General features: G+C 39.0%; 1 protein-coding gene across 1 annotated transcript; it reads right to left on the reverse strand.

The window, feature by feature from the left end:
• Nucleotides 1–39,728: 39,728 nt before the first annotated feature.
• LOC136864259 (ATP synthase subunit beta, mitochondrial) lies at nt 39,729–108,525 on the reverse strand. The gene is made up of 10 exons (XM_067141009.2): nt 108,369–108,525; nt 108,057–108,236; nt 74,010–74,144; nt 73,541–73,702; nt 66,795–66,979; nt 66,559–66,717; nt 63,979–64,101; nt 60,204–60,416; nt 43,584–43,763; nt 39,729–40,481 (listed from the first exon to the last, which is right to left on the reverse strand). Exons 1-10 carry the CDS (start codon nt 108,484–108,486, stop codon nt 40,356–40,358), a joined length of 1,581 nt encoding a protein of 526 aa, XP_066997110.2. The 5' UTR covers nt 108,487–108,525; the 3' UTR covers nt 39,729–40,355.
• Between the last annotated feature and the right edge of the window lie 13,371 nt (nt 108,526–121,896).

Raw genomic sequence — 121,896 nt, forward strand, 5'->3', positions numbered from 1 at the left:
TCAGTTTTGTTTTTCATGAATAGCACAGTGGACGGCCGCTCGCATTAGACTGGTGAAAGGCTCAGAATGTCCGCCTGGACAGGGTCTACAAAGTTGCCCTACTGTTGAGGTATACAGTTTATACCGATTTTACATGCATAAGCATAACGTTATGAAACCATCAATTTATTAATTGATTGGCAATTAGTCCGCCTCTGTGGTGTAGTGGTTAGTGTGATTAGCTGCCATCCCCGGAGGCTTGGGTTCGATTCCTGGCTCTGCCACGAAATTTGAAAAGTGTTACAAGGGCTGGAACGGGATCCGCTCAGCCTCGAGAGGTCAACTGAGTAGAGGTGGGTTCGATTCCCACGTCAGCCATCCTGGAAGTAGTTTTCCGTGGTTTCCCACTGCTCCTCCAGGCAAATGCCGGGATGGTACCTAACTTAAGGCCACGGCTGCTTCCTGCCCTCTTCCCTGTCTATCCCTTCAATCTTCCCATCCACTCACAAGGCCCCTGCTCAGCATAGTAGGTGAGGCCGCCTGGCCGAGGTACTGGCCCTCCTCCCCAGTTTTATCCCCGACCCGATGTCTGACGCTCCAGGACTACCCTTGAGGAGGTAGAGGTGGGATGCCTCGCTGAGTCCGAGGGGAAAACCGACCCTGGATGGTAAATAGATTAAGACGACGACGACGAAGAAGAAGAAGGGCAATTAAAGAAAACTATGCCGAAAACCGAAAAATTAGTTAGTGGGTCGTAAAGCCAATAACATTATTATTTAAGAAACGAACAATGGAGGTATTTACTTCTATGGTCATGGCCCCAAACAGGAAATAAACACCCCTTACACCCTCGCCTTAAAGCGCTGGGGATATCGGGCTGGGAAAAAATTAGGGCCAAGAAAGAATAATGATGTTACTGGCTTTACGTCCCACGAACAACTTTTACGGTTTTTGGAGACGCCATTGTGGCGGAAGTTAGTTCCGCAGGAGTTCTTTTGCGTGCTATTAAATCTTCCGACACGTGACTAACGTATTTGAGCACCTTCAAATACCACCGGACGGAGCCAGGATAGAACCTGGGAAGTTGGGGTCAAAAAGCCACTCAGCCCGGCTCCAAGAAAGAGAATGAATGAGCCTGTCCCCCAAAGCAGGGCAAGAACGGTGCAAACCCACTCGGGCCTAGTACCGGTATATGTCACTCCGCTACGCACAAGACACGAGTCCCTGTTGTCCCTGTTTAGGGCCTTAGTCAAATTGTACGGCAGGCAGACAATACCGTGAGTCTATTCTAACCCTTACTTACAGAGGTTGTATTTAACTGCAGCGCTATACTCAGCCTTTCGCCATCTAATGGCGAGCGACTGCAACTGGAGTGTGATCAACGAGCTAGAATAACATAGAGGGGCTGTATACCTGACATCAGCGCTCCCTGCTTGAAGCCAGTTGATAAGGGGTAGCCATGTTAACGGTAGTCAAAACAAAGCGAATTGGCGCGAGAGCATATGTTGAGGTGACAGGGAGATCGTGCATGCCAATTTAATTCCCTAAGTTTTAAGAAGTGAAAACATAGATTCTCGCTTTCAAGAATGCCAGCCGTAAGCTCAGCGTATGGTTGTACTAATCGGAGTAATAAAACCCAGGATATATCGTACTTTAAGTAAGTATTACTGAATTATAGCTGAGATTCCTTTTTGTAATTTCTGTTTGTAATTAAATCCATTTTATTGTTTACTTAGCGAAAGTACGGATAGCCACAGTAATTATTTGTCGAATTTTGTTTCAGATTTCGTTTAAAGAATAAGGAATTAACGGAACAATGCGTTGTGAGGGCGAAAAGAGATAAATGGTATCCCACTCAATTCAGTTGCTTATGCTCTGTACATTTCCAGCCCTATTTAATTTTTATTCACATTTACAAATAAAGGAAATGGAGCGCCCACCACCAAGAAAACGTAACCACAAAATATCACTTATTTCGTTCAAACGTACACCAAGTATGATAAATACAGCATTTTACTGCTATTTTTGAAATGTATACAGCCTTTATTTTAGATGTCTGTTGCCTTGGTTTTTAAAACTATGCCACACTTCACAATGGACAACTTCCAAGCTTACCTTTCAGCTAGTAATCCCAGTATGATATGGTAATGGGAGAAACATGATATCCCCCCTATATATTATAATAAATAATTACACTAAACGATTATTGTGGTAAAGTATTCATGGGCCGCCTCTGTGGTGCACTGGTTAGCGTGAGCAGCTGCCATCCCTGGAAGCTCGGGTTCGATTCCCAGCTCCGCCACGAAATTTGAAAAGGGGCACGAGGGCTGTAACGGGATTCTATCAGCCTGGGGAGGTCAACTGAGTAGAAGTGGGTTCGACTCCCACCTCAGCCATCCTCGAAGTGATTTTCCGTGGTTTCCCACTTCTTCTCCAGGTAAATGCCGGGATGGTACCTAACTTAAGGCCACGGCCGCTTCCTTCTCCCCCCCACAAGGCCCCTGTTCAGCATAGCAGGTGCAGTCCTCCCTCACAGTTTTATCCCCCGACCCAATGTCTCACGCTCCAGAACACTGTCCTTGAGGTGGTAGAGGTGAGATCCGTCGCTGAGTCCGTGGGAAAAAACCAACCCGGGAGGGTAAACGGATTAAGAAAGGAACACAGTACTCATGAGGATGCAATAATTTTAAAAATATGAACAGAATGAGGTTGTAACCTATTGTAGGTCCCTATGATTTTAAGGCTTTCTGTCATAAATATTTATATCCATCGTTTTTATCCTAATTTACGCTTAACCACAACAGCCAAGCAGGGTAACGCTCTTGTTCCGATTTCGAGGCCTATTCGTATGTCACTGTGCGATGAATTCGAACTACCCTACAATCAACTGATCGTGATGTTGGCCTCGTGCCGCAATATGATGAAGTGGCAGTGTTCGCTTTCATGCTTCAAGCTTTCGGCAACGGTCTTTAATTCTCCACCAGCGATTCTAAAATGCGCATTTTCTACACTTTTCGTCATTTAAAGGCCATGTCCCCTTGTTTGTGTGACAACAGGAAACATGGCGGACGTTCGTTCTATTAGGTTCACCCAGGCAGCGCTTCCGCCTCTCTATGTTATTCTAGCTCGTTGAGTGTGATAGTGGATCATTTGAATTGCGACTGTAGTGTACCACAAAGTACTTTAGTTAAGAAATATCAAGGAAGTCGAATGAAAAGACGAAGCACATTCTAGTGTACTATTTAAACCTTTCTTAATAATGTTATTTTTATTTCAGATACTTCTCCGAGGCAAAGAGAACTTGATAGAGTATTAGTTGGTATGATAACGAAAGATCATCAGCCCTTCTCGATAGTTGAGGATACTGGTTTTCGAGAGTTTGTTCAACTATTGGATCCGTGGTATAATATTCCTACGAGGAAGAGGCTGCGTCAAATGACGGAGGAAGCTTACGACCGCAGAAGGAAAGAAATTGAGACGGAGATAGCTGCCATTGACCTCGTATCGCTAACTGCGGACATGTGAACATCTTCGAACACGGAGGCGTACTTAGCTATAACATGCCATTTCATAGACAGTACATGGACCTTACGCAGTTTGTCACTTACAACTTCACGGTTTAGAGAGGCGCACACTTCGTCTCTAATTTCAACCTCATTTGTTGAAACATTGAATGAATGGCAGTTAAATGGCAAGGTCACGAATATCGTAACGGACAATGCTGCGAACATGAAGGCTGCTGTCAGAAGCATTACGAACGTTCAGCACTTGCCCTGTTTCGCTCATACTCTGAATCTTATAGTAAAGCAAGCAATGTCTGCAGTTCCCGAAATAGAAAAGATCAGGGAGAAGTGTCGCCGCATCGTTGGCTTTTTCAAATCCAGTTTTCCGGCGAAAGATAAACTTGAAGCTGTTCAGCAGCAGCTGGATAAACCACGCCATAAACTGATTCAGGAAGTGGAGACGCGGTGGAACAGCACGTTTGCAATGTTTTCGCGACTTTATGAGCAGAAACAATGTCTTGCTGTGACCTTATCCTGCTTTGCACATCCACCGGAAGGTCTGAATCCAGACGAATGGGAAATAGTGTCACGTGTGCTTTCATTACTGTCAGCGTTTGAAACTCACACACGCGAAATATCATCGGAAAAACAGGTTTCCCTTTCAAAGGTTATTCCAATGAGTAAAGCACTACACACTGCATTCAACCATCCTCACAACAGCGAATCTTGTGACCCTGTTCAAAAGTTAGAAGATAATCTTCTTCAGCAGATCCAAACTAGGTTTGCTTTAGTAGAGGACGTAAAGCACATGGCACTTGCAACGCTATTAGACCCGCGTTTCAAGAACGTAGGGTTCAAGAGCAAAGAAAAAGGAAAAGAGCACGTAGGGCTTCTCACAAAATTTTGCACAACAATTTTGGAAGAAGAACGCAGTTCCCAAAATGACCGCTCGTGTCGGCCACTGGAAGATCATCAGCGACCATCTACTAGTGTAAGTCCCGCACCCAATACTACGTCGTCCCTCTGGACGCCATTCGATTGTGAAGTTCAGCAACACAACGACAAACATACCGGTACTGCAACTTCCGATGCAATTATGGACGTTCAGAAGTATATGGGCGAGGTACTTCCGCCGCGTTCCGCGAACCCTCTGGACTATTGGAAGAAGAATGCAGGAAGGTGCCCAAGTCTGGCGCTACTGGCAAAAAGGTATCTCAGCGTAGCTACGTCTGTACCAGCAGAGCGAATATTTTCTAAGACAGGACTGATACTAAACAAACAAAGGAATATACTGTCTGGGAGTATGGTAGACAAAATTGTTTTTTTGAACACGAATGATGTGTAAGATCGTTGCCTTATTTTCAATAATATTCTTATATTATATTTCAGCTTACTGTTACCCTGGCTGCTTCTATGTCTTTGCTTTCATCCTGGAAGCTCAGCTTCACACTCGAACTGTGCGTGTGATTGAGATCTTCGCCCTTATGGCAGTTCTTGGAGATATAGTATTCTACATCCATTCTATCACCCACCTGGCTGTGCGGTCATATACATAAGCAGAAAACATACGAAAGAGAAAATCGAAGTGTTTAGCCAATAATAATAATAATAATAATAATAATAATAATAATAATAATAATAATAATAATAATAATAGTTTAGATTATTCCCCCACCCCCACCCACCATCCCTGATGCGTCTCTGACTTCTGTCCAGGATGTAATAGTGTCGAGGATAGTAACAAAATTATGTTCCTGCAACGGTACAAATTACTCGCATATATACAAATACTGTTGCCGCAACTTTGTACGAAGAACTGGTTGTGACGCGTCGTCTTTGTACTGTACATTCAAATGATGTTCTGGAGGCAGTCTGTATATTCTGGGGAGGCATTTGCAACGAATCGTCGCACATAAACAGATTTTGGCTGTCTCTAAATTGCAGATACAGTTTGAAGGGATTATACGCTCAAAATATACAGAGGTGCACAGCACACACAGGTCGAGAAGGTATCGCCTAGCTCAGTAATCTAACACAGCCTTCTTGAGGTTTCTGGCTGATAACATGCACGCCGCTAGGTCACCACGCGCCCAAAGTTCGAACTTGTTCGAACTGTGGCGTCACCTGTAAGAGCAGCTCGAGCCGAGCTCAAGCACATCGCTACGTAGCTGTAGCCAGAGGCAGACTCCGCCTTCGGTCATGTGACAGCTCGAGCTTGCTTCGAAGAGGCTCGAACCTCGGCGCGTATCGGGTCGGCTCGATCCCCCTAGAACACAGGTATCGTTTGTCCATCACTAGCTGTAGCCCGAGTCAGAATCCGCCTTCGGCTTTGTGACAGCTCGAGCTTGCTTCGAACAGGCTCGAACCTCGGCGCGTATCGGGTCGGCTCGATCCCGCTAGAACACAGGTATCGTTTGTCCATCACTAGCTGTAGCCCGAGTCAGAATCCGCCTTCGGTCTTGTGACAGCTCGAGCTTGCTTCGAACAGGCTCGAACCTCGGCGCGTATCGGGTCGGCTTTATCCCTCTAGAACACAGGTATCGTTTTTCCATCACTAGCTGTAGCCCGAGTCCGAATCCGCCTTTGGTCTTGTGAAATCTCGAGCTTGCTTCGAACAGGCTCGAACCTCGGCGCGTATCGGGTCGGCTCGATCCCGCTAGAACACAGGTATCCTTTGTCCATCACTAGCTGTAGCCCGAGTCAGAATCCGCCTTCGGTCATGTGACTGCTCGAGCTTGTTTCGAACAGGCTCGAACCTCGGCGCGTATCGGGTCGGCTCGATCCCGCTAGAACACAGGTATCGTTTGTCCATCACTAGCTGTAGCCCGAGTCAGAATCCGTCTTCGGTCTTGTGACAGCTCGAGCTTGCTTCGAACAGGCTCGAACCTCGGCTCGTATCGGGTCGACTCGATCCCGCTAGAACACAGGTATCGTTTGTCCATCACTAGCTGTAGCCCGAGTCAGAATCCGCCTTCGGTCTTGTGACAGCTCGAGCTTGCTTCGAACAGGCTCGAACCTCGGCGCGTATCGGGTCGGCTCGATCCCGCTAGAACACAGGTATCGTTTGTCCATCACTAGCTGTAGCCCGAGTCAGAATCCGCCTTTGGTCTTGTGACAGCTCGAGCTTGCTTCGAAGAGGCTCGAACCTCGGCGCGTATCGGGTCGGCTCGATCCCCCTAGAACACAGGTATCGTTTGTCCATCACTAGCTGTAGCCCGAGTCAGAATTCGCCTTCGGTCTTGTGACAGCTCGAGCTTGCTTCGAACAGGCTCGAACCTCGGCGCGTATCGGGTCGGCTCGATCCCGCTAGAACACAGGTATCGTTTGTCCATCACTAGCTGTAGCCCGAGTCAGAATCCGCCTTCGGTCTTGTGACAGCTCGAGCTTGCTTCGAACAGGCTCGAACCTCGGCGCGTATCGGGTCGGCTTTATCTCTCTAGAACACAGGTATCGTTTTTCCATCACTAGCTGTAGCCCGAGTCCGAATCCGCCTTTGGTCTTGTGAAATCTCGAGCTTGCTTCGAACAGGCTCGAACCTCGGCGCGTATCGGGTCGGCTCGATCCCGCTAGAACACAGGTATCGTTTGTCCATCCCTAGCTGTAGCCCGAGTCAGAATACGCCTTCGGTCTTGTGACAGTTCGAGCTTGCTTCGAACAGGCTCGAACCTCGGCGCGTATCGGGTCTGCTCGATCCCGCTAGAACACAGGTATCGTTTGCTTATCACTAGCTGTAGCCCGAGTCAGAACCCGCCATCGATCACGTGACCGCTCGAGCTTGCTTCGAACCTCGGCCCGTAACGGGTCGGCTCGATCCCGCTTGAACACGGGTATCGTTTGCCCATCACACGCGTAGAGAGCGGGATCGAGCCGACCCGATACGCGCCGAGGATCGAAGCAAGCTGGAGCAGTCACGTGATCGAAGGCGGAGTCTGAGTCGGGCTACAGCGCGAACGTGCAGATTAGCAAACAGCATATGAAGTGAAACACCGTTCACACAGGTGTGTGTATAATATTTATAACGAAGGTGCGTGCTTTCACATATTACTACATTCAGTCATTGACGTATATCTTATGGGGAATAAAGATTGGCCATAAAATTAGAAGGCTTAGATTATGATAATATGCAATGAAAATGACGAAGCATGTACCCGTAATATTCCCCGCTTATTAACGGAAGTATTTCCTCCCAAGGCAGTACTTGTGTGCCGTGTAACAACTGTACGTTGGACGCAACATTAGAATAAAAAACCAAACCAAACCCCATGGCGCAACAGCCCCGACGGGCCATGGCCTACCAAGCGACCGCTGCTCAGCCCGAAGGTCTGCAGATTACGAGGTGTCGTGTGGTCAGCACGACAGATCCTCTCGTCTGTTAATCTTGGCTTTCTAGACCGTGCAAAATTATGAATACGGCAATATTATTCTTACAATGTGATGCTTGGGGCGGCTAAGACAGCTGGCAGCGCCTCAGGCGAGGTTCTCCTTCTGTCCTCAATGTTGGGGGTTTGAATCCACTCCTTGGGAGAGAATTACCCTTGTTGCTCGTATAGAAGACTTTGAGTAAGAAAGGATTGACATCTCATCAATCGTATACACAAATACATGTATAAATATTATGATGCAGCAATGTTACTGTCTGATTGCGTGAAATATATATGAAACTCAAACGTGACTCGCGATTTCAAGCTGTATCCTTTACAATAATTCAGGTCAATCGGTTCAGTAGTTTTCGAGCCCATCTGGAAGAAATAAAACAAGACATAATCTTATGGTGTTAAAAATCCTGATCCTACCGGGTATCGAACCCGTGACCCCTGTAACCAAAGCCCAACACGCTTACCATTGAGCCATGCACCCGAGCGAGAAATGTGTCAACAACAACTGCAGATAAAATATACATTTTTAGTCTTATAACCATTTAAATGTGTAACTATTACATAGTTTCCTTTTTCTGTCTTATACGGCCCAAACAACACATTTTAGTAGAGAATTGGTTTATTCGGATGGAGGCATTTGTAACGAATCATCGCACAAACACAAATTTTGACTGTCTCCAATATATAGGTATGGGTCGAAATTATATTATGTACAAAATACACGGAAGTAACACTAAAGAGGACGAACCGGTACTGTCCAGCATAAATACTCTTACATATCCTTCTCAAGTTTGCTGGTTGTTAGTAATAGCAAGGCGCTAGGTTGCGGCGCGTAAAAGCTCGAGCAAAGCTCGAACAGGCTCGAGCTCTGACGTCATCTGTTCGAGCAGCTCGAGCCGGGCTCAAGCACATCACTAGATAACAGATAAATGCATACAAATCAAAGTGAAGGAAAGTGTCACAATCGTGGTCGTCCCACGTGGTCCAAGTTGTCAAACTCAAATCGACCAATAGCAATCGGGAGATGTTTCTACCAATAGGAGATGCCGTATTCGTCACGTGGGCTTAAGGTGAGTGACGTGATGTACAACAGCGCGCCCACGCGAGTGGAGGGCTAAAGTATTCAGTCTGAGCCGGGCCCTCGGAAGGTTAGGACCTATGCGGCTGTCAAACCCTTGAAACAGCTGTTCGGAAGGAACCAACAACAACACGATCCGAGAGGATCTTACGTTACGTCGTTCTGAAGGAACAAAACAGCGAAATGCAGGAAACGCTTATTCATCACGCATTTAGAAGAAATGCCAAACACTGAAGTTAAATAAATGTGGTAAATCACTTGAAAAAGATTATAAAACCGACTTTCAGGTTATAAATGGTTACGTTACGCTTAATAACATTACAAGTCCACATGGTAAAATAAAATACAGAATTATTTCTTTTTTAACAATGACTACCATCACAGATCCATCTACTTATTGTTGTCCCAACACACTACCTACAAAGTTATCAATTGACCACACTCAACTACGTACAAAAATGAAAGAAGACAAAATTGAATATAAAATATTTTACCGGCTGACGAATCGAACCCGCATTCGTAACTCAAGTCTCACACTAATACGTTGAGTGTCAACACGCACACTATCAAAGCAAAAACGGACGTCAGAACGACCAACAATTAAGTCCGCAAATAAAATAAAATACTTTTTTTTGCTATGGGCTTTACGTCGCACCGACACAGATAGGTCTTATGGCGACGATGGGATAGGAAAGGCCTAGGAGTTGGATGGAAGCGGCCGTGGCCTTAATTAAGGTACAGCCCCAGCATTTGCCTGGTGTGAAAATGGGAAACCACGGAAAACCATTTTCAGGGCTGCCGATAGTGGGTTTCGAACCTACTATCTCCCGGATGCAAGCTCACAGCCGCGCGCCTCTACGCGCAAGGCCAACTCGCCCGGTAAATAAAATACTGAAGTTCATTGAACTCAAACACGCATGGCGAACTGCAGTAAATATTCAATCACCATTAACTCAGTACCCAATATTGGACAACCCTCATGTTCAGACCAGTAATGATTCCATAATCTTAAGTAAACACCTCCCAGCTGGTGAGGGCTGCACGCAAGCTTGGCGTCAATATTACTGAGCTAACACTCTTCGCATTGTACACACGACTGCAGACACTACCATCGCTCAAGTCACTTCGCAAAAACATCTAATCTAAGACTTGAGTATATACAGCTGACACCCCAGACCTATCGTCGGGCCAACCTAATGTCTGCACACCCTAACACTAACCTCTATGTACACATACACCTTCCTAACCCTATCGTTGAGCGTGAACTAGGACGTCTCATCATCAGTATACTCCTAGGATAACATGTGACGTCCTAAATCTATTGTCGAGCGGAAATTGGGCCGTATACGCTTCCTCTAGCATATCAGGCGAAATCGTAACTTCAAACACACTCTTAGATATTTTAGCTGTAAACCTTATCGAAACTAATGTCACATAATGAAACGAATCTTGCCACAAAATGATCGCGAGTCGGGAAATGCAACTAAGTCCCTATCTTATTGCTAAAACATGAAATTAAAATAAACAACGCGTGGCGAGCAATCCACAACTCAAACACGATCTCAGCATGCACAATGAAGTTTGGAAAAATAATAATGACTTCCAACACACGTCTAACACTACTTGACTATCGCCAAACAATAATCATCACCACCGCAAAAATCCACACTGTAATTTTAGGGTGAAGCCCTCAAATCGCCTACCGTCATTTTTCAAATATTCATATCCATGACTATCCAGTGAAACGAAACCCAATGAATCTACACAGCCAAACATATCGCTTTAATAACGTCCAATATCTCATCCCACAATGTTTCCGATTTAATGATAAATTACCGTCTCGTAATTTATGAAATTTACTGATTGGAAACTTGTCATTACAGTCAAATCACACCACCCGTGTATTCAGAATGCTCTTCTATCCTTGAGGTCATATTACTATAATATTCATTATACTGACTTTACGTAAACTAGTCACTTGGATTTTTACTACCGAGAGTTACAATCTTCACCGGAAATCGTTTTTCACTTGGGATCTTAACTTGAAATTTTACTGTGCCTCACACAATAATCATCTCGAACCAACCTTCTCCTGGTCTCAGCTTTCGGATTATTAGCGGAATATACTACAGCCTGCCACATAAATATCACATTTAATATACAGCCTGTCTCAAAAATTCTCCGCCATCAGCAAATATAGCCTGTCTCAAAATTCATTCTCATCGCCTTCTGACGGCGGCATTTCATAAAATCCAGGCTTCCTTTGCCTTCAACATCCATACAACTCTTATATCAACATATCAAAATTCTTCGCCATCAACCCCTTTTCTTATATTTCAAGACTTTTCAAACCTCAATCCTCTCGTGACAAACAACCTTTATAAAAAATATACCTTTATATTTTATTTTACTACAACTTTCGGACCTCAAGAATACAACACACCGTGATTTTTCATATCACCGACATACACGATGTCACAAAATTTTACTTCCCATGAATAAAACCTAACTTTATCGGATTCCACTGGAATTTTCTAGACACGCGTAAACCTTGTCGAAATTACCTGTTAAATGCACTTTTAACATAGAAAAATTTTATCCCGCGGTAAACATTATTATTATTATTATTATTATTATTATTATTATTATTATTATTATTATTATTATTATTATTATTATACGACAACAAATCTGAATTCAAACGATATTCGAAATTAAGACATTCACCACGACTACGTTATCGTTATCACCTTCCTTATTTTCCTCAATTTGGACAATATCTCAAAAAATATTAACACAATATTTATACTTCGCATTTTATAATTTCTTGATGTGAATTTTACAGCACTGAAGAGTTTCACACGACGATCAGAAATGTAATACATTCGCCTGATCATTATCAAATATCAACCCGACATACGCAATGAAAATTGGTTGGGACAAACAATATTCTAACTACAACATTGACACAAAAATATTCACAGACCTGTAATCGTAGACATCATTCTAGATTCTGGCTGCATCTAGCCAGCAGACCTCTTTGCCTAGCCTTCCATGGCTATCTTAGACGTCTTCTTATAGATATATAACTTAAATTACACAACCCTTTACAACGCACTTTCAACGCGTTTAACAGGCGACGAGCACTCTTCTCAAAATGACCACGTCCACTGCGTTCGCGAGATTCTGCTCCCTCTTACCCTACTAAGGGCCAGGTGTTCCAACAGATAAGAAACCAGACCCCGCAGCTAAATTCCAGACTCCTCTTTAACAAATATTAGACGCACACACTGAATACAGAGAGAAACTCAATTACTTATCCACCCAAATATCTAAACCTTCAAAGTTCCCATTTGCGGCAGTTCAGAACACTTCTATAATCTTCTACTTTAACAGCATATTTGAACCATAGACGCGAACATGTAATAAGTTACTTGGAGAACAAATCTCCGCACTTTCCTGCTGACGAGTGACGTGGGCTTCGCCGTTCCAACAACCAGAGAAAGAGTGTGAAATATACGGAGGGAGATTTTTTATACTCTATGGGAGGACGCTACCCACACCATGAAGCTTGGTTGTGTATATGCTAATTCCGCATCCAATAGACCAATTCTCTTGAAATTTGTTCTATAACTTCGGAAACACTTACAATTTATTACGGTGTTAATTTCATAATTTTCGCATGCTCGCAACAGGCGAAATGAATTATTTCTGCCCGGGCGTTTCGCGCGTTTTTCGTCATCCATTGGCCTTGCCACGTGCGGCTGATCCGCGGGCCGGACGCAAATTCTTCTCCAGGCTTAACTGCATTTATTTTTACCTTGGGGGTTCTATCTTCACATAGGGTTTAAGAATAATTTAGATTCTTTATTCTTGGATTTACCATGTCGCCAAAATCTCTCGTTATGAAGGATTTCTTAAATTTGAAAAATTGTTCAATATTCGAAGTCCACCGAAGTGTCCCAGTATTTCACGATCTTGCGGCTGGCTCGACACGGGGAGTTCGTTCCCACGAGACAGCCAGACTCTTGAAATAAAAACATGGCTGCTCTCACAAGGTAGTTTGTAGCTGATATAAATATTTGGAATTAAAAAATAATTTTCTCATCGTAGAATTATGGGTTCAACGCGGGTCATGTAGTTGTCACCTTTCATTCAGAAGGTAGGGGTTCATAACTCCCTGTTCGCAGGCTTGAATATTTATTCTACCAAGAGGCATATGCTGTGGCTGTCCTTTAATTAAGACGACAGTTGCATGCTTGTTGCCATGAGCCCTGTCTGTGTCGGTATGATTTAAAACATATAGGACAACAAAAACAAGCAACAAATGCTGAAATATCTTCAAACTTTACCTCTTCCTGTTGCAGTGTTATGTTTTCTTCCAGAATTGATTAGAATTTGGGTAACATTTCGTTGGTAATTTGTGTAAACTGATCGGAATGAAGGTATACAATCTCAAAAGTTCCTGCCGGTGTTCTTGCATTTATAAACAAATAATTTCTTCTTGGCGATGCTCTTTAGTTGTATGCAAAATTACAGCTTGTTATATTTTCTATACACCAGTCATAAAGCTGAAGAGGTGCCAAAATTTGATTGTTCTGGTCTGACATGTGTAGCTAGTCGCTTAACAGCTCCTGCCACACCATCATATGCACTCTTCCCATTGGATGTTGCGTAGAAATGCCATTAACCATATACATTAAAACCAGCCTCATTGTTACAAAGGTTAATCAAATCATTTTTATTCTTACACTGTGCAGCTGATCCATCAAAAGAAATGGTACATATGTTTTAATTTTACCCTTTGTTTCTTGCTCAGAAAGGGCAAAGTTCAAAATTTCAGTAGTGGTGGCCTATACAACTTTTAATTGTAGGTATGTTACAAAAACATTGTGAGAGTAATTCAACCCAGACTGAACACACCACTTAACAAAATAAATAACAAGATTTTTTTGAGTTCTCGCTTCAGACTTTCAGAATACAGTATGGTAGGCACATTTGAATTAATATATTTTTTATGAAGATTTTTTGAGTTCTAATTTTAGACTTTCCGAATATGTTGGACACATTTTAATGAATATATTTATTTTAAATATAAGGTGTAGGATTCTGAGAAATTGGAATTACAATTCTTGTCATTCTGTGCTTGAAAATTAAAACAAAACTAATATGGGACTTGAAAGGTGCTTAAAATGAAAGACCGATATTTTTCCTTGAAAATAAGCTGAAACTCGATTCATTTTCAGCAAAATCAAAGATATATCAAAATATGTGAAAGGTTGCATCTCTAATTTTAGCAATATTTCAGTAATTCATTTATTAATGAATCTTGAGATAATTATCTGGGAAATACATAATTTTGTAAAATGATACTTTTTGCTGTTTGTAACAAGTAGTTTTCAAATCGTAGAGGGTCAGATTGTGAGCCTTGTTGATTTCACAGGGAATGACTCAATATGATTTGTATATTATCAATTATTTTTAACATCAAAATATGGTAAAAAAATAAATGTTCATCTAACACGAGCATTGCTACTGTGCTATGGTAATCAAATAAATTTAAAATGATATTTTTGTGAGAAACTTACGATGTGATAAATTACCATTATTAAAACTGAATTCCTGACTTAGAAATGCTACCCAACAATTCCTAACTTTCAATTATTTCCATATATTATTATTTCATTTTATTTATTGTGAAGAATAATACAGATGGTGGCGGCTTTCTTCGAAACTAAACTGGATTTGGTTATTGGCCCTCTCGGATGTCAGGTAGGCAGCGTTCTCCTACAAGTAGTGACGTCATGGTTGAGCTGGAAGGCTTTATCATCTAGGCGGCGTTGCCTGTAATGTATTTTCGGCAATATGAAATAGCACGCAGCACCTCGAACCATTCGAATACTGATCATGATCAGGCTCACATGAATATCTCAGGTAATTCAGTGTTTCCAAACTGCTAAAACGATGGAATTACATACAGGCGTTAAAATGCTTCATTAGTCAGCGACTGTTACATGTACTGCATCGAGACTGACGTCGCAGATCTCGAGACCGAGATAGTGCAAGCTGTGCGACGTACTAGTAACTACGACTGTAAACTTGATAGTATATCATTGGCAGTTATTGCACGAAATAACGTTCTCGTATGAAAACGTGTGAGCCAATACATTTTGTCAAAAGCCTGGAAAAGTACTGCATGTCCAACTATGAACCCCTTAATACCATTAACGAAAGTGAAAACAGACTGTTCACGACTTATCTGGCGTGGACATCTTAGCTGAATAATCCTGTATATTTTTTTAATAACTGTAGATACGATGTACACCTACTTGGATACTAGAGGCGTGCATCATTTGAACTTGCGACGGGGAAGATGTGCTTTGCTATGTATGCAACCCCCATTACACTTGAGTGGAATGTCGAATTATAATCATTATAAAATATCAAAGCCATTTTGACAGTGCTGATATAATTATTTTATTATTATTATTGATATATACAGTCGTATCAGCACACACGTTTTTAAAACATAACCGGTTTTCGGACACTAAGGTCCATCATCAGTGTTAATATTTAAATTTAATTTCACATAAGTGTGTCGTCAAAATGAGTTAAAAAAGAGTTTAAATTTGTAGCCCTGTTGACATCAACATGTTTAGGCTGGCTTTCCTTCGTGCTCAGGCTGTTGGTCGAGTACTAACAAGCGTTCAGCTTTAACTACGGAACCGCACTGCAAGCACATGATGTTACGTCACCTCAAGGTTACGTAGTGAGCACCTGATGTTTACGTCAACTCAAGATTGTAAACAAGATGTTGCTTGCGGCTGTTTCATTTAAAATTTTATCTGGTTCCCTAGTCTGTGCTAAAAATATCTCAATGTTTTCACGTGTATTTAATTCAAATCCATAATTACCTTTAAAAATTAACTTCATGTCCTTTTCGATCCCTAAAAAGCTATGGTTATTGTTATAAATGTGTTCCGCAAAAGCTGAATACTTGTTGTACTTTATTGCCTTAAAATGTTCTTGATATCTTTGATTTAAGGTTCGCCCGGTTCTACCTATATAAAACTTTTTACAGTTGTTACAAGTGAGCCTGTATACTCCCGAATTAGTATATATATCTTTTTTATTGACACTGTGTGCATTATATATATGTTCTGATATTTTATTTCTGGTTCGGAAAGCTGTTTTTAGTTGAAATTTCTTAAATATATTCGCGATTTTAAAAACTTGACTTCCAAAATATGTAAATGTCACAAATTTATTATGTTCATGGATTTTCTTTCTTTTCTCATGGTTTTTCTTTTTTTTCTCCATTTTCTTTCTTACGTATAATATTGTCTATCATTTCTGGGTTGTAGCCATTTGCTTTAGCAATTTGTTTTATTATTCTAATTTCTTTCAGTTTGTTTTCATTACTCATGGACCTTAGTGTCCGAAAACCGGTTATGTTTTAAAAACGTGTGTGCTGATACGACTGTATATATCAATAATAATAATAAAATAATTATATCAGCACTGTCAAAATGGCTTTGATATTTTATAATGATTATAATTCGTCATTCATAGGTCGAGAAACATCCAAAGCCTTTAAATTTAGGAACATAAAATTGAAAATTTTAACCATCAATGAGGACATTAAGTTCAATCACGAATGCTTAAAGCAAAACTTAACACCGAATTTTGTTAATCTGAAAAGCAATAACACATCAACATCTTGCCAACGAGCTGTCAAAATAGCACGGACAACATGGTTAAAAAGTGAAATCAAGAGTCTACATGCAAAGAAGGACCAGTTAAATGAAGAAGCGTTTCAACTTCAACTTCAACTTATGAACACATTCAATAAACTGGAATGGACATGTCTCGCAACACACATTCACGAATACATAAGAATTAGACTTGAGAAAAAACGAAAAACAATTCAGAATAAATTAAATAAACTTAAGAACAAATATACAGATGATGATTTCAATAATTTAACTGAACACGAATTTTGTGAACCTGTTGTCAACATTTCGGACACACCTTTAACCCAAAATGAAACCAACCTATTAAAACTAGGTTACAAACACAGTTTTAAACAAAACATTAACAATGCCGCATTAAAACAACTAATAACAGAAACTGAATCAGCTATCCAAAAAGTCCCTGACAATAAAAAAAAAGAAACTGTAAGACACTTAGTAGCAAATCAAATTGAAAACATCAAAAACAAACCTATTACAGAAAATAAAGAAAGTAGTACACAACAAAAAGTAATAACTAATCTAAAAACTAAAATCAAAAATAATAACTTGATTGTAACTAAAGCAGATAAGGGTAACGTCACAGTCATCATAAATAAAGACGACTACATCCAAAAAACAATTGATTTCATAGAAACAAATGGCATAAAGGAAATAAAGAAGGACCCCACCAAGAACTTAAACACAAAAATAAAAGAAACTCTAAAGGACACACAGTTCATAATAAATGAAAAAGAGAAACAAAAATTAGTCCTGATGAACCCAAGATGCCCAACTTTAAAGTCTCTCCCAAAAATTCACAAAGAGAATTACCCTGTTAGACCTATAATTAATTGTCGTAACAGTCCCACATTTCAATTATCAAAATATTTACTTAAACACTTACAAAACCACATTACACTAGAAAATAGTAATTCAATATCGAATTCTCTGGAAGCTATTTCCAAAATACAATCAACAGAAATAAACGAAGAAACTGTAATGGTATCATATGACGTGACCAACATGTATTCCAATATTCCTATTAAAGAGACCATAAACTTAATAGAAGAAAACTTAAAGAATCAAGATAGACTAAGTCACATAGAAATTAATGAAACGATAAACTTATTAACTCTAATATTAGAAAATAATTACTTTACATTCAACGGGAAGTACTACCAGCAAAACACAGGTTTACCAATGGGCAGCCCACTATCAGGTTTCTTAGCCAATATTTATTTAAATAATCTTGAGAAAACCATTTTGAACACATATCAGAAAGAAATAAAATTATGGGTCCGTTTTGTTGACGACACGGTGGTATTTTTAAATGGAGACCTCATTACTCCCGAAACATTTCTGGGTTGTTTGAATTTGCTTGACAGCAACATTAAATTCACTATGGAGAAAGAAATCGATAAAAAGTTAAATTTTTTGGACCTCACATTAACAAAAACCAACAATAGGATAGATTTCGATATTTTTAGGAAACCCACACAGGCCATCACTACCATCAATAAAGATTCCAACCACCCAGGAACCTACAAACAATCAGCTTACAACAGCTACATTAGTAGATTACTCAAACTTCCCTTGAGTAATGAAAACAAACTGAAAGAAATTAGAATAATAAAACAAATTGCTAAAGCAAATGGCTACAACCCAGAAATGATAGACAATATTATACGTAAGAAAGAAAATGGAGAAAAAAAAGAAAAACCATGAGAAAAGAAAGAAAATCCATGAACATAATAAATTTGTGACATTTACATATTTTGGAAGTCAAGTTTTTAAAATCGCGAATATATTTAAGAAATTTCAACTAAAAACAGCTTTCCGAACCAGAAATAAAATATCAGAACATATATATAATGCACACAGTGTCAATAAAAAAGATATATATACTAATTCGGGAGTATACAGGCTCACTTGTAACAACTGTAAAAAGTTTTATATAGGTAGAACCGGGCGAACCTTAAATCAAAGATATCAAGAACATTTTAAGGCAATAAAGTACAACAAGTATTCAGCTTTTGCGGAACACATTTATAACAATAACCATAGCTTTTTAGGGATCGAAAAGGACATGAAGTTAATTTTTAAAGGTAATTATGGATTTGAATTAAATACACGTGAAAACATTGAGATATTTTTAGCACAGACTAGGGAACCAGATAAAATTTTAAATGAAACAGCCGCAAGCAACATCTTGTTTACAATCTTGAGTTGACGTAAACATCAGGTGCTCACTACGTAACCTTGAGGTGACGTAACATCATGTGCTTGCAGTGCGGTTCCGTAGTTAAAGCTGAACGCTTGTTAGTACTCGACCAACAGCCTGAGCACGAAGGAAAGCCAGCCTAAACATGTTGATGTCAACAGGGCTACAAATTTAAACTCTTTTTTAACTCATTTTGACGACACACTTATGTGAAATTAAATTTAAATATTAACACTGATGATGGACCTTAGTGTCCGAAAACCGGTTATGTTTTAAAAACGTGTGTGCTGATACGACTGTATATATCAATAATAATAATAAAATGAGTGGAATGTGTAATCTAAAATGCCCGACTTTGCTCCAATTCTTTCTTTTCCGCTCTCGAGACCGATTCGGTCCGGCTCAATGGCTAAATGGTTAGCATGCTGGCGTTTGGTTCAAAGGGCCCCGGATTCGATTCCCGGCCGGGTCGGGGATTTTAACCTTAATTGGTTCTTTCCACTGGCCCGGGGACTGGGTGTGTGTGTCGTCCTTAAATAGATAATAGGCTACAAGAAAAACAAAGAGAGAATAAGAAAACACAAGAAAAAGATATCCTTAAAAGTCTAAAACGTATAAAAATACTTTTAAAAAATAAAAAAATTCCCGTGTGCTGCGAGCTGTAGGATGTAATCCTACCTGGATGCCTCGCAATCGTCGACAGGGTAGCTTCCTGTGATACAGGCCGGACCGGATGAGTTCTGTGACTGTTCCTCTTCATTTATATTATGTGTTTTTAAGTGTCAGATCATCCCAGAAGTATTTTTGCCGACGAATTTTTCTTCTTTTGAATAACACAGCAGGCTGTGCTGTGTGGCATCTCTTCAAAATAACCAACATCCACGACTTACGTTGCATTTAGGATATCGTCTTCGAGTTGTCGCGTACAACTAGACACAATCACACACTGGACTGTCTTATACCGAATCACCTATTTATTATTATTATTATTATTATTATTATTATTATTATTATTATTATTATTATTATTATTATTAACAAATACATAGCAAATGGGAAATATCCCGGTGGCAATGGTCACTTACAGTAGTGTAATAATAACCAGCATACCGATGTGGGCAAGTTTTCCTTCGTAAACAGGACCAGGACCGGAACTAGGAGATTTGTCAGGGGGGGGGGGCAAAGATCAGTATGCCGCCCCCATCCCCTGATCGCCCTCCCTCGCCTCCCCTACCACTAAAATATAATACCTCCGTTATTTTTTTAGACGTGGCAGTTGAAATTACACACCATATGTATACTATTAAGAAGTTTTATTTATGAAAAACACTTATATTAATACATGTGTACATATTAATATATACATTACATTTATATTGAAAATCACTTATATTAATACACTTATACATGACTAATACAAATAATTTGTTTGTAGTGTAACTTAATTGTAACTACGCAAAAATTCGTTATGTATTGTACCTCAAAATTGAATTCTTCGAGCCTTCTTAGCTGCAAATGTACTGATGATGTCGTCAAAGTTGATATGGGATGCTCGTTTGTGTTCAGTTTATATTATACTTAGATTAGAGAGAATCTCCTGTCCCATTGTACTTCTCATGTTGTTTTTGATGATTTTTAGTTTGCTAAAACTTCGTTCCCCAGATGACACTGTAACTGGCAACGTGAGAAATATTCTCAGTGCAGTAGTAATGTTAGGGTAGCCTTCCTCTAGTTTATTTTTTAAATAGACTTAACAATTCTTTTGATGTAGCTTCCTTTAAATTTTCGTCAACTGATAAAGCGTGGTGCTTGAAAGTTTCTATTTCAAATTTAAATTCTTTCGTATTGAGATCAGCAGTGTAGATATTTTCCAATTCTTCTGCTTTCATTTTTAGACCTTTTGTTTGCATTTCTTTAATTCTAACTCCATTCAAATATCCAAACTTGCTGTTTATGTTGCCCAAAGCCTTAAAACTGTCACTGAGTTCCGTAATCATCCGGTCAATGACCTCTAACATAGCTACTTGGTACAAATTCTCAGTACTTGTCGGAGCTTCATCGTCACACAGCTCATCTGACATTTCTTTCTTGCTTCTTTGTCTTTTTTCTGAGAACTCAGATGGTAGATCACTCATGCTTGTAAGAATTTACTCTCAGTAATGGCCTCAGATGGAGCAAACCCTCTGCAAGACTTCAAGAGCGTTAAAAGACCTTGAAGGTTCCAGGCAGCCAAATCTACTCTTACATCTTTTCTTTGCAAAAACTCATTGACATGATTTATCTTTTTGAACAAAGCAGCCAAAAACATGTGAAAGCGATGAATTCCAGTTTATCAATATTTTTCAAAAGGGAGCTGGCCTAACTCTTAGTTTGAGGTGTTGCGAGACCATAGTTTTTAATATCCTCTAGAGCCTGCACAACTTTACCGTAATGTTTATACACTGCTTCGACCGCATCTAGTCTTGCAGACCATCTTGTATTGCTTTCACGGTACAATGTCAGTGGCACATATTTTCGGAGAACTTCCCAGCCTGAAGTTGAAGCCGCAAAGAAAGAATACATGTTCAAGGTTCCTAAACAATTCTGAGCCTCAATAGTAGCTCTGGCCGCATTAGCACCAAGTAAATTGAGGGAGTGAACAGCACATGGAAAAAAATGTTAGCACGTTCTCCTGAAGTAGTCTGGAGTGAACTCCTTTATACTTCCCGGCCATATTTGCCCCATTGTCATAGGATTGGCCTCTACAGTTCTCTAAGTTAAGTCCATCTCTGTCTATTTTTTAAGATTTCTTGGCTGAGACCTTCACCTGTTTTGTCACTAACTGGGAAAAAATCAATTAAACTTTCTTCTACCTCCGATGTATTTGTTTTGACGTAACGAACTACTTGAGTCATTTCCTCACTTTGGCTGATATCCGGAGTGCAGTCAAATATTAAGGAATAATATTTCGCATCCAAAATGTCTTGTATTATCTTTTGCCTTATGTTATTGGCAATAATTTCAAGGAACCCATCTTATATTTTATGTGAGAAATACGAGACTTGCCCTTTCTTATGCCGCTCAATATGTTGTACAAGAGGGACATTGTAATGCGATATAAGTTCTACTGTGTTCAAGAACTTTCCACTGGATGGGTCGCTGAAATCACAGTAGTTGTTAGTTCCTCGGAATGAACTCCCTTGCTTTGCTAGGAATAGAATAGCATCAATAATGCAGCGCAGTACCGCCTTCCAGTGAGACTCTTCTTGATGGATCTGGTTTTGGAGTTCTGCATCAATACCTTCCTTTCCGAAACAAGATTCTAAAACTTTTCACAAACAAAAGCAAAGTTTGTAGTTGGATGAATTTTCACGTTCAGGCTATTTTTCACTGAGTTTTCTCCAATTAGTAACTCCGATTTTTTAGCTAAGGAAGGCAATTGATTTGATGCTAAGTGTGGAAACAGCTTGCAGTGAACACAACATAGAGCTTTCTTACTTTCACTATAGCCTAACCATGATCTCTTTACTTTTCCTCCATTTTTGAGAACTTTATAAAACAAATCTTTGGTTAAGTTACGTCCTTCTCTGCTGCTATTACTTAAATTTGGCTCAATCAGATTTTCAAAGCTCATGTTTGTTATGTTACACCTTTCAAAATCTGAACCAGGATCCCTAAAATCAAAGGAAAACTCGGACGTTCCTTGAAGACCAGTTGTAGTGTCTGGACGATATAATAATTCGTCTTCATTCGCTTCACCAGTAGGACTGAGTTTCTTTCAAAGTTCGACATGTTGCGTGCCTTGCTCTCCAGCTTCAACGTCATCTAAAATATTAAAAGCCGGGATTAAAATTCAATCAGTAATATGATATATTACAAAATGAAGTACGGTATTAAAAAATTGTCGTAAAGTCCGATAAGGCACAATTAATTCCTCTCTTCCCTAATGTGCTATAATTTAATTATTGAAATAAAAATTAACATTTACTTACCTGATTTTTCTTTTGAGACGTCATCCTCATTAGCATTAGGTTTTAAAAAATGCTTCTAATTTTGATATTTTTGATAGCACATAGCTTTCTTTCTTCCTTTTTTCTTTGGCAAGTTTTCTATACTCTGCTCCACTGAGTCATTTTCTGACATCCATAATTTGGAAACTGAAAATAATGCAGCTCAAAGTGTACTAAACAATTCCGTTTACCAAATACTGATAAACGGTAACACGAATAACTAACCAACACTCCGAACACTAATAACTAAATACTAAATGCAAATAAAATAAAATAAAACAACTGTCGGGTCGTATCAACACACGCAGACAATAGTGTACGCAGGCTACATGTGTAGCCGTCGATAACGACAACGATGACTGCAGATGTCTGTTTAGTTTACTGTTTATTGCAAGCAGAGTGGAACATGGGGAGACAAGGGGTGAGGTAGATGAGATGCTCGTGCATCGCATCAAGATCAGACTGTTTTCGAGCCCGACCCCGCTGCCGAGCGCTCAGGCTACTAATTATTCATATCAGTAGTAGGCATAACAGTATAAGACTCACTCCAGACCCATGAATTACGTTAATTCTTGTGTCATGTCTTATAATGAAGAAAACAACTTGGTACACAGTGTGTGTAATAAAGTTGATGAATTGGGCAACAAAATCAAATACAATTAAACAAAATTAATTGTGGTATTATTATTTTGAAAAATTAAATAACTTATTATTTTTTAATAAAATTTTCAAATTTTGCCGTCATCTGTAATCTGCCGCCCGTGGCACGTGCTCCCGCTGCCCCGCCCTAGTTCGGGGCCTGAACAGGACCATAAGGGATTGGAATAAATGACCTGCAGCAGTCTTTGATAGATTCTTTTCCGGTATCAAGTCGTTTAAGAAGATGATTAGTGCTAGTGTAAATCGAAAAGTAAAAGCTTTAAACGACGGACACTGAATTTGTGATTATCTGCTGGATTTAGAATGTTAAACTAGTAGTATTTCTCCTAATATTTTCTCTCCATGGAATTTCTTGTTATAGGTACTCTTGTCTTCGTTGCTGTTGTTGGGTAATTATGCTAACTTTACATATGACGCAAATACTCTACAACATTGTAAGGAATTATTTCCTTCGCCACCAAAATATCGGTAAATACAAGCAATGGTCATAATATGATATTGAATGTGGGGTCTGATAACGATGTACACCTACCTGTCGAGAGAACTGGAGCAAACTCAAGCATTTTAGACTACACATTCCACTCATGCATAATGGTGGTTGCATATGCAGTAGGGTGCATCTTGCCTCGTCTCGAGTTCGAATAATGCACGCCTCTAGTATCCAAGTAGGTGTACCTACCGTAGCCGTCAGTTTCCGTACTTAGCCTATTCATTCGTGTACTTACAATACCACTGCATACAATCCCAGAATGCGTACCCTTTATAATTATGTTATACTGCGTCAAAATAGACCTTGCTAGAAATGAGAGAAATGAACGCCCTAATCTCTTGTTGACACGTATTTACGGAAAGGAGAAGGTGCGTGGTTTGCTATTCGCATACTCGGCGAAAATAACATTCAGCTCCGTCTACCTGTAGGCCTACGACACGCTGCTCGCCACACAATGTGGGGACAACGCTCTCGAGATCTCTCGCAAGAAATAGTGCCTGCGCTAGTCTCGAGAAATCACGAGAAATCTCGAGACCTCGTCTCAGACTGCCCATCACTAGTTACAAGTTTTCAGTGCATTTACTCTACCATCTTACTAGAACACACAGTTTGGTTTTATATCAGAAGATACCAGGGAGAGGACACAGGGGGCTTTAAAACTCACAGAAAATTGGGGCAAATTGAGAAGGCAACTAGAGGGAAAGGCAGCTCCTTTGGAAGCCAGAAATAAAAATATTTTCCTATTAACACCTTGAGTGCCACATATGCAGTAAAAAAATTCTATCCAGGCCATTCTTTCTTTTTTTCTATAGAGTATAAAATAGTCCACCTTATTACAGAAATGTCCCTTTTAGTCATCTTGGGCCAAAATTGTAGTCATAACATTGTGTTGAAATTGTGGTGACACATTGGTCTCACGCGGCCACTGACACTACCTTCCAGCTGTATAGGCCGCGTGAGACCAATGTGTCACCACGTATCCTAGCACAGTTCTCACCTTCCTGACACACTGGCATACGTCTGTCTCATTAGCTCATGAACTACTCAAGAATAAAACTCTATATTTGTAACATTGAAATCTAATCGGAAGTACAATCCAACCGATGTTACTAAAAGGAAGTTAGCAAGAGGAGAGACAAGAGCCCGTGAAAGTAACACTGGTGTGGTTGTTCAGAAATGGCATGATAAAAGAGACGTGTTAATTTTGACAACTAAACACGCTGGTGAGATTGTCTCTATTCACACGAGGGATGGTGAAGTGCAAAAACCACGGCGTGTTATAGAGTATAACAAATACATACCGTACATTGATTTATCAGATCATAAAATGGCTATAGTACTTCCCTGAGACGGAGTAAAATGGCACAGAAAAATAGCTATAGAGATAATGATCGGTACAAGTATAGAAAAGGCCATCTGTATTTCCAATCAACATGGGAATGAGAGTATATCTGTTACCCAGTTCAAAGGGGACATTATTGAACAGTTAACAGGTACCGGTATCGATGATGATGGTGATGATGATGATGATGCTTGTTGTTTAAAGGGGCCTAATATCTAGGTCATCGGCACCTAATGGTACGAGATGAAATAACAAAAAGTTCAAATTCATCCACTGAGACCAGAATGAAATAAAAAATGTCGTGAAGAATGAATGGATGGACATGAACCCAACAAAAAACAAACAAGAGAGGATCAGACTCAAAAAAAGATCGTAAATAATAGTATTACTGACCAAGGGACCACTTATAAACCACAACGATGCTTGATGTCTAAAGGGGTGCAAAATCCACGTCTAAGGCCCCACAGAATGGTACATGTCGCGAGTAAAGTAGAACCATGGTATTTGTCATGTTGGGGTACTAATTAAAAGTAGCGAAGACTCACAAGTACTCACCAGTATTGCACTTCGTACAGGTAACGCAGACCTATGGTGTTTCTCATACAATGGCGCCACGCATAGCCAACGCAAACCGATGAGTTTCCTCACCTAGGTGTACTAATCACGGGCGCCGGTATTCCTGTGGTGTTCCTCACATAGTGGGTACTAATCACAGTCAACGCAGACCCACGGTGTCGCTCATATAGTGGTACAAATCACAGGCTACGCCCAGACCCGCGGTGTTGCTCACATGGGTACGACGCACGGGTACTGGAAACCCCCAGGCCAGCCTCTTTACTGCTACTAATCACAAACCTATTTCGTACCTAATTTAATGGTACTACTCGCAAGTACAGGCAACCCATGGTGTTCCCCGCATGATGGTACGAATCAAAAGTAGTTTCATGGTTCTAATTCAATCATCCCCTGGTTGCCCCTTTTAGTCGCCTCTCACGACAGGCAGGGGATACCGTGGGTGTATTATTCGTCTGCGTCCCCCACCCACAGGGGGTAAAGAGAGAGAAAAAAGAAGACAGAAGGGATCCGTCACTTAGAAAAATGAAGTAACGGGCGAAGAAAGGCAAGGGCCACGAAGGGCGTGAAAATGAAAGACTCCCTGGGCCTCGAATGCTCTAATACCGTCGGGGTCGGAAAAGAACAAGAGTTGACCAAGGGAGGTCGGACAGTATAGAGAAAAATGAGGAGTCTGGCACAAGTAAGTGGAAGCAATACCGAGACTCAGTTAAGGGCCCCGTGGTCGCCAATCCACACTCCCAATTTGAGAGCCCCTTGGGCCCCTGTTAGTCACCTCTTACGACAGGCAGGATATACCGCGGGTGTATTCTACATGTGCGTCCCCCACCCGCAGGGGCTAGTGTGTTTGGTCCGCGAGAGGTATTTTATTTCCCTCAAGTCCGCCGGCAAGCCGGTTAGGACACCTCCCCCCTATCCGCCACCTGGGACGCGCCACGTGGGAGTATCACCTCTCCCTCTGCTACGCCTGCGTAGGAGGTTCGTGGGGTACCGGTATCAAAAATGTTCACATTCCCCCACAAGTACCAAAGAAACAGGTATTACCCCACTGACTGGAGGATGTAGGCCGGCAGGGAAGACGGAGATGCAGTAATTGTAATGAAGAGATCCATCAGGAATCAAGAAGGCAATATGACATGAGGAAGACTCTACAGTCTAAGTTCAAATGACCAGCCTGTGAAAATTCCTTCTGTTCAGACTGTTTCTTCAAAGTGCACAGATTTGTAGTGTGATTGTGAAACACAGTTTGAATCGTATTTCTTCAGAAAGTCTCATTTGTTATACTTTAAATTCATATGCAAAAAGTGTACCAATTTGTGGTGTGATTGTGAATGAGACAAAGTTACAAATACTTTTTCTAGAAAGTTCATGTAATTTTTTGTCCTGTTTTAAATTCGTCTATAGACCCTGATATTAGACGATGAACAATGAGTACACTATACAGTACAACCTTTTGTTATTTGTACACATGACACGATCAGAGAACAATAAATAATATCATAATTTATTTATTGTGGTTGATATATTACAGTGACGTACAACCTTCGTGGTGCCACATCGGACTCGCAAATGGACAGGTCAAGAATAGATTCGTGACGTACTGGCCACTTACTTTCATTTAACATACGTTTACACGTCAAATGTGACGACAGTATGGCACCACGAGGCCCGAGACTTTGAGAATGCGCGTGAGTCCGCTGTGGACTCACGTGGCCCGAATGGCATTAAGCTCTGTGAGTGAACGTTGTTCTCACGTGGCACTCAAGGTGTTAACGAAGTAATGAAGAACCATTCAGTTTCTACTTTTCCCTATTTAGTTTCCTCCAATCATTTGAATGGCTAGAAAATTATTTTTGAGGAAAACTAGCACTGTTTAAGATTATACTCTATTTTGCATGTTATACAAATACAATTATTTTCGTGTGCAGGAGGCGTTCATTTTATTTATTTACTGTTTTCTTACAAAATGCACTCCTTTGTTTCTTTAAGACATTTTACTATGATATGAGAATATAATTTTAATTTATTACAACTTACCAATAATTTTTGTTTAGATTATGAATAAATATTCTTCATTTACATGTCTTTTAAATGAATCACTGTCTCTGCCTTGCGATGCCATTTGATAATGAAGTCATGGTCGAGACCGCTAACATTTCAGCCAGCCTTTGCTTACAAGAATTACAAAGAAACTGGAAAATTTGACCCTCAGAGAGTTGACAGGCGGGCGGGGAAGCGAGTACCTTCCACTCTGCATTAGTGCTGGGGACGGAGCGGAGCGGAGCGGAGCAGTTGTTGTGACGTCATCACCCGGTAGTACCGAGTGAACTACCGAGTGAATGTCCTGACGCGGGACGTTTAAACACGTTATAGGTATGGCACTGCGAAGGTATTGCATCCCCCTATTAATACCCTTCTCTCACAACGTAAAAACTGTAAATAAGTGCATATATATTCACTATAATTGTTATATACGTAACTGCTAGGGAGTAGGAGGTAGTATGTGGAATAAAAGTTAGTAACTCGTATAGTTAACTCATTCGAATAGTGAAATAAAGTATGGCGCACACTTACCGAAAGGGTTTGTATACAAGGGGATTGGAAGTTAACAGAAAAGTAATGTATTAACAATTATTTCGTAAGTTCATGTGATACGGTACACTGTTAATGAGAAGAATAACCTGAATATAAAGAATCTTATCAGAATATAATGAAAAACACTGACATAATTTCATATACAGGATGACAAAAGTAATTACGTAAATGAACGTTGACTGGAATGTCCTTCTTTGCAAATGTGATTACAAAACATATCTGACAACATACTACTATACGTCCCAATGCCAAACAGCTATCAGTAGAATGCTTCTATAAATACAGTTATTATATATTATATTATATTATATTATATTATATTATATTATATTATATTATATTATATTATATTATATTATATTGTATTTGATGTGCCACCACCCGTCGCGTATGTGCGGCCACAAAATTTGCATTTTGCGTGTTTCCTATTATCAGTGATGTCAAAAAACTGCCAGGCATCCGACGGTTTTCGTGGCATTTGTGGAACAACGTTCTGTAGAAATTTCTTTAAATTCCTTTAAATATTCTAAAAATATAACTACTATCTACGAATATGTTTAAATATCACACTAACACCACAAATATAATCTAACAGACTTTACATTATCTACAAAACATAACAAGCGTAGGAAATATATACGTACATTCGAAACACACAGATTGAATACAGGTACTTTCGTACGTGTGTTGTGCGCTACACTGTGCTCAGGTCCTCCGCGAGTACTCGCAGTTGTAAGCGGAGGGGATCGGTGGTGCGCTCTACCGCTACAACCGGATTACTCATCGGTATTACTCGCTCCGTCCCCACCTCTACTCTGCATGTTTCGTTCATGCTAGATATCCCGTACTTCGCTCTCCACATGCGCTTATTCTTCACATGTGTGCAAGCGTTAAGCGTCTAATGGATGTGACCAGTAAGAGTGTGTAAGCAGGTATTTGGTGGTTCTGAGGACTGTACTCATTTCTTGCCTGAAATGAAAAATTCTGGCCATGATATACTAAAGATCTCGAGTGTACACCAACCTGGATACCTCGCAATGGTTATCAACAGGATAGCTCCTTGCGATACAGGCTGGGCCAGAGGTGTTCTGTGACTATTCGCCTTAAGCGACATTGTGTTTTTAAGTGCTGGATCATCCCTGAAGTATTTCTGCCGACGTATTTTACTCCTTTTGAATAAATAACACAGCGGGCTGTGCTATGTGGCATCCGTTCAAAATAACCTACATGCACGAATTACGTAGTTTCGGACATAGCCTTAAAGTCGTCTCTTACAATTAGACAATTACACATTGCACCGTCATATACTGAACTATCTAATTATGAAGCGAATACTCTATAACATTGTAAGGAATTATTTCCTTTGTCACCAAAATATCTGTAAACACAAGCAGTGGTCATATGATACTGAATGTGGGGTCTGATAACGATGTACACCTACTTCAATCAATAAATGAAAAAAGGTTCCACCTAATCGATACTTTCTCTTTTTTATTTAGCCTTGGGCTATTTATAAAGACATTAATAATCACAGAACATGTTTCGATTGCTTAGCAATCATCATCAGCTGTTTTACATGTAGCTTAGGTAAAAATAGCATAAAATCAATCTCATAATTTACATTAAAACAGGTGTTAGTAGAAAGCGTATAGAGGGAGGGGAGTGCATTGAGGGCGGTTGTTAGCTGGACATTAAAATTAATATTAAAAACACATAGTGAACCTAAGACATTTTAGTCCAATAAAAGTCCTGAGAGCTTTTCCAATAAAATCACTTGCTGTTAAAAACTTGGAGATTTAGGGTAAAATGCTCCTGTTGAAATGTTTATGAAGTGTTTATGTCTTCTTAAAACGGCTTCTGGTTTTCTTCCCCGTCACTTGTCTCTTATTAGGTGGAAAAGTGTGGCCCGCTGTTGAATGAAGTCTACTATTTGGTGTTCAAGAACTTTTTAAGTTAGATTGTCTGTATTACGACCTGTAACCGGCAGAAAAAGATTGCGTCAATTAATTGTGGTCACCTAGAAACGTATTGCCTAGGGAGGCTATTTAGTATTGGAAGATGTGGAAATATAAACTTACCCTTGTCCTGTTTGTTTTCTTTACTTCCCGTGCTACGGGTGTGGGTTTGTTTCTGCTGTTCTCGACCTTGTGTTGTAGCGGTGTGCTGTGGTCTGTAAGCTAGCTTGGTTCGTTGGGAGGGGGGGGGGCAACGAGGGCGTGTCGTCATTTGCTGTTTCGGGCGGGGAGGTGGCTTCTGTCTGTGACGTAGCGGCCTCGTGATTGCTTAGTGCGTTCGCTGGGCGTATTTGATTCCTTCCTAGTAACTCCGTGTATCTCAATATGTGTTCGAATAAGTGGTTTCTCTGCTCATTTATTTCATTTAAGTTCTTGTCCCTATTAATTGACTTGTCTAGAAATATGTGAATTCTTTCTAGACTGTTCATTAGTCTTCCCTTGTTCAGTCTATTAAGAATTACCACGTCTTGTGTTTAATATCTGTAAATCTATGGCCCGTCTCGCTCATATGTACTCCCATTGCGGAGAAACTACGTATGTTTTCTCTGCATTGACGTGTTCTTGGTACCTTATTGTGAAATTGCGTCCTGATTGCCCGATGTATGTGGCCCTGCACTGGTTGCATATCAATTTATAAACACCTGAATCCTGGAAACACTCTTCACTGTTCATATTAACCATATTATGGTTGAAAAACTTATGTCTCGTGTTGTTGTTTGTTGAGAACGCTACCTTGATGTCATGTTTCTTAAATAAATTAGTAATTGCGTAAATATTAGGGTTGTTGAAGGTGAACCTCACGTGCTTTTTTGTTTGCTCTGACAGTTTTAATAAATTTGTTTGTAGTTTGCGTTTACGTTTGGTAATTAACTCGTTAATAGTTTTTAAACTAAAACCGTTAATGAGGGCCTGTTGTCGGATAAAAGCTAGTTCTTTATTCCTCTCTTTATTGGTTAACGGGATTTCGAAGGCTCTATTAATAAAGCTGTAATACGCGGATTTTTTCTGTGTGTCGGGGTGTAGAGATTTGTTATGAATCATAGTTGGAATGAATGTAGGTTTTCCATAAATTCCAAAGTGAAATTGGTTGTCTTTTTTAGTTGTAACGTCTAAAAAATTGATCGAACCGTTTTTCTTCAACAATTTCACAAGACATGGTAATTCTTATAGACTGAACAAGGGAAGACTAACGAACAGTCTAGAAAGTATTCACATATTTCTAGACAAGTCAATTAATAGGGACAAGAACTTAAATGAAATAAATGAGCAGAGAAACCACTTATTCTAACACATTGTGATACACGGAGTTACTAGGAAGGAATCAAATACGCCCAGCGAACGCACTAAGCAATCACGAGGCCGCTACGTCACAGACAGAAGCCATCTCCCCGCCCAAAACAGCAAATGACGACACGCCCTCGCTGCCCCCCCCCCCTCCCAACGTACCAAGCTAGCTTACAGACCACAGCACACCGCTACAACACAAGGTCGAGAACAGCAGAAACAAACTCACACCCGTAGCACGGGAAGTAAAGAAAACAAACAGGACAAGGGTAAGTTTATATTTCCACATCTTCCAATACTAAATAGCCTCCCTAGCAATACGTTTCTAGGCGACCACAACTAATTGACGCAATCTTTTTCTGCCGGTTACAGGTCGTAATACAGACAATCTAACTTAAAAAGTTCTTGAACACCAAATAGTAGACTTCATTCAACAGCGGGCCACACTTTTCCACCTAATAAGAGACAAGTGACGGGGAAGAAAACCAGAAGCCGTTTTAAGAAGACATACACACTTCATAAATATTTCAACAGGAGCATTTTACCCTAAATCTCCAAGTTTTTAACAGCAAGTGATTTTATCGGAAAAGCTCTCAGGACTTAGTGAACCTAAGACATTTTAGTCCAATAAGTGTTTTTAATATAAAGTTTAATGTCCAACTAACAACCGCCCTCAATGCACTCCCCTCCCCCTCTATACGCTTTCTACTAACACCTGTTTTTAATGTTTTAATGTAAATTATGAGATTGATTTTATGCTATTTATACCTAAGCTACATGTAAAACAGCTGATGATGATTGCTAAGCAATCGAAACATGTTCTGTGATTATTAATGTCTTTATAAATAGCCCAAGGCTAAATGGAAAAGAGAAAGTATCGATTAGGTGGAACTTTTTTTCATTTATTGATTGGATTACATTATCGATACGGGAATGAAGTGGATAGTTTTTAGTACACCTACTTGTTTTGTTAAACATGAAGCCATGATTTCCAGTGTTGACTTAGTTAAATGTAACAAAGGCTTTTCAGTCTGTCAAACACACAGCAAATACAATGTAAATTAAAACACTATAAACATATTTTACACTTCGAAAATAAAAGTAAATCTTTGAATATAAAAGAAGCAATAGAAATTTACGTCGCAAAAAATGCTTATGCCAATAACCTGAATGAGCATACACATTTAAATAATTCCCCCCTATTCGCTCTACTCACATAATATTCTGACACCTACTCATTAAATTGCTTCTATCAATAATAATAATAATAATAATAATAATAATAATAATAATAATAATAATAATAATGCCCCTTACTTTATTCACCTAAAAAATTAATAATTTGCATTCATCCATATTAAATAAAGGTACATTTAACATGGAAAAGGTCAATAACATCTCTCCCCTCTCTAATGTTGATGGAAGGTAAATTGCTTTTATCATAATAATAATAATAATAATACCGTTCCTTACTTTATTCACCTATGAAAAAAATATGAATTTGCATTCATCCATATTACATAAAGGTACAATTAACATGAAATAGGTCAATAACATCTTTCCCCTCTCCAATGTTGATGGAAGGATCCACAGCGCTCCAGCCGCTCCGCCCTACATCTCCCTCCCCTTTCCACTCTATAGTCTACTCGATTTAATCATCCAATAGGAGAGATCCACATTGCTCTACAAGGCCCCTCCTTTTCTTGCCCTCCTCTCTCCACGCGCAGCGTGGCTCACCACAAACTTTCCATGACCACAGTCCTGAAAATAGCGTTTGGTGACAACGGACTTAACATCGGCAGTCTAGATAAGTACGTAAGTTTTTCATTATATTAATAATTGTATATATTTTATTTTTGTCATTAGTGTTTCATGTTATCACTAATCTCTCTATCATTGACAAGTTTACGCTACGTAAACAATACTGTACATATATAAGCTTGTTTTTAAGTGATTTGATAGAATCTGAGGATGTTCTTGTAGAACGAAACATGTCATTCTTTGTATGTTAGTGTGTGTTTTGCAGATATGTTTATAGTGTTTTAATTTACATTGTATTTGCTGTGTGTTTGACAGACTGAAAAGCCTTTGTTACATGTACACCTACTTGTCGAAATTGGAGCAGACATTTTAGATTGCACATTCCAATCATGCGTAATGGTAATTGCATGTGCAGCAAAGCGCATCTTGCCCAGTCTCAAGTTTCAATAATGCAGCATCCAGGTAGGTGCACCTATAGTAGCAGTCAGTTTCTGTAGTTAGCCTACTCATTCATGTACTTACCACTGCGTACAATGCCAGAATGCGTATCCTTTATAATTACGTTATACTGCCGTCAAAATAGATCTCTGTAGAAATGACGCGTGTTTACGGAATGGACAAGACCCGTGGTTTGCTATTAGTATACCCTGCACGAACAACGTTCAGCTCCATCCACCTGCAAGCCTACAACACGCTGCTTGCTAGAGCGGGGCAACACTCACAAGATTTCTCGCAAGAAACAGTGCCTGCGCTAGTCGCGAGATAGAGACCCTTTCTCAGACTACATTGAACCACTCTGCCATTTCTTTAACTGAAGCACTTTTACCACCCACATTCTTAAAACAAATTCCATTTCTTTCTTTAAACCCAGTAAACCAACCTGAGCTTGCTTTAAAATTAACAATGCCTAAATTTGTGGCTTCTGCGTTAGCACACTCTAATGGACCACTTAAAGACAATTCTGGCACCTTGGTGTCGCCGAAAACCATAAAAGTAGCTAGTGGGGCATAAAGACAACATTTATCCTGAGAATTGCCGAATTTACTCGTGTATTAGACCCCCCTGGCTTTTCGAGACAAAGAAAATTAAAAAAAAATCTCGCCTATAAGACCCCCAACGTAATTCGTCAGAGAACGATTATGATTCCGCTTTGAAGTGAGTACAAGTCTTATTGCAGCTCTGATGACATCACACAAATTTGTGAATAGTTTCGTCCGTACGACCTACGCAACGAAAAACGCGGCAAATCCATGCGGTACATCTGTGTTTCGTAGTTAAATGTCCGCCTCTGTAGCATACGTCTACTGCAGCTCTGATGACGTCGCACAAATAGATGAATAGGCCTAGCTTCGTGTCCAACCCGCACATTGCAAGCATGCATCAGTCATGCTATATGTCTGTTTTGTAGTTAATAATGTCCGCCAGCATAATAGCTAGCACAATTAGTTGCTGTTTTCGGGGGTCTGACTTCGATTCCCGGTACCGTACTGCCAGAGATTTACGAATGGCAGGAAGGCTGATATGCGGTAAAAGCGGTACCTGTAACTCCCCTCCACTAGGCGTGTCTAAAAATAGCTGTATCACCTCGGGATGAGGAAACGAGTTTACTTTAGTTGAGAAATATTCGCGGTTGTTGCTATTTATACAGCAGGCGAGATCATTAACAAAGTGGTCGTTTAATATCTCGTAACTATCTATATACTGTATATAAAATAACTTGTCCTGACTGACTGATTCATCATCGCCGAGCCAAAACTACTGGACATAAAGAAATGAAATTTTGGGGATACATTCACATTAAGATGTAGGTGCTCACTAAGAGGATTTTTGGATATTCAGTTGCTAAGGGGGTTGACATTTTAAAATGAGTGTATCTATATCTCAAAACTTTAAAAGTTTACAGATGTAAAAATTGGTATTTAGAATCTTCTTTAAAAATAAGGAAACACGTATTTTGTTTTCAGAAAATCCCAATAGGAGGGGTGAAAAAGGGGTTGAATGCCTTTAATCAAGATACCAGCACTCATATCTCAGAAACTGAAGATATTACAGACCAGAAAATTGGTACTTTTGATCTCTTTTAAAAATTAAGAAACACGTATTTTTTTGTTTCTGGAAAATCCAATGAATGGGAGGGTGAATTTTTAAAATGAACGTGTCTATATCTCAAAAATTTGAAAGTTTATAGATGTAAAAATTGGTATTTAGAATCTTCATTAAAAATAAACACTATTTTTTTTTGTTTTTCGAAAATCCCAATAGGAGGGGTGAAGAAATGGTTGAATGCCTTAAATTAGGATTCTTATACCTCAGAAACTGAAGATATTACAGACCTGAAAATTGGTGTTTGGGATCTCCTTTAAAAATAAACACGTATTTTTTGTTTTTTGAAAATCCAATTAATGGGGGGGGGGGTGAATTTTAAAATGAGTATATCTCAAAACGTTTAAAGTTTATAGATGTAAACATTGGTATTTAGAATCCCCTTTAAAAATAAAGAAACACGTATTTTTTTTGTTTTTGGAAAATCCCAAGAGGAAGGGTGAAACAGGGGTTGAACGCCTTTAATGAGGATACTTAAATCTCAGAAACTGAAGATATTACAGCCTGAAAAAAGGCATCAGGGATCTCCTTTAAAAAAAAAAGAAACATGTACTTTTTATTTTTGGAAAATCCAAATAGCGGAGGTTTGAAAGGGGGGTGAATTAAAAAAATGAGTATATCTCAAAACTTTCAAACTTTACAGATGTAAAAATTGGTACTTAGAATCTACATTCAAGATGAAGAAACGTGTATTTTCTTTGTTTTCGGAAAATCCCAATATGAGGGGTGAAAAATGGTTGAATGCCTTTAATAAGGATACTGAAGATGTTACAGATCTGAAGATCGGTATTTGGGATCTCCTTTATAAATAAAGGTGTATTTTTGGTTTTATGAAAATCCAAATAGTGGGGGGTGTATTTTGAAAATTAGTGTATCTATATCTCAAAACTTCAAAAGTTGTGCAGATGTAAAAAATATATATATATATTTAGAATCTCCTTTAAAAATAATAGAACACGTATTTGTTGTTTTCTGTAAATCCCAATAGGGTGGGGGCGGTGAAAAGTGTGAATAAGGGGTTGAATGTGTTTAATGAGGATACGTATATCTCACAAACTGAAGATATTACAGACCTAGTAGTCGGTATATGGAATCTCCTTTAAAAATACAGAAACATTTCTGTTTTTGGGAAATCTAATTAATGGGGGTTAAACACGAGTGACAAATTGGGGTGAATTTTTAGAAAGACTATATCTACAGTATATCTCAGAAACGTAAAATGTTACAGACGTAAAAACTGGTATTTGGAATTTCCTGTTAAAGAAGAGAAACAGGTATTCTCGTAAAATCCAATGAAAGGGGGGGGGGGTGAAAAATTGAATGAGAATACTTTAATTTTTATTAGATTTAAGTTTTTACAGACGTGAAAATTGGTATTTAGATCTTTAAAAATAAAACGCCACATTCGGGGGGAATCATCTTTGGGGGCGGGTGTGAAAAGGAGTTGAATTAGTTTCATGAGGACACACATATCAAAAACTGAAGATAATCGGTATTTAGAAGATCTTTTTACTATTAAAGAAACAAATTTTTTTGCCGGAAAATTCACTTAGGGGAGGGGGAGGTGTGAAAGTGAAAAAGTTAATTATTTTTATGGGAATACTTGTATCTCAAAACTGAAGGTAACACACATGAACATTGGTATTTGGAATCTCCTTTAAACATAAAGAAACACCTTTTTCTTGGGGGGGGGGGGGGTAAATCAACCGCAATGGGGAGAAAACGGAGGTGAGACCAATTGATTTTACTGTTCCTAATGTACTTAACTTATAAGGAGCCTCCGTCTCTCGGGCGGCAGCGCGCTGGCCTCTCACCGCTGGGTTTCGTGGTTCAAATCCCGGTCACTCCATGTGAGACTTGTGCTGGATAAAGCGGAGGCGGGACAGATATTTCTCCGGGTACTCCGGTTTTCCCCGTCATCATTCATTCCAGCAACACTCTCCAATATCATTTCATTAATCATTGCCCCAGAGGAGTGCGACAGGCTTCAGCAGCCGACACAATTCCTATCCTCACCGTTAGCTGGGGGCTTATTCATTCCATTCCTGACCCGGTTGAATGACTGGAAACAGCCTGTGGATTTTCAATGTACTTATTCTGATCACAAACCGATCATTTTTATTGTTTCCTGGGTTTGTTTTCAAGAGCCGGATCTCCTCAAGAATTTGATCCACATTAAAAATGCTTATAGGAAAACATGGCTAAGATCTAGGGACCCAACTGACCGGATGGAATACCTGGACCTAGCCCAGGAAGTATGAAATCGATTGCTGGAAAAAAGACTGAAAAATGGGAGGAACGTTGCCGCAATCTCTCTGAAAATGAGTCATATCGCGAATATCGGCGGGTTATATAAAAAACGATAAGCATTTAATTATGAGTTTCAGTATAATACCGTAGCGAAGCACGGGTATCTTGCTAGTAGGTATATATTTGGAGAGAAGTAAGTTTAAAACATGATGAAAGCTATCCAATTCAAACGATCGTTTTACTCTCCAACGTACCTAACAAATAATTTTATGCCGACGTACTTTAAACGATTTTCGGAGACGCCAAACAAAACATACTAGGGTATGCGTTAATAAAAAAATAAACAGACGTACAAAATTAGACAGTATGATAATAAAACTCATTACCTCCACACCTATAGATATCCATGAATGCGGTATATTTTCCTGTTATTTATTTTTTCCGTCGAACTTCTGGCACTATCAGGGCGATAATATACCTAACCTAAACGTGGTCTGTCTTATCTCATGGACAGCTGTTTACGCAAATCCTGATGTGCTAAATGTAGAGAACAAGCATGAAATATACTCAAAAAATAAGGAAAAGCCGCAGTTATCAAAGGAATGTTTCTAGTTACTATGTATTACATTCAGAAGTACAACTCGTAGCATACGCTAGCTATCAGCCGATGGTTTGGCATGCCTTCTACAGTAGAACAGTACGGCTTTATTCGGAAGGAGTGGCTTCTGCTACATATACATCAACTGGGAATAGATTTACACTCTTTAGACTCTATGGTCGGGAACGAAATTATTTTTAAAAGGTTCAAAGACGGGACCTCGCATGCTCTTGATTGCAGTGCATGGCTCAAAGAGAATGAACAATGAAGCATGGCCGACGCGTCTGGCGAGAGATAGCAGTGAAGATGACGTCACTTAGAATGGCACGATGGTAGCAGGGCGGGGAAGTTGGCGGCGCAAGGCGATAATTCAAATGAAAGCAGTGATCAGGTTTACTGTGTGGTAGGCCTACTGCTGAACTGACACGAGACAAATTACTGGCCATTAAGTTCTTTTGTATCAGTATTTAATTATATGATAACACAATACCCTTATCCCTATCTTCGACGGGATTGAGTATGAAGCGAGATAAATCTTCGTAGCGAGTTTTTATGGCCGTATGCCCTTCCTCACGTCAACCTCACCAGAGGAATTAATGAGATGTAACGAATGACGTGATGAGTAACTAAAACAGACTTATGCGTACTGTAGGCCTAAAATTAGTGTTCAGCATTGTCTTTTTACGTTCAGAAACGCTGCCTTCCGACGAAAATAGCCAGTACAATTTAAATACATTCTAAGTTTGTTAAATAATAGTATAGAATGTTTACACGTACAATTTATAGCTCTTTATAACCTAGAAGTAGTGTTCGCTGCACAAAATTTTGAGGTTATCGCATATTGGACCCCCCTTTATTATTTTTGGCTGTAAAAGTGGGGGGGGGAAGGGGTCTAATACGCGAGTAAATACGGTAGTTACATAACAGAGAGGCACTGTACAACCAGTTGCCGTGGCTAGTGATGTAGCCCACAGGCCTAATGAAGACGCAGACTTTGAAGGTAGATTTATGCAGGGGGTTTGTGCGGTGGTAGTGGTGAAGGGAAGCATCCATGGTAACTGCCAGGGGTAGTTTTACTGTTCGGTTGTGAATGCAAGATTTTTCACACGAGATACAGAGAAAGGTCTGATTCGGAGGAATATGGCAAATAAGAAACCTCAATAAACTAAAAAAAAAAATTGTTATATTAACATCCTTTATTTTAAATTTTATTTACAACTGATGACCAAGTACGATTTTCCACAATTTTCTTTCCTCTGTTTTTTCAGCATCGAGTTCCAGGGACTTACGTGTCATGTGCAGTCAAATATCAAATGTATGCACATCCTCAGATGAAAAACTTTAGTACAGTTCATTATCAGCTAAAAGATCTACAGCTTCAAAAACTGCTGTGCTGCAAGCAGGATGTGACAACATTTAGGAAAGATTTTGCCAGTAAGATAAATTATACACAGTATTCTGAACAAGCCGAGTTATTTTTTTTTTGATCACGCATCACACATTCAAAATGAAAGTGATCACATTAGAAAAACACAAGATTTCTACTGTACAGATTTAATTAGGGTTTAATAAATGTACAATCTGAATACAGACACTCCACATGACTATCACATGACACACAACACAAGAGTTCCCAACTTCCTGCGAACCAGTATTTTGAAGGAATGCTCAATGAAGAGAGGAACAAAAAGTTCCTTTATCCTTTTGTCACATCTGCTTAGCCAAAAGTCAAGTGTATGCACAACAAATAGCACTTCAGCTACTCCTATAGGAAAAGTCTTAAACACTCGTTCCTCTCACTGAGTTTATGATGCAGCCGCTTCAGCAGCAAGCCTTTCTGCCTTTTCTACAACTTCTTCAATAGGTCCCACCATGTAGAAAGCAACTTCAGGCAAATGATCATATTCACCATTCAAAATTTGCTGGAATCCCTGAAAAAAAAAAAAAAAAAAAAAAATGGAATCAGAACAGAGCATAATTCACATAATCAAGGTATATAAACACTAGAGTAATGCATAGTTTACCCTTGTCCCTTCCTGAGCTTATGCAATTGTATTTTTCCTCCATGCTTGTCTTTATTTTCCTAACTGTTTTTGGAGTATACTAGCAGTGTTGGTTAAAAGAGTATTGAATGTAATTCAAAGCAGTGAGTTCTTTGCTTCTTGAAATACACTGTTTTACTACTGTGCTGGCTGGTGGGCAGCTTTTAGCAGAATCATTTGTACAAGCATAAATTTTAAAATCTACAAATCAGATAAAGTTCATAGCTCTTGTCTTGCGCACCACATTAAGAAATACAGTGGAACCTCAATTCTGTTTTTGGAGGGACCACAAAAAACCCATTGGAAAACAAAATCCATGAATGAATGAACATCAACAATTTGGCTAAACATCATAAAAATGAAATATGTATAAGTATAATCTTACAAACACTCCTAAACCAAGCCAAACCAAACTACAGTCCCAAAGGGCCTTTGACTACCAAGCAACCGCTGCTCAGTCCGGCGGCCTGCATATTACGAAGTGACTCGTTGCCAATGTGACTAATCCTCTTGGCCATTATTCCTGGCTCTCTAGACCGGGGTCACCATCTCACCATTCGATAGCTCCTCAAAGTAATCGTAGGCTGGATGGACCTGGAACCAGCCCTAATCCAGGTAAAAATGCATGACTTGGCTGGGAATCAAACCTGGGCCCTCCAGGTGAGGCAGGCAAGTTAGATCGTGGGTCGGTTTCAAACAATTACCGGTTAAAAATCACAAAACTTTACATTCCATTTTACCGGGGAAACTTTGCCAGTTTCCTGTGAAACCTTGCAGTTCAGCTACATTGATCAGCCAAAAATACCAGTAATGCCAAGCCAAATTACAACCGACCAGAGGTAGCTTTTAATTCTCTAATCAAATAAAGCACATCAGATATAAAAGCATCCAATATGATGGCAAAACGCCTCTAATCTTCCATTGTAATTCGGTCACCAGTGTACGTGTACTGTTCATAGTTTCTAGAAATTTTGTACCATGTAAATTAGGCCTACATCGACTTTTAAAGGTCGAGAGTATGGTTTTGAATGCAAGCATTGATTCTCAAAAGTCCTCCAATGCATTATATTCAATTCTGTGTGTGGGAAATGATACAAACTTTTTAATTAAACATCTGTGGTGTTTATATCATTTTAACACAAACTTAAAATTCCTAGTTTTATATTAGGATCGAAACAGTAAAAGGCAATCCTAAAACCTCCCATGGCTTAATGTATGTAAGGTGCAACATAATCTTGTACAATAATATTAAAAGACTAAATTTGTGTTAAAGAGCAGTTTCGATTCCTGCCTAAAAGCCCACAGACTATACAGTACACCGAGGGAAGGGCTGAAAACTTGTTCGGCGATACAATCTAAAACAAGTAAAAACATTAACCCCAGACTTAATGTACTCGTTTCACAACTAAGAACATTTGACTACTCTCTTTCCGTCTTAGAGCTGTCAAAATGTGCCATCTCCTTCCAGTTGTGTTGGCCACACTCTGCTTTATGATTTCCCAAGAAATCACTAAATATGTTCCGTTATGGAAGTTCATCGCCAAATTATCGCAATGACGTGACTACACCCAAGATCCACAAGTATGCCACAGCAGTCCTTTCGTAAGATACCATTTCTTGAAAAACGCTAATTGAGGATTTAGTGCTGATGGGACTGAAATCTGAAATTTCTGCACGGTTGATCCAGGAAATAGTTTTGAGGAACGGATAATGCAGGACTTTTACGTGATTTAATTAGGATGCTGCGGAAAAACTTAATTTGAACGAATAATCTCGGAAAACAGTTTCCAGGAACGTATAATTGCGGTTCTACTGTATAAGCAATAGATTTGTCTGTTCAAGCGGCATACAAAAAAATTGCCAAGTCATTCCACAGTAACAAAAGCAAAATTTTAAACAGCAGTAGAAATTTATTGGGCTGGAAAGAATTTTTGGTACAGATATAACTCCTGATGAACAAAAATCCTACCATACACTGCTATTCCTTCTTTAGCACCTAGTAAGAGTATTCTCTCTTCATAGTTATCTTCCCTTGCATTAACATACCTGCCAACTTTACAAAACCAAAAAGCAGGAGATACAATTGGTCAAAACTGCTTATATTCTACATGTCTGTTACTTCGTAGGTCTGAGGCTTTCTTAAAATGTTCCGAGTTCTGTAAATTCTGTGAAGTAGGATGCTACCCTACCAACACACAGTTACAGTGAGGATCTCTCCTGTAATAGGCCAAGCACCACCTGAGCACAAAGAAGGACCGCAACTCAATATCTCCGAGATAGCAAATCCGATTCCATAGTAACTTATTCAGACTCTTGAGCACTTACTTGGGCCAGTGAGCAGCAGTAAGTTTCAGAGACAGGCTTCAATATGCCAAGTAGCGCACACAATGGACTGTTGAGTTATGCTGGAAGTGTACTGTTGAATATAAGCAAGACAAACCAGACTGAAAAAAGAGAGGGGGGGGGGGGGGGGCGCCTGCCAAAGCCCAACAAACACCTTTAAAGGACTGCAAACTAAGAGGAAAAATTTGAATGTGTGGAGGTAAAAAAAAAAATGCACATTTTATCTTTGCCTAATTAGAACCTCCATTTCTCAGCAGCATAATTCCAAAGCACGGAAGTTATGCAAGAATTACCAGGAGTACAAGTTACCTTCCTAAACTAAATTATTGGAGTAATTAATAAGGAGGCTAAAAACCTAAATGGCACTGACTTATAAAAGCACAATTTACACACACCGAGGCATTAGGAAAACCAACAGTAACACTACCATGCATTTGCAATCAATCAGGACAAAGGGGCCACTCACAATGAAAAAGTACAGAACCATAATTTTTTTTTTACCTGGGAAATTGAATTATAGCAATCCAATGATTATACCTTGAAGTAACATGTGAGGTTAAACAGCACTAGACATTTACAAGTAGTATTCTCCTCCAAATCCTTTAAGCAGGTCAATACAAATACGTGAAATACAGACAAAAAACTAACCTTGATTGTGTCTGCCAGGGGAACAAGCTTGCCGGCATGACCAGTGAATACCTCTGCCACCTGGAAGGGCTGCGACAAAAACCTCTGAATCTTTCGGGCACGGGCCACAGTAAGCTTATCCTCTTCAGACAACTCATCCATACCCAAGATAGCAATAATATCTTGAAGAGATTTGTAGTCCTAGAAACAAAATCACATACATTCAAGTTTCAAGTACATGTGTGACCCATTGCAAGGACAGGGATCTCGAGTCCAATTTTTCATTTGATATTTTTGTGGTTCTAAAATTGGCATAAGATACTGGGTATTTAAAAAAGCTCATGCTTCTAGGGGGCAATACTTTTGAAGATATTAAATTTGGACTTATAAAAAAACTATTTTGAGAAAAGCTCAATTACAGCTTTCACTACTGTATTTTACCAACTGTATGAAGTTTTCAGGATATTTGAGTGGCAAAGAATAACTGCTGCCTAATTTAAGTTTGTTGAGAAGACCCTAGACACTTTTGTTCTGCTCTGCTGTAAAACGGTTACTTTAGGTGTATTCCATACGCAGGGAGTGCATAGTAAGATGGTTTGGTAATAACTCAACTAACAAATTTAAAACACCTACAGCTTGATTTTGAGGTTTCCTAAAAAAGGTAAATTCACAAATCTAAGATGACTTGTTAGCATTGGTTTTTCATAAAAGACAAGGCCTCACTCCTATGTTCATAATTTTGAAGTACAAAATTACTTTTGCGGAAAGCTTTAAAACCAGAAATCTTGGCCAACGATACCCAATAATTCATGTTCTTTAATGTACAATCTTAATCCTTACAAACATTTCCAAAAACCATAAAAGTAGATAGTGGGATAAAAAAGCCAATATTCTAACAATCCCTACTGATCTGCATTTAGGGCAGTCACCCAGGTAGCAGATTCCCTATCTGTTTTCCTAGCCCTTTCTTGAATTATTTCAAAGAAATTGGTGAAGTTTATTGAACACCTTCCTAGGTAAGCTAATCCAATCCCTAACTCCCCTTTCTATAAACGAATATTACACACATTTTCAAAATTTACAATTAACTTATGTACAAGCATACTTCTTTATGATGGTACACACAAAACTCATTCTAGTGATGTGGTAGATCAGGTTTGAAATTCTCCACACAAATTTCACGTAGTTGCCAGGATTTAAACCCAATGCATTGATGAAGGGCTTCTTTCTATAAGTTGAACCTCAGCCTGAAGGCTGGTGCCATTACAATCTACCGAAGCCCACTGAAACACATGCTAACCAACCCTTTTAGATAGGTACGGCCCCTGAAGAACCACGGGCAGGTTTTGTCATGATTTGGCTTTTCTTCTCCCAGAACCTCTTCATCCTGTACTATCCTGTTCATTTAATACTTTCAGTATCCTCTTCCCTCCCACAGGTGCTTTTCTGTCTTATTCCTATATCCTTATCATAGGGCTATCCCATATTTATTGGTGTATATTCCTTCAGTGCTCTGTCCCATTTCAAATCCCATCAGTCTAGTCTTTCCAGAGTTCAACAACCCAGTCGGTTTATATGAGCAGGTACAATTTGAGGGTCCACTTTTTCAGAACACAAAATAACCCATTGATTACTTCATTATCCTTTTATCCGCAGAACATGTTTCATCAAATTTGGACATCAGCTGCTACCTACTAAAGTTAAAAATTAAACTAAAACATGTTTTTAAGGAGTACTCCTAATGCTTAAGCTATCCTAGTCTTAGAATACAATGAATAAAAAACATCTTAGTCTATAAAACCTATAACAACTTCTTTAAATAGTTCTTATAGGAGTACGTATTTTTAAAAATCACTTCAAGTAATCTATCTTTATTTGAAGATATTATAAATCTTAAGTTTCTATGGATGGCTGGCTAGTTGTCAAGTATTCTTAAAATGGAGCTTAAAGATGATTGTGCCTAATATGGAACTTCCAAGTTGATGATAAAACTGACCATGTGCGTTCTTACGAACGTATCCCTGTGGATATGCAGTACACGTAGTTCTTAGAAGTCTAAGAAAGGATCTGGAAGAAGAGGATTTTGTGAGTGGAAACATTTGATATTTAAGTGAATTGCACTTGCCCCCTATACTGTTTCCTCCCCGCAGCTGTCTAGTGTTGTCATCTGCCTTGCTGCCTGTATCTGGTGTATGTGTGTTGCCATGGGCTGTGTTTGCATGAGGAGATGAGGGGGAGGGATGAGAACTGATTGGTGTGCTAGAGACAGGTTTACCTTTTCCTATAAAGCTATTTTAGTTAACTCCAAGCAGATCTAATAAATGAAACGTTTTTCATACAGAGGATTTCTATTATACAAGATGTCGTTCAAATTGTTATTACAGAATTTATCTAAAAATATGCACAGGTGTTCCGATGCGCTCATAGTACTGCCTTTAAAGAATATCTAGATCTTGCTCAATTGTTGTGTACGAGTGCCCATATCACTCATGTACGCTCATTAAGGAAAATTGATATGTTTTTTGGCATTCACACACTCCATGTATCTGATCGTGAAACTTTGCCCTGCCTGCGCTATGTATGTTGCCGTGCACAAATTACACTTAAGTCTAAATACCTGAACCTGTAAACTGACCATTTAAGGAGCTTCTCTAGCATGGTTAAAGAAGAGCGTACAGTCAGTGTTATGAGTTGAAAATTCTTCCTCATGAATAAATTTATTTGCATTATATTGGATTATATGTACAGACTGCAAATTTTGATTTCTTACAAGTTTTGGATATTTGTTCAGAAAGTTACTCTCATTTTGCCTATGACGTTCAACATGTCAAAAACTCGAACCAATGAACCTCGCCTTTCGTATGTATTGTAACTTATTTAACTAAATGAGAAATGGGAAGGTTAAAGGCCCGATATACTAGACTAAATTAGGCTGCTCCTTGTTGGCTACCCAGATGCAATAAACTTGAGATTCGTGAAAACAGTTTCCTGTAAATTTTGTAAGTAAACCAGCCTCTTTCTAATGTGAACATGTCCCAAAAAAATGTAGGAGCTGTTCACCTCATCTTCAACTGTATATATGTTATATAATGAATTAAGATACTATAAAATATCAGCACTAATTATTAGATCTAGGGTCTATTAGGATGAACATGTCATCCACGTAACATATCCATGCCTAAGCCTTTTATTTGACCTATGGGAGTATTCCAAATCTATGGAAATATTTGCCAAAATACCTGAGGCCAGAGCTCCCATAGGAAGACCCTTTTGCTAAATTTTATTGAACGCAAAATAATTGTTACCAAGAGCAAATTCCAAAAATTTTTACAAAGCTTTCAATTTCCAATTGACTGATATGACCTTCATTTAACAGATTATCCCTGATAATTTTTATTGTATCTTGTACTGGAATGTTCAAGTACATATCTTAGATATACGAACAAAATGTGATGGAGCAAAACTTTTCAAATTTCTTAGTTTATTGCAAAATTCTATGGAGTTTTTTTAATGGGTGATTAATTGTAAAAAAATTCGTAGATGATTTAAGAATATACGGGGACTTCAGTTCTGGGTTCAAATGAGGTTTGGCAATTCCTGTTTAATATGAAGGATGAATATTTAGTAGTACCTTGAGCGTATGTTGAATGCTTGTTGTGGGATCTTTATTTACAAATAAGGTATCGTTATGAAAAAAAGTTTCAGTTTTGTTAATCTTTCTTATCCTTTATCACAGTGGTATCACTTTAATTAGTGCTAGTGATATAATTTGCCTTTCACACGAAGAGCTAAACAAGGAGGTACGATACATATGGAAATGTGGCGAAGTTCAAAGGTTGACATGGTCAACAAAATCATAGGCAATATAAGGAGAAAACTTTCTAAATTTATATCTGAAAGGCGTAAGGAATCAAAATTAGCAGTCTTTACATATACACTAATCTTTCCTTTAACCACAACAGTTAACTCAAATGGTCGGTTTACAGGTTCAGGTATTGACAAGTGTAATCAGTGCACGGCAACATACATCGGGCAAACAAGGTGAAGTTTCACAACCAGACATGGAGCATGTCAATATCAAGAAACATTGGAAATTTTCTGCAATGAGTGTGCGTGTGTGACACCACACACACACACACTAAAAATGAGCAAGATTTAGATATTCTTAAAAGACTTAAGGTAGTACTACAAATGAATCTGAAAACCTCTTCATATTTATCGATCAATTTTTTAATGATTGTATAATAATTTGAATGACATTGGACAACAGAAATCCTCTATATGAAAAAATTCCCTATATCTGCTTGGGAGTCCAAGATAACTTCACGAAAGGATAAACCTGTCCCTGGCACAATCAGTTCTCTATGTTCCCCTTCAGCACCCCCTCACCACTCGCAAGCAAACAGTCTGCAGCAACACACAACACCAGACAAAGTGAAAGGCAGCAAGGCAGGTGACTGCACCCTAGTCTGATGCGGGGAGGAAATAATCTAGGAGGCAAGTGCAATTCACTTCAATATCAAGTGTTCTTCCACTCACAAAATCCTTTTCCTATTATGTATTCTGTCCTTTCTTACAGAGTAACTACATGTATCTTATAGCATACATTGTTTTATTAACAACTTGAGAAGTCTCCTATTCAGAACAATCTTTAAACCCCATTTTAAGAATACTTGACACCAGCCATCCATAGAACTCCAAGATTTAAAATCTCTTCAAATCAAGATCAACCCTAGATTCCTTTTTACGAGTGATTTTTAAATACATACCCATAACAACAGTTATAAGCAAGAAGTCTTTCAACTAACATGTTTTAAACATGGTATTTGAGACAGGATAGCTTAACTCATTGGGCCCGAGCCACGGAACCGTTCCGTGCTTCGTCTCGGTGGACCAAACGCCGGACCACGGAACTGTTCCGTTGTCTCATTTTACTACGCAATTCTACTTTTCCTCAAGAGATGGCAGAGTGAGTTGCATTTGTGATTTGTATAGGGACTCCTTTGCAATGTTATATGCTCTTTGGTAATATATATTGATAGTGTGCTTGGTAATATTAGTTTGAAGTGGGCTATCTCTACCTTTGAGATTCACTTGTAAACAAGATGGCTGCCAGTATAGAACTGATATTTACAGATATATAACCCCTTTTAGGAAGTAATGATTAGGAATGTAATTTTTTCAGTGAAATTAGTAGTAATATTAGTACTAGTGTGAGCAATGCTCCCGAATAACAAATAGACGTGGAAATCGAAGAGAAAGTGCAAAGAGAAAACTGGGTTACAGCTCAGCAGGCGGACTGAGTAGGCCTACGGTCCCGCGATGCTAATAAAAGTGTTTTACTGTATTCCTTGTTCCGCAGTTTGTGGTATGGAAGCCTTTTGTGTTCATGTATATTTAAATGTTTAATGGTCTTGTAACTAAGAAATTTGTCATGATATGAAGCGACACTTTCCTCCAAAATAATCCCAGCGCCAATGCAGTTTCAATCCAACAAATATGCACGGCTCAATGGGTTAAGCGTTAGGAGTGCTCTATAAAAACCTGTGGTTTTAGTTTCAATTTTAATCTTGTCCGTAGGCAGCTGCTAATGAGGTCCAAATCCGATTAAACATGTTGCGTGAATAAAAGGATAATGAAATAAATGGAATATTTTATGTATTCGAATAGGTGGACCCTCAAACTGTACGTGGCTCATATACAGTAATGTACAACAATGATCATAACAATGAAATTTATTACTTTTAACCCAGCTGGTTTCCATCATACCTCTCATCCTATCCATTGTCTCCCATAGTCTCTAGTCATTCTATGTCCATCCTGATCACAGTCCAGCAAATCTTGTTCTTTGAGTCTATTTCCTCAGCGATCATCCGTGTTTGGTACAGCTTGTCCCTTTATGTTGCCATATTTCACCTCCAGTACCTTTCTCAGAAGTTTCCTTCTTTCTCCAGTGGCTTTAAACCACGCTTTCCTAGGGTTGTCTCTGCCATGTTCCTCACCATTACCTTTTAGTGCCCGAGCTTTGTGTGTCTTGTTTCTTTTATTGTACGCTTCTCTGGTCGCAAGGTAGGTAGTATTTTCCACCCCCTCTGCTGCTCCTGTTCTTTCCTCTTACATATTCTCCTAAGTACTTAAACTTTTCTACTTTGTCTTCTAGTGCTTTCCAAGCCCAGTGGTGCTCAGAGTCTTCTTTTCATAGATTCATAATCTCCCTTTTCTGGCTATCTTGTCCAGTTGTTTCTTTGCATCTTCAGTCTTTCTTACTATGGCTACGTCATCTGCAAAGGCTAGGCAGTATCTGTGCCCTGTTATTCATCTTGTCCTCCACATGCGTCTTTGGTATTGCCATCTTCATTTGTTGTCCTTTCATAACTTCATCCAGTGTTACGTTGGGTGACAGTCGTCTCCCTGGTTGACTCAAGTCTTGATCTCTAACTTCTGATAGTGCACTCCTGAATTTCACACCCTTGCCTTTGAACGTCAGTATTTAATTAATCAGTTTGTGTGGTGCCACCTACTCTTCTTCAGGACCCTCTCCAGCACCTGTCCATGGACTTGCATGCCTTCTTTAAAAAAGTTTACTACCTTCTCGTTCAAGGCCCTGTGCTCTATCCACCCTACAAACAGACCCTTAGCATCAACTACTAGAGACTGGCTGCATAAACAACTCAAGACTGGCTGCATAAGACATATTTTGGGCTTACGCTGTGTCAAGCAAATAAGGTGAAATTATTTTCTTCACATGGCATTAAGCCCAAAAGCCTACATATTGTCTAAGTGGTATATTCATTCCTTCCGATCCTCAGGTGCTTTAGTATTGTCGAAGTCAAAGATAGAGATCAATCAATGTAAACTTGTTAAAAGCCTGTAGAAGACTCTCAGCTAGTGGTTTAACATCACATTAACACAAAGGTTTTTGGTGATTGAAGGATAGGAAAGGGCTAGAATTGGGAAGGTAGCAACAATGATCTTAACCTTTATCGGACAAGCTGTCGAAATATCAACCAGAGAATTACACCTCCAAAAGGACGAGCAGTTGAAATTTCAACCACACCCAAACTCCCCAAATGGACTGGCGGTTGATATATCAACCACGTAATTTTCTTTGCATTTTGCTGCGAATTCTGGCTTATGAAAACGATCTACTCTATTACTAATATGAGTCGCAACAATGCACATAAGAATTTGGCAGCTGCTCTTCCCACTACAAATAAAACAACTGGTTCCTTACAAGCAGTGAACGTGGCTAGATGTGCGGGAATGTTACGCTTCATTACTCAGCACGAAGTGCAGGAAATTCATATGGACCGATTCCGATGACGATGTTATATCTGTATTTGAATCAAGTGTGCGTGGAAGTGAGAGTGACGTGGGTGATTCAGAATGGAGCGAGATTACCCAGAGACAAAGCAAATGTGCACGTGGTTACCAGCCCTCGCCTGGATTATTGTTAGTACCTACGTGTTAATATAAGAAAAGACCTTCATTGGGGTAATCGCATAAATATGATTGTTAATAAAGGGTACAGATCTCTGCACATGGTTATGAGGGTGTTTAGGGGTTGTAGTAAGGATGTAAAGTAGAGGGCATGTAAGTCTCCGGTATGACCTAACTAGAGTATGGTTCCAGTGTATGGGACCCTCACCAGGATAACTTTATTCAAGAACTGGAAAAAATCCCAAGAAAAGCAGCTCGATTTGTTCTGGGCGATTTCCAACAAAAGAGTAGTGTGACAAAAATGTTGCAAAATTTGGGCCGGGAAGACTTAGGAGAAAGGAGACGAGCTGCTCGATTAAGTGGTATGTTCGAGCTGTCAGTGGAGAGATGGCGTGGGAGGACATCAGTAGACAAATAAGTTTTAGTGGTGTCTTTGAAAGTAGGAAAGATCACAATATGAAAATAAAGCTGGAATTCAAGAGGACAAATTGGGGCAAATATTCGTTTATAGGAAGGGGAGTTAGGGATTGGAATAACTTACCAAGGGAAATGTTCGATAATTTTCGAATTTCTTTGCGATCATTTAAGAAAAGGCTAGGAAAACAGATAGGGAGTCTGCCCTAAATGCAGATCAGTAGCGACTGATTGGATTATCTCGCTTGAGGAATGAATAAATTCAGACTCGCCTCCAATAGAAAATTTTAAATTGATATTTACTGATTAACTTTTCAGAATACTTCTAGGAGAGAGAAACAGTTATGCGTTTCAGAGTTTAGGTGCAGATCATAAACAGCTGGAAATTCAGATGCATGAACTGTACCCTTTCTTGACCATAATTTTACAGATGGGTCACTGCCAGAGTGACACACTGAAGGATTACTGGTCTACCCAAGAGCAGTATTACACCGTTTTCTCCACATTCTTATAAGTTCTACATTTCAAAAATAATGACAACGCACCTGACAAGACGACTCCAGTCATGATCGACCATGGGAAGGAAGAAACATTCAATTACCTTAATTACAACCCAACAGAACATCTGGCAGCTGATGAAGTGATAACCCTATTCAAAGATAGAGTGATCAAGCAGTACATAAAAAAGCATAAGCATAAGCAGTTTGGTACGAAACTGTACAAGCTCTGCGACAAATGGTTACACATAATATATGGTCTAACTTTGGAAATGGCAAAATCCCACAGTGAACATCAATTCTACGCATGGAACAGTTCTGCAGCTAACAAGGAAGTAGAGGGTGTAGGCCATAAATTGCTCATGAACAATTACTTTTCCTCTCCTGCCCCCTTCAATTATTTGCATGGAAGGAAAGTAAACAGCTATAGCAATGTCCGACATAACTGGAAAGACACGCCGAACAAATTCGGACCTAAAGATTTAAAACTGAAGGGAGATATTAGCAAAGTGAAGGGAAAAGTTGAAAAGATAAGAGGGAAGTGTATTTGCTAACTAACATGCATAACGTGCCACCATCCGGTCACTTTATTGATGACAATGGGATTGCAGCGAAACCTGCAATAATCGAGAGCTACAATGCACATATGGGGTATTGTGACAAGAGTGATCGTATGGTCAATAGTTACGATATTTCCCCCCGAACATGGAAAGGGATAAAGAAACTTTTTCCATCGGCTGAACATAGTTATTCTGAACACCATTCACACGTTGTGTGAACGAAAGCTGTCTCAAAATAAGTTTTCTGAGCTACTTGTTAGGAATTTAATACAAGCTGCTGAAGACCTCAAATCAAAATCTCTTTATTTGCAAATGAGGTGTCTACCTCGGTGGCAAATGGTACACTAAAATACATTATTGTCAAGCACTAAATTTTAAATTAACAGGAGATGAAGAAAATTTTCCTAGAATACAATATTACACAATTTACGCTAATAATTTGTTCTATTAAACACACACATCATCCTTAATAAATTTATATTGTTTACAAAATTCTACTTATAATATCTTACAAACATAGTCAAGTCATATACAGTACGGTATGTGAAATTACTTCTAATAATACTATACAACTGGTATAAGATTAAAATTAACATTGAATTTATTTACATATTTATATTTTACCCATTTTGAAACCTAAGTAGCATAACGACCTGCTGCATCTTAACCAGAGCCCCTTTTGCCACCACTTTTCAGAGTTCCTGAAGGGCCTTCACAGCTACTGTAGCGGTCCCAGGGCCCTCGAAGTCCCCACTGTACTTCACCCCTACAGGCAGTCCCCTACTTGGGCTGTCCAAACTCCTTAGACCAGGGGATGGAATTAATCACACATTTTTTTAATTTACAATATCCTGCACGGGTCGAATGCCCTCTAACATTTAATTTATTATCTCCGTTGTTTATTCTCTTATTGAATATCTGTACAGATTTTGGAAAAGGATCAAACACTACCCCTGGTAAACTGTTCCACACCTTCACGCCCTTCCCAATGAAAGAAAATTTACCCCAATCGCTTCTGCTAAAATTCCTTCTAATTTTGTACTTGTGGTCAGTTCTACCAATATAATTATTTTCCAACCGAAATCTCACGGATATCTCCCCATGCTTCTCCTGTATAGGCTCTATATAATCCTGTAAGTCTAGTTTTCTCCCTTCTCTTACTTAAAGTTTCCCAACCAAGTTCCTTTAACATTTCTGATACACTACTCTTTCTCCTGAAATCCCCCTGTTACAAACCTTGCTGCTTTCCTCTGCACACCATCTAGTTCTTTTATTAGGTATTCTTGGTGAGGATCCCAAACACTGTTTGCATATTCCAATAATGGACGAACCATACTTCAGTAACTTTTCTCTTTTAATTCTTTGTTGCATCCTTTAAGTAGCCTCATTATGACATGTAACGATCTGTATGCTTTCCCAACAATGCCATCAATATGACCCTTCCAGTGCAAATTACTTTCAAATCTCACACCTAAGTATTTGCACTTGCCATCTTTTGGGATAACTACCTCATCCAAAGTATATTCAAATTCAGTTTTAAAGCTCCTGTTTGTAAAAGTTATAACAGTTGATTTGCCTCCATTAACCTTCATATTATTTTCTTCAACCCATTGTTGGATACTTTCAAGGTCCCTTTGTAATTCTGAACAATCCTCAATGTTGTTTATTTCCCTATAAACAATTATGTCATCTGCATACAATCTTATTTTTGATGTTATATTGTTCCCTAAATCATTTGCGTATATTAAGAAAAGTAACGGACCAATTATACTACCCTGTGCAATTCCCTTCCAAACTTTATCTTCCTGAGATACATTATTTCCTACTTTGACTTTCTGAACCCTTGAGTTTAGAAATGTTTTTATCCAACGTGTAACCCTTACGTCCAATCCTATTCCCTCCAATTTCTTTAATAATATTCCATGTTCCACTCTATCAAAGGCTTTGGAAAGATCTATGGCTATGCAATCTAACTGGCCTCCTGAATCTAACTGATCTGATATGTCCTGCTGAAATCCCACCAGTTGTGCCTCGCAAGAAAATTTCTAAATCCATGCTGGCTCATCATGAACCAATTTTTATCATCACATATCCCTCTGATGTACTTTGCTATTAAACTCTCCGGTATTTTACAAACTATACTGGTCAGGCTGATTGGTCTGTAGTTCTCTGGTTTCCTTTTTATCACCCTTTCTTTTATAAATTTGTATTATAGATTCCTTCCATTCCTTTGGCATCACACTATTATTTATGACAGTCAAAGAAATTTTAAATAAGGCACTATATACCACCCCATTGTCTAATACCTCCCCAGTAATTTGATCACTTCCTGCTGGTTTTCCCTGCTGAAGCAGTTGGATTTCTCTGAAAATATCTTCATTTGTGAATGAGAAGCTTCTTGTTTCCCTCTGTCTCTCCCTCTCTATCTTCTGTTACGGTTTCCATGTCCTGACAATCTTCTACTGAATCTCGGAATTCCCTACTAAAGAGGTTTGCTTTCTCAGTATCTGTTAAATAGTGTTCACCCCCTGCTCCCACCATTGTAGGAATTTGGATTCCTTTTTGATTCCTAATATATGAATACAGCTTTTTCCATTTCCCTTTGTGGTCATTACCCTCTTGAAGAATGCCATTCATGTAATTCTCTTTTGCTTCCTTTTTCACTCTATCCAGTTCCCTCATTAGTTGTTTTCTAGTTTCTCTATTCTCCCTACCTTCTTTGATTTTCCTGTTTACTATTCTACATTTTCTTTTTAATTTTCTTATTTCCCTTGTGTAATAAACAGGGTCTGAGGTCATTTTACCCTTCTTAACAGGTACAAATCTCTTCTCTCCTTCCCAAATGGTTCCTTTAAATTTAGCCCAAAGTGTATCCACATTATTCCCTTCACTCATCCAATAACTGAATTGTGATTTAAGGCAAGTCCCAAATTCATCAACTTTAGTTTTTCTGTATAATTTCTTGTCTTTTGTGACCCTCTTATTAAGCATTTTTGGTACGAGTCCTACATCCATTATTACAGCCTTATGGTCACCTATTCCTTCAATTACCTCAGTTTTATCAACAATTTCCCAGGGTTTAACCAAGAATACATCTAGCAAGTTATTGAGACGAGTTGGTTCTTGTACTACTTGTGTAAATCCTCCCTCCCAAATTAACTTATTTGCCAGTTTCTGTTCATGGGCTTCACTTGCAGCTCCATTCCATTCAACTTCAGGCAATTTTAGATCTCCCCCAATTATTACTGTATCATTGTTTTTATGAGTATAATCTATTATTTTCTCAAATATTTCCATGTCTCTTTCCTCCCTTCCAGGCCTATATGTTCCTATAATTCCCACCTCCTTCATATTATCACAAACTAATTTTATCCCTAATCTTTCATCCCTTTCATCAGTAAACCATTCATGCAAACAATAAGTTTCCTTCACCAGAATAAATACCCCTCCTTTTTTATCTCCTCGGTCTCTACGATAGACTGTATACCCTTCTGGAAATACTTCTGTATTACCCACCCCTTCTCTCAACGATTCCACTCCTATCACCACATCCGTCTCATAAGATTCCATCAATGTACCGAATTTTAATTGTTTATTTACTACACTGACAGTTTACCAAGAGCAATCTCAGACCTCCATCCTCCCTAAAACTTGACTGTTGCAATTGGGTAACGTTTGACTCATGAGTTGAGAACTTCCCTGGAACCCAGATCCTTGTACATAGATCTTGATTTAAGGGTCTGGGTTTTCTGGCAAGTTTCCCTGTATGTGCCAGTTTAGTGGTATGGGTTTTCTTAAGTACCGATTAGTTTGCAAATCTCTGTTGATAATTGTAGCAATTTGTCTACAGAGAGTTGCTTTTCCATTACCATTTAGATGTAACCCATGTCTAGTGAACGCCTGCCAAGACCTAAAGTATCTACTACATATACATTTCTAAAACTCTTACATAATCTCTTGATTTTTATATTTACATCATGTACAGCTTTGTTCACACATGAGTCCTCTAAAAGGTCATACCTGGGTGGCACAGTTACAATTACTTTTGAGTCAGGTAGTTTGGAAATCTTACCTCAGAGTCGTAATTAGTTCCTCACCTTCATTTGCAGCAATGTCATTTGTACCACTCACAATCACCACATAATTATCCTTCTCTAACACAGGATCACAACTTGAAAGGACGTCTTCAGTTTTGGCACCTGGTTTTATTAGTCCTAAAACCTCAGTCTCTGGATTCTGCAGCTCATCCTTGATGTCTTCTGCCATACCCCGCCCTTGACTGTCTGCGTAGAGATGAATCTTTGGCGATCTTGACTTTCGGTTGCTTTTCTTCTGTAGCTTACCTCCACTGGATTTAAAATTATTTGGAAAACTTGGCGTTTCTTCTGGAACTAGCTGCAATAACTGAAATCTATTTTGGCACTGCAAAGTTTTTTCCCGGTTTTAAGTTGTACGTTGTTTCTCCCATATGTTTAACATTAGGCCTAAAATGGCCACGCGTCACTTCCGTCCACGGCGATCTTTCTTCGCCAATGTCTTCTTTATCTTCCAGTTTCTTTATTCTGTCCTTTAAGCATTCATTTTCATGTTTCAGAGCGCATAAGTCCTCTTGTAGCACTCCTAAAATCTTAATTATAGATTCGTAAGTCTTTCTTTCTTGTTGTTCTGCCTCTATCAGTTTACACTCGGGACACAGCCACTCACTTTCTTCAATATAAGTCCTATTTACAATATTTGCACAACGAAAATGGTACCATTCATCACACTTACGACACAATCATATTTCTAACTACTCTTCTGCATTTGCCACATTTTTCACTGCATCTTACACCATTATCTACTACGGACATCACAGACACACACAGTAGTCGCCATCTTGGTCCCTACTCCAACCTGAACCCAGAACTACCATCCACTAATCTTGGCTGACTGGTTACCAGTGTTTCTTGTCTCTCTCGCTTTGAAGTGAAAATTTCTAAACATTGGCCTAACAAGGGATCATCTCGCAGGTGCAAAGTGTGCTCAGAGAAGGGAAAGACATCAAGGTCAAATTTCCATTGTGAGGAATGTGGTGAAGCAGTCTGCGCGTATCCTTGCTTCAAAATGTACCACACGAAAAGTACGTTTTAAGGTCCATGTTTTCACCTTCTTTACGAAATCATTCATTCGTTTGAATGTTGTTTTCGTGCCTCGAGAAGTGTGATGTGATCTAAAACGATATGAACAAAATAACTACTTCCTTGTACAGTCCTCACCTCAGCGTGGATCGTTTCCTGTCATTGCATCAACAGATTAGTTTTCTATTATTGACATTGCCTGATCTTAGAATATATAAATTGCTATGTCTCGCAATACTATTGCTCCATATCTAATGATTGACTCAGGGAGGTTTTCATTTCATTTCAAAGGTTTTCTTACATGCAATATTGTCCACAAATTCATAAGTTAAGAGACTAATTGGATTTATAATAAATTATACCTAGGCCCAGTTTCATCAACACATGTTAGTACTTAACAAGGTGTTAAATCATTTTAACATACGATTTAAGAAAATTTGCGTTTCATCAACAACTGTTAACATTAACAAATGTTAAACTGCGTATTAAAGTTAACATCAGCCATTTCCAATGTTAAATGGCTAACATTAGCATTTAGCAACCTGTTCCAAAATGGCTGCTGTGAATCTCGCTTTCGATGCGGAATTGCTCTATTTAGATCTTTTACAAAACAATCCTGATCGAAGAAGAGTTCAGTGACGTAATGACTTGAAAATTTGACGGAGCGGAATTTCTTCATAGATACAGGTTATCGAAAATAGTCGTTGCTAAGGTTGTTGACGAAATTCGAGTGAGGTTAGAATATCCTATGAAGAGAAACTTAACCTCTTTCTCCAATGTTGCAGGTACTGATAATATTAAGATTTTTTGCTACTGGTTATTTTCACATAATGGTCGGAGACAATGCTGGAATTTCTAAAGCCACTGTTAGTAGAGTTGTTTGACGAGTGTCTGCAGCAATAGCATCCAAGAGGAGGAGGCACATAACATTACATTCCCTTCAGTAGAAGAGTGTCAGCAAATTATCCGCGACTTCTATGAAATAAGCCGTTTCCCTAGTGTTTGTTCTAGGTGCAATAGATTACACAAGAATCCAATCACCTGGAGGCAATTGGGCTGAAATATATCTTAATCGGAAGGGATATTTCTCTGTTAATGTTCAGGTGATTAATGAGCCTAACCTCCAAATCAGGGATATACTTGCCAGGTGGTCTGGTTCTGCACACGACAATACAGTATTTAATAACTCCCATATCGGAGCAAAGTTTGATGTTGGACAATTAACAATGTGATTTTGTTAGTTGACAGTGGATACCCGCTAAAAAAGTATCTGTTAACCCCATTGAAACCATCGCGGACTTTTTCCCACGCCTCATCCTTTTGTTTTATCGTCAAGCCATCCGTGCGCTTGCACTCAATAACTTGCATACATTTACTAATTCAATTAACAACTCTTTTTCGAAGGAGGAAAAATTAGAACTACGATTCCGCTTCACTTCTCGCGCCATATTTTACAGCTGTACACAAACAAAAGCGCATTAGAGCGCGCTGTAAAACAGCATGTTCGTACCACTGCCTCCTTGATTCGCACCAGTTCGCAATATTGGGCGAGTTAACAGTCGAGTAGTTAACATTTCACAAGTAAAGTTTGATGAAACGCAAGAAACCTAACAAGATGTTAAAATTTTAACTCCATATTAACTAACTACTTGTTAGTATATATTTAACATGTGTTGATGAAACCGGGCCCTAGTGTTTTATAAATCCTTTACTATCATCGCATTCCTCATTTTGTATGGAATAATCCAATCCTTATTCCAAGTTCTTTTAAAATTTAATTTCTACGGGAGTATGACTGTAGTTCATGCTGTCGCTAGAAAAGAACCCTGGCCGGCATGGGCTCGAACCTTCCTAACACTGTTAAGGGACGCGCGCGCGGCTGCTCGTACGATAAAGGTTAATGAAGATATAGCCTCAGCATATGCCTGGTGTAAAAACTGGTAACCACAGAAAATCTTCAGGATTGCCGACAACGGGATTAGAAGATTAAAAAAATTCACTCTAAACAATTTACCTCTAAAGATTAGGCGAACAATTCAATTGAAAGAGTGAACTCAATGAACAATTGCAATCAACATCCATGAATAAATAATAGTAAATAGAGCCATTACCAGTCATATTATAGGGTACAAAAATTACCTTTGCGTGATAAAAGAAAAAAATATCTATCCCTAAAAAATCTGCACTGCAATCTTTATGCTATGCTGTCCAACAGTAATGTTGAAACTAAATTGGAATTCAAAATCTTTATATTTAGCATTGATCTAATTTTAAATGCAGATTATGAAACATAAAAACCTCACATTCCTACACATGCACATATCTGACCATTAGAAGCTAAATTAGTATCAATTTACAGAGGTACTTTTTATTATGGCATCACTTATTCAATAGGGCCTAGGGCAAGTTACACTGGAATGACTCAAGCAAGAGGGAAGACTATTAGTTGTGACAGCTTAGGAACAGAAGTGATTAGAAAATTAATTTTACAAAGAAAAACTCTTTAAACTTGGCTTAACATTCACTAAACAATAGTACTCTAAAATTACCTGATTCTAATTCTTTCACATGCAAACATTTATATGAAGATTAGCACAACAAGAACCAACTTACTTGAAGGATCTTCTGTACACCACGAGCAACACCATAATGTTCAGTACCAATAATATTGGGATCCATTATACGAGATGTAGAATCCAAGGGATCTACAGCAGGGTAAATGCCCAACTCCGCAATAGCTCGGGACAACACTGTTGTGGCATCCAAGTGAGCAAATGTGGTGGCAGGAGCAGGATCAGTCAAATCATCAGCAGGCACATATATAGCCTTAAAATTAAAATATAAACCATTACAACTGGAATAATTATGATAATAATAATAATAATAATAATAATAATAATAATAATAATAATAATAATAATAATAATAATAATTCAGCACTGATCTAAAGCGAAGACTAAAAAAAATAAACTCAGAACATACCAGAAGCAGGACAATCAGATAAGTGACGAGACCATAGTACAGTCCCTCTTTTCGTACTGATGTCCCATATATCGCTTATTGTCCTGCTTTCGTAAAATTCGATATAGTGTTTTTCAGAGCTCTGCATTGCACATGGCCGTGTGTAGTGTGCAATGAAGAATCGTCCAGTACACAAGAAAAGTCAAAATGAGGAAGAGAAATTTTAAAGCATCCTTCAAGAGGAAATGTTACAATATGCTGCAGAAAATGGAAAGTGTGGGGTTAGTAAATACAAAGTGCAGCTGTATTTGTTAGTGGTGTAACCAGAGACAAAAATTTGGAGCAAAGAAAAACTTAATTCCCTCTGCAATGCAAAGAAAGGAAAATACAAAAATGTGGACATAAATAACCCATTCAAAGATCAAGTTCGATGGTAAAAAAACAGGAGTATAAAAGACAGCAAAATCAAGCGACCACTCTTTCGTGTAATCTGCAAGTGGATCGTAAGTGTGCGGCAGTACTCACTACCGATATTGACAAATTTAGGAAAACAGGAATTTATTTTGCTGTGGATGGATCTGAAGACTATCTACTCTAAGGGAAGAGTAGAAATTGTATGTGAGAAGCACTTACACAAAAGGCAAGAAGAAATTTAATTGTTAACAGCTGTATTAATTTTTTTTTTTAAGTCTTTATCTGTATTAGAACAAAATATTTCATATTTCAGGCAGTTGCCACATTGCAACATTTGCAACACTAGGCAGCTCTGTACTGTGTGCTGCTGCAGTGCAGCACTTAGTCATGTGACCAGTCAGCTGTAGTAATGGAGGACAGATCTGATTCAAAATTGTTTAAATTTGCCAATACTGCTTTTTGCATAAATGAAGTACAGATTTGAAGTTTTTTTTCTGCTGATTTAAAAATGCAAGAGGTTCCCTTTTCCCTTTTCTGCTTTTGAACCATGCCAACCTAACCTACTCCCCACGGCCTTACTTCTAAATTGAAGTTTCGAAAACAAATGAGCATCGCATTTCCTCTGTTGCCAACGCGCTACGCCCGCGAGAACAGCTGATGCAATATGACCGCGGTAAACAGCCCTTGTCAAATGTAATACCGTACTCAGAAAAACGAATGAATATGGATTGAAAACAATTTCACAAAAACTACACTTGCTAACATCTGACACTAAGAGATTTTATTAAGAATAAAAGAGAATGAGGAAATAACACATCACTCACCGCTAATGGCTGGCACAATGATGTTATGGCCTACAAAGGGAACATTCTACTGATCAGAGTCACTGGAACCCTCCAACAATATGAAAAAAACACTAATTACTGAAGGAAAAATGCAAAAGATCGCGAACCGTACCGAATACCATACACGCTGAGCGAGATAGGTTAACCACGTGGTGAATGTAAATATTAGAGTTGGCAACTGGGTTTCGAGATCGTGCTCTGCCGATATAAATCTATATTAATGGCAGCTTGGGATTGGTTGGATGTCTACGCTTCAGCGCATAACAACCAGATGGAGACAAAATCTGCCAAATGTCAATTTAGAAGTAGCCGTTCGGAGTATATATATTATATTTTAACTATTATAATACCCTACCCTAATTGAGGAGTTTGACAGAATAAGGGCATAAGTCAGAAAAGTGCATTCCTGGTAAATGCAAGTTTAATGTTTGAATGTGTATAATAGGACTAATGTGTGATAGCATTTTCTGATCTACTGAAGCTGAAGATAAGGCAATTTAACACAATGTAAAACACTTCCAAAATTTGCAAAACATTAAAAACCACAAGTTTGGAGTTTGAGCGAACTTAAAACCTTTGAATTACCACATCTATGTTATAATCCCCATATATTTAAAAAAAAAATTGAGGCATGAAATTGGGGTGCAGGTTTTATTTGCATCAAGTTGGCCAACATGCTCCTGGTTCAAGTAGTTTTCGATGTTATGCTTTGTGTAACTATACATGGAAGATAACTGCCCCCATTTCATAATTTAACAGGAAACAATTCAGACTAATCCAAAATTGCCTTTATATTTTTTTTAAAAAGTAACTTTAATTCAATTTTTTTTTCTGCATCAAGATAAAACTAGTCTTCGGAACATGCACGGGAAGCTTTCCCCACTTTCACTTTCTTCGGCGTGTATACAGCGTGTTGCTAAGTTTGAGTGAAAACTCCGTTCATATTCAGCGTTTTAAGGAATGCCACAATATCACGTAGCAGGCAGTGTGCGGAGGAAAAGAATCTGCAAACAATGGCGATGCAGACAGTTGGCGAAAACCCGTGGCTCAATTATCAAATTCGTACGCACTGAACAATACTGTCAATGCCATTGAAACTTCAACTTTTTTTAAACACCAAGATAAAATGGACTTATGGTTTTACAGGACATCGGGTCAATGTACGATGTTGCAATGCATACTGAAGCGAGAGACTTCCTACTTCCTCCCCTCGTCAGAGGAAATGTTCGACAAACCACGGTGTTTTAAGGGCAATGGGTACTTTCCGTGCAAGTACAAGGCATCTAAAATGCCTACAGTACAGTAATCCAGTGAAAAGCACTTGCACAGGGGAGCCAGAATTGATTTCTCGTCTTTGAATAATTTTTATCTTTTCTTGCGTGAGGTTATGTTTGCCAGCAAGTTATCCAAGTGAATTATTTGAATACTGTAAATGCATTGATACATTTTGGAAATACTGTATTTTCTCATGCAATTTAACACGCTTGACGAAAAAGTCAGGTGAAGACTTCGGATGCATAAACTGTTTGAGGAATTCAAATTAAAAAAAAAAAAAAAAAAGTTTACATTTAAAATATAACATATACATGCAATTAGTTGAACTCATCTTCGAGTAATAGTAATTTTTACAGGTCATCCTCCTGTTCCTATTGAATGATATTCACAGCAAATATAATTAGCATTTCTTGTCCACCTATTCAATACAAATCACCTTTATTGTATGAAAGTGTAAACACCAAAGAAAGTTTAGAAAGAAATTTTAGTTTAATTTTTTCCAAATTATCCTTCCTAAAATTAGGGTGCAAGGATTATTTGCATAAACACAGTACTGCTTATATCACAACAAGCAATTACCCACGTGAAGTACTTTCAACCCTTATTACTCTAATGCTCTAACCATATATGTTGCCTAAATATTTTTCCATAAAAAGCATGCAACTTTGTTATTTAATTTCACAATAACAAAAGGTTTCCAGTGACTGAAGGGAAAGGTATAGGTTTGGGAAGGTAATGGCCATGGCCTTGATACAGCCCCAGAATTTGCTTGGCGTGAAAGATTGAAACCATCGAAAACCATCTTCAGGTTAAGATTTTTACTCTGTTTACTTTCAGGTTATACATAATCTAAGAATATATCCTTTGCAGGATCTAGAACGTTGCACACATACCTGTACTGATGTAATGGATCCTTTCTTGGTGGTTGTAATTCTCTCCTGCATGGTACCCATGTCAGTTGCCAAAGTAGGTTGGTAACCCACAGCAGAAGGGATACGTCCCAGTAAAGCTGACACCTGGAAGAATATAGAAGGAACCTCCATTTTAAGCCTCCTAAATAATACAAGATCAATACAGGGTTTATCACCAGTATTTACAAACAGCAAGAAAATGAATTTCTTCTGTTTAAAGACTGAGAATGTTTAACTAATAAAAATAAAATCAGACCTGACTAAGTATCAGAACATTCTTTTGTACTTTCAAGTCTTATTTTGCTGCAAATGTGCTTTCCATTGAAAAAACCCTTCGCGATAAATTCATAGTGCCGAGTTTTGACATTTGTTGGGTCACCAGTCCACAAACTGGTTTGATGCAGGTCTCCATGCCACCCTACCCTGTGCTAATCTTTCCACTTTGATCTATTTAATCTCACATTCAGCATTCTCCTTAAACACCACATTTCAAAACCTCTTTCTGAGCTTCATATTGTCCACGTTTCACTTCCATACAATGCCATGCTCCAAAAAAGTCTTAATTACTTTTAACTTCTATATCAATGTTCAAAGTGAGCAAATTTCTTTTAAGAAAGGCCTTCCTTGCTTGTGCTAGTCTGCATATTTACCGTATCTTCTAGCGACTATTTCTTGAAGGGATGGAGTTGCACTGACATTTCAAATAAAATCAATGACTACAAAATACCATTTTGTATAAACATTGAACATTTATTTACAGATTAGACTATAATAAAATCACTTATCACATCGCGTGCTGTTTTTACGTATTCCACGATTGCAATATCATACCATATATTAAGGAAATATCAACAAGCAAGTTCTTAAAATTCATACGACTTGTTTACTGGCAGGTCTACAGATTAACACTTGCTTTAGTAAGTGACCAGGTGGAAAAAAAAAATGCTCTTTGCTTTACGTCCCACTAACTACTTTAACGGTCTTCGGAGACGCCAGGTGAAAAAAATTAAGAGTGGTTTGTTTTGTACTGTTTAACGGTGCTACGGAACGCCCAGAAATCCGTAATGATAAAGTAGGTAATTTCTTCAGCCAATAAAATTTTGTCTGCGGGAAAAATGTAAAAAAAAAAATCGCCTGACATATTTTTTATCTGAAACATATTTCCGCGCGTCTTAGTTTTCCTGAAAAATTGCCCAGAAAGCGATAATGTAAATGACACAGACAGTTCGGGCGCGCGTGCCAGCACAGGCTGCAGGACGCCGTAAATACTTTCGGATTACATATTAATCTGTATCGGTTTTATTACATTATATCTCTGAACATTTGAATAATGTATATTGGGCTGAGTAATATAGAAAAGGAACTACTTTAAAGAATAGGTTTACATTAATTTACAATGAACTATGAATCAATTTCTAGCTAAAAGGCAGTCTTAAGATTTCTTAGTCACTCATCTCTCATCTCACTATCTGTCGATTCGTCATTTACACTGATGATGAACGACTCCATTGTTTCGTCCCTTATTTCCTTGGCCCAATCGTCTGCTTGAGGATTTTCCGTGCAATTGGAAGCACTTTTCCCAGTCTGCAGCAGTCACACGGACAATGGCTTCTGACGAGTTTTTCTATGTCCTTTATTTTGAATGTCTTGTTCCTCTCTGCCACTTCTCTTGACTTGAGCCCAAATTATTTCAATTGGGTGGTACTGGCAGAGGTAGGGTGGCAATCTTACTACCTCATGGCCCCAAGAGAGCTAATTTATCAAGTTTTCCTTGGAGATGAAAGTATTTCATGGTTGGGTGAATATTTCGCTTCATGAACACATCTCTGGACAAAACGAAAGCTAACATTACACATTGTTGCAGTCAATTCTTGGCTTTTCTTGAAGCTCACAGTCTGCAAAATATGAGTCTGCCAACTTCTGCACATATTGCAATACATTCGCAATTACGGACTGTCTGGCTGGCCAAATCATCCTTTCGCCCTTCCAACCGACGACGCTTCAGAGGAGTTTCTGGTTCGTTTCTTGCACTTCCTTCGTCCTCTTAAGATAATAGACCCGAAGAAACACCAGGCTGAACACATTCACACATTTAACTGCACTTACGGTGCGAGCTCAACAGCCGCATGACAGGGAATGACTCGGGTAAGGTGGACTGGAGCGGATGGGCTTGAACTAGACAGCATTGCACGATCAGCGTTGCCAATCCGTGCTCGGAGGTAAGCGACTCTCGACCATCTGTCGCATCGCCGTTCCCATATCTGACGACAGCGCAGTTTTCCTCACCCGCCTAATTTGGTGGCCGCGACAATAGGTTATCTGCTCCACTGGAATACACCAGCCTCCCATCACGGCAACGTAACTGTTTGCAGGCGAGGTTTTAGAAAATTTACTGCCTAAAAATATTCTCCCTACCAGATAAAGGTATACAATATTAAATGGTGAAACTTCGTACACTATCTTTTCTAACAGAACCATTCTTTTGCTGCTAAGATCATGAACTACAGTAATATCCTACAAGTTTTATGTCAAGAAATAAAGACCATGAATCATTTCTCTTACCTCAGAACCAGCTTGAGTAAACCTAAAGATGTTATCAATGAACAACAACACATCTTGTCCCTCCTGATCACGGAAATATTCAGCGACAGTAAGTCCAGTGAGGGCAACTCTTGCACGGGCACCAGGAGGTTCGTTCATCTGGCCATAGACCAACGCTACCTACAACAAAATGAAAATTCATTGGCTCTCCAGGATAAATCACAGGAGGAATTAACAACAATTAAATGCCACGTTACCTTAGAGGTCTTATCCTTCAGAGAAATTACTCCAGACTCAATCATTTCGTGATACAAGTCGTTGCCCTCTCGAGTACGTTCACCAACACCAGCAAATACAGAGTAACCTCCATGAGCTTTAGCAACATTATTGATCAGTTCCATGATTAATACTGTTTTTCCTACTCCAGCACCACCAAAGAGACCTGCAAGAAGGAACAAAGGTCTAGACAAAGATGCAAAACAATAGCAAAGAAACTAATACCCATTTAAACACCGTTCAAAATTTAGCAGCTTTTTTACTATATGAAGATACACATTGCAGAAGACCCATAATTTATGACTACTCTTCCTTACAGCCTTAGTTTTAAAAATCCAGAATTAGACTTAGACACACTAAAATACCGTATAATCCCAAATACCACCTGCACTTTTTTCCCCGAAATATTGGTTCTAAATCATGGGTGCGGGTCGTATTCAAGCTGTTAATTCTCGTAAATAATTACTACATTTACATGTGGAGTATTGAAATAGATTTGAATACGGTTACCATACTCAATATACCACATGTAAACACGCATTCAGGTCTTATTGTGTTTTAGTTGTGATCTAGAAAAAAAGAATTTATTTTTTTCTCAATATGGTTACAGTGGCATGTATATACAAAGTGTAAGGTAATGTAATACGATAAATCAAAGAATAGGGGCAAATATGCGGTAAATATGAAAGCCGCTGCTGCGGATGCTCGATAGTCATTTGTTTCAGAACTGCTGCTGGCATGCTAGGTGCGCGAATAGCTGATCTTGCAGGATATCGTGCTTTGCAAGAGTAAACTGTTGGTTATGGAAGTATACCTCGCTCACATTAGAGTTCCGTATCTGTCCCGTGAAAGTGCTGTCTCGACAGTAAGCGATGGATTCAAAACGGTGTGGCTGAAGAAGGAAAAACTTCTAAACAGTAACTGATCACAGAGCATTCCGTGGGCAGAGTGCAGCGTTTCCGGAAATTGAAGAAAGACTCCACAAATTTGTGATAGAAGAGCGTAAGTTAGGATATGGTGTTCCTAGTGAAAGGTGTCAATTGAAAGCACTAGAGATCTAAAAAGAACTCAAAACACAGGTTTTCACTGCAAGCCGCGGATGGATCCAAAACTTATCTGAGAATGGGATTGTGCATTCGGAGACGTACGTATATTTCACGTCTCCCTGGGGCGTACTAAAAAAAAAATAACGGCCTTTCAGCGGCATATTCATTTGAGAAACCAAAATTCTTATTTGTTGTCGCAAATTGGGAATGCTGACCAGACACCTGTCCATTTTGAAATGCCGTTGGAAAATACAGTGGATACAAAGGGTTCTAAAAGTGTAACCAACAGAACAGGTGGTAACGAAAAGCAACTATGCACGGCAATGTTGTGCATATTAGCGGATGGAACCAAACTCCCGCCATATGTGGTTCTGAAAAGGAAAACACTTTCGTAAGAAAAATCGCCGTCCGGTGTTATTGTTAGAACACGAGTTTGGTTGGATGGACAGTGCGTTAGTTGAGGAATGGGTGAAGTGCATGTGGCGACGTTGCCCGGGAGCTTTATTACAAAAACGAAACATGCTTGTGTTGGACAGTTACCGAGGACATACAACTGACGCCATAAATGATATGAGGAAAGGAAAAGCCGATCATGTGATAATTCCCGGAGGACTCCTCTATTCTACAGCCGTTGGATGTGTGCGTGAACTGGCCTTTCAAAACTACAATGAAACAGTTGTACATCGAATGGATGTCTGATGGTGATCATGCGTTAACACCAACTGGGTGAGTGAAGAGGCCTGACGTGGGACTAGTATGCAGCTGGATCAAGACTGCATTCCCAACGATGTAGTGTCCAAAAGCTTTAAGATATGTGGAATTTCAAATTCAGTGGACGGTAGTGAGGACGACTATGTGGAAAGATGCCAGCGACGAAAGTTCCTATAGTGAACCTTCAGATGACAACTGTGATCTGAGTATTGGACCGATTTTTTTTATTTTTGTGATTTTATTAATTGTAAGCTGTTTGAATTTATATTTGTGGTATATTTGCAGAAAATTAGATATATAAGTTATTCCATTTTATTTTTTTCTGTAATTTGCCGCCTCACATTTAGGGTGCGGGTCTTATTCGTTTGTGTGTGGTATTCGGGATTATACGGTATCATGAACTGGTAGTTTTTTTATTTCGACCAGCAAAATGTTCCATTACTGATAATTTATACAAAAAAGTGTTAATTGTCTAAGGTATAACAAATTTGTTTACAAGATTATACACTAGTATACATTTATATTAAAGGGTATACAAGATAACCGACTCTTGCCGTTTATTCGAACAAAATTACAGTGTGGTTTTCCTCATTAAGACTATCTTGCTTAGCACCTGAATTTTACGCCCTGATTCCCACTATATCGAATCTACAGTGCAACTCGGTTAGGAAGTTCCCGCATAAGAAGTTTTCCCGCCTAAGAAGTGTGATATTCTTGGTCCCTTGATCAGTTGCATTAAGATATATGCATATTTATCCCGCTTAAAGTGTTCTGTTGTAAATATATTTCCCGGTTAAACACTTCAAATTTTAGAGCCCCTTGAGATAGAAAACGTCTGCTCAAAGCAGCTTATGGTTAGAACCCTCCAGTCCCCGTGCAAGTTGAACCCTGTGTTAGACCGTTTGCGCCTGTCATGGAGCCTCTCCGGGCTTGCCAAGGCCATATGACTCCACGCTGTGACAACACCACCACCAGATGCTCACTCACCTTGTGGAATCGAATCGAACCCTCAGTCGTAATTTCCGCTCCACCGTTTACATCAAGCAGAATAGAATCCAATTGGGCTCTACGCAGTAAACACAAAGCACGTAATGGATGCTTTGATAAAACATTAATGCAGTAAGCTGCGTGCCGCGACAGGGTGAAGTCATTAATCGAGGTGGCATCAACATTAATTGAAAACCGAAAAATGTATTTATCCACAACACAGCAGCTTCTTATGCATTACCGTACTGTTTGTTAGGAATACATGAACGACAACCGTAGGGAATGCCACTTACAAAATTGTTCACGGTAAATACTGTACATTCCAATCCATGTCAATTATCGTACTGACATATCGTATGGACTCCAATATATGATTTGAAATAAGGTCAACAATAATTGCGAAATAAAGTACCGTATAGGCCTAATCTACCACAAAATTCTAACTTGTTTGGTTTACATTCTCTTGCTTATTTCCTTCCAGACATTGTCTCTTACGTTGTTTTGCAGTAATGCTTATGGGTCTTGTCGTAGAGGAAATTACGTTTTGGAACTAAACTGATAATATTTTCCGTGTCCATTATTAGTTAGGTGAATAAACTATTATGAAACAAAGAAACATCCCGACTATGCAGGAAACAGCCGACCAAAGAGAATGCAGCCAACTTGCCAGCTGATACATATTATGCCGCCAAACAGCCGGCCGAAAGATCCCGATCGTCTACGAAGTTGAACGAATGTTGATAACCAGCTGGGTGTTGGTGAGAGGGGGCCTGATATACACACTTAAGAGGCATTGCGATACGTGTTGGCATAAAATTGAAACTTATTTTTATTTTTACCTTTATACGAGCTAAACATTGTATTATCGTGTCACTCGTAATCATTGCATCGCATTATTAGAACGTAGCACAAGGATGAGGAGACATGAAATAAAATTCTCGCGGGTAAAGCAACTGTTTACGTTTAGATGTGCTAGTGTTGCTACTGCGTCTTTATCACTCGCACGTAATACCCCAATACTTTCCCATGCACTAATTTTTGCAACTTCGAACTTGCTTTTCCTTTCTTCATTACCTTTAGCATTAAGAGGATTAAAGCAGGAAAATTAACTCGATATCGGCTTGTCCATGCGGTACTTGTGAAACAGCCAGAAACTACGCCCATGGTCGTGACAACTAGTAGGAATGCAGGGGCGATATAGGCCCATGAATAGGTTCTAAGAATCTCAAAGAATAAGTTGCCGATGTCCCGTCTGCTGCCATTAACATGATGTCTGGGGGGTGTGAAAAACTGAGGCAGTTTATGGAAGGTTCAGTCAGTGTGCCTCAGAACACATGGAAGGCAACTTGGGAGGTTTTATAGTTGTTTTTTTTTCCAAGTTGCTTTACGTCGCACCGACACAGGTAGGTCTTACGGCGACGATGAGGCAGGAAAGGGCTAGGAATGGGAAGGAAGCGGCCGTGGCCTTAAGGTACAGCCCCAGCATTTGCCTTGCGTGAAAATGGGAAACCATCTTCAGGGCTGCCGACAATGGGGTTCGAAACCACTATCTCCCGAATACTGAATACTGGCCACACATAAGCGACTGCAGCTATCCAGCTCGGTGGTTTATAGTTCAAGAAAGCAGTAAAAACCTAAAAACAATCAACCCTGGACAATTTCTTTTCCAAGTAGGAGCCTAGATTTTTGTGTTTGGAAATGTATTTAATGTCAATGTAGTATGGAATTTACATAATGTACGGTCACCATCTACCATTTTAATGTCCTTAGTATTTATTTAATCTCTTGTGCAAGGTTTTATGTAATATGTTCCTTTCTCTTATCAAGAATTTTTATAATACAGTATGTTCAATTACAGTATTTTACTTTATCTCTAAAAATACATGTCATGATAATCTAACACTGTATATTGTGGCTTTCTTTTAGCAGCTCATATATCAGCCCATTTCGGTATTGTTCACAAACAAGGAAATCTGTTGGCTGTGTGTTTCACATGTATGTCAAAGTACAGAATAAGTTTTCGGGCATTACCCCTTTTAGGAAGTTTCCTGCTTAAGTTTTTTTTTGTGGTGCCTTGAAAAACTTCTTAACAGAGTTTCACTGTATATAAAAATAGCCAGTTTATTGGTACGACCGCTTAGTACGCTGAAATTTTCCCCAGCCCAGAAAAGGTTCGTCACCCCTTGCGAATGGAATGGGATTTCCAACCAAGATAATGGCCCTTGGTACGGGAGGCAGGTTGGGGAAAGTTGTGCGATAATGTGAAATGGCCTTGAATTCTTGAACTTCACACTAAGTTGCACCTTGGAGAATTAAGTCATTAGCCTCAGGAAAGTTCAGTTTTGCTTACCGGTAAGCAGTTAAGATTGCAGAATAACCCAATGCTTATTTGCATTCCAGTCAGAAGTTAGAAATTTATTCTGTGTTTGAATGATATGGACGGTAGAGAATATTTGTCACAAGAGCCTACGTAAACATTAGGAACATAAAATTGAGAAGTTTAGTAATGTGGTGCATGTGTGCCTTGTGATAGCCTGTCATGGATAGGGAAAAAAAGACAACCTTGGTTGATACAAATTAAACCTTTTTAAACTTTAGAAAATTGCAATGAAAACTTGTACACATTTTGGCAATCATTAGGCCTTCGTCAGACAAAATTAAAAACCAATAAAATTGTGAAAAGGTACAAACGCTGCAAAGAAAGAGTTATGAAAAATAGTCTTGAAAGAATTTTGCATCATGATAACTAGGTCCATCAAAAATGATAAAATTAGTCACGTGAAATGTATGCATGAAGGCACTCGTCTTCAAAACAATATCACTTGGTATGTGTTACTGATGCTGAAGAACATGCAGTCATTGTTTAAAAGGTCCTGCATCCAATATGAGAATAGTTCATTGGTAACGATATAAATGCCCATTGTGGAAAGATACAAATATGTAAAAAAAGATTGAATTTCAAGTAAACATGGGAACGATTAGTAATATGGCAACTGAAAAAATTCCCGATGCTCGAATTAAGAATTGTGTTGATGTGATGAACTGGAGAAACAGCGATGTAGAAAGTGTACGCACTATGGTGGGAACTACCTAACTGTGCAAAATGGAGCGGACATTACCAACAACTGAAATCAAGGAGGCAGGTCACGTTTTGAAACCAAGGAAGTAGTCTACGGATATGTGTCTTCATTACTATAATGGACAAGGTTATAAAAGCAGTGAAAATGAACCAGACAACAAATTCACTCATTTGCTGATTATGTTATGCTATGGAGTGAGACAAAGCAGAAGCTCAAGCTAAACTAGATCTTTGGCAAGAAAAATTTGATCATCAGCCGAACTAAAACCAATGGTTCAGTGACTGGTCAAAATCCTGGAGCAGTCCAGCTGCACGTGCAAAATGAAAAAGTAAGATAACTTCAAATACTTAGGGAGCTTTGTTCTGACAATACCATGAACCAAGCTGCATCAAAATTTTACCATTCCATACATCAACTACTTTTGGGATGACTCATTTCCCCAAACTTTCAAGCTCACACCTGTACAAAATATAACTTTTACCAATTCTAACATACAGACTGAAAGCAGCAACATTTCCTATACCTGCAAAAAGTCTCTACAAACCACTGAAATTAAGTTCCTTTGTTCTTCACCAAAAGACAAGGAGAGAAAACAAGGAACAAAAAATGTGGTAATTTGGGCTGGACAAGTGTGTTGGAAACATTCAAATTAAGCAGATTACAAGGTATTGAACATGAGAAGTATTGCTCCAATGAGGACCCAAAGAGAATATACTATGAAAGGAATGTTGGTTGGAAAAAAGCAAATTTCAGTTGTGGATGGACAGGACAAACTTTAAGAGGCTCTTAAGACCTCCACCCGGCTTGCTAGAGCAGAGAATTGATTATGCCCACACCACCAACACTTTCTCAAAATGCCTAGATAATTTAAGATAAGTTACATATTCAGTTCATGTTACTCACCAATTTTTCCTCCTTTGGCATAGGGAGCAAGGAGATCTACGACCTTGATGCCAGTTACAAGGATTTCCTGCTCGACACTCATATCCACAAATTCAGGTGCATCAGCATGGATGGCTGCCAACTTAGTGGTGTTGATGGGGCCTCTCTCATCAATAGGTTCACCTATAACATTTCAGTGAAAATGAAATTTAAAATTGAGGATTTCAGAGTTTTCTTTATACTGTAACAATCCAAATACAATAAACTGACAGGTAGAATGCTCAAAAGTCTATAGAACAAGGGATGTGGTACTACTTCAACCTTAAATCCAAAAAATACATGAAAGTTGTGCAGCAACCTGTCTGGCAGAATACAAGCAAAATAAACCACAAATAGTTTCCTTTCAACCTGATCCTGTCAACTGCCACTTACATGAAAAATTCCCAAGGAAAAGATGTGGATCACAATGAGAGTAAAAGGAAATACTAACCAATAACATTGATGATTCTTCCCAGAGTTTCTACTCCAACAGGGATTCTGATCGGAAATCCTGAATCCATCACTTGTTGGCCACGAACTAACCCTTCTGTTCCATCCATAGCAATGGTCCGTACGGTATTCTCACCTGAAAATTAGTTACGTTATTGGACATTTACTAAAGAAAACAAAAAAATCTAATCAAATTACATAGATTAAATTCTCAAAATACAAGATTCACATAACAGTATCAAAACCTGCTTTGATCCACCAATAACAGACAGGTAAAAATATATGGCAACCCTGTTATAAGAGCAATACAGTTTTCTTAACGTGGAATGAACCATAAAATTCTCATATTTTGGGCTAGTTATTCCTTTTGTTTAGCAGAAAACTACATAGTTTTTTCCCTGAAAACAATGTTATCTGCAGTCAATTCCAAACTTGCACTTCTATTCCTGATTTAATATTTCCTGGACCAAGCTCTTCCTGGCAGTTGAGCAAAAAAAAGGATATGAAGGAAGTTACAGGAAACCACCGAAGAATAAGGAATTGTCTATTGTTATAGCCAGTGAACCGTAATCTTCAACTCATTCATTTAAGCCTTTTGACTCAAAAGTTAAATTCTATTCATTACATGGAGACAGTTAATGTTTTGTCAAACCATTCATTCCAGCCTTCAATTAAAAGACTAATGATTATGCTAACCTAAAACCGTTTGCTCCAACAGAGTAAGGAAAGCCACTCCAATTAACAAATAATCAACATAACAGCCCCCAACATTCTTATTAAAATCTCTATTAACAATACTACCTGTAATACTCTTAGCAACCACAGATACAGTAAAATGTCTTAACGAATGCCAGTTTAACAAAATGTTCAGAATAGCAAAATTATTTTTAGGCCCCTTCCCTTTTCCTTATTTAACATGTGTTAAAATATTTCATTGTAACGAATTTTGAACTTTCAGTATAAAGAATTAAAATTTAGCCTTTCTTCAAAATATAACAAATTCATCCTGTTTTGTTTGCCAGGTATTTCACGCATGTCTATACAGCTAATAACAGACAACACACACTATACAATACACAGGCAAAACTACCCAATTACAAATCAGGGGAAAGTAAGCAAAAATCACAATTCTGACAAGCTCACTGGAATAGTTTTCTTATGAAACTTTAACAAGGAACCTGTCCAATAACTGTTGCTTTTGCCTCTGAGGATTTCACGAAAATGTGACACTGCATAGTGCAACAGATTCATCGCTCGCAATGCTACAACCTTCTTCGGGTGGTTTTCTACAAAATTTTTCACCATTTCCACATTTTGTGCTTTTTTCCAAATCTCAGTTGAAGTGATGAGATTCCACTGACTTTTCCTCCTCTTACCCAGACGAGAGCTCCATAACCTCTTCCTGCAGTTCGCGATGCAGGTCCATCAGTTCGTTTGTGGTCGTTTCTGGCTATGTTCTTCCACTAGTTCTTTAATGTCTACGTTGTTCACCTCCGTCTTCCCTAAGGACAATTTCATCAACAATCGGCTTATCATCACCAAGATTCACCTTAAAGCCACGTCCAAGAACAGTCAGGCCACAGCTTTCCCCAAGTGGAGGTGAGAGCTCTCTTGGTGAATCCATTCCAGACTTTATCGATCTTAAATTTCTCCAAAACTCTGAGGCTAAGGTTTGTTCCTTCGGTCACTTTGAAGCATCACCGAAATAGTGCTCTGGTGTATAGCTTCTTGAAGATTGAAATGACTTGCTGATCCATAGGCTGGAGTAGTGTTGGGATGAAGAAACTTAACCTTAATGAACACTAATTCCTCCTAAGTCACCCTCAAGGCCTGGAGGATGAGCAGGAGCATTGTCCATGACCAGCAAGACTGAGCGGCAAGATTATTTTCTGAAAGGTATTTCTTCAGTACAGGACCAAAGACCTCGTGGAATCTCTGACTGATACACAAGCAGGGGGCTTTACTTTTAAACCCCCACCCGCATTAGCACACAAAAACAGGGTTGAACGGTCTTTCATGGGCTTGGGACTGTACAGTGAATGCTGTGACGCAGGTCCTTTTCAGCATCTTTTTCCAAAAAAGTCCCGTTTCATAGCAGGTAACACTAACTCTGCAGTGAATGCTTCAGCTGCCTTTGCATCTGAACTGGAAGCCTCCCTGTGCCTCAACACTATGGATGCCACTTCTCTTAAAGTTATCAAACCATCCCCTGCTGGCCTTGAAGCTTTCTTCAATTTCTGTTGATGTACTACATTGTAACTTGTGAAGTCTGCGTACGTCTATGCCTTCCCGCAGATTAAATTCTCTGTCACAGTATCGCCTGTTAGTTGCTTATTTACCCAAACGAGAAGAAACTTTTGTACATCTTCCAGAACACGGGCTGTTTCTTTTGATACTCTTGGGACTCCTTTTGCTGCACTTATCCGTTTTATTTCTTCTTTAATATTGTGCAAGTCGTTGACATACTTGTTATAAAATCTCACGATATCAGCAACTCGTGCCCTGTTCGTGCTTTTCGACCATTTCCTGATTGACTTCCATTGTAATCGTTTCCTTCCGACCAAATTCCTTTTCATTCACTGGGCCCATCGTTGCAGTACAGTTATAACACTAATGAAAGAAGCAAAACATGTACATTCGTACGGAGTTGACTATGCAAGCGAGGCATGCCAACTGAAGTCCAGCGCGGGAGATTAGTACACACTCCCAGGAAAGAGAGGCAAAGGAGAGGGGAAAACAAAGGCATACATGACGCTCTTATTGCATAACCTCACTCGCTTATCAAGTTACAATTTAATTAAAATGACTGCTCGTCTTGCAAAACACTCTTAGACCAAGTTACTCACATTCTGAGGTTTCACTGTATATCAATCTTTCAAGCGCAAATGAAATTACACCAATCTGCCAAATGTTCCTCAATCTTAGACCTGTACACGCAAGAAATTAACAATTCAGTTTCATTCAATTAGAAACTCAGTACCTCAGTCAATGACTTGAGTTCACAACCACAATTTCCCTACACAAACATCAGATTAGTTATCTTATGAGGATTATAAACAAGCATAAATTTGGTAGGTATCACGATGTCTCAAAAGAATAGCAGCAGGTTGGCCACATCACTGCAAGAAAGTCTGTGGAACTAAACTATCAGCATAACAAGTGGAAGAGAAAGTGTGAGCTCTTAAGTTGTTCCCTGTTGGCTAATACAGGGACTGTAATGAATCTGCCGCTAGGGGCAGCACCGTTGCTATCTGTAGTTTTAATATGGTTATGTTGGACAGTGTTGTTCCGTGAAGGTAAAAACTTCATTGCCGTGCATTATTGTTCAGTGAAAGTGAAGAGCGTGTGATTTGGTAATGGTATTCTTTTATTTAGTGTAAATATAGTGCCGAGTTTATTAACCTTTTGCACTCCTATGTCAAGTGCGGTTCGACATTAAAATATTAGACTTGCGCTCCGATGTCGAGCTCCACTCGACATGCAAATATCTCTTACTTTCAGCGCTTTTATGACTGCTGTGTTCTGAGAGAACAAGTTTTCCAATTTGTAATAATTTGTGGGAATTGTGGTAACTTTTTTAAGCTCTGTTATTCTCGAATGTTTATACAAGATCACAGATGTTTGAATGTAAACATGGCTTCTGCTTCGCCTTCACTCACGGAACTGGATATTTCAGAACAGTTAGTGGACAGCGATAGTGACTATGATGAACCAACAACCAACTTTATTACTGAATAATGTAAGTGAAAGTGAACAAAGTGATAGTGAATGAAACCGGAGGTGGTGATACTCCTCCATACCCACAGTGCAGAAATTAATTAGGAGTGGAGCAGGAAGCATACGCTAAGGGTAATGGAGTTCAAAAGGTTAAACTCAAAAATACCGACGAGGGAAAAATGCCTACTTGCTTAGTTCCACGATGTAAGTCTGGCTACAAAACTACGAAAGGTAAACACTTCTTCAATCTGGCCCCGCGGTGTAGGGGGCAACGCGGCTGCCTGTCACCGAGGGGGCCCCGAGTTTGATTCCCGGCTGGGTCAGGGGTTTTTAATTGTAATGATTGCTATCCCTGGCCTGGGGACTGGGTGTGTGCGACGTCCTTAATCTTCCTTTCCTCACACACAACATTCCACACTACCGCCACTCCAATTACACGGAGGTTCATACAATATGGTGCCAGTAGGGGCAAAAGATCCACATGGGTCGAAAACACTTCAAACCACCTAAAAATAAAGAAGAATTTTCAAAATGGGAAAAGGAGATTCCCAGAAAGGACTAAAAGCTTTCTGATAAGTGTTATGTGTGCGATTCACATTTTTCTGATGAATTTATTGTTAAATCAGATTCATTTGTAATACAAGGCGAACAGGTAAAAATTCCTAGAGATGGAAACTGAAAACTGGCGCTGTCGCTCATATTCCCAATTTGCCACAATATCTCATGAAACAATTAAGACTGAGGAAGGTTCAAGAAAAATCACGCAGGCCTCACCATGAATTAGATTTCAATGCTTTTTTCTGAGTGAGCTAAAAGAAATGAAGTAGGTTCGTACATAGCTAAAAAGACAATAAGTTCACTTAGAAACAAATTAAAGAGACAGGGACGTAATGACTATTACATGTGATAAAATTCATTTTTGGGTCCGTATTGAAAATATTTGTATTAAATAACACTTGAATGTTTTATTATTCATCCACCTATTCAATACAATGCATTATTTCGCTTTATTTCGCTTATCAATAGTAGGCATCAGCCACATTTTTCACCAGGTACCCGATTGGAAATAATTTATGAATGCTGTTAAAAACTATGTCGTTTAAAATGTATTGGAGATTGTTAAACACTTACAATGTAAAATGTAGTATGCTGTTATTTGGCAATATATCGATGGCCTAGAATGAAAACCTCGTATCTCACCAAGTTGTTCTTATCCATTATTTCCCTTAAGACTGGTTACGCCTCCCAGCCAAGCATGAATATGCAGTCCATCAGAACAACGTTCGTTGTGTTCTTTATTCCTATGCTGACGTGTGAAGGAAAATGAACCTTACCGTACCGTACTATAGGAAAGTATGTCTGCGTGACTTATTTACTAAGTCCTAGAGTATAATTTTTATAAGGTTCATTTTACTTTACGCATCATCATAGGAAAATAAACCCAACGAACATTGTTCTGATGGACTGCATAACCAAATGTGGCTGGGAGGCGTGACCAGTCTTAAGGGAAATAATGGATAGGAAGAACTTTTTGAGATACGAGGTATTCAGTCTAGGCCATCGATATGTGATATTGGAGTCTAAAAACATGAAAATTATTTGATTTTATGACATATTAAAATATATTACAATAGAGATAAAAATCAGAAAACACATTCCATTTAGTTGTCAGATGGCGTATTGTTAAAAACTTATGGAAAGTTGAGCAATGGTAATGGTCGTTGGTTCTTGAAGTTATAAAATATTTTCATTTATTTGCTTATAAATATTGGAGAATTTTCATACGGGCTGGTTCCTTTTGAGATAATAGTTGGAAATGTTCGTGCTGTAGGCTATATTGAAGTCTTTGTAAGCGTCATTAGACCATCATCTTTGATGTGGTAAGAGTTTGTAATGGGCATGGCTCTATGCTGTTGGGCGTGTTGAGGTGAGCTTATTAGTTGGAAGGGAACGTCGTCATTCGGTGGTTAGCCAAAGATATGAGTTCTGTAATTAAAGAGTTAATTTGAAAATTTAATGAATAACAATTGGAATTAAGGAGCTCAATAGTGGAATTTAAATGAAGTGTTGACACCCCTTCGACCGCTGAGATGTTAGCTTACGTTGAGGGTTTTAGAGTAACCGGCAGTCGCCGAGCTCTTACGTGTGTTGTATTTGTGAGGTCTTGGTGGAGGGGGGTGAGCTTGAGAAGGCGTGGCTGAGGGTCCATTCGCTGCGTGAGGAGTTGTCGGGGGCGGTGTGTGTGTTGGATTGGTGGGCGTGTTTACTGATTTGGTGCTACATATTTTGCAAAACTTATTCAGAAGGAATGGTTCTTATCATAGAATTGAAATCTGTTTATAAAGAAGACTTGTGTTATCAATTACGTCGTTTAAGTTCTTGTCTTTGTTAAAGTGTTTATCTAAGAAGATGTATAAGTTTTTGTATTCTGTTATGAGCTTACCTTTTTCAATTCTTTTTAAAATTTGTAAATCCTGATCTATTGTAGTAAATTTGTGACCTGTTTCTTTCATGTGGTTACTCATCGCAGAGAATTTAATGTTTTTGGGCGTTATAATGTTCTGCATATCTAGTTGAAAAACAGCGGCCAGTTTGACCAACGTAAGAAAAATTACAAACTGAGCATTTGAGTCTATATATACCTGAGCTTGAATATTTATTATTGGTTGAATTGACTGAGTTATGATTAAAAAATAAATTTAGATTTTCATTCTGCGTTGTGTAAGCGATTTACCTCGTTTTCTTAAAGGATTGGCGATTTTATGGATTTTTTGGTTGGTATATGTGAATTTTGCAAATTTTGGTTTGTTGGGTTTTATTGGAGAAAGGTTAGTGGTTAATTTTAGTCTGAGCTTATTAATGATTTTGTTGATCATATCTAGATTGAACCTGTTGAATCTGGCTATTTCTTTTATGAAATCGCATTCTTTTTTTAGATTATTCGGTGAAAGAGGGATTTTTAATGCTCTGTATACTAAACTGTAATAAGTGGCTTCTTTATGGAAATTTGGGTGCAGAGATTCATTTTTTATAATTATGGAAGCAAATGAAGGCTTGCGGTAAATTTGGAAATCAAGTTTGTTCATAACTCGTGTGATTTTGATGTCTAGAAAATTGACTGAATTGTTTTCGTTTTCCTTTGTGAACTTTATATTTTCGTCTAAATTATTTAGAAACGTTAGGATGTTGTCACTATTGTTAAGTTGTTTATCAATAATGTATTGTATTGAATAGGTGGATGAATAATAAAACATTCAAGTGTTATTTAATAGTAATATGACTATCTGTAATAAACTAAAAATAGCTCATTTTAAGATTTTGTTGCTAGAAAAACAACTAAAGAGATTCCAAATTACAGCCAAATTATTCAAATGAGCTGACATTAAGCAGAAAGCAAAAGGTGATTATTGACACCATGCTAAAAATATGTCAGCCAAGAAATAAGAAAGTGACGAGAGATGAATTCCTTTTAGATAGGTGATTTATTTTAAAAATGAGACTAAGTGCTATAGACACTTTAAGGCATGACATGCTTCCCCTTCCTTCGGAGGCTCACATGCAAAAATTACAGGATAACATCCATGCCATTAGTGCTAATGAGAACTATTTCTGCAATGGTAAGCAAAAGCATAATATTTTGCATGCAATAATTGTCTTATTCGTATGCTGACTTGTACGCTCAATCTCAAATACTGCTGGGAGAGCGGCCTAGCGGAGGAACAGATGAACTAGGGGAGTGATCACACTTCTTCCTTCTACTCTCTATGCTATCAGTTTACACGACCTAGAATAAGAAGCTAAGCTATCAGTTTACACGACCTAGAATAGGAATTGTTTAAGGTGGAGGGCACACACATAGCTACGCTATCTTCGCTATGCATGCTACGTGCGAGATCTATGCTATGTTAGCTACCCCACGTGGTCAAACAGAAAGCTATGTTTTGTACGAGACTGCTCAGTCTTGGGCAGAGATGTTTGCTTATTGTGTGCCATGGGTGAGCAGTGATGACTCCCAACTATGAGCTATTATTACTTTCTGTATGCAAGTGTGAAAGGAAGTAGGGATATGGCATGAACTAACAGAGAACAAAGTTTGGCAAATTTCACCATTTGATAAAGCAGGTACGTAATGATAAACTTAAAGAATATTTCCAAACGAGTACAAATCAGTTTGATAATCTCTTATCCCTTATCAAGGATATCTGGCCGTTTGCTTGAGGCAATTCAACATGTGTTAATAATGATGGTAATATTTTATTTGAATTTTAATAGAGTATATTGTACTACATGATCAAAAGCTGCATAAACAGGACTGTCAACAATATTGTCAAAAAGAAAGTTTACTTCCTCCACTTCTATTTTACCGGTTAGCATTTTTGCGAGCGTGAACGTCTAATGAAGAATGGCTGGCAGGAGTACGGCAGAATGAAGTTGAAGGTGTGGGACTAATACGATGACTCCTTGTCCAAGCATTCCCCCTTGCATTTAAAACTATCTGCATTACATTGTGCTTTATCTTGAGTTGCAACTACGAGGAAGGAGTTTGGTGCTTTTGCATGCCCTAGCGAAATAGTAATAAAAGCTTGCCAGGTTTGTGCTTTTATTCATTTGTTCATCTTGCATAAATCATCTGTTCTGGAACACTGATTCTGCTCTTACTTTGTTACCATTTACACTACCCATCACATGTCCCTTGCTGCCCTCATGTTCCAGAGTTCCCTCAACTGTGTCAAGTCTATTCAGTTCTGCGAAGGAAAACATAGCATACGTAGGCTGTATAATAATTTTAATTTCATATCAAAATACGTATAGCCTAACCTCAGAAATTGCATTTAAAACAGTGGACAGCAGGAAAGACATTAGCACCTCAATTCCACAATTTCATTTTTTAAACACTGACAACTTTGTTCTTCATAACATAGTTTGACTTTCCTGCAGTTTTTTCCATTCTACTTTCAAATCTTCCACTACAAGCAAAAATCATGACAAATCTTAATGCATATAGTAGAGTACATATTACTAATAAATTAAGCCAGCAACTAATAATTATGATCATATATTTGCTTAATTTCAGGTAACTAGCAACTGGGAAGTTGTTCCTTGTCTTGCACAATTATATACGACAAGAATAGACCCTGGCCAACATTGCTGCAGCTGTAGGTGGTGAAGCATGTATACACGTGAGCTATTTTGTTCAGTTGGGGCTACCAATGCAATAAACTCTACAAGAGAATAACTACAAGTCTGAAATTAATTCATGTAATACTTCATGTCTGATGAATAGGGCCTGGATATTTTTAAAATGCACATGCGCATATGCAAGTGCATATTTTGAACGTTAGTGCATATTTAGATATATTTTTCTAATATGTGTGATCAATCATCTTTATCTTTACCAGAAATGGCATCGTCAATCTGCATAATCTTCATTTGTGGGCTACAGAAAATCCCCGGGGAATGGTTGAAGAGTCTCACCAGCATCGGTTCAGCATCAATGTTCGGGCAGGGATTTTTGGCAACCACATACTTGGACCAGTTATTCCACGACGCCTTAATGGAGGAACATACTTGGCCTTCCTGCAGAATACTCTGGATTGCTTGAGAATGCGCCTTTGGCAATAAGACAGGTTATGTGGTTTCTGCATGGAGCACCACCCCACTTCTGCATTACAGTTCACCAACACCTCAACATCTCCCAAGTGCTGGATAAGACTTGGAGGCCTTGTTGCATGGCCTCCTAGATCACAGGACTTAAAGCCCCTGGATTTTTACCTCTGGGGACATCTGAAAGGCACTGTATGCTGAACCAGTTCCTGATGTGCAGACCCTCCAACAGCGTGTTCACGACGCCTGTGACGCTATTCGGCGAGAGGCCGGAACGTGCAAAAAGTGTGAGGCAATCCATGATATGACGCCTGAATGTGTGCATTGCAGCCCATGGAGGCCACTTTGAACATCTGCTGTGATGTGGATGCGATTCAGCTATGTACTGTGTTTCGGGATTATTTGTTGATGACCGCACACAGTCCGTTTCCGGACACATGTTTGTAGGACATTTTTTCCTCCATTTCCAGTCTGCAATCAGTCCCTGCAGTTTGTCCGTTTTATTAAAGTTCACCCTGTATATTGCTTAACTTGAAATCAAGAGTACTGTAGAATGGGGTGATAACCATTTTATTTTTTATTTTACTGAATACAGCTTAGTAATCTGTGATATTTGTCATTCTGAAAACGACACTCTACAATTTCTTTGGTAGTTATAACGCAAATCTTAATTTTAAGAAAGTGTTGGCAAGGTCCATAATTGCTAAATTGTCCACTAAAACCCCACGAAATAAGACTTCATCTCTTGACTGCCTTCAGCACACAATCTTTTGATGTTCTCACTCAGTCAAATACTTAGAACATTGGTGTGGTGCAGCAGGAATACCCTGGCAATGAAGTCCTTTATACGAAAATGAACACTAGGGACGACTATACTCCTAACACTGCTACACAACACTAAGACGTGTAGAGGACAACAGTGTATGCTAAAAACACTAGGGTAATGTTTAAAAGGCAGGAAAAAAAAAAGCACAAACAGCCGCTGGGATGTGGCACTGCAGACTTGGAAATATGAAGAGTAGAGTTCTTGTCCGAAATAACCTCCACATACTCCTCCACTTTTATGGTAATGAAAGTTAGCACATTTTCCAAATATAGCCAAGAATCACACTCCGCAGCACTGCTACGTAGCAAACAGAACAAGCTTAGCGCATGGCCAGTCGTGTAGTCAACAAAGTACACTATTTTACTGTTAAATAGTGACCATCACGTACGTAGTGCTCTGTGGCCACACTTAAAGAGTCCTATCATACATAGTTCACAAGATAGAAGCGAAGAGCACTGCAATGAAATTCTTGGCTACAATAAACTCCATGCATACTCTGACACAGATAAGCTCACTGTTAATAAACTTAACCATAATATGCATTTGTTCCTGTACTGACTTCTCTAAAGCTATTAAACCCTAAAGCCTATAAATGTTACATTGCCGGGCGCGTGGTGAATTTCGTTCACCATTCATTTTTCTTAGTCTTAGCAACTGGTCAAAAAGTATTAACGCTTTACATGACTGATACTGTTACTCCTTATGTGCTTTATAATCCTTAGACATAATAACTACAACACAAATTACAAGTGACAGTACATATAATAATGAAAGGTAAAAATGTTCATGGGTAGAAGACTGAAAATAAAATTGAAACAGATTAATACTAAACTCATGAGAACTTAAAATGAAACTCTTCCAACAATCTGTTAATCATTATTATTCTCACAGCTTTTAGAGTATGCTTTACACACAAAGTTATGACACTGATTACACTTCGTTGTGGTGACCATTTTGATTCCACTCAGTGGATGCATCGTCCTCTCTTCGATGGTAATTTATTTCTTCTAATGTTTTTTTCCTGATGGTATGGGGATAACACTGCTTGGATATCCAGAGGCAGTGTTCCCATCTTAGCTCGTTCAACCAAACACTTATTCATGAGTTGAAACAAAAGGTTTTTCAATCCTAGAGATAACCCTTGAAAAACTAGTGGTGCACCATATTGTTTCATCTTTCGCAAAGAAAAACTCCCTAGTTCGTCCGTGTTCATCGCTACAAACTACGCCTACATCACCTTGTTCACTCTTACTGTCATGATCAATGTCTGAATAATTTACCACTTCATCTTCACCATCAGAAAAAACACAAACTTCAGCTCTCTCAGATTCTTCCTCGTCATCAGATAATTCCTGTAACAGCGTTTGTATGTCTTCAACCTTCACAAACTTCGCCCTACAATAAAAATAGGTAGTTAACTTTGTTTCCTCTATAGTCTTACATTTTAATAATAAAACTCAAAGAACGTTTAAGGTACAATTTTACTTACATTTCCAGGCGCACTGTGAAGAAAGTTCACCAAATGACGGCACGTGCGAATCAAGGTCAAATAGCGTGACACGTACAACTTCCTGGACAGATACCACTATACTGAGAGTACCGATAAGACTTTGCCGGAAGGTACTAGCAGCACGACAGCTGTAGCTCTTAGGAACTAAAAACTACAGATTAAATTCGCAGGTTGGTGAACGAAATTCACCAGCGCGCCCGGTTTACGGTTAAAACTATTTAAAATAGTATGTGTGTGGACCACCTTATCAATATACGTTTCAGGAATACAGTATATTCCCTTCATCAGTAAAGTCCAATCAAAGAATAAAAACAATATAACACGTTTCTTTAGCCCATATCTATGAATAAACAATGATATATGATGAAAATCATAATTCCATAAAATTTTACTATGTAGATGAATGAGAATACCTAAAAACTCATGATCTTCAAGTTCTATTTTTCCTCTTCCTTAAATGATTCAACGCTAGTTTATACAACGGGTTCTTACCTGTACTATAATTCAAATTTTATTCAAAGCGATTATTTTGAAGAAGAAATAGCTGCAAACTGCTTTAGAAAGCTGGAGTGGATTACACAGACATCGCAGCAAGTGAAGTGTTGGATGACTCAGAGGAAAACTGGTAGTGTGTGAGAAGTTGGATGTACCAACAAGTGTGAAACTTGCCGACGTCAACGTGGAGGGTGATAGAAATCCATGCGATGAGGTGGAAGATTATGCAGCTCAAAGTGTAGCAGAATTTGACTCTTGTGCAGGTAACAAACATGGCGCACTCAAGATTTTTCTTCTGTTACGCCTTTGCTAGTGGGACCTAGTGTTCAGTGCACTATGTCTTCTGGTATAGGCTAGAGCAATTCTGTTAACTTCATTGACCTGTCTGTCTTATACTCTGCTTTGACAATATGAAAGGTATGAGCGATGATAGTAATACCATTCCTTATGCAGCCAGTCCCTGCTATGAATGGTGTGAAACTGTTGCTCATAGGGTCGGTTGGTGCATGCATTTCAGTAGGCTTGGCAGACTGATATGTAGTAGGAACTTCTGGCTCTGTGAGGAAAGCAACGGGAAACTACATCACTCATTTCCCTGGTACGCCTATTGAGTGATGCCTAGGCCATCTATTACAGCTGATGGTGGAGCTGTTGAGGATCCAACCAGCCTTCAGGCTGATGACTAAACATACATACATACATACATACATACATGAAGTGATTTGCCAGAATCATCTTAAATCCATGTGCAGAGGTTGACTACCTTGAATGTTTTGTGCCTGGAAGTGTACAAAAGAAAATTGCAGACTTTTTCAAAGAAGGAAGTCCAGAACAGTGTACCAGAACACAAATTTGATGCACTGAAAATTCACAGAAAATCTCTTTTGTAATTACTGTATATCGCTACTTCATACACATAAATATCCTAAGTTTCTTATCTTCTAATAAATATTCTTTATCTGCAAATTCATGCTGTAGTATTATAGATTCTACAACAGGCATAACAGGAGTTCTGAAGAATTGACCTGTTTCAACAAAATATCATGATAAATTAATTTCCGAGGTCACCAAAATTGTTATACGGGTATTCTACTCTACTAATGGCACATGAAATATAAACTACTTCAATTGTAGAGTGGTATTTATGAATCTATCTGGTTTCTCATATTCTATGGCAATTATGAGTTTTAAATTTACTTTGGTAGAATCAAAATACAGTACTGTCATAACAGACTGTGGTGGAGGAAAAATAAGACAGGAAAATGACTGGTTTAAGTATGGATCAGAGGAAATATTTTGGCAGAAGCACCCCCCCCCCCCTCTATTAAGGCAAACTTTCTAAATGAAAGCATTTTTACCAAGAAACTGAACTGTTGTGTTAGTTCAAGATGAAGTATAGAAAGTCCATGTTCATTTCTGGGATTCTGATATTTTACAAGACTAACAGATTATTTAAAATGATGTAGTTTAAAATGTATCACTTGTATAATACTTTCATTGATCCATCTCTGAAATTTTAGTTTAATTCTACAATGCTGTGTGTGAAGCAACAATAAAGATTGGTATCCAAGTATGTCTTGCATTATATAATCTTCAATGGAAAAGCAAAAAAGGGGTGCTTCCCCCCCCCCCATCAGGAAGTGTTCAGGCAGCATAAACATCACATGTATTTAATTTAAACCAACTCTGTACCTACACTATGTGAAGCTGTGTCATGAAAAGCGGTTACATGGAAGACAGGTATATTTACAGCAGACAATTATCCTCAATAGTACATGTCTTCAAGAAAATTAAGTAATGAACATTCCATGGTAAATATGCAACTTTTACACACTGTTTTTAAACTATTTGTGCAATTTCAACTGATGCCATTCAATGGCAGTCTATACAAAGACATTACTAGTTAGTATTATAATTTCTCTTGGGTAGGTGATCCAGCAATCCAAACTACATTAAGAACCCCAACTATTGCAGACCCATATGGAGGACATATGACTCCACTAAATGAAAATCTTACCAACTAACTACATTTCACTCCAAAAACTCAGTTCTTGGGCTCAGTGATAAACCTAAGGAAAATGAGAATTATTTAAGTCAACTGAACAGTCCTCTTTCTATATGCATTCCATTTAAAACACTACTATAAGATATAATCGTAAATATACGTACAGGTGATTAAACATCCAATACATAAATGGAATCGTGCACAGAAGTCTATTAAGTAATTATCCTCTGAGCACTTGCACATTTTAAATTGCAACAAAAATAACTGTCTCACTTTAAAATATCTGCAACATGTAATGTGATCGGCTACACCTATCCCACACCAAATCTAAACATAGTTGTGGGAGCACAGAATGCTTGACGAGCATGCATGCAGGTAACTTCTGGAAATGCTGTAATTCACCTTCTGTTCAAGTCTTCCAAGCCAAACAAATTAATAGCTATAATGTAATCTTGAAATGGTAGAAATTCAGAAAGACATGTTTTAATTACTATGAAAAGCAATTTGATAATACAGCTTACAGAAGCTTAATTATATCAGCCAAATTACTGCAATGAAATTTAGCCACAAATTTGAGAATTGGCACAGTGGTAATAACAGTCAAAATAAAGTAGGGTGCAGGTCACAAACTTCAATACAAACATTCATTTTCAAACAGGAAGTCAAGCAGTACTTCATGTTTACCATCCATATTAAATGATTTATTATTGATACTTGAGGACAGCTATAAATTTTATAGTTTAAGCTATCCAAATAGTGCCATCTACAAGTAATACCAACTACATATTTTCTGGTCAATCCAATTTAGGCCCGTGAGTGCATCATCCTTACATATTCTTAATCTATAAACAAACCAACAGATAGCATATCCTGCAAGACTATATATAGGATTCATTCATACCATCATCATGAAGGTATCAATCTGCACTGTAACCTATCAAGTTGGATTATTCCAGTCCAATTGTAGCTGTTGCAGCATTCCATGTAACGTGTACCCACCACAGGGTTAAAACAAGCTACTAAATGAGAATGTGGTATGCTCAGATCCCACAAAATGAAAAGTCCATCATAAAGCCACATTTCTTACTGAGACATTGTTTGGAAAAAACAATGTATCCGTTGCCCTCAAAACTTTTGCAAGAGGAAGAGCATTTCTAGCCAAGCAAAATCCCTCTTATCAGAATCCTTTTTAACTATAACATGTATCCATGTTTCCAACCATTAAGGACTTCCACCAGTTTCACCTTTTAAAAATTTCATGCCTGATTTCAAACAGCTGATATTTACTAGATCAATGCTTTCAAAGCCCCTTTTTTTTTATAGATATAGTGGGATTTTGCTGTGTCAAAGAAAAATTCTTTACATTTAACAGAGACTTAGCTCCAAGTTTACAGAAGGGAAATTCACAATGGAGGAGTCTGAAATCTTCCTTTCTAGTATGTTCTAGTGAGAAAGAAACTGGGCAGCTCCCCAGGGCATACCGACCGGCATACCGACCATCATAAGCCTATCCACACAAATCACTATCTTCACCACCGTCCAGCACAAACAAGGGCAAACTGATTTGTGGACCATCAACTAGGAGATGGACACACCGAGGGTAATGGTTATAACCAGAGCCTGGAAATTTGGCAAAATTCCTTTTTTATTTAGGTGTTTATATCAAAGTTTCAAATAGACAAACTTGTTTCCATACATTTGGGAACGGCACGACCCGTTTTTACTTTGCCTTTTTTGTGCCTATTGTAGGTTCTGTTGCATTGGGTAGTTTAATGCCTTTTTGCCTCCTTTTAGAGTTGTGGATATTTTCTGCTGTTATTTATTGCACCCATAATCCTAAGAACTTAAGGGTACATTATATATTAATCAATGGAAAGAAAAAGATAAAATTACAAAGTACTGTGTTATTATTAAATAAGGCAAATTCATTCTAACTTAATAGATAAAAAATAAAATTGACACAAACAATATTTTAATAGTAAAGAAATCTCTTCTGAAAACTCACCCCACAAGGCAAATGGTAGAGGGTTGTCACATCCTATCCCTGCTATGTAAGATTAAGTGATGGTAGTGGTTAGTTTTTTGCTAGTGGCTTTTATGTCGCTCCGACAGTTAGGTCTTATGGAGACAATGGGATAGGAAAGGCCTAGGAGTGGGAAGTGGCCATGGCCTTAATTAAGTACAGCCCCAGCATTTGCCTGGTGTGATAATGGGAAACCATGGAAAACCATCTTCAGGGCTGCCGACAGTGGGATTCGAACCCACTATCTCCCGGATGCAAGCTTGCAGCCATGCGCCCCTGACCGCACAGCCAACTTGCCCGGTTATTGTTTTTAAGAGGAACAACAACTTTGTTAACCATCATCTATCAACACTAATCAGAAGGAAACTAAGAGATCTAATCAGAAGGAAACTGTAAGAGATCTGACACTTTGAAAAATTAAGATATCTACAAAACAAAGGAAGGGGTCACGAAGGGCGTGAAGCCTTGAAATCTGAATACCGTTGGGGTTGAAAAATAACTAGAGCTGACCAAGGAAGTTCGGGTATGAAGAATGAGAGCGAGGAACCTGACAAGTGGAAGCAACGGCAAACTCAGCTAGGACACGTGTGGTCACCAATCCACACTCCCAAAGATCAGAGCCCCTGGTCCCCCTTTTAGTCACTGGTTACGATAGGCAAGGGGGATACCGTTTATATTCTACTGCCCCCAACCACAGGAGAACGTAAGATTAATGCACACTTGCATTACGTAGCTTACATTAAATTATCAAATTTACTGTCCACTTTTGTCATAAATGCCTACTTTATTTTACTGCTCATTTCCTAAATTTTAAGTGCTTATTTGCCTGCCTATTTTAACCAAAATAAATTTGTGAATTTCTGGGCTCTAGTTGTAACAATGTACAGATTTACTGACCCCTGCATTCCAAGGGGAGGAATAAGCAAACCAAAGGAAACTTCTTACCCTCTTTATACCCACAATACCAGACTGAATTGACAAGCACTTCCTCAAGCGCAGAATAAAAAACAGTGTAAAAAAATTGGTCCGAGTTTAGGTAAAAGCAAGGACAAGTTGTCCCCATTTTTATACCCTTGGGTGTACAAAATTTTCTGTATTAGCAGTGGCTGAACATGCTGGTCCTTTGGTACTCATGAATTAATACCAAAGAAGTATCAGTCTCAACCACCCATAGCTGAGTACACCCTATCGTTGAGACATCTGTTCCAAGATTAGAGCTGTTACAAACACTACAGGACAAGGATCATATGGATGAAGCAATCAAAATCCTAATTTCAACAGGGAGATTGTCTATCCATTAAACAATACAATGTTACCAGCCCCAGCCATTAAAAATGTAAGGTCTTTTCACTGCAATTCACTGCCAGTATTTACCTTATTTACTCATGTATTAGACCCCTCCCCCCCCCCACTTTTACAGCCAAAAAAGGTGGGGGGGGGAAGTCCAATATGCGATAACCTCAAATTTTGTGCTGTGAACACATGACTTGTAGGCTAAAGAGCTATAAATTGTAGTGTAAACATTCTACATGGTTCTTTAACAAACCTATGAATGTATTTGTTACACTATTTTTGTTGGAAGACAGTATTTCTAAATGTAAAAATTCAGTAAAGGGTGAACACTACTTTTAGGTCTACCTATGAAGTAAATATAATCCATTTTAGTTACTCGTCATTCGTTTCATCTCAATTCCTCTGATGAGGTCGACGTCAGGAAGGGCATACAGTCATAACTCGCCACGAAGATTCGTCTCACTTCATACTCAAAGCCCGTAGAGAAAAGGGACAAGGGTATCGTATTTCCATATTATGCAATATTGATACAAAATAACTAAAAGGCCAGTCATATCTATGTCAGTTGAGCAGGCCTACCACACAGTAAACACGATCACTGCTTTCATTTTAATTGTCTTGCGCCGCTAACTTTCCTGCTACCGGCGTGTAGTCATTCCAAAGGACATCTTCACTGCCATCTCGCTGGCCATGCACTGCAATCAAGACCGAGAGCAATCGAGGTCCCGTCTTTTTTGAAACTTTTAAAACTGGTTTTTGTTCCCGACTACAGAAGCTATTCCCAAATGGTTTCTGGAGATGGTCTCTGATATTCCCAGCTGGTGTATGTGTAGCAGATGCCACTCCTGAATGAAGCCGTATTGTTGAAAACGGGCCAAACCACCAGCTGATAAGTAGCGTATGTTACAAGTTTTATTTCAGAAAATAATACATAGTGACTGGAAGCATTCTGATAATTGCGGCAGTTGAAAGCCAAACCATCGTTTTCAAGTATATTTCATGCTTTTTCTCTACACTTATCACATCAGGATTTACGTGAACAGCTGTAAATGAGATAAGAGAGATCGCATAATTTAGGTTAGGTATGGTATCGCCCAGCTAACGCCAAAAGTTCCGCAACTGAAAGAATAAAAATAAATAACAGGAAAGTTTGCTGCATTTATGGACATCTACAGGTGTGGCAGTAATATGTTCCATTATAATGGTCAATTCCGTACATTCGTTGTCTCCAATGTTTTATTAACGCATACCCTAGTATGTTTTGTTTGGCGTCTCTGAAAATGGCTGAAAGTGGGAACCTAAAACATCAATATTATTTGTTAGGTACGTTGGCGAGGAACAATTGTGGTTGGATTGGTTTTATCACTTTCAAACCTCTCTCCCAAAAAGAACCCACACCTTATATTGCTCCGAGTTACAAGATATTAAACGATCACTTTGTTAACTGATCTCACCTGCCTATATTAATAGGCCTAGCAACAACCGTGAATATTTCTTAACTAAACTCATTTCCTAATACCAAGATGGTGCAGCTCTTTTAGACAGGCCCCAAGTGGAAGTTGCAGGTACCATATTTTCTGCAATTCAACCTTCCTGCCATTCGTAAATTTCTGGCAATACGGTGCCGGGAATCAAACTCAGACTCCCGAGAACGGCAGCTTGTTCTGCTAACCATTACGCAGGCAGACATTCTTATTACAAAAAACAGACATATATACATGACTGATGTGTGCTTGTAATGCGCGGGTTGGACAAGAAAATATTTACCTATTTGTGCGATATCAGAGCTGCAGTAGGCCTACGCTACGGTGGCGGACATTTCTTAACCCTCTACTGCACGAATTAAATTTTCACTTCTTTTGATTAAATGAATTATTGATTTTACATCATATATATTTAAAATTACCCTAATTCACTATATAAAACACTTACAAATGGAATAATGAACTTTTTTAGTGTGTTGCCTCAAGACAACACTATGCATAGCATTAGGTGTTTCAAACAAGATGTTCAGTTAGCCTAAGAGATTGTCACTACTACACTGCTGTGCAGGAGTCTAGGAAACAGCTGTGTTGCAAACAAATCTTCAGTTAGCCTAACAAACAGATCGACATGCAGAGTACTAATCCTAACCACTGTTCCAACTCGTGCAATGTCAAGTTCAGTGGTTTGTTTGGGTTTATCTGAATAGCGTATCTGATTCATCAACAATAACGGTCAAGAGTTCTGGTCCAACGAACATTCTATAGTAGTGTAATTCAGAATACAATACACTATATACCAACAACGTACCAGTCCATTCTGGTTCATTTAGTACGTTAACTACTTCCTCATTGCAGTCTTAAGTTTTCCACAACCCTGTCTGCATTCCTATCTACCAACACAGATGTACCATTACTTTTATTACCCACTCTTTTCACTCCACTAGGCCTACTTATTGAGGTGGCAACTAAGTCGAAATCTTCTATTTCAGTTTCAGGAATTACAATGGACTTATTCACCACCAATAACCTGCCTATATTTTCACCGCTATCACTTGCAAGAAAAGAATCGCTACTGTCTTCAGGTGGAACCCTAATCTGAGTCCTCCGACCATAAAACATGCTAGTTGGCAACGACATCTTTCTGGAAAAAAGTATAAAAATAAACAAATATATGCGACACCTACCGTCTATATAGAGCACAAACTCCACATGCATGGTGTTGCTTCGAAGAGACACCATTTCTATGACGCATACTTGAATAACACATTAACACCTATGTTTTCCACACAAAGTAACTGAAATAACTTGCATAAATAACAGATAATTTTTGTAAACGCCTCAAACACATGAAAACATTACTAAGAGGGTCAAATACAGCATATATAAACAACTCCACCATTGAAACAGTCTGTAGTAGCAAGGAAACAACTTCAGTTCTACCCAACTCTTTCTTTCTATACACTACTCCACAGAGTAAATATCACTGTTCTTTCAGATCAGTATGCATCAAAACAGTCAGAAAGCCAATAAAAAGGAAAAAGCTGTTCATTGCCTTGAGGCAACACTATGCAGTATAGGGTTAACCACGAAACACAGATGTACCGCACGACTTCCAGCGTGTTTTAACGTGTGGGTCGTATAGACAAAACTATTCACAAATCTGCGAGGTAATCAGAGCTGCATTAAGGCTTGTAGCCACTTTGAAGCAGAATCATTGTTCTCTGACTAATTACGTTGGGGGTCTTGTATGCGAGTTTATCGTTTTCATTTTCTTAGTCTCGGAAAGCCATGGGGGGGGGGTCTATAACAAGCTAGTAAATACGGTACTGTTTTTAAAATTTGTGCTCAATGTGGCATTCAACTGTATGCATCTGGTACTGAATTCTTACTTTTTGTCTCAAATTCTTTGTACTATGACTTCCCCCTCCATCTTTTCCAATCTTCATCTCTATTCTACTGTTGTCCTAGTCTTTCTCTCAATGCACTTAATTTTACTTATCTTTCCAATTATATTCCTCCATCTATGATTAGTGTGATGTCAATTCCACAACATGAAAAATTTACTTTGAGCTTAGATGGCTTCACATCCCACCCAAGGATAGCACACAGTGAGCCACTTGTGACTAATACGAGTCATTTACACCAATCCTACAGTTTTCAAGTTACAAGTCATTGTTAACGAAGTCTTACTTGGAAACCCTTTTATCTGTAAGTCTCCGGTCTAAGATTTGGCACCACTTCAGTAGGAATGTTTTATTCCATCATACCAAAATAAGATGCCCCAGTCATAGTTAGCATGTCTAGGAGTGGAAGATAGGAAACTTAAAAGGGTCCACCTTTTCAATACAAAAATGTTATAGTTTATTTACAACATATATTTACACTTGGAACTAGTTTCGACGCTGTTTGGCGTCATCTTCAGCCAAAATGTGGGAAATAGGCTAGCATGTAGACATTTATATTACACAAGGCGTTACATTAAACAACACACATCTTACGAGGAGATAAAAACAGGGACAAATATAGAAACAATGAATCGTTGAGAAAGCAAAAGTTATACATATTAAAAATAACCTTAACCACACATCTTGCAGTGCGAAAATATTCGCCTTGAATGATTCCTGAATACAAAACGCACGCGCACACTTCTGAAGAGCCAGCAGGCAGGAAAAAGTAAGGTGAAACCTTAGTTCTTCTGAGAAGAGTTCATTTTTTCTATGTTCCGACTAATGAAGTCTCCCTTGAGTTCCTGATAAACATACACAACAGGAAATTCTCCTTCACTCTCAACAATAGCTATAAAGACCAAGGGTAAATTTTATTTTAAATACTGTGCAGAGACGTGAAAGCATGATCTTGAACATGATATAACTTCTTCATTTAACCACCTTTTGAAAGTCTCTATATTACATAGCTTCATTAACACCACCATTCTGTAGATGCACGAAATAATCTTGTAATCTTCACAGGTCCGGTATTCAGCTCGACAAGAATATAAAATTGGTATTAAGGAATACGTTTTCTGAGAGTTTGGAGGTTGACTGTGCCAGTATTTGTGGTGTATTGTTGCAGCGTTACATGTAGGGTGGGGGCAGGTTTCTATGTTTATTGCGGGACATAAGGCGGTAAAGCTATGGTGCGGGATGAAGAGGAACAGAGCGTGTTGGATAGTTTAGGTCTGGGGAGCGGCCATCCCGCACCATAGCTTTACCGCCTTATGTCCCGCAATAAACATCATAGAAACCTGCCCCCACCCTACACGTAACGCTACAACAATACACCACAAATACTGGCACAGTCAACCTCCAAACTCTCAGAAAACGTATTCCTTAATACCAATTTTATATTCTTGTCGAGCTGAATACCGGACCTGTGAAGATTACAAGATTATTTCGTGCATCTACAGAATGGTGGTGTTAATGAAGCTATGTAATATAGAGAGACTTTCAAAAGGTGGTTAAATGAAGAAGTTATATCATGTTCAAGATCATGCTTTCACGTCTCTGCACAGTATTTAAAATACAATTTACCCTTGGTCTTTATAGCTATTGTTGAGAGTGAAGGAGAATTTCCTGTTGTGTATGTTTATCAGGAACTCAAGGGAGACTTCATTAGTTAGTCGGAACATAGAAAAAAATGATGAACTCTTCTCAGAAGAACTAAGGTTTCACCTTACATTTTCCTGCCTGCTGGCTCTTCAGAAGTGTGTGCGCGCGTGCGTTTTGTATTCAGGAATCATTCAAGGCAAATATTTTCACACTGCAAGATGTGTGGTTAAGGTTATTTTTAATATGTATAACTTTTGCTTTCTCAACGATTCATTTGTTTCTATATTTGTCCCTGTTTTTATCTCCTCGTAAGATGTGTATTGTTTAATGTAACGCCTTGTGTAATATAAATGTCTACATGCTAGCCTATTTCCCACATTTTGGCTGAAGATGACGCCAAACAGCGTCGAAACTAGTTCCAAGTGTAAATATATGTTGTAAATAAACTATAACATTTTTGTATTGAAAAGGTATACCCTTTCAAGTTTCTTATCTTCCATTCTCAGTTCAATACGGACAAAAATGAAATTCTTAGATTTAAATGTCTTGGAGTGTCAAAATTTGCTCATCTGAGCATCGCATAGAAAGGAGTGAGCTGCAGGTATATGAGGTTAGGGAAGTAATGTGTGTGCAAAAGACAGTGACAGCATGGCACATGAACTGCCACGCTGCCTCTGATTCTCACTCCTGTCTACGCAATGCATAAACTAGCAAACTGATACGCAATGCATAAACTAGCAAACTGACACTGCAAAAATCCGTACCACAAACACACACACACACACACACACACACGATTGCCAGCCCCGTGGTGTAGGGGTGACGTGCCAGCCTCTTAACAGGAGGCCCCGAATTCAATTTCCAGCCAGGTCAGGGATATACCTGTACCTCAGGGCTGGTTCGAGCCTAGAGTTAGTAAATACACTAGAGGTAGCAATGGCACTGCAGTCGCGTGAGAAGTTGAACGAACGCGCTGTTTGGCAAAAGCTGGATTGTTTGACACTGTCACTACTCGATAAATTGAAGTATACTTCACTTAAGGAAAATGTTATTCTCGTGGGCAGACTATGGCTGCACAGGGAAGTTCTTAAAGAGCAATGGCGTATCATATCACAGGCACGTTTATTTGAATTTGATTTTTGTGCGAATAAAGTAATTTGCGTGTCATGTAGATTGGCCAACTTCCGCTGACTTTGCGGTTCCTTCCCCCGTCAGCGTGAATGAGATTCTCGGGACTTTACCATGAAGACCGAAATTAATGTTTTAGGAAATATAAGGGAAAACTTTTTTTTTTTCACTGAATGGCCATGTCTTTGAAAGCTAACATCCAGAAAATCCAGTGAAAGAATATATAAACAGACCTAAGTATACATTGTGTTGGCAGATCATCCATGCATAATCCCAGTGTTAGTAGGTTAACAAAGACAATTTTGTTTCATAACCAATGGGTTGATACACTTGCTCTTCATTACAATCAGAAGGTAATGATTTCTCAACATATTTCTTACAGTACTGATTATACTGACTGGTATAATTGGCTAATCATGGCCATGATTACCGACTGTTTAGAGGTTAACCTGATTTCTTTATTTCCTTTCGTGTAATGCCACTGATGTGCATGATACCGAGCGAGTTTCCCATTTTTACACCAGGCAAATGCTGGCTGTACCTTAAGGCAACGGTCGCTTCCTTCCCACTTCTAATCCGTTCATATCACATCAATGCTATTAAGACTTCTGTGTCGGCGTGACAAAGAAAATTGTAAACAAAATAATATTGTAAAGAATTTTTCAGTTCTCTCCAATCACAATTTACCACTCACTTTCTATTAAAGGAAGTAATTTTACAACTTTAAAATCTTCACAAAAGGCTAAGTAAAAAAATTCCATAGACAAACCACAACAGTCATATTTCCACTTCTAATAGAGTTTAGGAAACAGCAATTACAATGATAGGCCTAGTAATAATACTGGATTCACGGCCCACTTTTATGGTTTCTGGGGACGCTGAGGTGCAGCAATTTTGTCTACGGGAGTGCTTTTACATGCCAGTAAATTAGCTAGGATCGAATGTGCCAACTTGGGCTCAGAAAGCCAGTGCCGTAACTGGTGATGAGTATATCTTGCCATTGATTCTTTCACGGCCCGTACTTTTAGACATTATGCTTATGCTGTATTTCGTCTACTTTTCACCAAAATGATTTCGTTAACTGCAAGTGAGCATGGTTGTCTCATCAAGCATTTGTCCTGTATTTCTTTTAAGGCTTGCTTTCTACTGGAGAGAAAAGTCACAAGTATACTGTAGTGTCAGACTGCTTACACGTAAGAATTTTAAACCATATCTATATCCGCTCAGTTTTAAAAGCCCTGTATTTACATTGACTAGTAGAGCAGAGCAAGCTTCCAGCCAAACAGCCGAGATTTTAACAGGATCCACTCAGTACAGTGATTTTCTCGCAGATGGTGGCACCGCTGCTACCTCTAGTGTATTATTTACCAACTATGTGTTTGAGGTCCACTCAGCCTACATGATTAACCGAGGAGCTATCTGACCGAGATGGCGGCCCCGGTCTAGAAAGCCAAGAATAACGGCCGAGAGGATTTGTTGTGCTGACCACACGACACCTTGCAATATGCAGGCCTTTGGGCTGGACAGCAGACGCTTGGTAGGCCATGGCTCTTCCGGGCTGCTGCACCATTTAAAAAAATATGATTGGGCATCTACTTTTGATATGGTTGAATAAAATATATTCCAACAAAAATTGGGTACCAAGTCTCAGCGAGATCAGAGACTTACAGATGAAAGGGTTTCCTTGTTTGTTGTGGACAGACCTATCTCTTCTGAAGACCCAGAGCAAAGTCTCTACAAAACTTATTCCTTTGTTTTCCTAGATTAAGTTATCATGGCTATAGCTTCCATATGTCACCGCTCTTTCAGGCATTGAATGGAACATTTTCATCAGTACGGTACCATGCAAGCCAACAGCCACTTACAACACATTCACAGGCCAAGACATCCGATCACTAACATGAAAATGTTTCACCAAAATATTGTTCCTTTTAAAGGTCAAAGTTTATAAACTTAATGCAAGGCAAATTATGGCTTTGCACTTTTTAGAAAATGACTAATCAAGAGACTAACTTTTGATATATGCAGGCCAACAGAACAATTTTACTACATTTTTCCAACACTGCATTTGCCACTCTTTCATAGGGGACAATTTATCTTTATATATCAAAGACTAAAGGACAAAAAACAAAAACAAACAAAATTCAGTCAACTTGAGACATTCAGCTCTGTCAAGGAATTTTATGAGAGTCGAGTCTCCACAAACAAGCCATAAAGTATCATAATAAGAGTAATCGTTCCTGGTTGAAACAACCACTACTTGCAAAGTATGATTTAAGAGGAAGAAACTGCACCTTGACTGCTAAGATGATTCTGACAAACTTATATGGTGTATATTCTATAATAGCATAGCAGCAGGTAGTAGCTTTTGTTTGAAGGAGCAAAAAATTCATCCTTATTATGAAAAACTCAAAGGTAGCAAACTAATATTAGTTCAAAGAAATGTGAATTAATTTAGCAAGCAGGCAACTTATTCTTGAAGATTAAGAGTAATTTTCTGGCCAATTTTGCTGTACAGGACTGAAAACTGGAAACAAAACATCTACATAATATGTAAGTAACATGAAAATGGTGAGATTTTTTTAGAAAGTTGTACAGGATATAACTGGCCAAGAGCAGTACAAATAATGAGACCATATCACTATAGGTTAAACTGACTAAAGCAAAGTAAGCAAGTAGTTTTACACAACTTGACATTGTGATTGAACCATGATACCTCTGGCTTTAAATGTAATCCAAACCACAGGGATATAATATTTTGTTAAAAAGATAAAACCATGCACAGGATTCAAAGCAGGTTTGACTTTGTGAGAATCCAGAGAATGCCACTTGGCCATCCTGTCCCCAAAAGGCTAACAAGCTTGCAGCTGAAAGGAAACCTGAATGTTAGTTGTTTCCTTCCTATTTCATGTGCAAGGATGTTAGCGAAACAAAAATATTTTGAAATATCTGATAATGTGTGGGATTTGAAAATTTTATTGGTTTTAACCCCATCGATTACTTTTATGGATTTCGGAGACTCCAGCTGCTGGAACTTTGTCGTACAGGAGTTCTTGTAGGTGTCTAAATCTACAAACCAGGCAGGTGCATCAGGGTACCTTCATTATACCATCATTCCTGAGACGGGATTGAATCTGCCACCTTTGGCTCAAAATACAACTACTCTCTCCGAACCATTAGGCTGGGTGACTGAAAAATGCAAACCAGTGTATCAAGTACAGGGTCTTTTGGCTCGCTCCGCAGCACCAATCAGAACACGGCACGGCTGGCGCAATGACACTCCCGTCGCTAGCCGGTATAATGCGCGCTTTCCTAACCACTACTCACTGCAATTCACTCATAGAAATCCATTTCTAGTGAAACTATTATCTTGCATTATTTTCCATAAAGTAACCATTACTCCTTCCGTCAGCTCTTGAAAGAATGGTCTGAGAATGAGGTCTACATTGATCAGCATTTATTGTTTCACAGAAATATATAGGCCCTATAATTCTGCGAGCACTTATCGCGCACCAAACTCCTATCTTTACATCATGAAGTGGGCAGACATGTAGCTGGTGGGGATTTTCTGTACACCAGTAGTGAATGTATTGACTACTTACATAGCCACTTAAGTGTAGCCATGTTTCATCACTATAAAAGTTCTGGGTCAACACACACATCGTGAACCAACTGAAGCAACCAGTTACAATAAGCAACCAGTTAAAATACCAAACTCTAGTGAAACTGACAGGTCCTCTTAAAATATTCGGCAGGGGTGGGTTTGTACAGTTTTACTTTTAAGAGTTTTGTTGCTTTGTGGGCAGAAGATAATGACAATGAGCTTTTACGGCGAGATGACAGGGATTTTGTTGGAGTTCTTTCTAAGAGCTATTTTGTCAAGGTTTTCTTCTTAAAACTGTTAAGTCTCCTGTGAGATTTCTTGTTAAGAATGGACACTGGTCTAATTTATGTACTGTACTCCTATGGGGAGGGAGGATGCCAGGAAATTTGCGAATGCATCGAAAGCGCATCCTGTATAAGAAGAATGCTTCACAGAGCACAACACTATGAATACACGCTGTTCTGTGTAGATCACTCATTAAACACACAATTACTTTAATATTCCTACAGAAACGATGCCAATTTAAAGTGAACACACTGAACACGTTACCAATACCACATGTTGAACTAAGCCGGTCATGAACAATATAGCTCTCGGCAAATGAGACACCCGGCCGCGCTATCGCCTACTGTGCATGTTCCCCTGACACACGGAACAAGCTAAAAAGACCCTGTATATCACAACTGGAGTAAGAGAAGACGCTTAAAATTGCAGTGAATTCTACGTAGATCGTAATTTCGCTCAGAAGCTAAATTGCCCTTCTTGTACGCAAGTAGCAATGTTGAAATGGTAATGCTGAACCATTAATAGCTCAAAATGTTGGACACCCAAGTTACATGCTAACCAACTAAAAACTCCAGTATAAATAGTTACTGCATGAAAATACAAATACATGAACATATATACTAGGTTAAATCAATGAAGGTCAGTGTGAGAACAGGGAGCAAGAGAAAAAGAGCACAAAGACATTCTCCACTATGTTGTCTCTGCCTACCTGACAAACTTTAGATGAATTATGTTTGTATCTTTCTCTACAAGACTATTCATCACTTGTTTTTGTTCCTTTACTTTTCTATGAAGAAGTAACAAAAGTTTGAAGCATTTTTCAGATGCAAGGAAACAATGATTACATAAGACTAAATTGTAAATTAGCAGAATGTCAGGATGAAGTTTCCATCACATAGGCCTAATGAAATCAGTATGGGGCTTTAGGAACTCTCCTACAAGAGCCCAAGCTTATGGGTATGAGCAGAAGAGCATACAACTCTACCCAATAGAAATTAAAAATCGGAGCAATGGAAGGTCACAAATGGAACTTTTCTTCTTCCTCCTTCCCCAGACCTTTTCCAACTACTTGACTTTGGCACTATGTGGATTAAGCCCATTTTTACAGCCAGACACCTTTTCTGATGCCAACCCAATTTGGATGGGTTCACTATTGCATGTTTCTGGTGGTGGTTTGTAGTCGAACGTGTTGTACACAAATAATTATGGTGTGTGTAATCGGAGGAGGACTCTTGCAGGTCTTTCGATTTGACTCCATATAAGAGATTTGCGAATCTGTGAGGATGGGGCCCTACCTATGCTGAATTGTAATGCTGGAGACTGCACATACCCCAAGCCATTTGAATTAACTAATGAAGGTTAAAATCAAATCTGGGGCACCCTAGGGGCCAAAGACCAGCACACTAATTTAGCTATGGAGCAGGACTGCATGTAACTGAAGATTTATCAAGACCAACAAAAACACCCCCCCCCCCCCGGCCCCACTGAGTTTGCCCAACCAGGAATCAAACCCAGGGCTATTTGAACCGAAGGCCACTATGCTGACCATTCAGCAAAGGAGCTGGGCAAGATTACAAAGGAACTATTACACAGAACAGACTGGTTGACCATATACGAACCTTCCTTTTTCACTGAAAATCTGTGTACTATTCTGGTGATTATAATTTTACCTTCCGCAGCCCAGCACTCGCTACATTCAGCCTCGCACTAGTGATGGGCAGTCTGAGACGAGGTCTCGAGATCTCTCGAGACTAGCGCAGGCATTATTTCTCGTGAGAAATAACGAGAAATCGAGAGTGTTGTCCCCACAATGTGCGGCGAGCAGCGTGTCGTAGGCCTGCAGGTAGTCTGAGCTGAACGTTGTTTGTTCCGAATATGCAAACAGCCAACCACGGGCCTTATAATTATCATAAATGTGTCAACAAGAGACTAGGGCGTTCATTTATACCGAGGTCTATTTTGACGCAGTATAACAATTATAAAGGATACACATTCGGACATTGTATGCACTGGTAGGTACACGAATGAGTGGTTTAAGTACAGAACCTGACGAGAATCGGTCTCGAGAGCATTGCCCATCACCCCTGTTAGACGTTCCACTCATGTGTAATGGGGGTTGCGTATGTAGCAAAGCACATCTTCCCCGTCTCAGGTTCGAATAATGCATGCCTCTAGTATCCAAGTAGGTGTACATCCTACCTACAGTTATTCACAAAATATGCATTGTTATTCACCTAAGATGTCCACCCCAAATAAGTCTAACAGTTTAAGATACTGACATTCTGTTTCCACTTTAGTTAATGGTATTAAGGGGTTCATAGTTGAACATGCAGTACTTTTCCAGGCTTTTGACAAAATGTATTGGCGCACACGTTTTCATAAGAACGTTATTTCAAGCAATAACTGCCAATGATATACTATCAAGTTTACAGTCGTAGTTACTGGTACGTCACACAGCTTGCGCTACAGGATGATCGGTCTCGGGATTCCTGCGAGCCTCGAGATCTGCAACGTCAGTCTCAAGAGTCGAGAGCGTTGCCCATCACTGCCTCGCGCGGAGCGACTCATTTGTTTACACGCTTGGTAAGGATGTTGTCAAGAGGCGCTCAGTGCTGCTAGCGTCTGTACTTAGGAACTAACGAGTGGTACTTTTGATAGCTGGTGGTGGTGATTGTTACATTGGTTAGACCTTTGGTCTGGATTGGTTCTTGCCGTGCAGACTGTTAGGATAGGATCTGACCAAGACCATTGGTCTGGACGGTTAGAAGCCATGAAGCGGCCCTAGGCCTCTAGTTTCATGTGGAAACTAGATTGGTCTGGACGTGCGGACGGTTAGGATAGAACCTGGACAAGACCATTCAACGTAAGTATAAAATTACTGCTGTTGTGTATTTCACATTGTTTCCTTTACATGGTGTTTTTTCTTTGTGCTTTTATAAAGCCTGGGTTGGTAACTCAATGTATTTATCAGCATCGATGGCAATGACGTCACATTCTGTTCAGGTTGACCCATGAGAATGCAAGTAGTTACTTTAGCCATGGCCGATGGCAGGAGGTGCTCTTATTAGGTTATAAAAGAGAATGTACTTCTCGGGGCGAGATGGTGGGTTCCTAGACATCGCAATGAACACATCTCTCCTCTAGAAGGAATTCCAAGTACGATTTGCATTATATTAGCTTCGTTATATTAAAAACTCTGGGCTGCGGAAGGAAAAATTATACCTTCTGGTGCAATATATCAATGGCACGCCCTGCACATCGACAAGGATTGGGCCCTACCCATGAATTCTAATGCTGGACACACACACACACACACACACACACACACACACACACACACACACACACACTGCCTCCAAGCCACTGGAATTAACTAATGAAGGTAAACCAAGGGTGCTTCCATTGCTCAAGCGGTAGCAAGCCGGCCGCTCACTGCTGGATTTTGTGGTTCAAATCCCGGTTACTCCATGTGAGATTTGTGCTGGAAAAGGCAGAGGCAGGACAGGTTTTAATCAGGGGACTCTGCTTTTGTCCCCTAGTATTTTTCATTCCAGCAAAAAATTCCAATATTTCATTTATCTAATCAATCATTGCTCTAGAGGAGAGACAGGCTTTGGCAGCCAGCACAATTCCTATCCTCGCCGCTATTCCCGACCTGGTCGCATGACTTGAAACAGGCCGTGGATGTACAAGGTTAACCACAAACAGCTGATATGGCATAGTTCTAAATGTAAGTTTGCTACGCTATGTATGTGGGGAGGGGAAGTTCTTCCCTGAATGCTCAATACAAAACCAGAAGACTAGATTTTGTATGTACAAGATATTGAACTAGTGATTAATTTCAATTTTCCCAAAAATAGTGGTCACAGCAATCAATCGCTCTTTGCCCTTCTAAAATTACCAAAATACTATTTTATAAACAGTAATGTTGAATTAAACCACAAAAGAAATGCCCTTGTAACATTTTATATTCCTGGATACAAAAATTTAAGAACTAGAGAGATATCTCTCAAACTTGCAACAGTTCATCAAAAGACCTAATACAGAAAGAAGTTTCGGCTGGCCTAACAAGACTACATCCGTGCTTGCAGCGAACTTTCTCAAAGTACGGTTATGTCTTTCATATTTTGATTATACTTCGACCTTATATACATGTACATCTATATTATAGATGTAGATTGTGCTACATTTTCATCTTAGCCAAGAGGCCGAGACACTTTTACAAAATGTAACATGGCTAAGTGAAATGCTGTGCACATATGAAGGGTTCACACCGGGCGAGTTGGCCGTGCGCGTAGAGGCGCGCGGCTGTGAGTTTGCATCCGGGAGATAGTAGGTTCGAATCCCACTATCGGCAGCCCTGAAGATGGTTTTCCGTGGTTTCCCATTTTCACACCACGCAAATGCTGGGGCTGTACCTTAATTAAGGCCACGGCCGCTTCCTTCCAACTCCTAGGCCTTCCCTATCCCATCGTCGCCATAAGACCTATCTGTGTCGGTGCGACGTAAAGCCCGTAGCAAAAAAAAAAGTTCACAAAATAGTAGTTTGCCACAGAATTAAGATTTTTTAAGAATAAATGTGCATTTGAGAGGCCTTGTATTGATTGCCAGACATATTGAGTACACATCAGTCTGTGGGACTGTCCCACATAGCATCTTTATGGCTCTTTATTACAATGGCATAGTTCTCAACGTAAGTTTGCTATGAATGTAACTTCCATTGCCTTGGTAAAAAGACCTGCAGGAATATAAATTCCGTTAGTAGGGCGTGGCTTCTCACTGTGTGCACCAAGAAATTGCTGGATTATGGTGACTCAATTAGACTTCTAAACAAAATATGCTGATTAGACTAAAAACATTTTTACTACAATTCCTCACCATAGAACAAAAAATATAACAATTCTAAAAGGGAGTACCTTCCTTGGTTTACTGATTACAGCTAATGCTCTGGAAAAAGAGCAAATTGAATACTTCTGGGAATTAAATTTGAAATACAGTAGACCGAACTTTGATCAGGTACCAAAGCAATATTGTACCATTCGGGTTACCTCGACTGATTTGTACTCCACATAATTATCTGGCCATCAATATATGGCCTCTCAAATGCACATTTATTTTTCTTCAAAAATCCAAACTACTATTCTGTGGCAAATTTTGGAGTGTGTTACAATTTATCATGGTGAAGTTTACTAAGAATCCAGTTGTTGATTGTAGTACCATCTAAATGAAGTCCTGCTGCGTACATTGTTTTAAAGTTTAATTTCCTACTGAACACTTTACATTCTTGTGCCCAACTTTTGAATCTTTACAAATATTCCTAGCTAGAATATGGGTAAAATGAAACATGGGAAGAAGACTCCGTGGGACCTGAGGCAGCAATCTTTTGATTGCTAGACAATGGCGTTACCCACACGCTTTTCTGTCACTTTGTAACCTTTTAGTTTACTCAAGACGCTCTGAATTAATCACAGTGGATTTTCTTAAGAATATATGACCCAATGACTTGACACATTCGTATGAGATGTCACTTTCACATACTACAATTATGAAAAAAATCTGACCTGTCTACCTGCTCCTTTTAGGATGAGGATAATTTCCCACTACACTACATTTTCCCCTACAATTTATCCAAGGTAATTAACATTAGTGCAGAATGGTGTTCTTACTACAGATCATGTTCAGTTTCAAGCCATTACATTAACATTAGCCGATACCCACAAGGAAATCTCCACAATTTCTGCCCTAAAAACCTTTTTAAAACTATTCTTGAGAAATAACCATCAAGACAGTAATCCATAAACCTGAAGTAAACGGGAGAATCTTTGGTATGCAGTCTATCCTTTGGGTGAAAATCGTCTTTCACCCATGGTATCGGCCACTCCGCCAAGTCTGTATATCAGAAAGAAGGCCAACAGCTCTTGCGAACAAGGGAGATTAGAGGCTTTTTAAAGCAGTTTATAGTGTTACTTTGACTACCTTACAATTATTACTATTCAAGGGTTTCTTAACGATACACATTCTTCAGTTTCAATAAGCAATGTTTCCACAAGCTGTTCGGGATCCAAAACAATGGGATACTGCTTCCCATGGCAAAATACCAATATAAAAACCTACTGCTGTAACAAATAGGTCTAATCACATGAAGATTCAGACATTTACATGGCACACTTTGAAGCAAGCTTCAAAGTAACTGGTACAAGATATACAACTGAACTTGAAATTAAGAAAAACCTACGTGCATTGACGAGTAAACACACAGCAGGAGTCTTCAAAGCGAACTGCACAATAAAATGCAGCACCTTTATAACATAGCAATCGGCAAAGCTTCAAGACTTGAAAATACGCTTTAAAACCAGAAATGCTATAGATTAAACCGGTGAATATTTGAAATTTAAATTTCAGTCAAACACTGCAGCAACAATTGTTACCATAGTAGAAATTCAGTACAGCTAACAAGAACAGACCCTTGAAACAATCACACGAGTCGAGAAACATAACAGACGGCCAGAAACATTTGAATACTTACCCAAATGCTGAGCGACCTCCAGAACGAGCCGCGGTTTTCTGTTCTGGACTTCCAAAGCGTTGAGAATTGGGGGGAGGTCATCTTCGAATTGAACGTCTACCACAGCACCAATAACGGCAACTATTTTTCCTGAAGCTGCTTTCGTCTTCGGTTGGGCTTGGGTAGCGTAATTAGTGCGGTCTGCAAACAATGCAATTAATAATTACACATTAATAAACATAACGAAACGATATAACTCATTCCACTACACCGACATGTACGCGAAGTCATAGTACAATGAAACTGCAAAATTATACACGTTCGTCAAATTACCATTGAAAACAGGAGCCGCAAGTGCTCTTGAGGAGTCATTCAGTAGGGTTTTCTTCGCAAAAGAGGGCTTGGCTACCCTCAAAACTCCAGCAGAAACCCTCGTTACTGCACTCAACATGATGGCTGAACAAGTAAAGGGACGAGTGGGTCAATCTACATGCACTGCCAGCCTTCTTAGATAATACCTGCGCGAAGTGGATGCGCACATTCAATACGATTTTGGTAAATATATTTTCGATCAAAATGTTCAGAAGTAAAAGAGAATGTTAGCTCTCTAGCATCTACATGTTCAAACCTAAATGAATAGAGTTAAATCTATAATAATATAAAGAAATTAGAATACGTGTAATCTTTCGCATTTTCCCTGTTTAACATACTGCTATTTTTACTCTTTGAAAAAACAAGCATGCCTGTAAACTTCGTCGAAAATCGAAACCGGCTTAGCAAAACCGTAAGTTTTCTCGAAAAAATACGATTACTTTGTGATATATACATACTCGTCTTTATTTTAGAAATATAAATTAATGTATAGCAAGAAAATTAAACTGTCTGCAAATATAGGCTAGTTGAGCCAAACGACTGCAAAAATTCACCACAAGCCTACTTAATTTCAGATAGGCGGGAGGGGCAGTGCTACCCGTAAGTAAAACTATCAAATATTTAGAATTTATATGAGGTTCTTTCGAACACACAGTTCATCGTCCACATATGTTCACGTATCCCACTATCCGCATACGCTGGCTTTGTATCAATTACGGTACCGTCAGTAACTACAAGTCATAAGGAAGTGAGAGTTGGCAACATTGTGCTTTCGCTTGAAAGAACGTGAATAGGCCATGCGATAAAGTTTTACTTAACCTCCTCAAATCCGCTACAAGAAAGAATTTTATTTTCTGAACACTATTTATTTACGATAGTACACAAGAGATGCATAAATACAGATAAAACACAAAAATTCAAAATTTTTGAAAAGTTTTTTTCAAACTTTGATGTGTCCCATACGACACACACACTGGTTCTCAAGGCATACAGATCTCTAGTAATAATAATAATAATAATAATAATAATAATAATAATAATAATAATAATAATAATAATAATAATAATAATAATAATAATAATAATACTTTATTAACGGTAATACCAGTGAAAACTGACAGTGTGTTCCCACAACAGTCAGTCTATTTTCCTACAACATTTCAATCAGCAGTGCAGTGTGGTGTTCCAAAAGTTGATTTTACATCCTGTGATAAGCTTTGAAGCAGTTTCTATTTACAACAAGCCATAAATGTAGATTGCAATGGGAACAGAACCACCTTGCCCGCATACTTTTGCATCCCGGCGACCTACAGCGGTGATTTTCTTCATCATTTGCAAACTCCGGCATGTGTGCTGCTACAGTTGACCTTTTTGTCTTGCTAGGATGAGGAGTTGGTAGTCTTTTCCTTTTAAATGGCATGCAGGGCTCTTCCTCTGCCTCGTCTCCATCCTGTGTTGTTGGTTGAAAATCGAGCAGCCAGTCAGAAATGGAAGTCTTGAACTGGAGGAAGTCCAGAGTGTCTTTAGGTTTATTTTTCAATGCCTGATTGTCCCTCCGTTATTCAAGCCACGCAGCAGCACAAACAAAATCAATAAAATTGAAGATCAGTCGGACAGTCCATTTTTTAGTCCTTGCATCTTGCCTGTACAGAGCAATCACTCTGTCCAACAAGTCAACGATATCAAGCCTATTCACAGTAATGTATTCTCTTCCTCGTTTTGATCAGCGCCGACAAGGCCCTATGGGCAACTTTCCTTCAACAGATGATGCAAGTACTACAGGCTTATTATCAAACCATTTCACGACGGAAATCTGCCCATCCCCTCGAACAGACTGATCAACTGCACCACGTCCTCGTCTCTGCATTTCACTATCTGTCTGGAGCCTGCTTTCAGGAGGGATTCCACTTTTCTGTATTGTCCCGGTACCCTGACAATGTGCATCTGAATGGAGGCAGTCCAGCAATTCCACAGAGGTAAAAAATCTGTCCATGTAGATGATATAGTTGGGGACAAAACATGACGACCTCAGTTCTTGGAAGCGACCTGGAAGCCAGCTGTAAATCCCACCCTGCACCCTGCTGAGTTAATGAGCTCCATGTGATCCTTGCTTGGTATGGAGAGGTTGCCAAACCACTCTCTTCAGTCTTGACTCTTTCTTCATGCCGAGTGCAGTGCAGTGACCTAGTGAGCATTATTAACAGTAAGATATGAAATAAATGATATTTGTTTAGCGCAAGAGCAGTAATTTGTCGGTATTCTTCCAGCCGTGGGTAAATCAAGAATCACGGTGTAACGAAGCGGAATTAAATCAGCCGTCTGGACCTTCTTCTTCTTCTTCACCAAGAACTCCAACTAAAAGTGGCAAAAATGTGATTGGCAGAGGTGTTAAATTACGAAAACAAACAGTGATTTGGTGAGGAACATTCAAAATGTCTTACGAGGTGTTTTAGGAAATGGTGGTGCTATAACAGATAAAAATTTAAATAATTTAGCATCGGAAGCGACAGGAATCTGTGTTACTATGGTAAAGAGAAGATACTACGACGCTTAGAAGGACCATCTGTAATAGTTATGTATAATGCCTCCTACCACAGCCGTGCATTTAACCCTAAACCCAATCAATCCTGGAAAAAAAGATCGAATCCTTCAATATATGATCGATAAAAATATTCCTGTCACTCATTCTGGACACAGTCTTGCACATACCGCCATACCACTGGATTTTAATCCCATTGAGATGGTGTGGGCGGAGATAAAAGGGAGGACAGTATCACGAAACCTAAGAAAGAAACCATTGGAAGAAATTCAATCACTAAAGGAAGCATGTATGCTCGTGATACCTGAAAAGTGGAGAAATTACATCAGCCACGTTGAGAAAATAGAAAATAGCTACAAGAACATTCAGTCCATTTTGGACAATGAGAAGATTTGTATAAACTAACAGATTCTTCTGGTTCTGGGGACGAAGACGACGACGCCGAGGATTAAGGTAAAATTTTAATAAGAAGAAATTTAATGGGTTAATGGTTAATTTTTATGTACCGGTATATGATGATTCTGGATTTAAAATGTTAAACTAGTTGTATTTCTTGTAATATTTTCTTTCCACGGAATTGCTTGTTGTACTCTTGTAGTAGTAGTAGTAGTAGTAGTTGTTGTTGTTGTTGGGTAATTATATTTTAACTTTACTTTATTATCACACTAATGTAAGTGACCATTGCCACCTGTTCCCAATTGCGATGTATTTGTTAATAATAATAATAATAATAATAATAATAATAATAATAATAATAATAATAATAATAATAATAATAATAATAATTAGCTTTTCTGGAGACCCACCCGTCAAATTAAATCTATTTTTCCCTTTTACAAATATTTATGGAACCCCCATGACACTACATACCTTTAAGGGCCTTGGCCTACAAAGCGACCGCTGCTCAACCCGAAGGCCTGCAGATTACGAGATGTCGTGTGGTCAGCACGACGATTCCTCTTGGCCGTTATTCTTGGCTCTCTAGACAGGGGCCGCTATCTCACTATCAGATAGCTCCTCAATTCTAATCATGTAGGCTGAGTGAACCTCGAAACAGCCCTCAGGTCCAGGTAAAAATCCCTGACCTGGCCGGGAATCGAATCCGGGGCCTCTGGGTGAGAGGCAGGCACGCTACTCATACACCACGGGGTCGGCAAATATTTATGGATAATAAAGTAAAATAAAGTAAATAAATAACAATAATCCAACCTATTTGAAACTTTTTATGGTTTGCAAAACCCCCTAAAGTGGGAGTTAACGCCTTAAATGGTATTGATTTCCTTTAACTGTCAGAGGCTACCGTCTGGGGCACGGAGAAGCAAATAATTATACTAGTTATGAATAGTTAATAATAATTCAGTTGTCTCTTCTTTCAGTATGAATACAATATATTTTCACTTTTAAAATGGTTTACATTACAAACTGTGCAGCCTATTGGTGGGATAAAATTACGTAATTTGAGCATTCATTCTGTTAACAATTATGTGATAATAGCAACAACAGCAGGAAATTATATTATTATTATTATTATTATTATTATTATTATTATTATTATTATTATTATTATTATTATTATTATTATTATTATTATGTCCGACTCGTTGGCTGAACGGTCAGCGTACTGGCCTTCGGTTCAGAGGGTCCCGGGTTCGATTCGCGGCCGGGTCGGGGATTTAAACCTTAATTGGTTAATTGCAGTGGCACGGGTGCCGGGTGTATGTGTTGTCTTCATCATCATTTCATCCTCATCACGACGCGCAGGTCGTCTACGGGTGTCAAATAGAAAGACCTGCACCTGATGACCCGAACCCGTCCAGGGATATCCCGGCACTAAAAGCCATACGACATTTCAATTGTTCATCATTATTATTATTATTATTATTATTATTATTATTATTATTATTATTATTCATGTTCCGGTATTTACGTGAAATGGAAAACAACAGAAATCATTTCAAGAACAGCAGGTGGGATTTGAACCCACGGCACCTCCCAACTTCGGGTTACTAGCACGTCGCACTAACACTGAGCTAGTACAGTTTATGGGTCGTTTAAGTTTGCGTTTTAGTATTCAGGGGTCACCCTTCGTTACCTCATAACCTACTTTAGATCGCCATAATACAATATTAACATTATTTTTTTCATGTCTAAATACCCGAAATAATAATAATAATAATAATAATAATAATAATAATAATAATAATAATAATAATAATAATAATAATAATACAGTTTACATCGAAATGACAAATAGATTCCATAAACAGGTTTTATTCCTGCTCTGCCTCGTTTGGTGCTAATGAGGTAGACGATTTGGCAACTCTGACTACGGCAGACGTAGTAAATCCTATTAGCCCCTAATAGACACCGGGTTACCGCTGGAGGGTAGGGTGGTATGAGGCGTGGTCGTCATGTTTTGTCCCCAACTATGTATCCCTTAGGTAGTGATTTTGCCAACCGGAATAATACCTTCCCTCCAATACCCAGAAAATCATATTGTTCTATAATGGTGTCACCTTTCCCCTCATACATGAAAAAATCTAAAGGCAATCCATCAGGGGAGGCACACACAAAGTTTTTAAGTCCACAGGGATTGGGCTTGCCACGTACATACTGTCTAGCAGGTGTATGACCCCAAAATGGTACCATCTGTTCATCGATAGCCACACCTTGTGTCCGGGGATTCTGGAGATAACCCTCTCTGACTAGATGCAACAAAGGGCGAACCTTCCAGAACTTATCTGTTGAGCGAGTATCATCTGAGATATCACTGTCCACAACAATTTTCAGATTGCTTCGAATTGAAAAGAAACGTTTCCGTGACATCTTGTCAGCAATTTATGCTACTCTGCTGCCCGCAGCCCAGTACATTGATATCCTCGGGAATCGAAGGTAAGACATTGTAATGGATATCCCAAAAAATACTTGAATTTCTTGAGCTGTGGTATTCAGTGACTTCCCCTTCCGTGCAAGACAGTTCTGGTTCGTACAAGAAGAAACAGAATCAAAAAATTCTGTCAGAATATAACGCAAAAATTACTCGTGAGGTTCCTGTTCTTTACCCTGCCAAACTCCCTCTTCAAAGGCTGGCGCAGGCGGCAATGGTTGAAAATCATTTGTATGACGCCATGGGGGTGGATTCCTATTTTGTGCACCATTGTACAGTTCACCTACGATACCGGGTTGCCCTTCCGATGAGTCGTGATCTTCTTCCTCGTTTTCTTCTCCCTTCTCCTCCTCCTGCATAGGATCGAAGCTTTCATCATCCTCGTCACTAGATAGCCCTTCAATTTCAGATGTGTTCCCATCAGAGTCAATGGTATTCACCTCCAGCTGTGCGAGTATTTCAGCCGATGTCACTAAAATGAAAATAAGAATAATAGCATTTTAATTTTATGTACAAACATCAAAATTGTACTTCAAGAAAATAACTTATAAGTATTAGAAGGGCGGGTTATTCACAGACATTGTATTCAAATCCAAAGAAATATATTTTTTAGTAAGACGGGGAATAAAATTTCACTGAAAAAGGTTTTCCATGGTTTCCCATTTTCACACCACGCAAATGCTGGGGCTGTACATTAATTAAGGCCACGGTCGCTTCCTTCCAAATCATAGGCCATTCCTATCCCATCGTCGCCATAAGACCTATATTTGTCGGTGCGACGTAAAGCCACTAACAAAAAGAAGAAAAAAGTGAAGAGTATTTGGGGTAGAAATTCGGCAAGGGTTACATTACTTTTATAGCATGATAAGGATGTAATATCTTGGAAATCTTAAGTGAAATACTGTGTAGAGGAGAGATGCGTTCACTGCGACAGTTAACAACCCACCCGCCGTCCCCCAGAAGTAATTCTGCTTTAATAACCTAATACAATTTATAATAGTGTCATTGCAGCCAAATGGCCATGTAAGTAAGAACATTAATTTTAACATTTCCAAGCCACATAGGTCTCATTCTTCTGAAGAGAACTTAATCAACGATTTCCCTCTATTAGGACATGTTAAGACGTGATATCTGTCACAATCACGATCGCGCAATTTACACATGCATCCGGATTCTGGTTCATGAAATGTTTTGGTTCTGCAAAGCTTAAAGTGAAAACCATGAACAGCCAATCTAATTACAATATGTCTTAACTCGTAGTTCGCTTCCATCCATCCCCGCGTTGTCATAGCATCTGTTGCATAGAAATCCAACCAAATGTCTTCTCTTTTCTGCTTCAGTTCCGTAAGTAGTTGATCTAATTTGTCGTAGATGGTAGTGACATCTTGAAAAGGAGCTCTTCGATCAGGAAAGATTCCCTCGTCAGAATATATACAAGTCGAGATAGTGTATACTTCGAAAGCCCCAGAGCTCTCTTTAAGTATGCGGCTTTAACTTTCTCTATTTGTCGTAGACTATTAATGTTTAGGTGTTCCCAGACGAGTTGTAGACCATAGGTGATTATAGGCACAACTTTAACATTGAAGAGCTGTACCGCTGCGTTAACTGACATCTTACGTAGATCTTTGATTTCGTTCACTGCTTTAAATGCCAAGATTGTCCTATTCTCTATATGTTTTGTGAAACATCACCTCTGGTTTGGAATATGGCTCCCAGATATTTGAAGTGACTAACCCTTGTTAGTTCACTACCATTGTAATGGACTCTATCAGTCACTGCTGGCCTTCCCCCTTTTCTGAAAATCATGTAGACAGTCTTTTGGTCATTTATACTGAAATCAATTTCTTGTGCCCATGTTGCCAGAAGATCAAAAGACTCTTTCAGGTCCTCCAGCAGTTCTGCAGCGAGAACCATATTATCTGCACATACATACAACTTTACACCATCTTTGATGCATCGTGTCACATCCGAAGTGATTATTGAGAACAGAAGACGACTTAGCGGATCTCCTTGTAGTACACCATTTGCCTGTGCTATTGCATCTGTTATTGCTATGTTATCCTGTATAAACACTGTATTGTTGGAGAGAATGTCTTTGATTATGACAGTCAAGTAGTGACTCTTACCAATTAATTGTTCCAACTTTGTCAGGAGTATGTTCCTATTGAGCATATCGAAAGCTTTAGAGAAGTCAACAAAGATTGCGTGGAGCTTCCCACCTGGTACTCTTAGTGCTTTTTCGATATCTCGTTTTAAACACTCCACTGCTTGCAGGGTAGATCTACCTCTTCTGAAACCAAACTGTTGCTCTGGTATATATTGATCCACAAATGTTGTTAGCCTATCAGTGGGAATTTTGGTCATTACCTTAAAAAGAGTGCATTCGAGTGCAATACCTCTGTACGAGTCTGGATCTCCCATGTCCCCTTTGCCCTTGTATACCATTTTGATGTAGGATCTTCTCCAACTATCTGGTATTCTACTTTTCCTAAGACATCCGTTCATAAAATAAGAGCACGTTTCCTTGAAAACTGGAGTCACCGTTTTTAAATGTTCGTAGTAAATCTGGCCAGGTCCACAAGCCTTTCCATTACCCATGCTGTGTATAGCGTCCTCGATATTCATTACTGTTATAGGCAAAAACTCAGTTACATCTTCTGATTGTGTCTGTAGCGGTCGAGTATTTTTAACCTGAAGCACTTGATACATATGTTTTTCCCAGGTTTCTATTGGTATGTTCCTAGGGAATTTTGGTTTTCCTGGGTTCAGTATTTTATAAGGATGTCGTTCAGCAACTTCTATCTTCTTTATATATAGCATTTCTTGGTTCTCTTTCTTCTTTTGTTTTATTAGCTGCTTATAGAGCCTGCGAGAGAGTGTGTATACTTTAAGGTTTTCTGGAGACGGATAATTCAAGGTAATGTGTAATTTATTCAGTGTTTCTTTCCTACCAACATAACAGTGTGAGTTGAGCCAGGGCTTTGTTTTCCGTTTGTATGCATCTGTATACTGCATAGCCTCCTGCATCTGACGGTCTAATTCTAGAACAGCTTCGTCCAACATACCGTCTCTGATCAGTTCCTGCGCTATTTCAAAATTTGCTTCTTGTACTTTGGCAAAGTCAAGTGTCCTTGTGGGGTAGAGTGCTGGCATTTTCTTTTTGCCATTTTGCCATAAAAGATTTAAGTTTGTTACTACTGGCAAATGTTTTCTAATAGCAATAGGGATGGCCTGTTGGTGCGTTGGATGGATGTCTTGCATGTTCGTAAATACAAGATCTATTGTACTCCTCCCGTTATATGCTACGTATGTAAATTGATTTCGGTGGTTGATTAATTTTAAGCCTTCTTCTTAGAAATATTCCATCCCACACGTAGTTTTAAAATCTGGCTTGTCAATTCTACAATTAATATCACCAGCAAGTAACAATGGTTCATCTGGGTCCATCTTGTTTAAGATAGTACCTACTCCTGCTATTATGTCATTCACTGGAAAGTGTGGTTGGTAGTATAGGCATGTAATGGGACATCTTTTAGGTCTTATAAACAAGATGTGTTCTGAAGAGTGTATTACTTGAAAAGGTGAGAAATCGCATTTTAATAGGCACGTGATTCCACCTTTTGGTCTGCCTACATGCTCCTGGGAGGCGAAATTATGGATTGTATACATACCTTTTGTGGACCATTAATATGTTAGCATTGTCTCAGTTAAAATTGCAATACCGTAAGTCATGAAGAAGTTATTGCTTGCATTTTTCAGGCCTTCTATATTCCAAAGTAATGTCCTAATTTGTATCTGTGTGGTGTATCCTGTGCATTAGTTTTTTGATTCCCTCAGTTCTCCTTCTCCGAAACCGATACTGTCTTACGAGCACACCTTTAGGCCAGAACGCGGGTGAGCTTGTTCGTTCTAGTTCATCGAACCGTATTCCAATTTTAAAAGCTTTAAAGTAGCCTCTACTTTGTAGCTCATCACACTGTACTTCACCTGTTATAACTTGTTTCTGCATATGCCTTTTAAGTTTATCAGTTGTGGTATCCCGGTGTAACTTTCCCACGTAAAACCAGGCACGTCTTTCTCCTGCTTGTAATTATGTACTTGAAGGGTCCATTGTGCCCACAACGGCAATACTGTCCTTTCTGACTCCTTGTTGCCTTGTAGTTACACCTTGGTGTCCCTCTCTAAATTCTATTTTATATTTGTCATGAACTTGCTCTGTTGATGAATTTACACTACATTCTTCAATCTTAAATTTTCCTGGATTGTTCTGCTCCTTGCTTAACGTATTTTCCCGCCTTTCTCTAATGATTGAGGAGTGAGAATTGTTGTGAGCTTCAAGGCTTTTCTGCTCTAGGATTACGGATTCATCATATAACTTCACAGTTTCCTTTACTGTCGACAGTAGCTCCGTTTGTTGAAACTGAGTTTCTAGAATAAGGGACATTTTCTGCATCAAAGTCTCAGCGACATCATTAATTTTTTTTCTACTCCTTCCAGGACTTTATGCTTTCTGTGATGGCTTGGGCATTTTCCGATGATGTTTTACACAACCAATAGTTGTGTAGTCTCTACCTGCAAGTGTCACACATCCAGAGTAGATTACCTTATTTGGAATTCAATGCCTTGGTTTCTGTTACTCCCAATGGGGTACAGGTACTATGAAACCAAAGGGGGCATCCATCACAGCCCACGGCGTTGTCGTCCTTAGTGAAATGAACGTTACACTTTGAACATTTGGTGGCATCCATTCTATAACTGTTTGGCGTAATGTCTTGACGCAAAGATGAATGTTACACCGAACTGTGTTGTGGCAATTCGAGCAGTTATAGCGGGACTGTCACTGAATAATTATTTCAAAATTTGATTACTAAATGTATCTATATTCCTTGCTAACAATTTTAAATGTCAAATCCAAGGATCTATACGAACAAGTAAAGCTCACTGTCACCGAATAATTATTGTAAAGTCGATTCCTATTAACCCCAAGAAACTTTGTGAACCAGTAAAGCTCGGTCCTTTCATCCAAATCATAAAATGGCCGTTGCTTATTGTAGTGCACTCGCACTTGAGTTATGTAACAATCACGATTTGAAGTTCTTCGCCTTATGCAGATGTCTACTGAATCACTACACAAAACGCAAGACTCAATAATTAATGATAATAATAATTAATAATAAATAATGATAATAATTAATAATAATTAATTAATGACACTGGATCAGTTTTGATATCTGGTAGGCCGTGATTTCAAATAGTAAATCGTCACTACCGATATACTTGTTTAAATCAACAATAGCTCACAGAGTCTTTAATGCAAGGATATTCGCACTAAGTCGTACCAAATACAGTAGAGACAATACGCGACACTGAGCGAGATATCGAGGGACAGCTATTGGAGCTCACACTAGCGGATAGACCTGAACGGTACTGATTCTATCATAAGAGTACGTGTATTTTTGTGTGAAGTTTTTGGTGTTATTTATGCGTTTTCAGTGAGTTGACATAATTAAATAGTAGCGTGTGTCATTCCTTGATATCTCCTCTCAACATGAGGGGAAAGGTATGTGCTGTGTTTGGCTGCAGTAGTTACGAAGTAGAGAAAAATGCGCGGTCGTTCTTCAGGTTTCCTCGTCACAAGAACATGTAAGTAATATTGTGTTTGCATATACCGCGTGGTACAGCTGCCCCTATTTTTTCCCGAATATATGCAACCAGCTAGGACGTAAATGCCTCTTAGTCCCATCTTGCGCAACACCTTACAGCAATGTTATGTCCAGTTAACCCGATGTAGACTTCTCCGCACAATGGAAAAATGGTACAAGAGGCAGTAAGTGAGGTCCATCTCAAAAACACCGTACCATTTTATGTAGAGTGGTGTCCAATACTCTACTAATTTTTACGAAATGTTACTATACTGTACAAACCATAAACACGCCTATAGCTGTCGGTAGAGAATTGCGCACCTGATTGGTCCAAGAGGCCATTTTCTTTTTATAGAAAGGGCGGTCGTGGTATCATAGAAAACGTGATATGGTAAGACCAATTACAGACATGTCAATGCACCACCATTTTGTACAGTCTCATCACATCGAAATTGATAGAAACGTGTTTTGCACTGTAGTTTATAATCTGTGGCACGCAAATGCTGTATAGCAGATGTGATAGCATACGCCATGTAATTACTACCGTTAGGGAGATCAAAAAAGGCATAAAACGGGACCATAAGGCTGTAACTCATCAGTAACTTGTCGAAGCGGGAACTTCCGCTCTCCTCGTGAATACAGAGTTACAAGGATGGCGCTTGTACGTTGCAAATAGCTGCGCGGAATTACGTATGGAAGACGTACCTCGATAGGTTACTTGAAGCAGGAAGGGTTCCAACCATTCTTGAGTCATACATTTTTTAATGTCATTTCGTATTCGCCTAGGCATCGTTTACGAAGAACTTTCTGAAGTCTCCGATATTCTTCTACGGAAGTTATAATAAACAGGTATCATAAATATCGCCACATACGCACCGATTGTGAATACCACCTGAAACATAACGCTGGACTCATTCAACCAAGTAACGCGTGGAAAATGGTTGCAACTATCTGGGCGTAAGAGAGACGTGATTCTTTAGTTCACTGTGGTGTTTGCACATTCGAGTTCAGAACTTTTAACATCAACGATCAGTATCGAAGCGATAGCCTAGGTAATTCCATTAGTACAGAGCTACGAAACAAATTCTTTGTCGCCTGCAGTGGCTACATGGCACCAATCGCAGCGAGCATACGATATGTTAGCAGGCATTTAGAGTTCGAATCTAGTTACGAGCTTTTCAATTTTATTTTTATATTATACTTGTAAGGCCATTCGTAATAAATATTTAACGTTCTTAAGTCTCAAAAGTAATCTGCCACCTTTACAAAGAAAGCATACATACGAAAGGAATAATAACATGCGACTTCCATATGGCAAACGACTACAGGGAATGAAGCGCAGTGCACGTGTTGTCAACATTCTGACCCACCCATTCAACCAAGCAACTGCGCACGTTCGACCCGAAGACCAACTAACAGCGGTCTACACTTCATACGTAGGGCACATGAAACAGCATATCGTAATCCTAGCAGCAACGTGTGAGCACGTACTGTACGGTTAGCACGAAAGCAAACATTATGTATTCACGGGATGATTATGTGAATATGGTACGACTTTATGGAGAAGCAAGGCAAAATGCACGGGAAGCCAGACGCTTGTATCAAGAACGATTTCCTGGACGAAGGCTGCCAACTGCAGATACATTTCGACGTATTGAAAGACGGCTGCGTGCAACTGGGTCATTTCATACATTACCCCCCGTTCGGGATGCTCCAGTGACGTCTGGAAATAACGACGAAGCTGTTCAAAATGCAATTGCACACAACTCGCACACAAGCTCACGGGCCATAGGAAATGAACTGAACATCAGTCATGTATCTGTACTGCGAATATTGCACCGCCATAAATTCCACCCTTTCCATCAACAATTGCACCAGGAACTTCACGGAGATGACTTTCCAAAACGGATAGAATTTTCGCAATGGATATTACAAAGAGTTGAAGCTGATGCGAATTTCTTAATGGACATTCTCTTTAGTGATGAATCAAGATTTCACAACAACGGGACTGTTAATCGTCACAACTTCCATTACTGGAGCGTTGAAAATCCTCACTGGATCAGGGGAGCTCGATTTCAGGTACAATGGGGCGTCAACGTGTGGTGCGGGATACTAGGTGACAAGATAATTGGACCATATTTCTTCGAAGGAAACCTCACAGGACGACGCTATCTAGAGTTTCTTCGTGAGTACCTCCCACTCTTATTGGAGGATGTGCCCCTTATGACACGGTTACGGATGTGATTCCAGCAGGATGGAGCTCCCCCACACTGGTCGTTGGCAGTAAGGAACCGCTTGCATAGGACGTATCCTGGACGATGGATTGGACGAGGGGGTCCGGTCACATGGCCGGCTAGATCACCTGACCTTACTCCACTCGACTTTTTCCTCTGGGGTTATTTAAAGGAAAGAGTCTATGAG

This window comes from Anabrus simplex, chromosome 2, assembly GCF_040414725.1.
Source record: "Anabrus simplex isolate iqAnaSimp1 chromosome 2, ASM4041472v1, whole genome shotgun sequence".
Taxonomy (NCBI): domain Eukaryota; kingdom Metazoa; phylum Arthropoda; class Insecta; order Orthoptera; family Tettigoniidae; genus Anabrus; species Anabrus simplex.

Coding starts and splice junctions, on each gene's coding strand:
- LOC136864259 (XM_067141009.2), bottom strand. CDS start 108,486: ATGTTGAGTGCAGTAACGAGGGTTTCTGCTGGAGTTTTGAGGGTAGCC. Junction 73,703..74,009: donor AAGAATCATCAATGTTATTG/GTTAGTATTTCC, acceptor GAAATGTTATAG/GTGAACCTATTGATGAGAGA. Junction 40,482..43,583: donor CCCTGGCAGACACAATCAAG/GTTAGTTTTTTG, acceptor TTTTTTTTTCAG/GGATTCCAGCAAATTTTGAA.